The sequence below is a fragment of the Micromys minutus genome, assembly GCF_963924665.1.
Source record: "Micromys minutus genome assembly, chromosome: 26".
In the NCBI taxonomy this organism is placed as follows: domain Eukaryota; kingdom Metazoa; phylum Chordata; class Mammalia; order Rodentia; family Muridae; genus Micromys; species Micromys minutus.
Window position 1 is genome coordinate 37,172,696 of NC_137961.1, and position 144,179 is coordinate 37,316,874.

Sequence of the window (144,179 nt, forward strand, 5' to 3'; positions counted from 1 at the left end):
TCTTTCTCCGTGTGAGTATGCTGAACACTGTTATCTCAGTCAGTGGAAATCTGCTCTTCTGTAAATAGGAAATGAAATGCACGTCAAAGGCTAATGTGTGAGAAATTGCAGGGAATGTAAGAAACATTTCAGGGTTCTGAAGACGCGCAGGCACACAGGAACACACAAAGCCGAATACTCTGCTTCCTGAACGCTAGGATTTGTTCTGGGAACTTTATTTGCATTAACTCACTTCCTCTCATTTTACAAACTGCATTGTAAGGTATATAAATGCTAAGCAACTATTTTTTTTTTTATTTTGCTTACATAGCTAAGAACCAATAAAGTGGTGATGTTAATGCTGAAGAATCTGAACGAATTATCCTATAATTTATATGGAAGCAGAAAGGTACCCAAATAAGAAAACCTATCCTTAACAACAAGTACAATATAGATACCAATACACCAAAGTTATGTTAATAAATAGCATGGTGACTAGAACAAAAAAAATCACACAGATTAAAAAGAATAGAGGACCTGGATATTATAATAAACCCTTGAAGCTCTAGAAACATGGCTGTTGACATAGTGGTCAAAACTGTGCATCATACAACAGGTAGGCTCTTCAACAAACAAGGATTGATGTACACATGTAGCAGAATAAGCCTAGATCATTATATCTTATCTTGTACAAGAAATCAACCCCAAATGTGTCAAGGACCTTAGCATAGGACATAAGACCTGGAAATTGAAAGGAAAGGTATATTCAATTTATGATATAAATTGATATTCATGATATAATCATAGGCAAGGGTTTGTTCAATGGGACATGAGTAGTTCAAAAAAATAAGGACAATAATGGGTCATCATTAAACTGAAATGCCTATGTGCAAGAAGGAAATATTTAAGAAAGTGGAGATAATGACCAAAGAGAGCCTACAGAATGCAGAAAAAATGTGAGAACAAAGAAAAACATCTGGCAGGATGTTACTATCTACAATGTACAAAGAAATAACAAAAAACCTGAGAAACCAAGTAACCTACTCAATAAAAGGGATAATGAAGTGTGACACCCCTGACTCACAAAATATCTACACTCACCAGAGAAATGAAAACCAAAGCTACATGGATATTTTATCTTCCCTCAATCAGGATAGAAGTCTTTAAAAGACAAAACAAAACAAAGTTCTGGTAGGCATATGGATAAAAAAGAACCACTATATACTGTTCATAGGAATACAGCTATTGTAGCCACTCTAGAACTCAATACAGACCTTTCTCACAAAATCAAAACTGGCTTTATAATATGACTCAGCTTTTACCATGTCTAGGAATTTCCCTGAAGAAGTTTAAGTCATCATATGACAGATACACTAGAACATCAACATTTATTGCAGCATTACTGACAACAGTTGATATATTGATCTAAGATAAGTACACAACAGCAAAAGAATAGATAAAGAGAATATAGTGCAAATGTATAATGTATAAAATGATATATATATAATGCATACATAATAAATGACATAATATTAATCCATGCATTAGAATGAAGTTATTTTACTTGCAGAAAGACAGATGCAACTGGAGATAATAATGTGTGAATTAAGCTAGTCTTAGAAGAAAAAATACCATATGATTTATTTCATATAAAAATCCTAGACTTATACAGATACATAAAATCATGTATACATTAAATAAAGTCAGACTCAAAACAGTATAGGGGAAAGGGAAAAGAAAAATGAGAAAGGAAAGCACTAAGAGTATTCATAAGAATATCTTCAATGTACAATGTTCCACAGACAACACAATTGTATTTAAATATACTTATGTCTTCTTAATGTACATAATGAGTAAATGTAATTAAAATCAAAAGTTAAATTTGATGCCAACAGGATTAGACAATAAGACTTGTGTTATCAACACAATAAGTAGAGAATATATTAATCATTTGAAGTAGGCCATACCTACATGAGAAAGTAAAGTAGCAAGTATGACAGATCCCCATGCATCAGCTGTGGATTCAGAAAGCTCCAGCACAAGTTAACTGTCCATAAAAAATCATGAATGCCTCCTTTTCTGCTTTCTGCCAAACTACTCTATCAAGAAGGTACCAGACAGGAAATCATATAAAGACATGATTGATGGGTTTTAGGTGCTCTCCAGTGTGCCAACCAGCAGTGTGATGTTACATTTACTCTTTCATCTTACTAAGAGGTGCCTTGATTTTCACACCTGTAAAATGGTTAAATGAAGAAATATGAAGATGCAATTATTTTTATTCATAGGTCTAAGGGACCAGACCTTACTATTCACTTTATAATTCACACATACTTTGGTTTTATTTACCTAGTGTGGTAAGACAAACTATGCCAAGACAACATCTTTGAGTTTTGAAATTTTTTAGTTTTCCTTGTTCTTCCACTAGAAGACTTGGGTAGCATCGACATCAGAGTCTTATCCTCCTAAAATGTGTAGTCTTGAACAGAGTTATGTAAAGAACATTTCAAAGGGAAGGGGTGGAGATGGGGCAGAGACCCTGGAAGAAGCAAAAGCAGTAATGTTGGAGAAAGGAAGCTATGCTGTAAAACAGTAGGTTGTGAAGAACCCAATGGACTTGGAATTTTCTATTTCATAATACTAAATAATGCTAGCTTTATGCTATTTTTAGCTGCTTTGGAAATTATTAATAATGCAAATAACATATAATTCTGATGTTGCTCCATGGGAGCCGTAGATTTTTGATGAGACTTGCAACTACTAACTTAATTATATTTGTGGTAGGACACTTCCTGTGGTCTTTTAAGCACCTCTCATAGTGGAACCAGTCAAGTTAAAGCAGCTAAGCTTTGTTTGAGCTGAAATACAACTTTAAGATTTTGAAGCTAAAATTTGATAAAGAATGCCATCTTGTTAAGTATTGACTTTTAATGCTTCCTTAACACTCTAAGTTAGAAAGGGACTAACTCTTTACCATGTAATTATCCTGCGTCCTGGCAGTTGGAACTTTCCATCAACAGACATTGGCCTCAGCTTGGGAGGAATGAGTGCTGTTCCTTACTGAGCCAAGGAGATGGAATTCTACTAAATGACACAGCAAAATGTTGAGTTTGCTTTCTGTGCTCCTACTTTAGAAGCAGAATTCTTGTTCATTAGCACTTTACATTTTATAAGCAGAATAGAGAAAGGGGATGGACGCTAATGGAGGTTTACTATGTGCCAACCAAGGTCTCTTTTATACTCATTTATATTCTTACCATCATTTCACAAATGGACACATAGTCAAGTCACTGGTTCAAAGGTAAACCAGTTGTAATTGTCGTAGTAAGTTTGGCGGAGGAAAACATGGTCGTATTTAATTATCAGATAAATATTCTGAACAGCTGAGAAACCAAGCCTATCCAAAAATTCTGGAGCCATCTATACCTGGAAGCAAAGCAGGTGGGTTGTGTCAGCTGCAGGCACCCTTCAGGAAAGTGAAGGTCACTCTGGGAGAACTCTTGGTAAAATCGGAACCAACGTGTTCTTTTGTCTTTCTGACTTGATCGTCCCCTGGTGTTTCATTCACACCTTATGGAACTCATGACCCAGCTTCTAAGCAGAAGAGATGGAATCTTATCCCTGGGAATTTCTTTGAGAAAGGATTGTGTGGGACGTAGAGGGCAAGACTCTGAAGAAAGAGTTCAAGGTAGAATTATTATGTGCACATCTTGGCATTGGACCCATATCTCCTTCAGAACTAAACTATCACCAGTCTTTTGTACATCCTATAGTGAGGATGTAAGGGTTGAGGAGGAGAGGCACAGCTAATGACAAGAAAAGGAAAGGGACTGTCAACCTTTGAAATCAGCACCATGACATTTAAACGCAGATACAAACAGGTAAACAGTGACATACACAATGGACTGTATCAGTGCTTCGGCCCTGTGAAAAGAATCATGTCACAAGTCCCTTTCTCCCCATTTTCTTATTTTTCAGAGAGCTTCACTCACTAGAGCCTCTAGCCCAATATGCACGTGTAACGTGTGACCAATACCGTAAAGTAAAAACTTCATAATACCTACCACTTGCTTATCCTGTTGCAGGCACTATGTAAACTGGGGGCATTTTGTGTCTATTGTTGCAGTGAGCCCATAGAAAGGAAGTAGTATCTTCTCTGTGCTTTAAGGTCTTCTGCAGTGGAACACTGGACTGGTCTAATACAGATAGCAGTGCAATGTCAGAATTGAAACCCAGGTCCCAATGATCATAAACATTCCAATGTGCTATCATCACTGCTAAATGTTCATAAAGTATTTTGCATGTGAGAAACAAGTTAAGAGACAAGGCAATAGGATCCCCACACTGACTGCTGCAGGACTCTTGATTTCCTCATCGTGTCAAAATTTGTACTGCCGAAGAAATCAGGAAATGCTGTTGTAAAAGAAGCCATATTCCATGTATTAGGCAACTCCTGTGTATTAGCCCACTTCTTACTAATTGCAATCTGTCATGTTGGAGTCATTACAGAGAAAGCACATGCTATACATGCAAGCCTGTAAAAATGGAAGTAGGACTCTGAATCATCAAAATAAAAGAAAAGAGAAAAATGGAATCCTGTAACTACCTATAACAAAACTCTGAAAGATGTGACACACACACACAAACACACACACACGGACACACACACACACACACACACACACACAAACACACACTGCACTACACTCAAAAGAAGAGAGAGGGCTAGAGAGATACAGACAGAAACAGGGAGACACACAGAGGGCAAGACCTTTATAAAGTAATAGAATCCATAACAATAAAAAAATTTGAGTGTGGGGGGAGGAAGGATGAGAGAGGGGGAAGGGGATAACATTTGAAATGTAAATACATAGAATATCCAATAAAAAGTATTTTAAAATTAGTAATAAAAATAGTTCAAGGTATTTTTCTGAACTCTTTTTTTTTAACCAATGTTCTGATGTTTCAGTAGTCACGATACTAAATAAGGAATTTAGTCAAGCTGAATAAGTCACACTAGCCAGACAAAATTTTATTTGTGTTGAAGTGGATTGCTGTGGCTGTCTACAGCTTTTTCTGAAGAGCTAGAGAATATCATTCTTCTCTCTGACACCATTCACTTGTAGCTTTGATCCTTATACCTCAGAGCCAAACAAATATACGAGGTGACCTCCTAAGGTTACCGCATAAGCTCTCAAGATCTGTTCAGATGACAAATCTAAACAGAGGTCAAGTTCTTGTACTCTTTACTGGCTACCATAATTAGCACAGTTCTCTAAGGCCTGCCAAAGGCCAGGTGGTACACTTTCTTAATTTATACTGCCTATGGAAAGTCCAGGAGCACAGTTCTCTACGGCCTGCTGGAGACCAGCTGTCACTGTGCTCTTATTTTTAGAATGATGGAGCTGGTTGTCCATTGAAAAAAATACAGAAAGTGAGGAGGAGCAGACAGTGCCAAGGGCAACCAAACACAGAAATATAACTAAAATATTGATTATGCACATACAAGGACCAAATTATGTCATGTCCAGCAACAGTGTTACTACACAATAGTCTTAGGGACAGAATATCATCTTACAGGATGAGTAAGAAAGAAGTTTGGGGGTGGATTTTCCTTACATGGTAAAAACTGGGTGGCCATATTAAAATATACATTTTTAGCTCTGCCCCACTGCAGAGCTGAACTTTCTTCTGCTTACAAACCTCATCCTCCTCATTTCTTCCACATGCTTCTCAATTTCCACAAAGTTCCAGTTGTGACCAAAATCACACACTCATTTTCACTTCTGTCTCTGCCAAACTTACACCCTGACTCTACAAACTCTCACCATGGGTATTCAGATTGATTTCTTTTACTTTTCTGTTTCTGTCAAGGTACTGACAAATGTGTTAATGATAACGCAGTAGGCTGTGGCCCCAATAACTCACCAGCAGTTTGATGAATCTTGTGTGAAAATACTCTCTGGTCTTTCACTGACTATGACTAAGGATACTTTCACTCTGTGTAGCCTCTTAAATCCTTTTATTTTTGAATGTTCGAGTACTTTATCCTAAAGGGAGCTAATAGATTAATCAAAGGCATTGGAATTTCGGAAAAATGATGGCTATAAAATGTATATGTCAGTCAGCATGTCATTTGTACATTCACAAATGTACTCATGTAGCTGTATATTTTTATATATATTCTATGAAAGTGAAAAAATTTACATTAGTGGAAATTTTCTGGCTCTGAGTCTTTATTTTATAATAAAATAAAAATCTGGTGAAGGAACCTTAACTAAATAAAGTGAGCCTTGTTTGAATCCTTTCAGTCTCTCTTTTTCTGTGATGTTGAATTCTTGCTTTATTCTGTAGTAAAAATTCTGTTTTCTTTTTTCTATTAATTTATTTACTTTTCCACATTACATCCCAGTTGCTGCCACTTTTCTCCTCACTCTTCCGGTCACAGGGCTCCTCCCCCTTTCCCTCCCCTTCTCATTTGAGAGTGGGGAGGTCCTCCTCCTTGGGTACCAGTCAACCCTAGCATCTCAAATCACTGCCAGACTAGGCTCATTCTCACTGCGGCCAGACAAGGTAGATCAGTTTGGGAACAGGGTCCATGGGCAGGGTTAGGCTGAGCCCCCTTCCACTATTTGTCAGAATACTCACATGAAGATTGGGCTGCACATCTGCTACATGTATGCACAGGTTTCCCCATTGTTTGTGCTTTGGCTGGTGTCTCAGCCTCTGGTTAGTTGACTCCGATGGTCTTTGTGTAGAGTCTGTATCTCCTCTGGGTTCCTCAATCCTTCCCCTCAACTCTTCCACGGGGCTTTTCAAAATTCGGTCTAATGTTTGGTGTTGGGTCTCTGCATTTATTTCGATCAGGTGCTTGGTGAAGTCTCTCAGAGGACAGCTATGCTAGGGAGCCTCGCTTTCATAAGTGGCTCTTGCCAAAATTGGAAGAGGCACAAAAGCAAAGTGTTGTGTTTTCTATGAACAGTCACTTGAAATTCACCAGCAGATGGGTCTCAACATCTCTGCTCTGGTCCCATGGCAGAACAATACTAACGGCAATGTGTCGTTATTAGGCAGGAAGCCAATTTATAATCAATAATTTTCTCAGAAAACAGCACAACTACTTGATGATGATTAAAATAAAAGGCTCACTGGCTGATACACTTAACTGCTGGAGTGACATGTGGTTAGGATGGTTAATGTTTGGATTACTATTGAATTTAGGGTCCTTTTGATGTCATATATTTACTATTTTCAGTTTGTCCCAGTGCCATTTCACACTAATCTTACATGGAGACATTATTCTCATTTTTTCTACGAGGAAAACTTTTGAAGTCTAATTATGGATTGCTATGATATTATTATTGCTGCTCCATAAGCAACAATGAACTCAATATCAATCTCTTTATCTTTTTAAATCCATTTTATCATTAAGAGTCCTTATAGAGTTTCTCTCACATAAAATCTTGTCAGCAATGTATACTCAGCAGATGTTCCTCCCCTGTCCCTCTTTCCTAGTGAGTGACTCTCTACTGTAAGTTAATAACCAGCTTCTTATTGGAACTAGATCTTTACATGTGCTGGATATCACCACTTTATTCGGTGATAAATTCCTTGGTGAAGTGATTCTGCTTTGTCTTTTACCATTTAATACCTTTTTATTCGCCAAACTATAGTGGAAATTGAGAAAAAAGTGTTTTCCACTATGGAGCTTTATATTTACATACACACACACACTTGCCCGAGCACAGCAAGAGAGAGAGAGAGAGAGAGAGAGAGAGAGAGAGAGAGAGAGAGAGAGAGAGAGAGAGAACACTCATGCACACAAGCTACAAGCTGTTGCTTTGGCTGACAGACAGACATCTCAAATTTAATATTATTTATCAAATTTAAAGTTGACCTTCTAAAGAAAATTCACATGTACACAGTCAGTGAAATTTCTGTAAAAACCTTCAGTTACTTCCATGGTTCTTGCTAGTTTCATATCAAATTTAATCAAAGTCCAAGGCAGCATTCTACAACATCTATAACTTGACAAATCACATAAGATGAAGGCTAATTTTCTGCATTTGAACCACCTTAGTAGATGGTAAAGACATTAGCTATGTATGTGTTGCATGACTCAGGGTCAAGCTGTTCTTTGTACAATTTAGCAAACTCCAGCAGAGACATGATGACATTCACTTTGAGATAAAAATTCAAGGTCATTAAGCATTTGATATTGTGTGTGTGTGTGTGTGTGTGTGTGTGTGTGTGAGAGAGAGAGAGAGAGAGAGAGAGAGAGAGAGAGAGAGAGAGAGAGAGAGAGAGAGATCGAGAAAGAGAGAGAGACAGACAGAGACAGAGAGAGACAGAGAGATTAGAATATTTTAGTTTAGATGAACTGGAATCCTAACTTAGTTGTCAAGACTGTGAAACCTTAAAGAGAACCTTGTTGCTTGGCTGAGTTCTGTCTCTGATGCAAAGTAATTTTTAGTAAGTACTAAGTATTTTTTTCTTCTTAGGGTAGAATTCTAAATTTAATTGACTACAAAGAGAAAGTTTTATTTTGTACATGTTATAGTTATACACAAGGCTATCCGCCTTAATGATTTTACAGTCACAATTGAAATTAAGCCAATTAAGCCATCTTCGGTTTAGTCACAAAGGAGAGAGATGTGTTTGTGAAAAGGTACCTCTTTGCCTGATTGAGTGCTACCAGTAAGTCAGTGTTTTGTTCTATCTTCTAGATCTAATGGCTTTGCAAATGCCCAATGCAACTACCTTAATCCATTCATTTTGCTGCACCAGGTAGAGTGACTGCATTCTCCACATGAATCCTGTGGAACAGCTTGCATCCTTCTCAAAGGTGCATGCCCTCATAGCTATATGCCCTAAAAGGAAAGGAGGCTTGTTCTTCTCGGATAAACATTACTAGGATACTCCTATGTTGGTAATTATGGTGTTCTGGTTTTTGCAACAAGCTTACTAGATTTTTAATATGGCACCCTGTCTCCAGTGTAATGCTCATCCATTTCTTTAAGCTTGCCCAAGTAAGTAGGGCATCCCACACTTAAGAACAGTGTATGCTTATTTTCTCCTTCCACTATATGTTGGCCTGTGGCTACTTAGACCAATAGAACACTGAGGAGGTGGTATTACAAAGTGGTAGCCATGTCATCTGAAACCTTCCACCTCCACTAGAGTCTGCTGGAACGATTGCTTTGGGGGAGTGAAACAGCTGCATGTCAGTTAGTCCAGCTGTTCTGAGGCCATGAGCTATATGGGAAGCCGAAGACAGCCATGTTTAAAAGCTTCATGGAAACACAGTTTTTCCAGGATCTTCAGCTAGCCTAGCTATACCCTCCAAAATACCAGTGAGGAAATCCTTAATGCTCTATTCTGAGCACTCTGCCTGAACATCTATGAGTCCTCGGGAGAGAAGAGCTATGTTCAGCTTATAATTGACAGTGTGAGAGATAAGAATAAAACTGTTACTTTAGTTCTTTTAATTTGGGGGTGATTTTTGTGTCACACTGTATAATTTTAAAAATATACTAAGCTCAGAATATCTTAGAAAATAGAATTTTCCTTATATAGCTCACATATTCAGGGTTCTATTTGAGAAGACAGATTAACACCCTCCCCATAGTTCATTCTATATTGTGCACTGGCTAAAATTTTGGTAGAGCATCCAATTCCAGAATTCTTTCAGTGTAGAACCATGAGGCAAAAGGCCTATCAGGTCCAAATTCACATGTATTAAAAGAAGAAATTCACATTAGGTTCTGTACCTAAAAGTTCTGGTTGTCCTTAACAGAATATTTTTTTTTTAAATATAACATATTCCCAAACATGCCACACCAGTGAGCCCTAGGACTTGGTATACTGTCAGACAAGCTGCATGCCCATGGGTATCCACAGACTTCTTCAACTGAGGCAGAATTTCCAGCTTTGTGTGAATGCAGGCGGGACATGCAGCTATTGTAAGAACGATCATATGTCTGATAGGCTGGAGGTAGAGGACATCCGTCAGGGATTTCCACTATGCCGTAACGTCACTGTTGTTCACATTTCCTATGATGTCTACTTGACAGCAGCTGCCCTGAAGAGAGATATGGCGCCGCTAAACCTCTGAAAACTTAGAAAAGTCAGTGAATGGGAAACCAGACATTTGTTAAGTCTAATGGAAGCTTGTCAAAAGGAATGTTCTGTATCCCCAGACAGAGGCAGATGTTGAGATCTAGCACTTGGGAACTCTCAGATGTAACTTAACTATAATAGAGCTTCATGATTGTTAGAGAATAGAAAAGACTTTAAAGAACAAAATCCTATTTGCACTCAGCATTTGGTGTTTTGTACATGATGCCAAATAATTGCTCCAACACTTGGATGAACTGTGGCAATTAGGTTGTTTTCTGTAATCTCTTCTTCAGATGTGCAACAGCGGTGTGATATTGATTTTAGGAACTTCAGAAGAGAAGCTCAATGAAAAGACTACATGTGAGTGAATGACGACCCACATAATTCACAGGCACCAAAGAAGCATCGCAGAAGGCATTCTACACCCCGAGAGGCAGCATAGCCCTCAGACTGAAGCGAGGCAGCAGGCCAGAATCAGCTTGCCTGCAGGTGTTTGCAAATGGTAAGTGAAACAGTATTGTAAAGGAGGCTAGCTACTGAAACAGTATTGTAAAGGAGGCTAGCTTCCTGCGAAGGCTTCAGAAGACTCACAGCATTTCAGAGGCACACAGTGCTATCAACAGTCCTAATAGGAGGAGCAGCAGGAGGAAGGGAGAGGAAGATTAGAGGCTGCCTCTTTCTGGTTACTTCACTGGATGGTTTGAAAATAAGAGCCAGTGGAGCTTGGCTAATTTTTCTTTTTTTGAGGTTTTCATCTACATCTTTTCTGTCCTCCAGTTACCTCCACATACTTCCCCATCTCTTTCCCAAATTCATGACGTTTTTGGTAAAAGTACTTTGAAAATTTCATTAGACACATGGATTTTAAACATGTGGTTACCAAGTGACTGTATCTATCGAGTAAAATACTTTGTAGTTTGAAAAGCATATTCAATCAGGTCAGCATTTATGATCTCTCTCTGGATTCCTGAACACTGTGCTAAGTGGCACAGAGAAATCCTGGCTTTTTTGGATTTGTTAGGCTTGTAAACCTGTTAAGTGTGGAGATGGGCATTCTGATAAAGTTATTAGATTTTTTATTCATCAGGAATTCATATAGCAAATAGCTGTGACCTATTCTCTTCCTGAGCCCTCTACAAATATTACACTGACTGCCCTGGTATTGCTGTTCTCTGATAAAATTAATATAAAACGTTTCCCGACTTGTCTAGTTTCCTTTTCCTGCTATGGCAGCTTCACTCTTAGTTGAACAATGATAAAAGATGATATTCATCTCAAGACAATTCTGAATCACTTTAAAGAAGTGACTTAGATTAACTGATCATTACATAGCAATTTGTTTCCTATTTCTACAGTTGTCTGCTAAGGATCCACAATCACCATCAACATAGATTTACATATTTTTAAAAGAAGGTTTAATATCTATTGCAGAGGTCTGCAAACCAAACCAGAAAATAAATAAATAAATAATAATAAACCCTCTCATAAATTTCTTTCTTCAAATGAAATCTTACTCAGGCATATCTAAAATAGATCATAGTGAAAAATATTTATTAAAACTGGCTTCTCAATTTTCTGAGCCTTCTTCCCACATCATCCCATAGAAGACCCCCAAGGTACCTACAAGTTTCAAGGGACCAAAGGGTAGTCTTGAACTGCTACCAATCTAATAGAGTCAGATACTTAGAAAATTCCTATGTCAGTGCTGCCATGGAGACTATTATAAAGTATAGAAGGTTTCCTTAGACACTTCCTGGTTCACCTCACTCCTGAGGTTAAAAAGACAGAAGCCTAGAAAGGTTACAAAGAACCCTGTGCTTTGGCAAAAATATGAGTTAATAATCACAATTGCTTTAACCAAATCTCTGGCTTTTTCTTCATCATTTTGAACCCCTTGGATAGAGGCAAAATAGGACAGGATATTTAGAAAAGGAATTTTTAATTGTTTATTTTATTTATATGTGTGTTTTGCCTGCATTTTTGTCTATGACTTGTTGCATGTTTTGTACTCACAAAGGTCATGAGAAGACACTAGATCTTTTGGAACTAAAGTTACAGATAGTGCTAAACTGCCATATGGGTCCTAGGAATCACACCAGGATCCCACACAAGAACATAAACCACTTTCACCTGCAGAGCCATCTCTCCACACCCAAAAGAAATATTTTAAAGCAGAGAAAGTATCCAGCCAAGAAGAGATAGCAGACATGAGATAAAAAGGCATGACAACTTAACTCTCCCTCCAAATTTCAAATGGGTAGAAACAAAATCAATAATTGTTGAGAGGCTTATGATCTAGCTGGAAGAAAGAAGATTCAAGAAGCCATCACAACTTCTGTGATGTTCTCAGAAGACTACCCACAAAAGGTGACAAGGCTCCACCCAAATCTTGGTAATTGATAAAAAGTGTTTCAGACACAGGAAGAGAAATTGTTGGGACCTGACCACAGCCACTAAAAATTAAAATTGAGCATGCAGTTTGATGATGAAGTGAATTCATAAAAGGCACCCCAGAGTAAGAGGATTACAGAACTTAGATTAGGAAACTCAGTGTTCTTGCAAGTCACAGAGCTGAGTGGGGACACAGTTATCTTAGTCAATCAAGACAGGTATTTACAAAATGAGTCCTGCCAACACGAGTTTCATAAACAGAAAATGACTCCCAGGGTTCACAGTGTAGGTATCTTTTAAAACCACTGTTGTCTTTATCCAGCCTGAACTCAACAGAGAGAAGCAGATATAAATTCTCTCTTCCCTCTGTCTGAGCCAGTTTCTTCCTCATGGGTCTTCAAGATGTGTGTGTGTGTGTGTGTGTGTGTGTGTGTGTGTGTGTGTGTGAATGTAACAAGACTCAGACATTTACCAGAATGTCATTTCTTAATATTTAATAGAAATTGGATTCTGATTTTTACTATCATGGAAGACCAGCAAATCCATACATATGACTTTATCCTCTAGCAAGTAGTCTGAATTAAAACGCACAACAGAGAAAGATATTCTTCAAATTGTAGCAATTCACTCATTTTGTTCTACTATTTTCTATGATTATGTTGAACGACCTTTTCTGAAATGGAGAAATGAATCACACTCCTCTTTGTTTTGGAAAAGATTTTACTTGTACATGCTCTTCTTTTTGTGGGCAGAAAATTATGTTTGTATAGTAGCTACAATTCTGATGTCATGAAATTCTGCATCCTAACCTTATTCAGTTGCACATTTTAAGAATCTGCACATCTGACATCCGTTTTGACCAATGATGGACTCTGATGACAAAGTCAATGTTCACAGAGATGTATGTAAATAGTCATATTTCTCCTTTAAAAATAAAATTCCCCTTTGAACACTTTCACAACTGCAGAGCAAAGGGGAATGTAGTTGGTTTTGAAAGGATTTTTAAAAAGTTAATCATTTGAACAAGAGGTGAATTTGTGCCACTGAATAGATTATGCAACCCACGGGTAACATGGTTTTTGTTTTAGAACAATGAAGTAATTTGAGCTAGCCTTCAGAATGAGCAATGCGACTTGTGTGATATTCCCCTTGAGACAGTGGAATCCTTAGCCTCTTGCTGTCTAGTTTTTTGATTTTCAGCCTCTGTTTCAGGTATTTTCGTAATCCTTCCTAGCAGGAATTATCCTCTTCCCATTGTGGGATGCTCTGTCACACAAAGGAGCAGATATGATTTATTTGTGCTTTCCTTATATACTTTAATTAGCTACTAGAGAATAAATTTCCTTGTGTTTAAGTATACTACTTTGTGTGTTTGTTTGTTTGAGACAGGCTTGAACTTTGTCACTCTGGCTGTTCAAGAGTTACTGTTAATACCAGGATAATGTTGATCTGCCTTCCTCTGCCCCTTGAGTGCTAGGATTAAAGGCACATGCCACCATGCCAGGCATGAATTTAATCCATTTAAAAAATAAAATACTGATATTAATTGCACACAGGTGGGGATTTTATCTGATTTGTTTTCTCTAACAGCCTGTCACAGTACTGTAGAAAATAATATTCTCCACAAAACCTCCTTGAAATGGTGTGTTTTAAAATGCAATCTTTCTGATTACAGAAATGTGAGTCATTTAGGGCACCAGCCCCTGGCTGGGTTGGGTGAATAGTCACATGAAGAGTTTCAAAGGTTATCACAGCTTGTGTTTTTAAGCTCAGCTACCTTGAATGACTGGCCCCTCCCTTGGTGGTTACATTGTTTTACTATGTATCTAATTTCTGACTCAGGAGGATTTTGAAACTAAGAACTTTTTGTATTCTCTGGCTTTGTTTGCATTTTCTTAAAGTTTATATATTTGTGCATAGCTTATCATGCTTAGGTTGGAAAAGGAACTGGTATTAGGCCAGGTGTTTCAGGAATCACTCCATCACAATAGCTATTTAGGTCTATAATCATATACATATGTGACTACCTGATTAATATACATCCTTCTTGGAGTTGTAAAACCCATGAGAGAGACCCAGCTTGATTATCAACTGTTTCATCCGTAGAGTATAGGATACTACATGCACAGACTTTTGCATTTGACTAATTCAATGAAATCCAAGAGAAAACAGATTTGTGCTGGGTTTTGAAGACAAGAGACATGATTTCTCAGTATTCAAAGCAGATACCAAATAGGGTGCAATCTAATGTGGAGATATTGGTGAAGATGCAAACTCTAGGGAAGGGACCGCAAGATCACATGGCATAGGACAATCATCTCTGTGCTTGGGTAGCAGATGTCTATGCTATAGGAATTTACTTTAGAAACAAATTTGTTGTTTTTATCTGACATTAGTTTAAAATCCATCCAGAAGCTCTGTGATAAAGAACAGCTACAGCTACAAGATGGTGCTTTTAAGACGTTTCAGGTTGGGTAACCTTCATCATGTGAGAGGAAATTTCTGTGGTGTGTTTAATTAGGCAGTGTCTCTGAAAGGACACGTTATTGTTTTGTCCCTGGAAAAAGGGAAACGCTAACTGGTTTTACAAACAACACACATGACTGTGAAAAGCCGGATCCCCGGGTCAGGGATCCTCCAACATCAAAGTGCGGGAACTCCACACCTCTCAGGAAAGGTAACACCCCAAATAACTCACGAGAAATGGTCTTGATGCAAACTGCAAGAGGAGTTTTATACTGAGTGCGCTTGGGGCCCACAACCTGTATGCCACGTTGGAGTAGAGGGCTGTGGACCACGATGGCAGAATCGGGACAGGTTTTATATGGCTCACAACAAAGCCTGCCAATCATGGCAAAGCCTGCGAATCACAAACCAATTATTTCATAGCAAAAGACTGTGAGTTCCACCAATCATTGCAAAACCTGTGAATCACAAACTAATCATTTTTCTATAGTCTCCAATGAAAGACCCCCGGAGGGTATCTTCCGTCTGAAGAGACCCCTCCCGAGGAGCAGCGAGACCACTCACTTCGGATGCAAGTAGCAAGAGGTTTATTTACACAGGTACCTGTGGGCACACAGTCTCTCAGAGGACTTGTGCGCCGGACAAAGGAGCAGTCCCCTTTTTATAGGGCTTGGGGGGCAGAAGCAAGGTACAGAAGCAGAAGCATAGCAACAGGGTTTTAATTGGTTAGTTTAAATGTGGCCAGGGAGTGAGCCCAAGGATATGGCTCTAAGGAAACAGCTCTTGGTAACAGCTGGGGCTGCAGCTCCTGAGAATAGTTGCCTTGGGCTTATCTAAGTGTGGGAACTATGGCAGACATATGGCTCCAAGGACACAACTCTTGGTTCTAGTCGGGGGCTGCAGCTTATCTGAAAGCTGGGCTTGTCTGAATGTCTTCTGTTCTTTGTCTATTGCTAGCTGGCCGCCCACCGGTATCTTGCTTGGCCACCTGGGACCCCGACCCAGCCTGCACAGCCTTACAGACCCAAGTTCTCAGAAGAGGAGGGCGGCCTTGGCCCCTCCTTTGGGACAAGGAGTTGTTTTTCGTCCTTGCTTTAACATGTGTGGCGGGATGTCCTTGCCTTGGTCCAGGTGGTCAACTGCAGATATTTTTGTTCTGACAGAGACTGGGCTGTCCTCTGGCTCACTTTTGTTTCAGTATTTTTTTATCCTTGCCTGCTCTGGGCCTAGCACAAAATGGCCTTATTGCAGCTAAAGCAGGAGGGGGTCTTTCACTGAGGCCTGTATTTGCACCGTTTCTTGGGTGGGGGTGGCAATGGCGGTCAGAAATCACTAGGGGGGTTCTTAGGTGTGGGGTTAAGGCTCCTTTAGCTTGGGGTCCTTGGAAGGGTTAGGCTATATTTTTTATCCTTTCAATTTCTAACTGGGTAAATGCTCTATTTCCCCAAGGGTGTGATGAGATGAGGTCACCAAAACTCAGTCCTAAGTTCAATGGTTATGATGGCCTTTGTCCACTCTTCTGTGGATGTTTTGGAAGTATAAAGCAAGTGTAACTGCTTCAGCCTCAACTGACTTGGAAGACACACTCTTGATCCTGGTCACAAGACAGAATCAACAAATCTGTGTTTTTTCAATTCCCCTGAGCTAATTAGAGGATAAAGGAGACAGGATTTAAACCTTTTCTCAGGTCTGTGTTTTTTACAATTTGGTCCCTCTCCCCCTTCTTCCCATTGTTTATTTCAAATCCACACTTATCCTAGCTTGGGTGTACAATTACATACCCTTTCCCCCTTTTGTAATGTAGAAACTCCATTCTTTTTCCTCCTTGGAGGTTTTTTCTTTCTTTTGTTTTAGAACAATGTAACCATTCCCTAGTGTTCTGCTGAGGGACAACAAGTTTGTTTATTTGGGGAGTGGATGTTTGAATGGTTTCCGCCTGAGATTCAGTTGCTAAGGGAAGGAAAAGTGACAGTAAATTGTACATATTTTTAAAATACAATATTTTGTTTTTCTTACACTTTTACAAACTGCTTCTTGCAGGGTAGCCCAGTTGATGCCCAGAGGAAAACAAAGTAAAACAAAGATGCCTTGTGAAAAAACATCTCAAAATGCAGAGATGGTCTTCTTATTTTGAGATAGCAAAGCTGGACCAGTACTCATTCTTTTTCTGGTTTGGATTAAAGCCATTAATGGATTTGGGGGAATGACACTTCCTGCCTATCTTCCCAGAGATAGAAACCCCTGTGGTATCAGAAGCCTATGAGGAGGGCTGTATGTACTGATAAGCAATTATCGCTGGGGTAAAGAGAAGGGATGAAGTCTTGATCTATCGCAGGGCAGAGATGTTAAGATTTATTTTCAGTGTTATCAGACTGTCTTGCTACAAGGCAAAGCTCCTTCACAAAGAAACGAATGAAAAGCAAGGGGGAGATTGTATTTCTCACAAACATTTATCAATCAAAACAAGAAACTCTGAATGCAAAATTGAAACGCTATCACCGAGTTCATTTTAAGTGGAGGAAAGGCCACAGAAAACCTTCTGAGGATTAAAAATGGAAAGAAAAAATAAACTTTAACTAAGATTGCCAGAGATCAAAATAGAGAGGAGCTATGAAAGAAAAGCTGGTGTGGTGTGGAAGAACTGCTTTTACTCATGGCTTGGGAATAAAATAATGTATATAGCATATTCAGCCCTCAAGAAGGAGATGAAACTTCATAGAACTGTAAAATTGCTTGTCTTAAATCGATCTTCAAGACACAGAAACACTTAACAAGTGAGATACAGATTTTTCTTTTTAAAAAGGAATCCTGAGTTGCTATGAGATGCTGTTTGAGTTCTGAACCCCGGGATGAGGCATGTTAGTTCCAAACAAAGCTTTTAGCCACAGTGTCTTTTGCCAAAGTAGGACGAACAGTGCTATCTTCCAAAGCAAGATAGCTATGAGAGAACATTTCCCACTAACCACTCTTCGGAAGGGATCTTCACTGAAATCAGGAGCTACCTAGTAGACTAAGGAATGTTAAAGATGTATCAGGGATCTATGTCCCCATCGTCTGTCTCAGTCACACCTTTCACTAACACAGAACTGCACAGCGAAGAGCACTGGACAGTTTATGAAGCAGCCAACCACTGCATGTGCACTGAGATGCTCTTGCTTGTTCCCTTTCTTCCGCCATTTACCCATGAAATACTGAACAATCAGTTAGTAGATGGTACTGGACCAAGTGCTGTTGGCAGTGAGTGGACAGACAGCCCCCTCTTATGACACAGCATGACAGCCTTGTACTTCTCTAATCAGTTTGTTTACACTCATTTTCAAAACTCAAGAACTCCCTTTAAAAACAAAGCAACAAGAGGACCCTTAAATAGCAAACTTGTATTGACAAGAAGTGTTTATCACACAGTCTGGTCACTTAGCCCAGTTTTAAAATGGAAGACAGCAGTGGTGTGTGTTCTCTTATGGGTTGTTCATGTCACACTGGATAGCCTTGTACCCATGCATGTCTGGAAGCACTCAGTGGGCAATAAAAGAAACAGAAAGAATATATGAAGTAGTGAAGGTGATATGGATGGAGCAGACTTTGAGAGAATTTGTGCAAAGGATAGGGTTGAGTACAATCAAAATGCATTGCAAAGGTGTGGGAAATTATGCAAGAATAGGTAAATAAAGTGAAAATTCAAGTGAAGAGAATATTGTCTAGAATTACTTGCTCATGGACTTGCTGTCATTGTTGCTCAGTAAAGGGAGATAGGCACAATTTAATGACAGGAACCCAAGAGCATCCTTTAGGCAGAATTTGATGATATAGCTTGGTATACCTGAAATAGGTAAAAAAATTAAATAAAATAAAATAAAACAAAAGACAGAATTATAGGTGGAATACCTCTCCCCAGATCCAGTACCAAGAATTTTCAAGTGATTTGTACCAAAATAAGCAACAGTATCAACTATGAGAATATTTAACTATTTCCTAACCACAAAGATCAATCTACTTATTTTTATTTCTGCAGTATTAATATTGATTTACTGTCATGGCAACATATATGCTTAATTTTGCTTCTATACTTAATATAGGATCAAATGGAACTTAAAGGCACACTTGACAGAAAGACTGAGTGAGTTAGAAGACTAGTTACTAGATATTCTGAAATGTCTTTCTTTTATTGCCTGTGAATAGTAAAGAGATTTAAAAAAATGTATGTTACTGTCTTACCTGCATATGTATATGTGTATGTGTATATATATATATATATATATATATATATATGTGTGTGTGTGTGTGTGTGTGTGTGTGTGTGTATGTATGTGTATGTACATATATCACATGCATACTGAGCAAAGAGGTCAAAGAAAGAGACAGATTCCAGGGAACTGAAATAGATATTTATGACCCTAATGATATGCTGAGATTGAAACACAGGCCTTCTGCAAGGGCAATAAGTGTTCTTAATTACTGAACCATCTTTGTAGCTCCCAAACCCTTTTCTTGTTACAAGATACCTTTCTAAATAGAACACTATGTTGTGGAAAATATGATGGAATTATTGGTACCATTTTTTCAGATAATTCCAATAGACTTGCGTCTTTTAAGAATACATAAACTGTCATAATTATAAATTGCCTCATAGTAGAATTTCTAAGCTAACAGTGGTATGTGTGTGTGCACCCATGTACACAGTCTGCATATTTATTTCTACCTTAGTAGAATCTAGAAAAAAACTGTGGCTGCCTTTCTCTTCTACTTTCTGACTTACAGCCTTGAGATAGTCTTCCTCACTGGATTGAAAGCTTTCTTTTATACTTGGATAGCTGGTTAACAATTTCTTAAGATTATCCTTTCTCTACTAACAATGCTTAATTAGATTAACTATAGGTTAGTATAGTCATGTCAAATTTCTCACATGGGTGCTAGGATATTGAACTCAGAACTTGGGTCCTCATGCCTTCTAAGCAAGTACTCTTACTCACAAACCCATCTCCCTAGATCCCACTCCAGAGCTATTTTTATAACAACCCTCAGATAAATAGAATGAATAACCATGCTAACTTATAAACCACCAGGAGAGATTCATGAACAGCTTAGTCAATGTCACAAGAAACACATTTCACAGATGAGGATTTTCTGGTGCTTGATTGAGTTGATAAAAGTACACATTTACAAAGCCAAGTCTTAGCAGGTGGGCAGAGAGGTATCTTCAACAGAGATGAAACTGTTCAATGAATGGTCACTCTTTCTTGAAGCCAGGCTCTTTTGTGAGCCATTCTTATGGAATTCGCATCTATAACTTTTTTTTTTTTTTCAAAAGAAGCCTTATCACTTTGGAAAGACCTGCAAAGGTGAGCTGAATTTATGTGAAAGATGCCAAAACAGGAAGAAACTCCAAAGATGATTTCACCGAATCAAAAACTGGTTATCAATATAATCCAATGCCTTTGGGATGTTCCTTAAGTCTCCTGCTTTCTGTTTCTTTGTGTAATTAAAACTTGGGGGATTGCAGTGAATATAGGCAAGCCTAAAACCACTCTTCACACATTTTACCCAACAGAGTATTCAGGCCTGTAGGGAAGCTATTGTGAAAGAAAAAAAAAGAGTAGGGCTTATATAGATAGCAAAGGAAGTATCAAAGATTAACCTTGTTCTTACATATAGAAATCTTACATATAGAAAATCCTGAAGAATCTGAAAACTATTATAATTAGTAAGTGAATGGAAATGTAAAACATAAGGGTACTTCTAAAGGAGCAAGAAGCCACAGAAGCAATTCTGTTAGTAATCGCAGCATTAACACTGCCACAGTACAGCATTATATCTTTATATATACATACAAAATGCATACAAATTCCTTCTGATTTCCTGCTTTTCAGATATAAGAAAGCTGATTTAGAACTCACAAATTGCTAAAGGGGACCCCAAAGGAGGCAACAAAACTCTGAAACCAAAGAGAATTGTTGAGTCTTAGGTGAAAACTTATTACAAAATGATGGTAATCAAAACTGTGTGACACCTGAAGATCCAGCTATTCCACATCTGGGCATATACCCCAGAAACACTCCAATATAGAACAAAGATACATGCACCACAATGTTCATAGCAGCCCTATTTATAATAGCCAGAAGTTGGAAAGAACCGAGATGTCCTTCAGTACATGAATGGATACAAAAATTGTGGTACAATTACACAATGGAGTACTACTCAGCTATCAGAAACAATGACTTAACAGAATTTTTAAGAAAATGGTTGCATCTAGAGAATATCATTCTGAGTGAGATAACCCAGTCACAAAAGAACAGACATAATATGCAGTCAGTGATAATGGGATACTAATCCCAGAAAGCTCTGAACACCCCAGATACAACTCACAGACTGTGTGAAGTTCAAAAAAAAAAAAAAAAAGAAAAGAAAAAAAGAAAAAAAAACATTATGTTCAATTCTTACACACCAAGAAAACTTTGAATAATTCCATGTTACAACCTGTTTCACATGTACTTTTTGCTCATTGTAACTAGTAAGACCTTAATGCACACTATCAAATCTTTGAAAAAAAAAAGCCAAGCACTGACAAAAATGTATTCATATACTTTAAGCAAAAATGCTTAAATTTTGTTCATTTATCTTTGTTTTTTAAAATAAAGTTGTTCAAAAAAAAAAAAAAAACTGTGTGACACCACAATATAGACATAGAGACAGAAGAGATTTAATGTCTAGAAATAAGTCCATTGATTTTGTTAAGATAATACTAACATAATTCAAAGAGGAAACAGTATTTTTTAAATGCTAAGTGCTATTCAAATAACTAGATAGCTATATGTTTATAAACATTTGAATAGCAAAATTTTTAGAAGAAAATGTAGAGGAAAATCATCAGGAGTTTGATTCAGGTAAAACCCTAACTGAAATACCCAAATTATAAGTAAAGAGAGGAAAAGACAAATTGGTCTCTAAGTGAACATTTTGCTTTACATAATAATAGTAATAAAGTGAACAACAAGTGAGACAAAGAATATATTTATAAATCATTTATCTGATGAGAGCTATATCTAAGCTATGTATGAATCTTCTTTGACTTAATATTAAAAAATAAATAATCCAATTAAATGAGTAAACATTTTGAACAGGCACTTTGCACAACAAATATTTGAAAAACATAAAATACTTGAGTAGATATAAATTTCATTATCTTTCAGGAAAGAGCAGGAGAGAAACTCAGAAAAATATACTTCCACTATAAAGCTGACGATTTAAAAAATGATAGAAAATAGCACTAGTTCGTAGAAACATGAAAACATGGGATCCCTCATATATTGCTGGTGAGAACAGATGATTTTTGGAAAACAAATGAGTAAACCTGCAGTGACAATGGCTATTCAGATCACATCATCCAGAAATCCTTACACGATGTCTATACAAAACCCTGAACATGAATATTCATAACACTATTTTTATATCAAGCAAAAAGCACAAACCTTCCAAATATCCATCAACTGATAAAGAGGAGGGTCATACACATACACACACACACACACACACACACACACACACACACAGAGAGAGAGAGAGGGGGGGGGGAGGGAGAGAGAGAGACAGAGAGAGACAGAGAGAGGAGAGAGACAGGGGGTGAGGGAGATACACACTAACACATGGACCCTGATTCTTGAGTCTGAGGATCAGTTTTCTCACATTTGTGGGGGATCGCTTTTTAACCACCATAACCCATCCTTTTCTTAAATATAATTCTACACAGAGCCTCAGTGTACAAAGCACAGAGAAATCCAGTTTCTATAGTCCAATATGAAGCTGCAGATTCCTGATCTCACCTACACGTGGGTGTTTCTCAAGTCCCTGTGGCATGTCCACATGGCTACAGATGATTCCCAGTTTACACTGTTCTGTACCAATGCTTAGAAGCAAACAGGCTGCTTTACCTTCACCTATTGATAGTATACTGCTCATTACTCACTGTCCTGGCTTCTAGTACACAAGAAGGTGCTATCTGTATTTAAAGTAGGAGGTCAGTTAACATCAGTGACAAATCAGTAGCATTTTTCTAACAAGAGAAAGAAGTATTCAAGATAACAGTCTGAAAAAAATCACATAAGAATTGACATACATCACAGAAAATCAGCTCTGAGGACCACATGAAAGTCTTCTGTGAGAACTAACGGCTCTGTCAGGCCAGCATTAATTCATTTTCCAGATGGTACTATTTACCTCTAACCGGGCTCCTTTCCTTTTTTATTATTTTTATTGCATATTCTCTGTATTTACATTTCAAATGTTATCCCCTTTCTCCTCTCTCCCATGCCCCCTCCACCTCCCCTTGCTTCCATGAAGGTGATCCCACTCCCAACCACACTCTCCCACCTCAGCGCCTGGTGTTCCCTTAACACCAGGAAAACAAGTCTTCACAGAACCAAAGGCCTCTCCTCCTTTTGATGCTAGACAATGCTTCCTCTGCTACATATGCAACTGGAGCCCTAAGTCTCTCCATATGTACACATTGGTTGGTATTTTAGTTCCTGGGAGCATTGGAGGATTTGGTTGGTTGATACTGTTGTTCTTCCCATAATATTGCAAACCCTTTCAGCTTCTTCAGTTCTATCTCTAGCTCCTCCATTGGGGCCCCATGCTCAGTTCGATGGTTGGCTGCAAGCATCCTTCTCTGTATCAGTATGATTCTGGCAGAGCCCCTGAGGAGGCATCCATGCCAGGCTCCTGTCAGCAAGCACTTCTTGGCATCAGCAATAGTGATTGGGTTTGGTGGCTGCGTATAGATTTTAGCAACTCTTCCATCTTCACTCCTCTCTGCCTATTTTGAAGGACACACTTAAACCATAAAAAGACACATCTAACCATAAAGAAAGCAAATGTATTTGTTTAGGATAATTCTTTGATCAGTCCTTGGGTAATGTGAATAATGAGACCTTAAAGGTGTAAGCTTAGGAGAAAAAAAATTATATACTTTCTGTACACATTAGTCTCAGTTAGAAAGCACCAAGAACTTGAATGTAGAGGGGTTCGTGAAATAATGCCTAATTTGTGAGTATAAAAGTATAACTTCCAAATGTAGCAATTAGAAGTAAATTTGAACATCTATGGTATCAACTTCATTCATCTATCCCAAATTTTGACTTAAATTTGATACATACACAAAGACCTAATTTTTTAAACATGGACATAGGGATTCAGGCAAATGAGTGAAGTTATATAAATTAGTTTTCTACTCTTTTGTGTTAGAAGTAATGTAATTTTGTGCCTTTTACAAATTAGAAAGTTTATGACCATTGATATTGATGGGCTTTATGCAGTATGATTTCAATAGAGAATTTAAATACCCCCATTATAGTCAGAAACTGTGAAGAAGCCACAGTCCAAGCATTTGTGATGACATTCCTAACAAGAGAAGTGGTCCAATGGCACTGCTTTTCATGATGAGCAGTGAAGGAGACCCAAATGGGGCACAATGCAGATCTAGTCTATGTAAGCTAATGTGCTCCAGAAACTACAATAGATGTCCACTGGATGTTGTTGGTCTCACGTGGGACCCCACCTCTTAATATAGTAACAACACAGTTTGAAATGCTCGTTTGTGACAAGGACCACTCTTGACTTAGTCAGTGGTCCCGAGGAAGGGATTCTTGGGAACTGTGGAAGAAACAACTCAAAGTCAGTGGTGGGTACATGCTGACATATATGTAGTCTGCTAGAGGCATCTCTCTGCTGGAAATAGCTCTCTGCTCCATATACCTCCCTGCTTAAGACAGCTTTTTCTTGCTAGAAAATATTCTCAAGCTCTTTGGGTAGCTTGTAAATTTTCTGAAAGCCTATCATAAAAAAATTCTTGGGTGTTTGGACCACAGTCAGAAAGCCTACCAGACAAATCCTAAAAACAACAACAACAACAACAAAACCTGCAATAGTTCTCCAGATATCTCATCTCTTGCTAATCAAATCCCAGTGTTTTATTTACATATATATCCAGTCATTTTTCTTGAGTTACCTTTTAAATATCCCATGAGTCAATAATTTAGACCTCAGCTCCTTGACTCTTAGAAGATAGCAAATAGATATTTTGTACAATATAGCCTATGAATTCAGATATCTACCTGCCTTTGTATACACAAACAATAAGCTAGCTGAGTAGGACCCTGTCCTGAGATCACCATTCCACAACTCTCTTTATGTTCTACCTTAATATCTTTCTGACAAGCTAGCTCATTAATGCATCTCCCTCTGTTCTTTCAGGTCCATGAAACCCTTCATAACAATTCATATTGCATCCATATATTTTGCATAGCTGTGGAATACTATGAAATATATCTCTTACATTCAGGTATTCTTGAATTCATGTTTTCAGAGTCCTTCCTCACAGTCTCAATGAACGTTTTGGAGGTCTCAGCATCACAGAGACACATTCTCTCTAGCAAGATTCACAGTCTTTTCAATGATCATGAAGTCATCAACCTTAACAAGGACAATATTTCCCAAAAAAAGAACATAAGCCAAAATATATAAATTATTATGCAAGCAAGCCCCATGTCTAGCAACCATCAACACTCTTGGAGGACCTGCTGGCTCTGCTCCTGTGGTGGAAACCTGTGTCATACTGTTCCTTTTGCACAATGCCAGGATTGGTACATGTGATCATTACCAGATTAAAAAATGTTCTTTTTTTAAGGTCCTCTAAATCTTGTTGAGAAATCTTGTTAAGTACTTTATTTGCCATCTTTCTAATTACCCAAATCCATCCTCCTCTTTATTTCTTAGTATGTTGATTTAGGACTTTCCTAGAAAGGGGAATTTAACTCTTGTTGCTACCATATAAAATAAAGCATATTTTTCATAATCTGATTTGTCATATTTGTTAGATCATGACTATCTCCTCACTAATTCTAAGAGTTTCTAAAATTCTATTTACTTGTCTTTCAACATGTGATGAAAGGATTATATAGGGTATCCATGGGTTACCATCCAGTAATTAAAAAGAATTTTCTTATCAAAGTCAAGGTTTTAGTCTTCTGCACCATCCTTATGAAGGGCCAATCAATGATAGTAGGGACATTGCTGAGTATGTTCTTGCAGAACTTTACTTGACTTCACATTTTTGAAAAAATTCCAATGACATCAGCATCTTTTTTTTCTGCTACATAACTCCATTTTTGTGACATTTCCATGATTGTCACAACCCTTGTTCTATACACCCTTCTTCAAAATTAACTCAGATTGCTTTCATCTGAAATTTGTAGAGTTCTCAAGTGATTAATTTGTTTATAGTTCCCACTCACTACCTCTCCAGATAATATTTAGTTATATTCTAAAGACACATCCCTACTTCCTTTTATGATGTGTGCATTAAAAAATCAACTTGAAGTGGGCTATGAGCAGAAACTTCTATAAAGTCCTATTGTTTTCCCATGGTCCTTAATTTTGGAAGCTATTCCTTTTACCTACAGGGTTATGGAAAAAACAATTCCCGGGCTCCACTGTGGCTAGGACTGCATAGGTAAATCAAGAAGAATGTCCTATCATATACTTTTCTTGAAAGGACTCTAGAACAATTGGTGTTCATTGCTGGGGAAAGACATTTTAATTAGCAACTGCTTTGCCAGTTTTCGAGCTGTATGTTGCTAAGAAAGCTATGTCTGCTAGCACTGCTTCTTCAGTCTCCATGCTTTACAGTCAATGGTATATTTTCAAAGGTAGCGTGTCCTATTTTTGTATTTCATTGATGATTCTTCCCTTTTTAACTCTTTATATTTTAGACATATTTCCCCCTTTGTTCCCAAACCTGAGTTATTGTATAATAACCCCATGTAATCTGCCAACATTTGGCTTCGCGATTTTTGATTTCCAACAATTATCAAATAAAGGCATCCAAATGTGGCAGACAAAAAGAGGTTGACAATAACCCTACCATTAATTTCATAACATCTACACTCTCTTTCCATTTTGAAGCCTTTGTGTTGCTTTGGCAAAGGTTCTTGTCTGCATTAGCAAAGCCTTTCCACAAAGAAGGGATTTCTGATTCTTCATTATTCAAACAGATTTCAAATTGATGATGGAAATCAATAAAGTCAAGAATGTGTACTGCCGTTATTTTTGGAGCAGATGAAATTGGAAGATGACAAGGTTTAATCCAATAATTAGATTGTTGAGGGAAAGGATGTTTCTAACTAAGGGATGAAGATTTCAATGTGGCTCTTTTATGTTTATGTCTTTTTCAGTTCTTAGGCACACTCAGCACCACTAAATTGAGGAGTATGTGCTCTAAAAGTCTGCTCTCCCTGTTTCTGCGGTGAAGTTCTTCATATCTGACATCTTACAGACCTTAAGTTACAGTGTGTTAATGTGTAAGCCACGTTTAGATGCATGAGCACAGTTGGTGTACTTCAGCTTCAGCATTAGATAAGCTATTCTGTAAAATTAGCCTACTGAGCTGGAAGAAAAAAAAAACATTCGCCAAAGGGGTGAAAGTGACAAAAATTGTAATCACTAATGGATTTTAATTATAATTGTATAATAGCCTCTTGACTGAAGTACTCATTGTTTTGATAATTTCTGCCACTGGTCCATTAGCTCTCTGCATACTTACACAAGCATCTAGACTCTAATGCATAAGAATGTGAAACTAGCACCTAAATGAACTCAAGAGTCTTGAATTAGATCTATTCATTTCTTTTCTCACTGTTTACTATTAGTAAATATGTGAAATCTGAGAAATTGCAAGTAGTTTCCAATTTATGCTTGCTTTTTTTATTATGTTTTAGATTTCCTGGCCATCATGAAAAGTGTGTGTCAACAGATAATGATCTACTGAATGTATCTCAGTGAATTTGGGTGTTTTATATTTTTGTGTGCCTCCATGATAAAATATTAAATTGCTTTTATTGCTTCAAATGCCAGATATATGCTGGACGTCCTAATCTTAAAGGTTTTGTATTAGATAATTTTGTGATAGTGTTTTCAAGAATCTAAGTATGTGTTAACATTTGAAACTACTAAATGGAAGAGGCAAATACTATATGAAAATTAAAATCATCAGATAATTTAGGAACTTCTAAAATTAATTGAGAATAGGCTTCTAAGCTGTATTATTCTTATGAAAACTGTTATATAAAATATAGAGGTGTTTTAAGTAAAACATTCTTGGGTTATCCATGAATTTCTCACAAAAAGACAACTGCCTAACCCTTAACAAAACTAATTTTTTTCCCAGTGGAAAGTAACTTTGGTGTGGTAGATATAATAGAAAAATTTTCACAACTGAACTTAATAATTTTATTCATCTCTAATCACAATAATCTTATCTAAACCATACAGTACATTAAAAATTTGAAGCGAAACTAAATGAATAACTACACAAAAGATATGTTATTAGGAATGTATTTAGGGAATTTATGTATACTGATGTTCAAAGATGGCTTTTTTGAAATGGCTTTTGACCTTAATTTTATGACTACTGACCTTCAATTTTTATTTTAATTTGCTTCTTCTTTCCTATTGTAGCTGATATCTATGATAATTTTAGACTATTTACTTTAGATTCCGAATAGGACCAAAAGTTACATTAATCCTGGCAGTCAATTCAATGGAAGATGGTTAGGTAGCTCACTCAGCAGAGGCATGGTTTAATGTCCAGGATTTCTGAGGCATTCTTACCCTTCCTAAACATTCATGTCTGATGACTAGGGTACAGCAGACTTTTCCAAATGTCTCATTTCCTGGGCTGTTTTGATGTTCTTAAGTCTAAGAGTAATGACATGTACCAAAAAAGCACATCATTTCCATTGGGGTCAGAACTATTATGATGAGAAACAGCAATTTCAAGCTATGGCACCTATGAATACTTTTATTCCCTTTACCGTGTAGTAATGGGTTTGCATATGTATGCTGTGGTGGTCTGAATGAGCTATTAGGAGGTGTGACCTTGTTTGAGTAGGTATGGCCTTTCTGGAGGAGGTATGTGATTAGGGAGTGGGCTTTGAGTTTTCACAAGCTAAGCCAGGCCAAGTGGCCTACTATCATTTCCTGATGACAGTGGATTAAGATGTAGAAATCTTGGTTTCATCTCCAGAACCATGTCTGCCTGTGTCCATCCATGATCACAATGGACTAAACCTCTGAACTATGAAGTCAGCCCCAGTTAACCGTTTTGCTTTATATGAGTTGCTATGGTCATAGTGTCACTTCATAGCAATAAAGTCCCAAGTAATGCACATGCCTAAAGCTTACTAGAATTAGTGAGCATATGGAAAAAAAACCATGGAAAAAGGAAAAAAAAAAAAAAAAGATGGCTTCCTAATTTGGCATCTGTTTACTGAGGTGAAATTCAAAAATCAATAATGTAACATTTTAAAGACATGTAAAAAGCATATTGTGGGCTAAGATTGAAGCTCAGTAGTTCAGCACTTGCCTAGTATGCGTAAAGTCCTGATTTCAATGTCTGACTGCCAGGAAAAAGGGAGTATTGTGGTTAATAATATAATAAAATATATTTAACCTATGAGTAAAGCCATAGCAACTACATAAGCAACATTCCCAAAATTTAAAAGAGTTTGCCTGGAGATGATATAGTTATGTCTGATTCCTATTTATTTATTTATACCTATGCTTATGTTGGAAATTTTTCAAAACCAGTTTTCTTAAGGACCACAAAAATCTTAAAATATTCTATAAAAATAGATTAATTTCAGTTGTCATGTCTCAGCTCTTTGGTGAATGTCATCAGCTTGTGAGTGTCATTTGTTGAGTTCTGCTGTCTCTGTGGACATCAGGTTAGGTTTGTCAAGTGAGGAGGTAAATAGAGCAAATTTAGCTAATCTTCAGAATAAGGCTCCCAGGGACACCCGAGACCAGCCTGCATCAGACCTCAAGAAAGAAGCCTCACAAATTCCTCTAATGGTTCACAGAAACACTACAATTGGTTGTCCTAGTTTTTCTTTATCTTACTGTTGGGAGCCAGAGCTCACACAATGACCTCCTCCCCCCATTCCTCCTTACATGAGAGCATGAACCTTTCCCAGGCCCCTGACACTTACTTAAGATTAGCTATTCTCCGGAGCTCCACAAATGATTGTGCCCAGGTTTTCCGAGAACAAACTAAACCCTAACCATGGAATGTCCTAGCAAACAACAAAAGAGATAGCTTTGTCTGTGTGCGCCATTAACAGAACTCCGGAGTTCCGCAAGCAAACAACTGAAAAGATGTCTTTGTGTACACCACACCTTTCATTCCACCTACTTCATTTGTGCTAGATTAAAACAAGGACCCTGTGAAAAATTAAACAGACCAGGACAAGTCTCTGCTTGGTCTCGCTCCTCTTTCTCGCCCCTTTCTCCTCAGGGTTGGTCAGCCTCGACCTCACCAATAACTGGGCCCTGAGGGCCAGGACAAGTGATGCCCCACGTGGAGCTCGAGGTATGGACCTTTGCCAGATGGAGACCACCCAAGGAAATGGCTGCCCCAGCAAAAGAGAGATTTTGAGGAACAGTCTCACCGCTCGTGAGAGGAAGTCGTCTTCGGTAAGTGAAGAATTTCTCCATCTCATAAGAAATGGGCCATAAATTGTGTAAAGAAGCGGTCTTCATCAGAGACCTAAAAGCTTCTCTCAGGGAAAGAGTAGTCAGAGTTAAAAAGAAAGATTTGGTAAAGTTTTTTTGTGTTCATTGATCAGGTACAGCACTGGTTAATAATAGATGGGCCAGAAATCCATCGTAAAAGATGGCAAAAGGTTGGCAGAGAATTAAATGATAAGTTGACCAGAGAGGGCCCTGAGGCGCTCTCCATGTCCGACACTGTTTCCCCCATAGACACCACTCCTTGCACCCTCCCCTTCCCTGAACAGCAGAGGTTTCCTGCTCTTTAGAGGCACCAAAGAAACCTCTTTTGACTTTCCCACTTCTAAAAAGAAAAGGTGACAATGATCCCTCTGAAGAGAGTGCTTTTGAGGACTCTGCTGCCACCGGGGAAGAAGCGGTCGCCACCTACCTGCGCTCAGAGACTCATGCAGCCCTAGCCTGCCAGTCTGTCCGTCCGACTGGCCCTCGTTTATCACCTTGACAAAAAAAAGAAAAAAAAGTGAACTGTTCCAGGGTTCTTCAAGTGAGAGCTTGAAGGTCAGGAGACGTCCTGGCTTTCTAATTCTCACTGGATAAATGTCTAGTTCTGGTTCTGGGTTCCTTAGGAAGAATATCAGGGTCCCTTGGACACATGTAGTGTGTGTTGGTCTCTTGGCGCACCAAGCTTTCTGTCCATCCATGTGTGTCAATTTATGTCCATATTTTCTTTGCTTAAATGTTACTCCTGTTTCATGTTCAAAAGAAAACGTTATGTGTTCGTTTCTTGATTCAGTTTTAACTCGTGTCTAAAAGGGTAAAATTAAACATAAAAAACAGGCATTTGGGGCCCTACACCTAAAGTTAATAATTGAGCTCAGTTGAAGACCTGCTGCTGAAAGCTTATTTTTAGGCTGCTCCTAAATAAGAGTGCCGGTAGCTTATTCACTTGGAGCTGTTCCATTGCTTCTCCTAGAAAAATCTGTGTTTGTGGAGCTCAACAGGTGACAAAGTTCCCATCTCTTAAAATTACAGTTAAAAAAAATAAAAACAAAAAATTTATCCTGTTTATTTATATAAGATGTGTGATTACTTCATGTTTGCTTTTGACTGGTTTTAAAAGGTATAAATATGCTTTGCATGTCTTGGTGGTAAATAATTTGCTTATAAGTAATTGGGTATGATTCAAAAATTGCAATATTGGTAACAAAAAAATTGTTTACAACTAATAACTTGGTCAAAGTCATTCTAAACAACAACATGTGGCATAAACAAACCCAGGGAAACAGGTTTCTAAAATACCTCTAAATTAGATTATATTATATGTAATAAGATAAGATTTAAGACAGTATCGCTGCACTGGAGTGTGTTTGTGCGCGGGGAAACTAGCAGCCAAATTTTGTAGCAGGAAGCTGATGTGCTCTGATGCACTATTTGTTGATTTTGCAGAGACTAGGTTGTTTAGAGGTTACATTTTGTTTTCTAAACTTTTTCAAGAGTTCATTGATAGGCTGAGTAAAATGTCTGAGAAAGTGTTTAGATCTCCTAATATTAACATTCATTTGGTAAAAATGGGGATGCAAGCTCTTCCTACTAGAAAAAGATTTGGCCTTTCAGATGCTTATATTGGGTGCAAGCTATAAAAGCTGAAAGACCTGAGTTACCCTTAAAAATAAATGGAAAATCTTAGCCTAAAATGGTTAGTGTTACCCAGTTACAAAGTCAAAGTCCAGACCAAAGCAGTGATCTCTTACATTAAGAAAATAAAAAAGTCACCAAAGATATTTTCAGCCTTATTGTTTTTAATGAGAGTCCTTTTATATAGTCCAAATAATACTAAGCTAACCAAGGGTTGAGAAAACAAAATCGGAGGTAAATTAGAGCTCGCTGCAGTTACCCCTAGAAAAGAAAAAACAGATCTAAGATATTTTTAATTGGCAAGCCTGCACACCATTCAGATAAAATTATCTTAAAAAGTGATGTCCCTATATGGGTTAATCAGCTTCAGAAGAAAATTTTGGCCACGCAATAGCTAGTACAGGAGCAATTGCAAGCTGGCCACATTGAGCCTTCCAATTTCTGCTAGACTCCTGTTATATTTATAATTATGTAAAAATCAAACAGGTAAAAATGGCTACACCTTTGTGAAGGGTTGAGGCTGTGAAATCTACAGCCTGGTGTACTTCTTCAGTTGCCATTCCAAAGAATTATCATAGATTTTCAAAGATTGTTTTCATACATATTTACATCTTCATGACTGTAAAGGGTTTGCGTTTGGCTTGTCTGCTTGTGGTTTTCAAGGCCCTTGAGGGTATGGGTGTCATTGGAAAGCTTTGCCTCACGGAATGGCTGATGTACATGTGTTGTGTCAGAGATTTGCTGCTGCCTCAGTGGCAGGAAGTTGGGACTTAATTCTCAGTGTTTACTTGCTTTGTTAGCTAGAGTTTTTGCTTTTACAGTGAGCTTTATAATTTTAGAGAGTGGTCATTGCTCTAAAAAGAATCTAAATAATTGGATTATCAGTCTTTCTAGTCAGATTGTGGCATAAAAGATTCATAAAGTTAATTTTCTTGTTTAATGTGATTTTTCATAAATCATCAGATGTTAGCTGGCTAATACCTCACCTTAAGCTCACCAGAGGAGGTCTCACACCTTTGTCTCTAAACTCTAGTCTACTCTGCAGTTAACTGAGAGATGAAAACTTTTATAGAGACTATAGAAAAAACAATTAGTTAACAGCAGATATTATATAGATTACAATCAATTATTGGCTGACTGTATTTTTGCCTCACACCTACAGCAGTCCTTTTTGCAAAAGAAACCATTAATGAAAATTCTTTTTTTTCCTGTTTAACTCAAGTTTTAGCATCCTACATCCTATTATAAAACCTATGCTGTGTTAAAAGAGAATTGCATGATAAAATGGTAAAGGTAAAGATTATATATATATCTCTGTGTGTGTCTTAATCTAATAGAATATTTATTCCTTATTCCAAACAATTATATTGGTTATTGCTAAATACTGATATTTGGCCTATTGCATGTGCAAACTTTGTCAGGCAAAATTGACAATTGATAATCATTATCCAAAAGATGAGTTGTTAATTCTTTTCCCTATGCATGCCTTTTTTATTTCCTGTAAATTTACACATGCAGCCCATAGACAATACAATTGCTATATTTATAGATGGTTCATCTATAAAAAATAATATATACAATTGGATCACATGTTCATTCTCTTGAGTTTCCCCCTGCTGCAGCAACAATTATTAGATTATGTGCTGTAGCCACTGTTTTTAAATATTTTAAAATTAGTTAAACTTTAAATTTATATACTGATAGCTAATATATACATAGTTTATAGTTTGCAATTGCTTGAAATTGTTTCATTTTCAGATACTGCTAATTCTTGAGCTTTACAATAATAGAAATACAACTTAATTTAAGAAAATGTACTGTACCATACTTAAATATTTAAGAAATACTAGGTTGCCTAGACCCCTTAATAAAGGTAACAAATTTGTATACCAGGCAGATTATAATCTCATTTTTTTTAGAATCAAAATAATAATGGCCTGAGACAACAATGTTGATATTTCTAGAGAATGTACATGCCAAATTATAAAGATTTGTCCTAAATGTCCTCAGTTTCTTATGTTAACCCTCAAGGACTTAAATCTAACCAACTATGGCAAATATTTATTGAAATATTAACACCTTTTCAAGCTTTCTAGTTGCAATTGCTTTAACAGAAGAAACAACTAAAAGTATAATTTTTCATGGCCTATGTTATTTTCCTATGGTTGGTGCTTCAAATTAGATTATAACAGATAATAGAACTGGCTATTACAGTCAGGCATTTGAGATGCCTTGTTGACAAGTTAATATTACCCATATTATTGAAATTCCTTATAAATCTCAAAAACAAAATATTGTAATACAGATAATTCAAAACTTTAAAACAATATTTTAATAAGTTAAAAGGGGAGAGTTACATCCCCATTTATTTAAATCATATACTTTTTATTTTAAAAAAATTAAAATTTGTATGTCAAAGAATGTCTATGGCATCTTACAACTGGGCAAACTTATGCCCAGGTGAAATGAAAGGCTCCACATACTGGCATATGGTATGGTCCTGATCAAGGGGACCAATTCATATGGGGAAAGTATGTTTGTATTTTTTTCCCACAGGATGCTGCAAGAACATGCTAGCTGCCAGAGTGGTTGGTGAGACATGCTGATGCTGAGACAAAGAACCATGCTTCCTTCCAGGGTGAAGAGAGAGCCTATAAATGCAATTACATTGGCAGTCCTCCTTGGACTAAGAACTGCAGCTGCTGGGACAGGAATTGCCTCCTTGGTTACCTCTACCCAGCAGTAAGTATGCTCAGCTTAGTGCAGTGGTCAACAGACACCTCCAAGAGCTGCAATTGGGTTTTAAAAATCTCAAAGATTCAGTCTCCTCTCTCTCAGTCTTATAAAATAGGAGAGTATTAGCCCTCCTCTTTCTCCAACAAGGTAGATTGTGTGCCCGCTCTTAAGGAGAGTGTAGTTTTTATGCAGATAAGACAGGACTAGTTGAAGATAGCCTACAAATGTCAAAGATAGGTTAGAAAAAAGAAAAAGAGAGAGAACAACAAGAATCCTGGTATCAAAATTTTCTACTTCCCCCTGGCTCTCCACCCTGCTCCTCAGCCTTTTGGGGCCCCTTGTAGGTGTCTTGTTACTTTTGGCATTCAGCCCCTGAGCTTTTAACAGATTAACCAGCTTTGTTACATCACAGATTGATTCCGCCTTGAGCAAGCCAGTCACAGTCCATTATCATCGGCTTGACATCCGAGGCTCCACCAAATACCTCCTGTCCGCCAGTATAGAGAGAATGTACGCTGGCCTTCAGTTCTCCACCCTCACTGCAGAAACAGGGCTTCCCTGGTACCGCAGGCTGTGGAGGGATCTGTGACAGAGTGGGTGACCCCGGCTCCCAATAGTAGCTGAGGGTCATAAACTGTGGAGTTGCCAATGACGGGTATATTGTGGTTCCACGGTCCAGGTGCACACCGCTTAACGGCCGCAGGGTGACCCATTGATGGGATTATTGTGGGTCCACTGCCCAGATGCCCATCACGACTACCTATGACCTGATAAAGCCAGGAGTGGGTGCTACCTACATAGCCTAAGACAGAGGCCCTGCCCTACCAGGACCTAGGGAGGCCTGGTCACCGCGGTGCTGGACGTGGATTCATGCCACATAGCCTAAGACAGGGGCTCCATCGACCCTCTTATCATGACCACCCCCAACTTTTATAAAGAAAGAAGGAAGATGTGTTGGGAGCTGGAGCCCACACAATGACCTCCTCCCCCCATTCCTCCTTACATGAGAGCATGTAAGGCCCCTTACGTTTACTTAAGATTAGCTATTCTCTGGAGCTCCACAAATGATTGTGCCCAGGTTTTCCAAGAACAAACTAAACCCTAATCAAGGAATGTCCTAGCAAACAACAAAAGAGATAGCTTTGTCTGTGTGCACCATTAGAGGTACTCCAGAGTTCCGAAAGCAAACACCTGATAAGGCATCTTTGTCTGTGTATGCCATACCTTCATTCCACCTTCTTTGTTTGTGCTAGCTTAAAAAAAAGGACCCTGTGAAAAATTAAACAGACCTTGACAAGTCTCTGCTTGGTCTCTCTCCTCTTTCTCTCCTGTTTCTCCTCACGGTTGGTCCCCCTTGACCCCACGAATACCTGGGTCCCGCGGGCTGAGACAACTTACTATGACAAATACCCTCAAAAGTCCGCATAGAGGAAAAGGGGTTTATTTGGTTCTCACTGCCAGGTTCCAGAACTTTATCATCTAGATGTCAAGGCAGGGATCCTAAGTAGCACATCCTCACTTAAAAGGAGAGAGAATATCCCCTTGACCCGTCCTCTGCTTGCTGTGTTAGCTAGCTTTCTCCATTCTTAGAGAGTCAGCCCTGCCATGGGAGTGTAGTGTAGCCATTCTAGGTCTTCATCAGAGATTCCCCACAGACATGCTCCCAAGTGAAAAACAATATGGAAAATTTCTCAACTGAGTCTCTTTTCCCAGGTAAACCTATGTGTGTCCAACTGACAGTTGAAAGTGAGTAACAAATTGTGACATTCACCTCCATACTAAATGTGATCTTTATGTTATACATTCTATATATTTATACTCTAGATCAGTAGTTTTCAATCTTCTTTATGCTGCAATCCTTTATATAGATCATTACATTGTTATGACCCCAGCCATAAAATTATTGCATTGCTACTTCAAAACTGCAATTTTGCTACTGTTATTAATCATAATGTAAATATCTTAAATACAGGATATCTGTTATGTAACCCATGTGAAAGGGTCTTTAGACTCCTAAAAGGGTTGTGACCCCTGAGTTGAAAACAACTGTACTGTGTAGTGTGCAAGTATGCACACACATGGAATATTTTATCTTCTTAAACATTTATTATGTCTGTGAGGTCAAAACATTCAATTTCTTCCTTTCCTACATTTGGAAGTAATTTGCATGTTATCTAAATACTCTATAGCAATAACACTGTGCAGTCCCATACTAGAGTGTCTCACTCCTTTCTGGTGAAACCTAATTATCTCTTCTCTGCCTTTCCTCATCCTTGACATCCTGTTCTCCCTGGTTTTCAGGATACAAGCATGTAATGTTTCATTGCATTGTAAATGGCATTTTCATTATACTGTCGAAATTATTAAAATATACTTTCATTTCCTTTCAGTTGAAAATATTTACTATTACTGATTTTTCATTGACTATGTGTTATTTAAGATGTCTGTGGTTTAATTTTAAATAATTTTGTGATTTTCCCTCCCAGCTATTCCTTTTGCTGATTTTTGTTTTAATTCTATTGTGGTCTGAGAATATCTTATATGTTCTATTATTTTAACATTGAGGAGATTTTCATGCAGCAGTGTGGTCCAACTTGTAAACTGTTGTGTGTTAGGCTAAGAAGGTAGCACATTTGAGTGTAGAAGTAGGGAGCTTTCTCAGATGTCAGTCAGGTCAAATTAGTAGTGCTCTTGATAGCAACGATCTCCCAATTGATTTCCCTTCCTGTTTGAGCTATCAATTTTTAAAGAAGGCTGTTAATGTTTCCAAATATAATGATGAATTTGTCAATATCTTCTTGCTGTTCTGTGAGCTCTGACCTCATTGTTCTTCTTGTGGTTTTCTTCTATACATTCTTGAATTGTATTCTTGGAGAAATGCCCAATGTAGCATGATGCAATGCTTTTCTTTATTCCTGATAATTCTGTGTGCTTTGAAACTAATTTTCTATGTTTGAACTAGTATGACTCCTTTGCTATTATTATGGGAGTATTTTTCATTTCTTCACTTTTAACCCAGATTCTGACCTCTAAGATTGGTTTCATAGAATTTTCATAGAATCTTTGAGTTGGCTCTTGTTTTCTCTTTTAATTCACTGAGATGATCTTTGCTTTTTATTGTGTAGTTTCTTTGTTCAGACATAAGCACCTATAGCAACTATTTATCCCATAAAGTTCATATTCACCATGTTTCTAACTGATTTCACTCTATCTTTTACAACCATGTCTCATCCTGGAGTCCAGGCTGATATGTTGCAGTCAGTTTTCTGTGCGCTGGTATGCTCTACAGAAATGTCTGTGTTTCACTGATTAAAGTGAGTCTCGGCTCTTCCAGTGCCTTCTTTACTGAGGATTTCACACAATGCCCTTTGATCTTCTCTATTATAATAGCATTCTTTTCTCATAAAATTCTCACTTAAAACATTGTCAATACAAGTATTTAAACTAATCTAAGCAGATCTTTAAATAACACTGCATTGATAGGTTTTGCAAGTGTTTTAAACAGGGTATTACACATGGGTCTCTTATAACTCATCTCACAAACCCACAGACTACACTCTCAGAATGTGCAGCTGCTGTAGTTAAGCAGCTGCCTTTTGCACCAATTAAGAATAAAAAAAAAAGGTGCACTCTATCCTTGTACTCACCGTGTAGATGAGGACGACCCTGAACTCCTGAATATCCTACCTCTATCTCCTGAATGCCAGGATTACAAGCCTGCACCACCATATTTGTTTTATTCAGTATCAGCACGTGAACCTAGGGCTTTGTGTGTGTTTCACAAGCATTCTAAGCTAAGCTACACTTGAAGCTCTGTGGCTTTTCCTATCTCTGTTTCCTAACCAGCATCCTGGTATTCTTTTCCATGACTTTCTTTTCATATTTTATTTTCTATAATATGAATATAATGTGGTTAGGTGAAAGCTTTTATTCATTTATTTTTTTTTAAATTGGAGTTCCTTGATCAGAACTATGGTTAGTAATTATTATGAGAAATTATGCTCAACATTGTTTTGATTATTTCTTGTTTTTCAATTATGCTTCCTGTTTCTGTTGAATTATTTCATTATTCTTGTATAAACTGTTATATTTTTCATTTCTGCTTCTCAATATTTGCATTCTGGTTTTCAAGTTTTTATTGACCCAGCTCACAGATCATTGATTATTTCCTGTGTTTTTAAGGACTTCTTGATAAGTTCATTGAAATCAGTCTCCGTTACTGTCATTAAGTATAATTCCTGAGTCTCCACGTTTCAATTTCACTGACCACATTATGCATTTGTTCATGCCTGCTTTCTACATATCCCCTGGGGCATTTGATGCACAGTACTAGTTGAGTTCCATGCTTTCTCAAGAATTCCAAAACTCATGTCTGGGTGATTAAGATTATTGCCTCTGTCTCTGCAGATTATAAGACTTCTTTTATCGTCTTCTTCCATATATGGAGAGGGTCTGTTAAAAACTGGACACAGTAGATTAGGAATGAGCAGCTGAGGCAAATAACTCTAGTGTGTGTTTACTATTTGCCTGGTGAAGAGTAGGAGTGGTCTTGATGTTTGCTATACATTTTAGTCACCAGAGACTTTCAGTCTATGTCTTGTATACCCAGTCCTTGGTTCAATAGAGCCATTACTCAATGACAAGGTATGGGAAGAAAACCTTGCACACATATCTATTTTTTTAATGAACATGCACATCTTGGATATTGGCCTCTACAAGTATTCCTTGGTGTCCTCACACTCTGGAACAATAGGGATGCTCCAGTGCAGTTGAGTCAGAGAAGTAATTGCCCTTTTCTGGAATAGTGAGGCTCAGTGCCCTTTTCTGGAATAGTGAGGCTCAGTGCCCTTTTCTGGAATAGTGAGGCTCAGTGCCCTTTTCTGGAATAGTGAGGCTCAATGCCCTTTTCTGGAATAGTGAGGCTCAGGCTCTATCTTTTCTTGATAATAGACATCTGTCATGAAGAATGCCCTGAGCATCTTTCATGTTTTTTTTTTTTTTCTGCTAAATCCAAGAATGTGTATTTTCTGTCTATTTAATGTTACTAAATTTTTAGGAAATCTAAAGTATAAGCTCCCTAAAACAATGGCAGCAGAAATTCCTTCTCAGATCATTTTGTTTCAGCTACTGACAGCTCACCAAATCTATCACTGGACTCTCTCTACTAGAAGAGAGAAGCATCTTTCCAGGTAAAGTGGGGAAGCAAGTCTCAGTTGCAAACCTCTGGATTCATCTCTTTTCAGGTTCTTTGGGGGGGGGGGAGTGTTCAAGTTTGTTTTGTGTCTTCAGTTCTTTCACTGGGCCAAGAGACTCCACTGGTTCTCAGATATTCTGCCTTCCTCGCTATGAGAAGTCACCTCTTCTAACCACATTAAATACTGGGACTAAAAGTGATAGCAGATCTCCTCTGAGCTCCACACTCCTCTATATTTTGTACAAACTTTGAGCAAATCTGCATGACTTTTGAGCACTTATGAGATTTCATTGTTACTGCCTATAATTGTGACAACCGTGGTCGAAATAGAGCAACGGTTCCTGTAGTCACAATGGAGTGTATCTAATACATCCAAAGAGCCTAGTGGGCTAGCAGCTGACCCTGCATTGCAAAAGGAGGCCAGGAAGCCTGAAGGCCAAGTTTATCGATTATGATCTTACTGCAAAAGTAGTTATAGCTCTTCCCAGCTCAGCATGTTGGGTGTGTGAGATTGGTCCCCCAGAATTTCTCTATACTACTGAAACCTAACAGCAGAAAACTGCCCAGTAGAGTGCCGCTTCAGATCCCACATTCATATTTATCCTCACTCTCTGGAAAGGGTAGGGTATCCTTTATTCCATCACCCGCTGGCATCTCCCTGCCTGGCTGCTTGGCTTAATATCTTACATTTGAAAGCAACAAGTGCGTCTCCATGTTCCATAATTAATGTACACCCTCACTGCTCTGGGAAGTGGCAAACATAAATGTGAGCATGAGTGCTGGAAAGTACACGTGTGCAAAGCAGCCAGCTTCTGCTACATGCTGTCAAATTCTGGATCTAAGAGGGGCATTTTAGCAATGTCCCTTTAGCTCTGAAAAATGAGACCTGTCTGGTATGGGTTGGTGGCTTTAGGATATGGTAGTGTTCCTGGCTCTGCACCAGCATCAGGCAGCTCCCATTTGTTTTACTGCCTCGCTCCAGACCAGAATCATTGTTTATTAAGGCTCAAAGGCAGTAATCATTTCATATAATGTGAGAAATTTTTTCACTCAATTATTTTCATGCTTTGGGCTGATGAGAATAATAATCATGTGTTGATTACTGGTATCTTGACTGATGATAGTTAGAAATGCAGGTAACTACTCATTCCTAGCTCTTTCCCTCTGAAATACTGAAGGTGATGATTTCAAATCTCTTTCCAACAAAGCTTTTCCATCCCAAAGTTTCTGAGGCCAAGAAGACAGTCCAAGATAATTTTTCAGGGGTCCCCAAGTCCTGCAGTCTGCACTGATTTGTTCTAAAGAGACAGACATGCATAATTCATGTCTTGTGCATTGTGGGGTTTGGCCATTGAAAATATTATCTCTTTTCTGGCAGTGCTTGCAGGAACTAGCTACAATAAACATTTCATACCTCAGTGGACACTCTTTTCTCAGCTAATAGAAGCCTGACTTAAATGCAGACTTCATCATGAGAGGAGTGTATTTAATAGTGGATCCAGCTAAGCTTTTTTTTTTTTTTTTTTTTTTTTTCGTTCCAAAGCATAAAATGAGCTTATTATCAGTATCAATAGTTGGTTTTTCTCAGAAGGAGTCAAGGTGTGAAGAGGCATGAATGGGAAATTAAATTGAAACTCTTGGTGGTTTCATGGTTGGAGGCCAGTTTAAAGCTCACACTGTAATAAATGCCTTTGCACTAGCCAGGGGAATGAAGGTCAGAAAGCCCAAACATGTGAAGGGAGGTGTCAGGGCTGGGCTTTCCATGCAGAAGGCAGAGTACCAGGCACACTGGAGATTTGAGGGTTTGGCGACTGAAGGTAGCTGAATTGAGGCAGTGAGATAAAGAATACACTGTACAAGTAAAGCCAAAGTGGCCTTTAAAAAGCACAGCGTTTGTCCCTATGCACGCCAGTGGCATTCCATCTCCCATGGGCTGAAGGGCACGGAACCGCATGATGAGCTGGTTCTCTGATGTTCCGTCCTCTTCTTTCAGCATCCTGTTGCTCTTCCTCATCATCTCCTGTGACGGAGCCCTTGGTTGGCTTCTCGGCTTCTTCATAGCCATATGCCTTTATCTGGGGAAAGCCTTCTCACAGGATTCCGTCTGGATGCCTCAGAGAATATTTGTGGTCATTGTCCCCAAGCCCACTGCTCTCATCGCCTTATTAAATGTGCATGCACATGCACTCTCCCTGCTTCTATTATATTTTCTATTATTTATGTCAGTTTTTCATGTTTGTGTTCCCCAATTTGACTGAGTCCCTTAAGGGCTGCTGAATTACCGATGTAGCTGCCTAGGGCCTTATAGATCCCAAGACTTATTAATTAGATGAATGAATGAATGAATGAATGAATGAATGAATTAAAAAATCCTGATTCTCAAGTATTTAATCTGTAAGAGCTATCTATATAACTTGGTAGAACATAATTGGCTGAGTTGTATAAGTTCAGATTTGTGGGGTTGGATCCAGACATTTGCATTTCTTATGAGTTTTCAGACTATGTCAAAAGCGCACTTGGAGTCTGGCATAATAGTGGATGGTCCCTGCACTACAGTACCAAAAAATGCTCTAGGTTCACTTTTGCAACGAATGACCTGGAGGTTCTTAAGCAGGCCCATGAATGTTCATTCTAGTCATGATCTATCCTATGCCTACTTTCTTGGGTAGATTGCCTGTTCATCTCCACTTCTAACCTGATCTGTGTTTCTATAGGTGCATACTGTAGAATAATGCTTCAATCACTATAACCACACCTTTACCCTGGGATTGGTTCTCACTCTCTGCTCCCCCAAAAGCCTTCATTTACTTTACTACTAGTATTACAAGACTCAAAACCCACTGTGACTATGCTTTTATCTAAATTCTTAATCGGTAGCTTCTCCCGTGTGCTTTTCTCCTCTGCTCAAAACTCATGGTTCGATCTTTACAGCTTATTGACTCTCTGTGCATCATTCTTGAAAGGCTGTCAGCTGCAAAGGGACAAGGACCATGCCATTTTTGTCCTGCTAAACTAAATGTTTACATTAGTATACATTTCATTATCATACATTCCTGACATACAGGTAAAGTCATTGAATATGAGGTCTTCTTTCCTGTAAAACAAGGACGACCATTAAAAGCTTGTAAGAGGAATTACTGGAAACTCATATTCTTCTTATCACTTTACATATCAGTTTATTTAATTCTTAAACAATGGATATCTATTTTATAAATATGTAAATTTAGGTTCAGAGAAATTTGATAACATACTTATGGTGTCTTCAAGGAAGCAATTATTCAAACCAGCCTTCTTGACTTGTGGATTGCTTTGAAGGGGGTCACATATCATATATTCTGCATATTATATATTTACACTGCAATTCTTAACAGTATTAAAATTACACTTATGAAGTAGCAACAAAAATAATTTTACGGGTGGATGTCATCACAACATGAGGAATTAAAGGGGTACAAGGATTAGGAAGGTTGAGAAGCAGTGATTTAAACCCAGAAATTTGGCTTTGAGAGTTTTCAGTCTTCTCTTTCATGCTACAGTGCCTGAGGTGTGGTCCAGAGAATATGTAGTATTACCTAGAGTGCTAAGAATCTATGTGTCTATGGCAGTTTACTGAGATACATGCAATAATACATTATTGACATCTTCCGTGGGTGGAGAGCTGTGGAAATCACCTTGGAAATGGGCATGCATGAGATGCAGTATGAAGGAGTCACTTCCTATAGATGGAACTGGATGATACTTTTCCAATTTCTTTGTTATGTAACCTTGGCCAAATTACTCAACTTTTCTGTGCTTTGTGGCTCATTGTTTACAATGTAGATAGTGTTTCTGGCATAGTTCAGTGGTAAATCACTTGCACAGTACACACCAAGTCCTCAGTTGGACCACGGAGCCCTAAGAAGGCTTCTGACTCCAAGAAATAGTTTTCTCAGTATATCCAAGATAAGTTAAGAAAAGGTTTCAAAACCTGTACAGACAAATAGATAATATCCAAAGATTTAATCCAACTCAGATTTCATAAAATGATTTGCCAAAAAGCTTTTGAAGATTCTTTAATCAATTATGAACATTTGGGTATCAGTGACTGTAAGACACAGGGAATTCAGAAAAGAAATTTTTTTTCTCTCAAAACTCTTTTCAGCATCCATTTACTTTGTGTCCATGGTTCAAATAGCACTGTAGATAATTTTAGGCTTATACAGGAAACATACCAAGTCTTCATATTTGATCAGCATTAAAAGCCAGGTGACCCATAATAAGGCTTTTAACAACTTGGTGGGCTTGACTCAAGCACAACACATCTTCATTTCATCCCCTGTACTTTACCCCCATCCTTTTCAGGACATCTTTCTTGTTACAACGAGAATTATACCATGGTGAGACGACAGAATATTAGAAATATTCAAATTATGAAAGAGGTAATATTGGTGCTTTTATAAAAATTATACTATTTGTACACAAATTACATGTAATGTCACTGAAAGCAACATCTCTCTATATAAATATACATGGAAAGCAAATTTGTGTGCATATAGTTTAGAGATACATACAATCATAAGCAACTATTTGCAATCATCCAAAATTTACATCTTCTGAACCTCTGGGACCAATTTAGACTTTGTGCAGAAAGCCCAAGGCAACATCAAACTCTGCATAGACAAGTACTTATTAGGTGCTTACCAAGAAGGCTCACAGAAGCTTTTAGAAATAGGGTTGAGAGATCTAAATGAAAGTGAATGCATAAAAGACCTTTTGTATAGAAAGCTCTGCCACTGCATCTTTCTTTTTGTACAGAACTTTTTTTAAATGACATTTTGTTGGGTAGTATTTAATTATTCAAAGCACAGTTATTTAGAGAAATCAAGTGATCAGACCATTTTTCATCTAGAATATTGATTTCAGGCCATTACAGTATACTACTCACTAGAGACACTGAAAAACCAAATAAACCAGAAATTCAGGCTCAGGAAACAATCTTTTGAGAGTGGGATTGAGAAAGATGAATTTTAAGAAGCATCCCCAACTGTTCTTCCTTTGATATGTAGCCAACACCAAGGTGCAAATTAAAAATAGGCAGGTAGCATTCATAGCTGTTCATAAAGGAGACAAGAGGAGTAGAAATATGTGAGATTGTTGGGAAGGTCAAAATTAAGATACCACAACATTTAGAGGCACATACGGAGGTTTAGCACCCGAAAGTGCTGCTGTGGGAAAATGAAAATGCATCCATTTAAGGATGATCAAAGATATGATGAAGGCAATGTAATTATGAGATGCCAAATGTGACCCAAGATTGATGGGAGTGGATACATTGAAAAAACATGTACTGGAATATTCAAGGATTAAGGATGCAATTATTTAGGTTTTTGTTCTTTTAGAAGTGTATTTTTTTTAAGTAAAAATGACACATCTATACTTTCTGGATAGTCGTTCAAACTTTTAAAAGAACATAAACACACATGAATTCCTAAAAGATTTCACATCAGTTTCACCACTGGCTATTGAAACTGTTAGCTGTTTTAGGGAGTAAAAGTAACCCTTCATGGAATACTGTGGGCATGAGATACAGTGATGTGTGGGAAGTTCTTAGAACAAATACTACTATGTTCATATTATTTGAAAATTCCATTTATTACTATTAGTAATTAATGTGCTGTTGCATGATGAACAAGGTATGTCCTATTGATTAGAACAAGGTTTTGAATTAAACAGCAAAGTTTTAAGACCCAGTGGTCTGGAGTACCAAGAGAATTAGTGGGAACTGATGAAGTTTCTTTTGAGGGTGAAGACACATTATAGATGAAGAACACAAGAAAATATATCTAGAATCTCAGTAATCAAGAAGGATGCAGAGACCACCAGAGCTCAGATGACAGAGGAAAGCCTGCATCTGAGAAGCAGCTATTCTGGCCTGATTTGACCTATGTCTGGGCAATAGCTAGCGGTCAGTAAAGTTGTTCACAGTGCAAACATCTATGGGACAAAATAAGTGTGGTAAATAAGCATTCCAGCACAAATAACTACTTTTAACCCAAAACCAGGATACCAGAGAGTCTTTCATTAGGTGAAGTCATTTCTCAGAGTCTGTGGTACAAAAATATGAACCTACATATTTCTTACAATACTGAAACTTGAGTAATGAATTTGATATTTCCACACTGATTAATAATCACAGCACTTTGATGAACTCACTGGTAGTTAAGTAATTATCTCAAAGATCTCTGGAGAAATATATTATTCAACAGAGGTAGAGAAGGACACTCATTTATGAACTATAAGTATGGTGATTGCAAGTGTATTAAATGACTTGGAAATGGATAGAGGAAGCATATGTTTTAAGTGTTCAGGAGAGAAAGTGATGCCCTGGTCTCAGTGGCACAATAACTCTGCAGGAATGCATGTTCTTTTAGTACAATTAACTAAAGCACTCTGACAAAGCATTTTGAAGACAAAATTCATATATTGAGCTATACACTGAAAACAGAAGACCACTGTGTAGCCTGCAAAGATGGTACTATTAGGAGCAAATGACCAGGAAGCCCAGTCTCCTAAGGATGTGAAATTAACACATCTGTCAGTGTCAAAAGCAAGAATGTAGATTTTTTTTTTCTTATTTGGGGTTTTATTGTTGTTGTTTGGTTTAGCTTACAGTTTCTTAAATATTATAAACTTATATTTTTTAAAAGAATAACCTGGAAATTAATCAGCAATAGGCACAACTTTGCTTGGTTTTCACATGTATGATACGTTTGAAATGTAGGTATGAGCAAAATTAAGGTCAGTAATGGTTCAATTTATAGAAGAAAAATCAGACATCTGGTAAATGAATATAACTGTGTGTGCACAATACCCAGTTTTAGAAGGTGAAAATGTTGCAGTCACACACACATACACACACACAATACACCCTTTACAGGGAAAGGAAAACTATGAAAGGAGTATAGTTGATCAACAACAGTTAAGAACATAGGAAACAAAACCAAACCAAACCGGGAGGAGGTAAGATCCCATTGTGGATGCTACAACTCAAGTGCATAAAGAAGCCTGTAAAATGATGTGAGCGAGGCATGCGTGGGAAGAGCATCTGAGCACAGTGCTCTCGGGAGGAAGGGTGATCTTGACAGGCAGGAGAGCAGGTGTGAAGCCACTGAGGAGGGAGGAGGGCAGAGGAAGAAGGTAGGAGAGAGAAACACTGAACTGTGGCGGGCATAGGCATTGTTCTACATCTGACTTGGCGTCCGCTGTGAGAAACTGTTGGAGCTTTGACATGCCACAAAACCTTTAAGGACCACGAGAGATGCTGAGGGAACAAGGATGAAACAGCTCCAGAGGATTGTGAAAACAATCAGTCAAAAGATGTCATGGCATACACAAGAATGTGAGTGTGATCGCTAGAAGGGTTGAATTCAAAATAGATACTCCGGAAGATGTGGTGAGCAGCACGTGTCGAATTAGCGAAATAATAGGAAAGTTAGCTTGTGTTGTTTCTCTAAGGCAGGGAAGCATGCTTTCATGTTTCTTTCCCTCTGTAGCATAGCCTGTCCCGCCATGCCCATGTTAAACAGTCTGGCCCTACCCTGCTGAGATTCCCTGTCTCTGCATCCTGAGCACCATCACTCTCGGTATGAAAGTATGCTGTATCTTCTAAAACGATCTTTATTCAGGCTGATACCAAACCACTGTGCTCGATTCTTAAAGACCTACAGGTTTGGAGAAGTGGAAAATGGCCAGAGTCCTCTCTCTTCAGTTTCTGATGAGAAGAGACACAACTATCGCTCCAGGTCAAAGCCACTCATGTCTCTTCAAAGTTTCCAGGGCCTTTCTACATTGTATCTCACAGTGATGACAATCATGGAAAATAAAAATCAGCTTCTTAGACTGTGATGTCATTAACATTTACACAGAAGTTTACAACTCCACCTAGTTAACACAGTACAGGTCAATAGGGGACACTACTCAAGGATGTTAGGTATCCTCTGAAAATGCCACACTACCTTAGCACTCCTTCCCACATGAGTTTCTGCCTGTACTTAATGCTTACTATTGGAAAATTTGTCACTTGTTAGAACAACATATAGACCCAATTTACCATGGGCTACACTTGGATCACTCTTACTTACTTTTTTTTTAAATCAGAAGCTCTTTTGTGGGACACACTCAATATATGTTTCTTGGTGAAAAGTTTAATTGGGTTTGAGTGCTGGAGAGCTAGATGCTGGTCAGAATCAATGGGAAACCACACTGGAAATAATGTCCTTCTCTAAGGTGGAGACTCTATTCTGCCTATTTAAGAATAGTGACTTACAAAGTTAGCTTAAATGCTGGTACGAGGGAGCAAGCTTTAATAAAGAGATAAGAAGGACTCATAATTAGTACATAAATCATTAGCATGTGAATGGGTACTTAAAAACAATCTATTCTCTTAAGTAGCTTGAATACTCTATTACAAATTTGTTCATCACAGTAATTTGCTTAGCAAATACTACCCTCTCCTGTAGGTACAAATCTAAGTTTCAGTTCATTTTCCCATCCTGATTAGCATGCCAGTATGAATTCTGAATGTAGATGTGGTATTTATTTGTGTACCTTTATGAGGTGTTAAAGTCGAAAGAGCAACAATGAGCTCAGACAAACACACACACACACACACACACACACACAGAGAGAGAGAGAGAGAGAGAGAGAGAGAGAGAGAGAGAGAGAGAGAGAGATAAAGAGAGAGAGACAGACATATGCACACACAAACACATACGGGGGGAGGAGAAAGAGAGAGGTAGAGACAGACAGACAGACAGACACACACACACACACACACAGAGAGAGACAGATATACAGACAGACAGACAGAAAGAGACAGAGACATACACACACACAGAGAAACAGAGAGACAGACACACACAGAGGGAGAGAGAGAGAGAGACAGAGAAACAGACACATACAGAGAGAGGCAGACAGACAGACACATGCACAGAGAAAGACAGAGAGACAAAGACAGACACCCCACACACACACGGTATATTTCTTAGGAATAAGGATTTAAGTCCCTTAGTCTCTTGCATACTCCACTTGTTCTTGCTGTCCGGCCATTAGCAGTACACTGGTCGATATGGAGGGTTCATAAAACATTTGTTGAATTGGTCTCTGCTACTTACTGGTATCCTATTTTCTTCTCTCAAAAACCCAGGTTTTGCATCTCTGTCAGGGCAATGACATTGCCACATCGTGGTGTTGGGTGACATTAACTGAGTCTATGGAAATGTGGGTCTTCAGTGATTCCTCTCTGGACACATCTAGACACTTCCAGCAATACACAAGTTATACAGAACACACATTCACCGACTAAAGGAAAACAAATCATTACAGAGTGCTATTATTAGTTCTATTATTAAACCACTGGGCAAATCTACAGTTCTGTATCCCCTTCAAATACCTTCAATCTGGCATGCAATTGTGGCAGCCAATGGTGTGGAAGGCAGGCAGTCCCTATTAAAAGTTGTTTAGGGATTAGGGCTCAGAGAACAGCTAGGTACCTTTGTTACAGACAGGCTGCTGACTCAAAATGATGAAGAAAAAACCTCCTTGCTGGGATGAAGGAGGGAAAACACACATCGTTGTGTTGGGGTGGGAGTGGAGGCAATAAAAGCGGCTTTGGCCTTTGAAAACACATTGCTTTTCTGTCCTGTCATGAGGTAGGTGCCTGGACATTTACTGTTTCACGCTAGAACCGTATCCAACTCTAAAAGAAAATACTATGTGATAAAACCTTGCTCCAGGTGCAGGTAATTTTCTCGTAGTCCCTTGGTCCTTTGTTTGAGAAAGCATTTGTTGCTGCGCTTACATTATGAGAATGTCCACGCCACCCCTTGTTATCTGTGGGAGTACTCACCACTGAGATCCCACTGGATTTTAAAGAAAAATGTCAGCAATAAACAGGATCCACAGAGCTAACAGCTCCTGCCCCCTGGTTCCAGGCATTCAAGGATTTGTGGATTGAGGTTTAATTTATGATGCAGCAGATACTAGAAATATCTTTCAACTGTAAAGGCCTTTGGGTAATTCTCCACAGTACTACTAGCAGCTCAGGAATGGGCTTTCACATCCCCTTTTACAGATAAACACACTGAGACAGTAAATGTCCGAGCATCCTAGTCAAAATACAGCAACAGCTGCAGAGACAGTGGGCATCCTGGCCACCTATTTGCCATCCACTGGTATAGAAACAGTCTCTGCATGTCTGTGATGTTCACAATGAATACTGTGGCATGCAAAGGTTGCTCTTCAGTTTAGTGGAGTGAGATGAGACCCAGCCAGTGGTGCCGTATGGGGAAAACAGGAAGCTGAAAGGAATACATTTTTAAAATGAAGGTCTCTGCCTTCTCTTGTCTAAGAGAGAGACAAGCACGATATTTGTATTCCTAAGTAGCCTCATTCTTTCCATGACAACTTTTCCAAAAGAAACCCCTGCAGCTCTCATGGTCTATGAGCTCTAAGATATGGCAGATATGGAAGCTAGTGCTATTGTGACTGTTAACATCGTGTTAAAACAAACAAACAAACAAACAAACAAACAACAAAAAGCCTGTTTTATCCTCTATTTGCTGCCAAGGTTCCATCATGTGACCTTCCATTGTGCTTCATGATCTTTGACACATTCACTGGGTCCAAGTCAGAGAATTCATAAATCAGCATTTATATGTCCTTTAGCCACAGCCCATGGAACTTTTAGCATGTTGTTAGAGAAACTGGATTCCTAGACCTGGAATGTCTCAGGGAAAGTTAGGCATGGAACGAGAGTCAACAGCCTCCAGTGTGGGGCATGTTGGAAACACTGAGAAAAATCGAGGAGGAGGATCTGTTAGCAGTTATCAACACTTCCTGCTCCCTGTCGTTGTTTACAGCTGCGCCTCAATGACACATACAGTCGGAAGAATTATGACCCTTCTAATGGTGGGGGATGTAAGAAATATGGCCAGATGTTGCCATAACATAGTTTAAAAACTGGTTCCTAGTGGGTTAGAGATGGCTTGATGGGCAAACTGCTTGCTGCACAATCTGAGAATCTGAGTTCAAATACCAAAGCTCATGTAAAGCCGGGTTGCTAACAAATGCTGTTGTCCTGGCCTTCTCCTGTGAGACAGTAGGAGGGGTAAGAGAATAACAAGAAGGCCAGGGACCACTAGCTTAGTATATACAGCCAAGAACAATAGAGAGACTTTGTCTCAAACATGATAAAAATGTAGATCATCATCTGAGGTTGTCCTCTGATATACATACATACATACACACACATATATATAACCCCCCACACACACACCTCTGGGTGAGAATACACGAAAATACCAATTAGGAAATGCCAGCTGATTTTTAAATACATTTTGGGGACATACTATCTTTATTATGATGAAATACAATCCTGTATAAACATTGAGGCCATTTTATCCTACCCAGTGATAAATGCTAATCTTAGCAATCTAGTGCAATATGTGAAACAAGCAAATCATGGTCATCCATTCAATTCACCAGAAGACAGTAGAAGCTTTGGCTGCGTTCACTCAGAGAGTTTGGCACAAAAATCAGCTCAAGTCCCACGTATAGTGTCCATGAAAGACATCTGTAAGCAATGCTTTCCCCTCCTGCCAACCCATCCCTTTCCTCAGAGGCCCTGTGAGTTCTATTCTTGTAAACACAACTTTAAATTCATTTCCAACAGCACGAGACAGCTCATTTAGATGAACTTCTACAGTTCTTCCTTCCAAGAGCTCCATTTGTCAGGAGGGCTCTGTTACTTTTCCCTGGCCAGGAGGCAACTCCTTAGTGGGTAGTCTTCATCCACCCATGTGTCTGCCTTACACCTGCGAGGCAGTTGTTTCTTGAGGCCCGGGCTTGCTGGGGTATTGAGCTGCCCCTGCAGCAGCTGCTGCTCTGCTCCCCAGTGTGCAGCTTGTAACAACACAGCTCCTTTGCCTGATGCTGAACAGGCAGAGGGACATCAGTGAAGGGCAGAAGAAAGCTGATTATTCATTTTCTTTCCTTTGGAAATTCTGCTTTGGGATCTTGTTCCTGCTTACAATGTTTCCCCAGAAGCCCATTCTACTTAGCTCTCTTGCTAGGGAGCATTTTCTGTCAATTTTCCAAGCAGTTACATAGTTGGGGGTTTTACAACATATTTTTATTCGGAAAGCATGGCCTATTCTCCATCCCCCCAAGCCGAACATTTTAACAGAGAACTCTTACGCTTGAAGTAGAGGACTTCTGAGGCCAGACTAGAAAAGGAGTCCAGTATATTTTGGCTCTAGAATAAACTACAAGCAGTCCCCACACTCTGGCTTGAAGAACAAGAGCCCATCTCTGAGAAAATGCTCCGAGGAGTGATAGGGACATGTTTATTTCCTAAAGAGTTAAAAACAATGATGTGTAAGTAAATGATTTGCTACTTTCTCAACACAGAGACTTTTAAATTTTTCATTTGTTTCCATCTCTCCTGCAGAAGCAGAATGAACCAGTAATTCTAGTTGGGTCATCATTGCTGACAAGTTGGAGTCACAGATCATGAAAGTTTAAGGTGACTACTGTTAGCTATGACCACTGTAAAGATGACAAGTAGCTGTCACCTGAGTCCCTGTCTTGATTAAAGCTTTGCCAAGCATGTGTTTGGAAATTAAAGTATCTTTTATAAGTATGTTGTATATTATATTATCTCATAGCACATTTTCTCTAGAAAATCTACTCAGAATCATTTGATGAGTGGTATGTATTGGTTTCTATCCCTGACTCTTTCCTAACATCTACTTAGTTAATACATGTTTTTTCTCTGATTTATGATTTATGCTTCAGAACAGTTTGCACAGACATAAATGGACAAAGCCATAAGTTTCCTGATAAGGCATATTTTAAGGGACGTTAATTTGAATTCAGAAGCCATGTTGTCAGAATGGGTATTTAATACCTTTTTAAAAATCAAGACAGTATGTATATCCAAGGACCGTGTTATAGCTATGAATGCTTTGACAGGTAACATACCTACCTTAGTTACAAGTGTTGAGATCTGCTACTACATATAAAATGACTAACAGACTGTATGCACTAACCTGCTAAAACTCTGTTAAACATAATATAATGTTATGGTTTGCACACATGCACTGTTCCTATAAATGATAAAGATTATATGAATCTGTTTGAAGAAAAAGCATTAACATATCCTGTATTCTTTCCCATCAAGACCTAAAACTTGCAGAGGCAGCATTATATATAAAACTTTAAGGCAGTTTTAGTGTATGAGAATCGGAACAAGAGTCACTTTGTGAACGTACTCTGATCATATCACTGTACTGTATATATGCTTATATATTGGACATAAGTTATGAATTGAAGGCTGTCTATCAATGTACCTTCATAACTATTTGCTTTTTATATCTTCTAGCTTTCAGTTCTGTATTTAAATGAGAAAGAAATGAAAATAACAGAATTGAATTCACAATTATATATGAGGCTCTTATGGTATAATTATTATGACTTAAGGGTCATTAATAACTATACTTCAGTGCCCGAAGTCGATTATGAATGGAATGACACTAAATGACGATAGGAACGTGGTTTTTCGTACAGAGCTTTGAAACTTCGGAAAGGGATGAAGAGTTTAAATGAGATCTCAGGGATTTTCTGGAGAGACAAGAACTATATCCACCAAAGCACCTCATAGTCAGCACGGCTGCTCTGTGTTTGCCATCTGAAAATAAAGTGGAGGCTTTAGAACAGAAGCTGAAGATCGCATGGACCTTGTGCACCATTTTCAGACAATGATGTAATTAGTTTTTCCTTCTCATGGAAAACAGGGCGGCCCAGGTGATCTGAAGATCAAAGGAACAGTTAGGAATTAGAGAAAAGTATATCCAGAGCAATGCCCTTTCTCCCTGATAGACAGGTCGTTTCTACTTTATTTTATCTTACACTTTTGTATTTCTTGGTTACTGCTCTATTGATAAGACTAATATGCCTTAAATGGGCGGATATAAACAGAACCATCTTAAGACAACCAATAAGGTAGGTAGATACTATTTATCAATTTAGATAAAGAAAATTCAGAAGTTACAGACACCAGAATGTTTCTAGAAACGAAATAGCAAGACACTTGGCCTGATAAAGAAAACGCAGGGAACACATATGATTCCTACATGCAAACCAGTGCCAGAGTAAACAGAGAAAGGTATAGTATATACCCAGTCAGTTACACAGTGACCTCAGTACATAACAATGTAGTCATGTTACTGCTTTTCTTACTCCCATGAAGTCCCTGTCTCAAAAGTTAAACCTAAAAACTCCATTCAACATAACCTCAGCGCACAGCCCTATCTCTGCTCATGGGATAGAAACAACTCTGTGGTGGAGCCATAGTTCCACAAACACTAATTATGAGGCACAGGACGTCCCTCTGCATTTCTCATCTCTTTCTGGCCGGTTCCACGAGGTTTCCATTCCTTCTGCCTGCCGCTCTAGCAGCATCTCTTGCTTGCATCATTCTTTGACTGAAGTCTGCAGCTGTCCTAGAACTTGACACATGCTGAATTTTGCTTAGACTGGCCTCTTCTGCCTTTTCCTTGATGTATGCCACCTCAGTCTTCCGCCACTCATAGGGTATCTTCCTACAACCCAGAGGCAGCTTAATGACTCTTTATTTTCCAGTCATTATGTCTCTTAGAAACTTTTTTCTATTCTTACATTTTTCTCAGTGCATGATTGTTCTATGGAGTCTGTGCATATATGGTACATGCACACACACACACACACACACGTAGAGAGCCATTTGTGCTGCACCCAAACATGGCGCCGGCTTCCCGTCGAGGACTCAGCAAACAGAGCTGTTGCCCAGCCAAGAGACTTAGAGCGCATGTGCCACATACGTCATAGCCCGCTCTCGGGGCATACTAATGAGCTACTAGAGAGTGCACCAATCAGGTAGCGACACGAGTCTCCTGGGAATATAAAAGCAGTGCATTTCTCTCCCACGTGGGGATCCCCTGCTCAGAGTATTGTACAATAAAGATTGTTAGCAGAAGAATCCTGTTGTTGCACGCCTATTCCTGCCGGCGGGACGTGGGGCCCACGACACACACACACACACACACACACACACACACACACACACACACACACACACATGTAAAATATACATTGGCTTTTTGTACACAGTGAACACACTTAGAGAAACAACAATGTTTTATTCATTTTTGTAGCTTCATTTCTGGCATTATGCTAGAATTTCCATGGAAAGGGATCAATAAATCTCTAATGTCTCAATAGCCTTTTTTTTTTTCTTTTACTCTACCAGAATGCCACACACTGAATAATTTATAGGAAAAAGACATTTACTCTAGAAAAAACTCTGAGTTTTAGGAAATTGGAGTTTAACATATGGGATCAAGAATAAAGCAGAGGCAAGACAAGTGATAAAATGTGAAGGGATGCTGAGAGTTCACAGGTTCAAGAGGAGGAGCAAGTCCACCTTTATAAGAAATCCCATTCTCAGGTAAAGAAAATGTACTGCTGAAAAATGGAATAACATCTGCAGGCAAATGGACGCAACTAGCAAAAATAATCATCATGTGTGACATATCCCAAAACCATAAAGACAAATATGGTATGTATTTGCTTATATGTGGATATTAGCATAAGGTCATTGATAACAACACTATTAGAACCACAGAGGTTTATGTATAAAGTAAGGATCTAGGGTGTTGGGAGGCAGATAGCTAAGGTTAGAAAGGGAAATAGAATACATAGTTATGGATGGATTAGGGATTCTGGAACTTCCAGTTCAAGTGGAACATGTGGAGGGCATGGGAGGGAATGCCAGAAAAGAGCCAAAAGAAGAGACATTTGAGAAATACTATAGAAACCTAACGTGGAAGAAGCTTCCTAAAATATATACATATTAAAAGGCTACTTAAATGAAATCTCCAAGTACTAGGGAAGACAGAACCCAAACTGGACATTTTCTGTCATGAAACAAAGCTTCTAGTCCCAGGATAGGGTTACATGTAGTTGAGTTGTTGTCAAAAATGGTCCCATGGGGATTCCCAAACAACCTGAGCTGTTGCCGAGACTATAGGTTGCTCTCCAAAAACAGACAGTAATGCTTCATTGCTGAAGACAACACCTAGACAATTGATTAAATATGGAGATGTCAAGCTGGTGCATACATAATACTTTCACCCTATGTTCTAGAGTCTTTGGTATAGGAAGGTACCCTTGCATACTACTAAAAGAGAAATGTAAACTCCAATCAATCACAAACCCTTTTGGATCAGACAAATACACTAATTCATTGTTGACACAAAGCTTATGTAACTAACCAATAACTGGTTTGACATGAGGCCCACTACATGAGAAATATCATATGTGATACTGCCTGGGTGTCCAAGAACCTGAGAAGAGATAGCCCAGGGATCAAGAGTAACAGCAAATACTATACATATACATACATACATACCTAATCATATATATATATATTTATGTGTGTATGACAATAAGTAACTCCTAATGACATTCTGTCATACTCATAGATGATTTCCTTGCTCAGTCATCACCAGAGAAGCTTCTTTAAGCAATAGATGGGAACAAGTACAGAAACCCACAGCCAGGCATTATATAAGAATGAGAGACCTTGAAACATTTAGCCCTAAATGGAATGTCTCCATCAAATTTCTCTCCCCATAACTCAAGGAACCCGACAGAAAAGGAGACAAAAAGGGTAAGAGCCTGAGGGGATGGAAGACACCAAGAAAACAAGCCCCTGTAATAGACATGATCAAAGCCATATGCACTCACGGAGACCAAAGCAGCATGCACAGGACCTTCAGAAATCGGTCTTAGGTCCTTTGTACACACACACACACACACACACACACACACATACACACATACCCATGCACACACACACACACACACACACTCACACACACACACACACTCCCTCACACACACACACACACAAACACACACACAAACACACACACTCACTCACTCACTCACACACACACACACACACACACAGACACACACACACGCACACACACACACACTCACACACACACACACACACACAGACACACACACACGCACACACACACACACTCACACACACACACACACATACACACATACCCATGCACAAACACACACACACACACTCACACACACACACACACACACACACACACATACCCATGCACATGCGCACACGCGCGCACACACACACACACAAACACACACACAAACACACACACTCACTCACTCACTCACACACACACACACACACAGACACACACACACGCACACACACACACACTTCTAGTTTAACATTTTTATTAAATTTCTGAAAGTGCAAATGAGCAGGTCTTTCTTCTGTCTTCCCTTGGGCTCTTTTTTCTGCTTATTTTATCCAATTCTGGTGTATTTTTGTTGTTGTCGTTTTATCTTATTATATTCTATGTTATCTTATTAGCATGCCTTAGGAGCCCATTTGTTTCCTAATAAGAGACAGAGAGTGTCTGAATCAGGGAGGGAACCAAGTGGGAAAGAGCTGGGGGAGTAGGTGGAAGAAGAACATAATCAGGATATATTATGTGAATAATGTCTATGTTCAAGTAAAAAAGGTTTTCAGAAGGAAGATTATTCTTGGTTACTAAGCCATTCCTGCAATAAGCCCAGCACCCACTGAGGAGTACAAAACCCGCAGGACCTGGGGACACCACTCTGCTCCACCTTCCAACACAGTTCGGGTGTGGAGGATGTTTCTAACACCTTAACAATATAGAATACACTGAAGGCTGAGCAACCCTGAATGAGGAAAAGGCTAAATGAATTGGATCCAGGAACTCAGATATGTTCCCTAACAGTTCTTGCAACTCCGCAGTAAGTTTCAGTAGGATTCTCTTTAATGTGTTTAATTTGGGAGTAGTTACTAAGCCACGTGACAGCCATGCTATATATAGAACTAATTCATTGACAATGTCATTCCAATTTTACAGTATTAGAATTTTCAATATTTTATTCTGTGTGAGGGCGCTGTAGTATATAGTATATGTTAAGCATACCATACTTAAGTAACTCTCCCAAGAATACACCAAAAATAATAGCTAACCTGATACTCATCCCAGGGTAATAAATCTCAAAGTACATCCCTTGGCTACCAGAGTACCCTATGTTTCAATGAGAAGATCTGTGAATGTAGGTTCTTCTTGCTTAATTCTGAAAAATGACCCTATAATTTCATTTGCTGGCATGATAAGAGGCATTTTAGCCTAAGTAACATTTCTAATGGATTTAATTTGAGACCATGCCAAGACAGGCATTTATCATGGTTCATTTAAGTAACTGTTCATTAAGTGGCTGGGGACAAGAAAAACACTATCAGGCCAGAAGGAGCCTCTCATGGAAAAAAAAAAAAGACAAGAGTCTTGGGTTTCCAATGTCCCGAGTGCTCACACTAGTGAGTTTTAAAAGTATTGCTGCTGAGATACTTATGCCTTTTGAGAGAAGATCAGCACTGAAGTCAAATGAAAACAGTCTTGCAAACCGTACATTAACAAAGCTAGGTTCTCTATATGTATGAGTGTTTTGTTTGCATGTATGCCTGTGTGCCGTATGCCTCTTCAGAGCCTGGGAAGGTCAGACTAGGACTTTGGGTCGCCAGGAACTGGAGTTATGAACAGCCTTAAGCTGCTATGTGTGAACATGGAACTAACTTCAGTTCCTCTGCAAGAACAGGAAGAGCCTCTAAGACCACTGAGCAATATCTGCGGCCCCTTGTTCCTCTTTCCTCCCCTGTGAATGACAGTCATAGACAACAGAAACACTGTAAAATCACTCTGTTTTTATGTTACCAAAGGTGTGTGTTTGTTTTCTATGACCAGATTTCTTTGATAACACCTGAATTTGTTCTGTAGAAATTCTCAGAGGCCACTATTCCATTAAGAAGAAGTCCGGGGAGAGGGGAGGGGAAGAAGTTCAGAGCAGAAGCAGAATCCACTTAGTAAGTTAGCAGGAGACAGCATCATGACAACTGAACTTTCTCCATGGTATTGAGAAAGAAGCATATGGTGCCTATGAGGCTCTGCACGCTGGACATTGATGATGTTTGGATATACATTTCTCAAAGGAGTAAGCTGTGTTTGTTATAAGAAATTAGCCTAGCAAAGGAAAATATCAATAAATGTGACCAAGCAGTGACAAAACAAAACAAATGAGAACCTTTAAACATCTGTTTCTAAATGTTAAGTACAAAGAGAATATAGGCTCTTTTTATTTAGGCAAAAGTAATAAAACACATTTTTATAAAATGGGCATAGTCAAAATTGGGAAGAAAGGGACAAAAGAGAAAGTTTACAAAAGGTGTGTGTGTGTGTGTGTGTGTGTGAGAGAGAGAGAGAGAGAGAGAGAGAGAGAGAGAGAGAGGGAGAGGGAGAGGGAGAGGGAGAGGGAGAGGGAGAGGGAGAGGGAGAGAGAGAGAGGGAGAGAGAGAGAGAGAGAAAGAGAGAGAGAGGGAGAGAGAGAGAGAAAGAGAGAGAGAGGGAGGGAGGGGGGAAAGAAGGAGGGAGGGAGGGGGAGAGGGAGAGGGACAGGGAGGGAGGGAGGCACAGAAACAGAGACAGAGATAGAGAGACTGAGGCAGACACAGAGACAAACACAGAGACAGAGTGAGACACACAGAGCTAGAAAGACAGAGATAGATAGAGAGGAAGTCTTTTATGATCACATAGGATATACATTTATCTTTTGTATCTCTTATATAAGCAGCATTACACCCTCGTCTTATTGCTGAGTACTGAGAAGGAAGCAATGGGCACACTTACAGAAGATACTCCAAGAGGTTCTAACGAAGTCATGGTTAAGTCTCCACTAATGAGATGCTGGACCAGATGTGGTAATTAGCCTCCTAATTTTATTCTAGGTGGATACAATGCCAGGGTGCCCTTTCCTAGAATTGGAATCATGGAATCCTGCATGGACAGATGCTTTCTCTGACCCACTCCCTGTTGTACCATAGGAGGACAAGTTTACCAGCTTGTCAAGGTCACTGGTAGGCTTCAGTGGGTGTCTTTCCTTTATTTAAGTACCACCCTCTGTGAAAACAGGAGTTTCATCGAGACACCGTGAGGCAAGCCCTTGTTCCATTGCCACACAAGGTGTGCTATTTTATTTTATTTTTGTGTGATATTAAAAAAAAACACTCATCTTCATTTACTACATTTTCAGTGTTACTCAAGTGTTGAGTGATTATCAGTCCCATCATTATAAACTACATTTGGCTTACTTTCTTCTTAAGTTTTTGTTGATTCATTATAAATTATCTCCAATCTCCTCAATTTCCTACCAAAATCTATGCAATTGCAAAAAAGAAAAAAATACTAGTAATATATCTTGAACCATATAGCTTAGGAACTGATGGGGAAACTGTCACCACCAAAAATGAACGCAAGTGAGAGACTCATGAAAATGGAAGATTCCTAGCAACCAGTGTTCTTATGAATGATCTGTTCAGTTACCCCTCTTCATTCTCTCCTATCCCCTGGCTTACTTTTGAGGAAGTGGTCTTCAAATGAGTCCAAGCAGGTCTTGAACTTGAGATCAGCCCACTGAATGTTGGCCTTATAGAAGCACCAGTCTGCTGGGCTAATCCACGTTTTTAAGTACTTAAAATCTTTCTTCCTTTCATTTTCCTTTCTCTTTCTTTTTTTTTTTTTTTTTAAATGCAGAGAGGATTAGCTGTGGTAGGTAGTAAGATTTAAGACTACCTCAAATGACAGATCAGTTAAATACTCTTTCTTTATATTTTCAGTTACAAAGGGCATTTCATCTGAATGGATGGATGGCAGTGCTATTACCTATTGCTGTATGGCTCATTGTCCAGACACTGGCAATCATCCTTGTGTTCCAGCACATACTGGGTGCTGCCCACTCCAGATTCTGTTGTTGGCAACAACACTCTGAGTGTTCCCACTGTTCAGCAGCTGCTTTTCTAGATTGTTTCCAAACCAACACCAGACCAAAGAAGGTGTATTAGAAAGCCTATGGATCAGGAAATTGATGTCCAGAATATTCAATTGGATTTTCTGAACATATAGACTATCTTAGCAGAGCTAAGTGCTTGGAGTTATTATTCCCACAGTTCTTTCCGTTTTCCTGTGGAAAACCATGTTTTGCTATTCTCTTCAAGGTACTGCCCCCCACATATTGGTACTCAGTTATGTATCACTGGGGTAGAGAACTTAGTGCATAGACCATATTGGAGTTGTATAGTTGGCAGGTACGATATTAAAATACTGCTAATATCTGGCAGAAATGACTCCATAAAGTGGAACCTTACTCTTTCATTTGGTGTCCTAGTGCCATAGCACCACTGAGATTTCTCTGTGAAATCTACTCTTCTTGGAGTAGAGGTAACATTTGTCCAGCATATGTGAGACCTGGAGTCCAATCCAGTTCAATCCCAAGCCCTGGCCAAAACAAAGAGAAACTAATACCCTGAGTCTAAACCAAAAGAATTAAAAATAAATTCAGCTACCATTTAGAAAATCATCCTTTTAAATGACTGTAGCATGTCTGTGTCTAATACTGATTAATTCTCTACTCAAAATCCTTAGCTGTGCATCTTCAGAGTCTGGATGTGGAAAAGGCCTATATGGAATCAGAAGGCAAAGAAGACCTGAATTCATATTTAGACCATTGCAAGGAATCAGGGAAGACAGTGGGGTAGGCGGATGAACGACACTGCTATCCTCATATTCAAACTGCCTTGTGCAGCAGCAGTGCCTACAATTATTCTTTTCCTCTGTATTGTGTGTATGAAATCTATTCTGAATTGTTGTTCGTTGAATAAGAAAATGTGAAGTGTGTAGGGATGGAGGGAAGTGGGGTGGGGGGAGAGGCACCAGCATAGAATGCCATTGTGATATCTTTCAAGTAACCAGACCAACTGAGCATCACATTGTGGAAAATCACAGTACTGATGGAGATTTGCAATCTATCACTCAGAAAAGAGAAAATCACAAAATAAAGAGATCACTTAAAAATTCAGGATCTAATCAAGTCTTCCCCATTTTTTAATCCAGATAACTAAAGCATTTCACTTGCAGGCCCACATAAATCGTAGCAAATATACCGTCTATAGCTCTGCCTGTCCATGGCATGTCAGTCCATATGAACACACACTTTTGCAGTTATTATAACGATCATGAGTTCAAGGTCTCTGACTCAACAGTGCCTGGAGTATCTGTTAAAGTGCACGAAGTCTGTTAGGAAGATATCTTTCTTTGGTGATGGAGTCAGTGCAGTACCAAGAGCAGATGCTTTGAAACTGAGGAACTTTCCCCGATGGAGTTTTCTCATCTTTAAAATGGGGATGATAAAATTTCCGTAATACTTTCCTTTTCAAAGATTCAGTTAAGCAAAATGTGCACAGTACCTAGTTCAGCATCAGTGCCAACACCCCTTCATAGACTGGGAAACACTGAAGATGCAGGGAGGCTCCCTCCACAGCTTCCTGTTTCCCTTGCTACATTCTAACACTTACATACTTCCTGATAAGTATTGCTCTTACCTGGACCAGAGCAGACCTATCTCATTAATACCTGCTAATGGGGATCACCATTAACACCTTCACCTTGTTAACCTTCGATCTAGGCTACAGAAATCAATTTGCTTTGTATTGAAATTTCCAGGTTGTATAAAACTGACAAGGCCAGTGATAAATTTGGGAGAGAACAGAAAATTCATGGCTATATGCTAACAGTTTGGTGATGAGCTGTCTGTGCCTGACTGTCATATAGAAATTTTTATTGGCATGTTGCTTTCCCCCCTTTAATTGTGAAGAGAAGTTACAGGAGAGGGAGTAACCTAACCAAAGGACAGCTTCCTTCATCTACAAGCCTAGACTTGACATGTTCAGGGTATAAGAGAAAGCTGTAAAATTCCAGGAATTTTTTTTCCTGGTATACTTTAAATTTAATCATGGGCCTTTTGGAAAAATTCACACCTTTAATCTATTTTTCAGTGGTTTTTGTTTCTATTTCAGCATACCACTAGAATCTCAAAATCTCTTGCTTCTTTCATATTCTGTTATAAATAATATCTCAGATGCTTATGCTTCCTACCTTCTGTATGTATGCCCTTTGCCTATTCCCCCTCACATTTACAAATATTAATAATTATATGAATAATAATTCTTCTTAATACTGAGTGAGAAAAAGATAATGATGAAATATTGCCTCTTTTGTTTCTGGATTATGCAGATATGTATTTCCATAGCACTGGGTATATAGGATACAGGAAATAGTATAAGCACTTCCTCAGGAGACAAGTGCAATGAGAGTTCAGTACATTTTATGGATTGAATCAAAACTGTGCCCAGATATCACACACATGTAAACTTGGACACCCTGCCTGGAAAAGCCCCTAGTGTTAATGAGACACTCTACAGGAAAGCCAGGCTTTGTCAGCGAGTCAGCAGAAGATGTCAGTGTGTGTCTCCTAGGCATTGGAAGCTGCCACTAATTTTCAAATTTCCTTCCTGCCTGGCAAGAGAAACACTTTCTCAAATACATGATGAGACTGCATCCCAGAGTGGGATAATGAGGCTCTGGCAAGGTCTAATTCATAGAAGCATTGTGCCTACTAACTATATTGACTACATGCTTTTAGCATGCATGCATCCATGCACACACACACAAACACACAGACACACATGCACATACACCCTACACATGTAGGCATACATGTAGAAACATGCACAAGTACACATACACACCGCTCTTATGAAAGTGGAGTATCTCTTTTAAACCCAGCACTGAGGAAAAATTTTGCCTGAAGAAGTGTGCACCAAAGTGGTGGGTAGTGTATTTTGCAAAAGGAATGTAGTAGTTGCTGCAGAGACTGTCAAAAAGCACAGTGGTACTGAGATCATGAAAATGTGTGTGCGCCTTATAGAATTTGAGAAAGAATTGTAAGAATCCTTGCTTAGGATGTGGAAAGCAAAGGGGGAGTTGTAGTTGTAGTTTCAGTTTCACTGACCATTTTTTTATAGAACATTTCAAACTTAACTGAAGAATGGGATCATTAAGCTTCACTAATGATTAAAAGATGGCTTGTCTTGTTCTATCTACTGCTCTTTTCGTCTTTATTTCCAATTCTTCACGCCATGAGATCAAAACAATCCCATGATGAACTTTCTTCCTCGACAGTATTAAAGTACTTATCACTAAGAGTGCTTTGAAACCTATAGTTCTTGTAAAATAAGCATCTTACAATTATGAATTGCCCATTGGATCAATATTTACCTTTCCCTGCTTGAGGATTTCTTTTCTGATTTTACATTATGTTGAACTAAGAGCTACCTAAGATCACAACATTTTAGCTTGTTGTTGGTTTATCTTTTACATAAAAATGTGGAAGACTGGTTGATCACCTTTGGATATAAACTTTGGCAAATGCATTTAATTGAATATTGCTCATGATATAGTTGAAGGAATGTTTTGTTTTGTGAAACATAGAGCAAGTTATTTTTGAGCTTCATATACCATTTATAAAATGGGTATGAAACCAATCTAATGACCTAATGACATCACTCAACATAAAACATTGCATCATTATTGGGTACTGGTGCAACTTTTCCATGTGTGATATTGAAACTAGAGCTTGAGATTCTTTGCCATATTATAATATTGCCCTTATAAAATAAGTTTCATATTTTTCTTTGTAAGGTTTCCCCGTATGAGCCTGTTTGTATATGGCATATGTGTAGGAACATCTGAAGGTCAGAAGAGGCTTTTCAGATCCTCTCCTATTGGCATAACACCGAGAACTGGAGAGCAGGAACTGCTTGCAACTACTGAGCCATCCCTACCCCTCTCCAACTACAGTTTGAGTCCCTAAATTTGTAGAAAGCACAGAATAAGCACAATACTGTGATGTCTCTAATTTGATTACAAGAGGAAGTAATTCTATTTATGCTCCTGGAGAGAAGAATCCAGGCTAGAGAAAGATGGGAGTAAGGATTTCAAATGAGAGGAGAGAAGAGTTTGGGACAGGTGAAAGACACACATTTTGTCTTTTTCTGAGCAAAGATTTCAAGAATAGGGAGACTTTATTTTTATAAGTTTCAAAGATAGTTAAAAAAACAAAACAAATAAAACAAAGAGACAAAGAAACCCCAATCAAACAAAAACCAGATGCATTTCTTTTTCTTCTAGTGGAAAAAGATCTCATCCTTTCTTCAGGACCACTTCCAAAGACACTAGGGACAATGGCTCAAAACTGGTTGATGAAGATGGCAAGAGATAGGATTTGTCTCCTGACTCTGTTCAAATCCTGACTGTGCCTCTACATAAGTGAGGGTGAAGAAGAGGAGAGAGATAGAAGAATCTTTACTCCAATCACCATATTCTCCACATAAACTTTTTATCTACTTATTATTAGGACAGGCATTCAACTAAAGCAAACACCCCACCCCCAGATTCCACCTTGTGAACTAATGTAGAGAAGGATGAAAACCTGAAACCTAGAGCATTTATCTGAAAGTCATGGCATGCGGAAGGAGAGGAGGAGACAGAGAGAAGACAAGGAGAGAAGGAAAGAGGGAGAGACAAATAGGGAGAAAGGGAGGGAAATATGGGAACGGTAGGGGTAATAGAAGAGGAAGGGAGTGATGAAGGCATGAAAAACGGAGGGAGACAGAGAAAGAGAGAGAGAAGAGTTGACTTGAACTGTATTGTTCATTGTATAGACGTGGTGGTTTGGATAAGAATGACTCTCTTAGGCTCATATGATTGAATGCTTGGTCTCTAGTTGGGAGGACTGTTTGGAGGAAGGCTCAGGTGGCATGGTCTTTGAGTAGTGTGTCACTAAGGGTGTGCCGTGTGTTCAGGCCAAGGCCCAGTCTTGCTCTTACAGCCTATAGCTTGTGGATAACGTACAAGCTCTCAGCTATTACTCCAGTGCCATAACCATAACCTGTGCCATGCTTCCTGCCATAATAATAAAGAACTAACCCACTGAAGCTGTAAGCAAATGGCCACCTAGATGTTTCTTTTTCTTATAACTTGCTTTGATCATAGTGTCTCTGCAAAAATCAAGTTACAGCTAGGACTTAAAGAGCTACACTGTCTTTGTACAATTTCATTGATCTGTTTAATTTTGTTCCCAATTCACAGCGATGAAAAAAAAAAGAATTTAGAAACCGTATTGTATAACCATATAAAACAATGTTTTAAAAATTGTGAGAAACATTAATTTGTCGCTCTAAAATGTGTTTCTGATTGTTTGTGGTACCAAGGCATCTGTCCTCTACTATTCTCTGCTCTATTTTATTTTGCTAATGGTAATTCTTGATCACCTGATCATTTTTTTTAACCTGAAAACTTCACCAAATTGAATGCATTATGTTTAAGGAGCAATGACTGAGTGTGCAGACACCATGTTAAGTATTAAGAATATATATATAAAAAATGAGACATGTGTTAAATGTTAAAAAATCCACAGGACCATGGCATGAATATATATGAGTGGCAAGAGGAATTCAACATCTTTCACACCCTAGCTTGAAGGGATCAACGTGCTTTCCCTGTCTAGTCTTATTCATCTCTGGAAGGTTTCAATTCAATTTGATGATAGTGAAAAGACGGTAAAAATGAGATGTCAGCTCAGACGATTCTTTTTTTTTTTTTTTTTTTTTTTTTTTTGCTCTGTCCTTAAGAAGGGGTAGTGAGATGCACGGTGATGTTCCGTTTGTCCATGTCTTCAGGGGTGAACACAGCATGGTGGCATTTAATGGTACATCTGGTGTTAAGCTAAGATTCAGTTTGATGCTTGTGCCATAAAATTATTTATTGAGTGACAACTCTTAGTATTGTGATCTATTTTGGCTATTCTATTAACCTGGTTATTCTAGTAACTAAGTATTAACTAACTGCCCTTATAGCTGTAGGAAAATAAATAGTAAACCAATCAATATTAAGGTGTACCGAGGGACAAATAGTATAGGGACTTAAACTTCACAAATCCCTGCATGGAAAACGAGAGTGGGCACAGAGGCTCATCTTTAGATGAGCAGCTACTAGAAACTGGTAGCTGGGAGACAGAAAGCAAAAGGCGATGTTCTTTAAAGGTGTGACCTCTGGTACATTAATGGAAGGTCAAATACACCAAAGGGTCTATGAGCCAGATGAATTAAACTTGATGGCTATAAAAACATGGCATATGGAGTCAAGACAGTTTTTGAAGCAATGGCAGCCTATGACTGAACAGCCATGAGGTTCTGGAACTATCAATGTATATTTCAGTGTTCATACAAGCATCAGCATCATGCAATGCAGCAGTAGTTCCACACACACATGAGAATGTACACGTAACTGTAATTAGCCCAATGTTGAGTGCATGTCATATTTAGAAAATGTGAGTTGTTTTATTAAAAACAAAGAATAAAGATGTACAGTGAATGAGAAAAGAGTGAGGTAGTCTATAAACGTCTTGGAAGTTATTATTTTTAATTAAAATAATGACAAGTGGGGAGACGGAAGGAGTGGAGAGTAATGTGTGACAGTAATGTAAAGTAAAAAAAAAAAAAAAAGAGTGGCAAATGTTATATGTGCTTTAGTGAGACTAATTTATCCGACCTAAATACTAACTCCCTGTCCAATGTATAGCTGTAATAGATTTTCTTCCGATACTGTAGGCTGCCTCTTCACTGGAAAGAAGCTATTCTTTGCTGTATAAAACCTGTTTAGTCTCATGAGGTCACATTTATTAATTGTAGGTGTAAGTGCCTACACTCTCCAGGTCTCATCCACAAAATCCTTTCCTGTTTCAGTGAGTTCAGGCATATTGTCTGCATTACTCTTTAACAGACCCAAGGTGTCACATTTTATTCATTTTAATAGTCATCCAACTAGACCATCATCATCTGGTAGAAATTCTGGTTTTTCTTTAAGTTGCATTGTTGGGTTTTGTAAAAACAGAACAAAACAAACAAACAACCCAAGTGGATAAAGAAATTTGGGTTTAGAGGTAGATCCTATATTTGTAGTGGATTGTGATTAACATAGACAAGATGTAGAGAATCGGAGACTGGAAAACACCTAGCCCTAAATAGTATCTATATTATATTCCCTCCTCCTATAGCTTGAGAATCATTTTCAATAAGGGGGAGAGAAAAACGTAATAGCCACAGGCAGTAAAGTAATACAGTGGAACGGTGTCTTGGAATAATAACACTCAGCGTGTACATATGAACTCATAGCATTTGTGACAGCATGTGTAAGCCCTTTACAAGCACAAGCCAGAAAAATTCAGCATACAAGGGGAAGGAGAGTATGAAGTCCTGCCCTTGACCAAGGAGCTATTAGACATTGACAATAAGAGGACATGTTTTTTAATCAGTGTAGTTTCTGGTTAGTTGATCACATCCTAATGGAGGACCACACATTCAAGAGTATTTGGGTAGCATAAATTGGACATGGTAAGTGTAAAAATAAATAAACCCCAAAACTTGAAAAGGAGAACACAAAGTTGAAAGGGTACAAATGTGTAGTAGACCTAAATAGATTTAGGTAGGTCCATATGATCAAGACTTTTTGTTCAAAATTCTCAAAGTGCCAATAAAGGTTCTTAAAAAATGGCCACACTAGCAAACTATAGGAACCACAGCATGGAAATTTAGCCACAATGGTATGATAATGTTACTTATTGAACTTAAGGCCTGCTTGGTAGAGACAATTCTTAGAAGTCTGTTCTTTTCTAATGAGAGACAGAAAGGAAGTAGATCCAATGGGTATGAGATGGAAAAAAAAAAGAGGAATCAAGGAAGGGAAAGAATAATCAGGTCATATTACGTGATAAAATAATCTATTTTAATAAAATTAAAGAATAAAATTGTTTAAGCAATGTTCTTTATAAGTTTTATATTAGTTGTAGTACAAATAAAAGATTTTGAGGTCCAGTTGGGTAACAAAATTTGATTATTTTAGGGGGACTCATGTGAACATTGTTAGATATCTTTAGTGCTTTTCATTTAGCTGTGTTAGAAAACCCAGCACAACTGGGACTTTAAAGTTATGTGGTCTGTGGCAACAGTCATTCTCTTGTCATCCAATCAATGTCTGTTGAGTTGACATTTTGGGTGATTTATAGATATAAAACCAGAACATATTAAGATGCTAGCTTGATGGTGTATAAGAAATGTTAACATACAGGCATAAATTATAACATACTTACACACATTACTAGAGTTAAACTAGGACAGTTTAGAGGACTACAAATTTAGTTTGATGTGAGAAGTAATATCAGACAGCATTTCTGAATTACATGGTCAAGAAGAATTAACTAGGTGGAGGACAAGAGTTGGAGAAAAGGAATTGTCTCCAAGAAGGTATAAAGATAAAGAATAAGGTAGTTACTGGGCAAGCCCTGAGTGACAAGAGCAACAGCTTTTGTTCCTGTTAAAGTGTTTGTTCTAATACTTACAGTTTTGCACAGATAAGATGCAGATAATTTTATTTATCCCCAAGACTGACAAATGGAATCTCCTCAGACACTTGAAGGGTTTTGTGGCTCTTATAATACAAGATATAATACAGGATGAAGTGAAAGAGAAGAGACAAATTATGATGGCCTTTTTAAATTGTCTAAAGGGCTCAGACTCCATCCTATAAGTCTTTGAATCCTTCGAAGGTCTCTAATCGAGGAATGATACTCTGGGCTGATGTTCAGATGGATTATCCTGAAGACAGGTTTCAAGTTGAGTTGAAGGGGCTGAGACTGGAAATTAACAGGTCAGACAGTGGGGAAGATCTAATAGTTCTGGAGGATGTGCTCAAGGCCTGAGCTTGGAATGGGAATAAAGGAATGATGGAGAAATATTCCTCAGATGTGGATGGGGTCTTAGTATATCATAAATCTTATAAACCACAACTCACCTGAGGATGTAAGTTAGTCAAATTTTTATATTTGTAAACAATTCACATGTTGGTAGTAATGCTGAAAATGAAGGGCAGTTCTTGGTCTCTTAGGAAAATAGAACGAAACAAGGAAATGCACAAACAAACAAAACCCTTAAAATCATAACAAAACCCCAGACAACCCCAATCTGGCCTCACATGGCTAGGGTAGAAAAAACAAGTCTGAGATAGCACCCCCTAGTCCAGCAATCCCAGTGCCACATGGCATGCGTGGGGCATAGAACTCCCGATACAACCCCAGACACCTAATTGTATGATGTTCCACTAAGATGAGCAGTTAAGTCATAGAGAGAGGGAAGAGAAGTTAAACTAGTCACAAATGATTTCTCATCGCAGTATCTATTCTTAAATATTGTCTGCTTAATAGATTATATCTCTTCTTAACCCTGGTTTTGGAAAATAATGACCAGTTTCTATTATTATATTCCAGTATTCCTATGTAGAAAGTATGGCTGGTAACTTGTGTATGTAAATGTGCACTTGTTTACAGCAGGCACCCTTCGAAGCAGTAGAGCTACAGGAGTTAACAAAGAACCCATCTTGGGGCTGATCGTATCCTAAAGATCTCATTCATACTTATGATCTCATTCAGTCTTCAAGAAAACCCTGAAAGGCAGAGTTGATGAGACTTCCAATCCCGACTGATATTTGAGCTGGATGCCAACCATATCTTTACAAGGTGCACATTTTTTTTCCTCGCTATTCTTCCCACTAACTCTGAATCACAGAAATCTGAGGAAATTGCAAGGTGATTTGATTAAGCAGGAAACTGATCAAGAGTACAGAGATTATCTTTCATAAAAATGAAACAAAAATCAGGATACACATTCTCTCCAAAGATATACAAGAGAGTCTGAGACAGAGTTTGCATAGCAGAATGCAGAGATTTCTTATATCTAAGAATAAAAATAAGCATAGAATATATAAAATCACAATTGCCCAGGGATCTGCAGACACTACCCAAGAGTCCATCCATTCCCTCTCATCATAGTCAGTGTTGTCTTCTGCACTGTTGCTTCTCTATGTTCTTATCATTTTGATATGCTAAGGAGCTTCAAAATCAGCAGTGGGTGGATTTGGCCCAGCTAGTATTCCAGATTTAAATGTCAATTCATTAAAGAAGCACACAGTTCTCTGTAGTAAATTCAACAACAAAATCACATATTCTGAAAAGGACAACACAAACATATTCCTATGGCGTCTTGATCTTTGACAAAGTAGAAATGAGCTGCATAATGGGAAGAAGACTAATCCTGGAGAATGGAAATTTAAAGTGCTAATAGCATCAATTAGAAGTAATGATGAGTTTATTATGCTATCATTTGAACAACATTATTTCTGCTTCAAAACAAATCATTTCACTCACAACTCATGCATAGGAGGTGGTATCTAATCTGGGAAATGTGGGAGCTTCTAAGAAGGTAAAGAGGACTCAGAGGCCTTAGTGAAGAACACACCAGTTCCCACGGATGCTTTACAAAGGGCCATAGGTAGCCCAGGCAGGGTTTTACCTGGAAGAGCAGAAACTCCTATCTTTGAACATGAATCTTGCTGATAAAATTGTAATGTTATATCCTTAAGACTGTTGAGGTAGAAAGCACTTAGAATCAGAAAATAATCTACGTTACACATTTCTAAGTTTTACTCCTAGTTTCAGATCTCAGTTCAAAGAGCAAAGGGTTTTCTTGAAGAAACACATCTAAATAACTGACAGGAGGAATATCTCTTTCTCCAATCCATGGAAGGTCAGTGATAAATTATTTGGACATTCAATGTGAATGTTATCTGAGCTTGCCACATCTAGGAAACTGTCCGTTATTATATGAGTGCACAAATAAAACCATATGCCCAGGACTGCTGAGACTGCTTAACGGGTAAAGGTGCCCAAACCAAACCCGATTCCATGAATTATCCCCAGGATTCACATGGCAAAAGGGTGGAAATGAGTCGTATAAGTTGTTCCCTGATCTCCATATGTGCACCATGCCCATCCCCCAGACAGCCAAATAAATGTAATGTTACAAGTTAATTAAACAGACATTTACTGACCACCTACTGTGTGCTTTGACCAAGTTAGAACGTGGGATTACAAAGGCTACTGATGAGGGTATACCTCTAGTGCTTACTCATGGAATTTAGAATGTAGAAAGGAACAGATTTGTAAACACGTGAGGACATTTGACAAGCTTACTTGAGAAAGGGAAACAACTTACAGTGAGAGCCATTGAGAACCCCATATTTCCACTGGCCATCGGGAAGTTTTCGCAAAACAAATGGTATCTATACATGGTATGTAAGAACTAGGCTGAGTCCTGAGAGTGAGAGGAAGTGGAGAGTGGAGAAGCAGAGATTATGCCTCATGCAGAAGAAATAGATCAGGGAGAGGGCTAGAGGGAGAATAGGGAACACTGCTGTCAGGAAAGACAGACTGGCTGGGATGCAAACACTGGCATTCCAAACAGAAGCATTGTAAAGGACCAGCGAGTAAAGGGTTTTTAGCATTATAAATGCTGCTTCCTTAATCTGTATTTTATAAAAAGGAATAGCACGGAAACTGAGTCTGGTAAAATTCAAAAAAAAAAAATCCAAACTTTTAAGAGGCTAATACGACCCAAGGATGCTAAATGTGGTATTCTTTCCTACAAGATCATACATAGATGGCTGCAGGTGTTTAAAATCAGATTACTACGGCAAGCCGCACGTGCCAGTTAGAAACCGAGTGGCTCTCAGCCCTGGCTGCAAAACAAGATGACAAGGGAATTTAAGATCAGTCTTCTATTTAAGCTTCACCAATGAGATTTAGGAGTCTACATCAGGGGTTGGGTACTAGACGTTTATAAAGTGGGCCTACAAAAGGTCCTTGTGAGAACAAAAGCAGCGAGGATGATTCCGACAGAGACAGGGAATGTATTCCAGCCATGAGCTGCTTGCCAGCTAATCGCAGACTGGCGCCCTATCATTGTCTCTATTAGTTTCAACAAATAGCCACGGAAAAGATAAGCAAATGGAAATAGCAATTAATGAACAATAGCCATGAGCAAGAATGAAGGACTACACTATGTAATCTGTGTTTACTACTAATCTTCCTTTGGTGGCGTCTATTTATGGTCACTTTTTATTTATTCTATGCTTGACCCACATGCATATACTAATAAATATACGTTACATGAATGGGGAAGGACACGATAAGGAAAGTAAAACTCAAATTTCCAACATTATTCCATTTTGAAAGGCTCACCATTTCCAGATCATCATGCTATGAATGCTCATGAGATTTACTCAAGGGCATTCTTGTGACCGTTTTGCCTGTAGGAGCCATAGAACATGCTGACCTGTCTGCTAGTTTAGTGACAATGTTGTCTCTTCCACTCATTAGTGCACACTTCTGTGAGACATTTGCACATTAACTGGCCTCATCTCTTACATGGAGAAACCATAGCCTACTCCTGTAGACACTGGATTCCCTGAAACATGCAGACAAGTTGTGAAGCAGTTGACAGAAGCCGAGCTGCGGGGTAGCTTTGTTAATGGAATGGATGATATAAGGGGGTGGAGCTTGTGGCACAGATGGAAAGGAATCTGCTACAGAAACCAAGGGTTCTGTGAGATCACTGGGTGACTGGTCGTTTCTGCTCTTGTCATCTGTCAGTAATAGAAATACTGACTATGAAAGGCAAGGTCTGAAAAAGAAGTGCAACCCTGCGTCAGTTCAACCAATAATAGCCTCTAGATGGACCTGGCTTTTCTTTCTTTCTTTCTTTTTTTTTTTTTTACTTTGCATTTTAATTTTCCTGCTTAGTTTTTAGCATATAACCTTTACTGGAAAGATGTGCAGAAGTTGGAAAGTTTGAGAGAATTGCTATGCATTCACAAGTGTTTTTGCTATGTAGATACATGTACACACAACCCTCTTATCCATGAATTTACCAGCATAGCATACACTACAGGATTTAATCATTAATACACTATGATTATCAGAAGAAGTTTCAGGTTCCATAATATCTATGTGTCTGTCATCTGTCTATCATCTATCTATCATCTATCTATCATCTATCTATCTATGTATCGATCTATCATCTATCTATCGATCTATCTATCATCTATCTATCTATCTATCTATCTATCATCTATCTATCTATCTATCGATCTATCATCTATCTATCATCTATCGATCTATCTATCATCTATCTATCTATCATCTATCTATCATCTATCTATCTATCGATCTATCATCTATCTATCTATCATCTATCTATCTATCGATCTATCTATATCTATCTATCGATCTATCTATCATCTATCTATCTATCTATCTATCGATCTATCATCTATCTATCATCTATCTATCTATCTATCTATCTATCTATCTATCTATCTATCTTTCTATCTATCACAGTATATTTAAAGGTTTCATATTATTTTCCCCTCTCTGCACTTCAAAAACATAAAATAAACAAAATAAGAAAAAAATGTTTAGCTTGTATTTTTCTTGGTGAAGAGGTTTTTAAATAAACGTGTTTATAAATTTAACATTGAAATCTACGTTGACATTATTTTGGATGTGAAACTTTAAGTAGAATAACATATGCAGGTTAAAAGATCAGTGACAAACAATTTTCCTTAACTGTCTGTTTATGTAAAACCTAAGACTTTAGCCTCCATGCTGACAGCTTTAGAAATATGGCCTTTCCAGGTGATCTGAGCACTTTCTACATGTTTTCCTGTTTTTGTTTTGTTTTGTTTTTTTAATGTATCCCCAGTACTGCCAGCCTGCGATAATTTAAGGCAACTTCTTTTGCCTCTTAAATGTAAACATTATTCATGGTTTTAGCAAAATTTAATTTACCTTCAGCTGAAAACAGAAAGCCTCCAATACACAGCCTTCCAAAGAGAACCTAAATTTTAGCCCATCAACTCTTTTCTAATTTTCTTGGGATTGAACTTTATGCACAAGCTGGATTAGTGACTTACATTCTTGTTGATAATTTCTTATTAATAGAGAAGTCTTATGCCTTAGTGTAAGGCCCAGAATTTGTGCTGGGATTTCTGTGATTGCCCAATATTTTTGTTTTTTTCTATGCAGCTCACTATTATCCTGCCCAAGCATGAGCAGGTGGTGAGAAATGGTTGCTCAAGGAGATACAATTAAGTTTTAGTCATAGGTTCTGAGAGAATTAAAGCACTGTTACTGAAGTAACACTGCATACTGTATTAATATGTGTTAGATTTAATTGCATTAGCAGCGAGTCTATTTGCAGGAAACATAAGAGCCTTTGGAAGCAGTGCAAGGTCTATTATTAGTAACCCTAAAGCAGGTTTTGCAGATTCTGAGTTGAACTTTTCATTGACTTCTAGAGCTTCATTTTCTTTCTCAAAAACTCCATCTTCATCATAAACATAGCAAATCAGGCTTACTCTTGAGTTTGAGTTAGGTTTCATAGATGGATGGCAAGAAGCTACCATTTGACAACCAAATCTGATATCAGTTTAGCTTTCTCATTATTTTACTTATTTAAAGATGTGTACTCAAACTTTAGTCTCTTAAAACTTTTGTCCTATTTGAAGCCATGCGATATAATTTGATTAAAAGAGAATACACCTCATTGAAGTATGCCATCAGAGTAGGTTTCCAGTAGCTGATTTGGAATGGGTGGATAGGCAATATTAGGAGCACATTTTTGTCCTACTTCCATACTTTTACCATGGAGAACAACTCCTCCTGTATGTAATAAGAATGCAGTGCTCAGCTGGTTCGTCTAATCTACACAAGTCCCTTTCCTGTCTGAAATTGACACTGATGTGTGAAAAACCCAGGTCTGAATAGAACACACAATCCCTGCATAGAGATTGGCTGAAGCCACCCAGTCCTTGGTAGGAGCCTCCAAAAGAATATTGTGAAGGATGTGTAATTCTTATGAGTTTTAGCTGCCCCACAAAAGATAGAATTAATTACTTCCAGGGTGCCATGTGTCTTACTGGGTGACCAAAGTGCCAACAATCAGGCATTACATTGCGACAGAATTCTGCCTTTGCGGACCAGGTGGGGCCCCATGCACTCGGTATTTTTCTTGCCTTTCCTGACCATGTGGGCTACTATGTATTTGGACCATGTGGGGTGCCATGCACTCGGACCATGTGGGGAGCCATGTACTCAGTAATATTCTTCAGGAATGGAAGACAAAAGCAGATGTGAAAGAATTATCAGGCTTATGGGATCTGAATCAGACTTCAAAAAAATCTTATCATAAATCTTTGTGTGAATACACAATTATAAAACACATCTAAATGAGTGACTCATTTAAAACAGTATATTTTCAAAATATCCCCATATCCATAACTCTTCCTTAACTTACCCAAACTAGATAATTCCAAACCTAAGTAGTCTACTTTTGGAGCTAAAGGTAATTACCATTGAGTACACATGCCTCAAGAAAAAGCTGTGAATCTCTGCCTTCTGTCAGCTCAATATAAATAGAGAGTGGGTTTTATACACATTTATTTGTGTAACATAATTTAAACTTCAGTGCCCAAAAGGAGATGAAACGAGAATAGATAGTAAGGCCCTGGTTAGCCACATTTAAAATTCAAGTACAAGATGTATTGCGTAACTGCTGCTTCGAACTCTGGGAGCCCTCAGCTGATCTTAAACATGGACTCTTATATAGTGACCTTGTTATTTGGGAAATATCATGAACTCCACACTGCTAAGTTTACAACCACATGCTCTTTCTTCTTGCTCTCATGAACCCCACAGAACTTTAAGTCACTATATTTTTTAGCTTTGTCTCTTCTCTTTTTCCCAGGCTAGCAAGAAACACCTGGATAAATGCTTTTATTCATTTCAGTGATCTTTCTTATAGTCATTATACATAACAATTGTTTATCATGGCTAATTTTAATCTTATTATCAGCCTTCTAGAGAATAAGCTTTGTGTTTGTGTTTTTTGATTAGCCGATATATCTATACATCTATCTATATATACATATAACCTAAGTATACATACATGTATGTATCATATATATATATATATATATATATATATATATATATATAATATGGATATATACATATGCAGAGATATATGTATACATATGTACAAATACATGCATAGAATCTGATAGTTTTCTGAGTGGATGAAAAAGGAAGCTTTTCAGCTGGTATATGGAAAACTTCAGAGATAAAAAGCCTTGCAAAGATAAAAATATAAACCCACTGTGAGGTCCAGTGTACTGTAATTGAGCTCCCTTTCTATGTTCTCTTGGAAGGTTTTTCCCAGCAGACTAGATATCATCTCATGAACACTGGAACCTCTGTTCTTTCTCAAGCTTTGTTGAAAGCTCAGATAATCAATTGAAAACTATGCATTACCAGATTGCAAACTGATTAAGACCATAGACTACCTGGATTCTAATCTTGTCTTAAGTCATTCCAAGTCTCACCTTCCACAGATATAAAATGTGCATAACTAGGTTACTTGCAGTGTTGGTATAGGAGTTAAAATGAACAAGAAGAACAAAGATTTTTTTCACAATTCTGGAAATAGTACTACTTCTACCACCAAGAAACACCTAAACCCAGTAGGAATGAATAAGGTGGCTCTACATGAAAGGTACTCTGTTGTGCTGCTGGAATGTCTTTATGACTAGGACTTTGGGTTTCCTGGGGCAAGCTTGATCAAGTCCTAATATTTATAGATTGGCAAAACAGAATGAAAATGGAATCTGAGTCTGAAAAAAGCCAGACATGTGGAAACATTTCACATTCATACGCAGCACTGAAGTACCTTCTGAATCCCCATGGATTTCAGGCCCCGAGAGCATTGTAGGGAGTGGCCATGGTGTTAGTGACAATCTTCCTTCTAGAAAGGCTTGTGTTTTCTTCCTTTTTGTTTCACTGGAATATTTCATTTACGAGTTAGTATTTTTCCACCCAGAGGCAACAACAGAGCTAAGTTCACAGCATGCTTTAACTTATAGGTACACATACATGAATCTTAATTCTCAATATAGGTTTGCGTGATAGTTATATTGACCTGCAACTCACATTCAACCCACAACATGTCTTGTCCAAATGTGCTTTGCTTAGTCTTTCAGATTTCATAGGGTCCTGTGGCAATCATGACTATCTCTCAATTTCTCCAAATTATCCATCCTCACTGCCATTGCTCCCACACCTCCATCTTCCCGCAGAAGCACAGCATATGGTCCATTCCCATGGTTTCCTTGATCTGTGTATCTGCTCAGTCTCTGCACCTACTATAATTTGATTACTGTATTTATTCCTTACTTATTGCTGCAAAGGTGGATACAGGTCTGGAATGGTGTAAGAACATTGTTCTGACAGAAATGAAATATTTAGAAGCAAGGCAAAAAGACCTCAGGTGCAGACTAGTTTCTGCAACAATCCACAAGTTGTATGCCATAGCCTAGAAGCTTATATTTTTTTAAGATGTAGAGATGTAGAAATATAATATTTTCCTTCTCTAAAATTTAAAGTTTCACACATAATTATAAATACTTAAATACCTTATGAAACTTAAGCCATCCATACACCCATCGATCAATCCGTTCATTCATTCATTCATTCATTCATTCACTCACTCATTCATTCATTCATTCATTCATTCATTCATTCATTCATTCATATGTTAGTTGAGCCATGCAATATATATCACACACTACGCTTGATTTTTCACAAGCACAAAGTAGGTCTATCTTTTTAGATCCACATTAAGGACAGGACTTCAGAGGAGTACAGCGACTTCTCCCAGTCCACACACTGAATTCCCACACTGAAGAAATAAAAACAGAATTCAGGGCTTTTCCCTGCATCATGCCCACCCTCCATCAAGTTACACATTGTGCTCCCAAACAGTCTTGTGAACTAACTCCATAAACACGACTTATAGTGCTATAAGCCTTTATCCCAACTCCCTGCGATTGTAGTTCAGATTCTTCTCCACAGTACAGAACTGCCTCTCTTTAATTGACACCATGGGGCTGAGAACCAAACCTCGCGTACAGAAGCCTCCTGTCCGGGCTTGCTGTTCCCCAGCTGTCCCACATGCAGAAGGGCTTAGCTGTCTGCGCTCTAGAATTTATCCTTCTCTTCTTTCACGCCTCAGTACACAATACTCTCTCTCGCTCAATAAATCCCAGGAGGCTTGTTGCAAAATAGTAATACAAGTAACATAAAGCAAAATAATGTGTGATCATTTTACAGAAAGAATCGCAAGCTAGAAATTCAATTGGAAGAGACAAAGAAACGAGGGAAAAATGGGGATCACAAAGTCAGATTCCAGCAGCAGCAGCCGCGGCAGAAAAACGCCAGAGAAATGTCTAGTCACCTTACCAATCATTGTGGTCTCTTGCTGTGTTTAGTACAGTGTGTTTCGGGGTGGATTGCTGGTTTTCTAGCCACTAAGTGCCTTCAGGTGGAAGGTACTGGCATTTCCACGAGTTGGAAATTCCACGAGTTCCACGTTTAACCCGGGGCAGGAATCATCTTCCGCAGTAGGCAGGGCTGTCTACATGCAGGCTGGGTTTCTACAGTGCACTGGCACTAGTCTGAGTGGAAACAGGGCCAAGCCAGGCAGAACTGCACTGATGGATCAGTCAGGCTTGTCTTGGTATAGTAACCTAATAAACTCCAACTGTGCAAGGCACCGCTGGTGCCGAGAAACTCGATTGTTCATAGTAACGGGACTCTCTCCAATGTGGTTGGTGAAAAATTCAAGTGGTCCTGTCTGCTAGTAATATCCGGGGCACTACCTCATCCGTTTAATTAACCCCTAGAGAGCAAGCCAAGGAACTGCTCTGATTACAAAATAATAGGTCCATCAGGCACAATTAGGACCCAAGTGAAACATGGTAGTTTGCATGAAAACCATTGAAGTAAACAATCCCAGGCTTTGAATGGGGCTCTCTTCCTAATTAACCCTTAGAGGGCTAATCTGTTTGCCTGAACAAAAGCTAGCGTTTGCCAATTGGCGTGTTGTAGGAGTGATTCTTTTGCATCAGATCTTGCAAAGCATGGCACCGGTGAGTGGAAAGGACAATCCCCAAAGACCTACACTGAAGAACATCTTGAAAACACTCAAAATCCAGTGAATGGACCAAGTGATGATTTGATGGAGAATTTGTAGATCACAGAGAGATCCAGGAAGAGGAAGGAAAAAGCCAGAATCACTGGACTCAGAGCTCGAGGCCAAGATCCATGTTTGCCCCTTCGACAGTTCCACCGAACCTTCGGTGATTCTGGCAGCCAGCAGCCACAGCTTCAGTGATGGGTGCAGTTTGTTTTAAATGGGAGTAGGAGAAGAGAAAACTGTTGGATTTTCTATCCACAGACAAGTGCACAAATACCCAAGCCATGTCTCAAAACATATTTCCAAGTCTATGTCTTTGTTCTGTCTCCTTCTGAAATGTGTGTTTGCTTGTTCATTGCCTATGCCCAGCCCCTAGAACTGCTTTTGGTACAACACAGGTGTTTCTCAAAATTGGCTCTTAATAAATATGTGAATGACCCTAAAGGAAATAAAAGAAAGCAAAACCAAAACCAAAACCAAAAAAAGCAGGCACTGTGAGCGGCAGTGGATCTCTAGAAGCATAAACTTCTCTCAGTAAAAAGGGCGATGGCCTTACTCATGGTGGTGCCCGACTTTAATCCCAGCACTAGAGATACCGAGGCAAGCAGAGATCTCTGAACTCCAGGCCAAACTGTTCTATGTGCTCCACACCAGCCATGGCCTTATGGGAAAAGTCTGTGCAAGAAAGGGGACAATGGCATACAACTAACAAATTATAGTTCTGTTAGTACTTAGTCACACTTATAGTAATTTAAACCTTTATTATTGGCACACACATAGATACAGATATATGAGAACATAGATCTCTCTATATGTGTGTGACTTTATCTTCTAAAAGTCTAAAACATATAGATACAAGATATTGCTTCCTAACAGAGCAAAGATTTATTATTAATGTTTGATTTAAGGGTTTTCCAGGGGATGGGGGTGGACATTCCTTAGATATAGTGACATGTGATGGCATAAGCCAGTCACATCTGGCTTACAATCAGGCCTTTTACGTTCCACCTTCACTCTCATACAAGAAACCTGACAATTTTAATTGACTATGAGATTCTAAAACACAAAACAAAAACCAAAAACCAAAAAGGAGCAGCTTATGTAATAAAAAGCAAAACTCAATTGTTCACAGATATAGGAAATATGTTGACTCATTTTTACTTATGTCATGAACCTAATGGTTTGTAAATATATCTTGTTGTGCATACAACAATAAAACCTATTTACTTAGTGACCTTTTCTTCGTCTAAACCACTAATGTAGAAGGATGGGTGTTGGATAAGAACTCAAGATCTCTATTTGCACAGAGCCACAAAATTTTCAGTGTTGGAGACCTGTTAGCCTATTACCTTAATTTGCGCTGTATGTGTCACAGAGAGAGCTGAATCTCCATAATTTTGATTGTCAGAACAGGGACATATTTTAAATCAATGAAGCCTATTGACTGTGTGCCACAGGAAAAGCCTGAATTCTTCGCTATGATTTTAATTGTCAGATCAGTTGCAGAAATCATATGCATAATACATTTGACAGTAGAAGAGAGTGGCTTGGCAAATACCAGAGGTTGGCTTATTTTTCGTTTGGGCAGATGCATCCTAAATGCTAGCTTTCATCTGCCTACTTACATGGTTATTGAGATATCTGTTCGTGGTGCAATCACAGTGTTATGGCAGTCACAGTGTGAGGCCATGAGCTCATGCTGAGTGCAAAGGCTTCTCAGCTGGGCTCCCTGTGATCCTGAGATTGTATTATGATCTCAACTCCATTGGGGCATCCTAGTTGGAAACCTTAGCAGGAGAATAGGAACACTCTTGGGGCCTGTACCAGACCCTTTGCTACACTAAGCTCACGAGCGCTAGGCTGTGTTCTCTTATTGAACCAGCATCTTTAAATAATGAGACTTAGGGAAAGGTAAACATTTGTAAGTTTTTTTGGAGAAAAAGAAAGAAAAACTTACCCTTTCTTTTTCCATGTTTTTCCTTTTAGGTAAACTTAGCAAGATGTTTAAGGGATAGAAAGTGTTGTTACAAAACCCATCTGGCCTCTGTGATATGCAATGCAATTTGCTTTACATTCCTGGGAGTTGAGTGAGGCTGTCAATATAATATGAACAATAATGTGTCTAGGAGGCCATCAAAGTCCTTGCTTCCTCTTATAATTCTTCAGAATAATGGGGCTCAGTGAAGCAATTTCCTCTTAACTTCTACCATGTGCCTAGTTGCAGGCTACAGCCAGAAAGCCCGTCTTAAAAAGTCAATGCTTTATCACCATTCTTTCTCCTGGGTGTTAGCTGCAACACAGACCTCTCATCTTCTTACCTGCTTATTAAGCAGGATTTGCAGATGGGAAACATCAGTCAGCTGTTATTTTATGCCATTGCTCAAGTTTCAAACTATGCAGGATCACATACCCTTCTTGATGTTTACTGGCACAAAATATTTTATTGTAATAGTCCTTTGATTGTAGAAGATGAAAGAGCAATGCATATGCTCTGTCAATCTTAATTAGCAACTGACAAGAGATTTCTTGTTAAATTGTACATGAAAGAAAGTTGCTAATGAGAATGCTATGTATATACCCCCAAATTACAGGTTTTGGAAGATTTCCTAAACTCTAACCTGTTGTCTTTATTGACATAATTGAATATCATAAGGGAAGTAGGGTCTCATTCATAATAAAATCAACTATATTTGACAATCAGAAAACACATGTGTTAATCCCAACATCTAATTCATTGATGAGTTGCATGTGGAGGAACAAGTTCTATAGGCCCAAAGCTTCAGGATTTCTATTACACAGGGCAACAATAGTATGTCTGAGAGAAGTCCTACTAAGGATTCAGTATTGATAGTGTAGCAGAAGCCAGAGGCCTCCAACCAGACAAATGAATCATTGTTATGAACATTAGCAAGAAAACTAGTGTGGACAAAATGGTACATTGTGGGACAAACTGTGATACAGTACAGTTTTGACAATGAGATTGTTTTCTTTGGAGGGGAGGTTGCACAGGCAGAGGGACAGGGAGATGAAATGGATCGGAGTATATAATGTGAAATTCACAAAGAACCAATAAGAAGTTAAAAAAATAAAGGCAATTGTCAGGAAGAAAGGAAGAAAGAAAATAAAAAGAAAAAAAGAAGGGGAGGGAGGAAATAAAGAAAGAAAGAAAGAAGGGGAGGGAGGAAGGAAGAAAGGAAGGAAGAAGGAGAGAAGGAAAGAAAAAAATGTGTTTATGTGTTAGTAGAATTAGCTTAGTAACCAGACATATGATCCATTTGTATAGGTGGTATGTCCTGAGGCTACTCATAACTAATTTTGCCTCTGTGGAATGTGTTCTCTCCTGTAGAATATGCCTTGCTCAGTTGTTTGACTTGAAACAATCAGTATTCTTAGTAAGTTCTAGGTTGATTACAGAATTTATGTGTTCAGAAAAGCTTAAATAAGACATTTAATTTTCAAAAAAAGATGTCATTTAAATAAACATTAACATTTTTAAATTTTTACTTTAATTACATCTGCTGTGTTTCAGGTATGCCCAGAGAGCACAGCTGCCTGATTCTTCTAGGGTTGTAGTATCAGGTTCTTGTATCCAATGAGTGTGCTGGGAACCAAACTCATTGTCTTAGAAGAGCAGTCAATATGTGCCGTCTCTTCAACCTTCAATCTATGGATTTTCAGTGGCGTGACATTATTAATGAGATCTCACACTGGGCACTTACCTTGGCATTTAATCAACTGAACTCAAGTTGATTATCACAGTAAAGCTACATTGGGCCTATCATTGTTACTTTATATAGGAGACAGCAGGGTGAGAGAGAGAAAGTGTCTTGCCATAGGCATCTCCTGGGCCCTTGTCTCTGATTATGCTCTTTAATTCTTTTCATTATCCTCTGTACTTTAAAAGTAAACCTCATCTCAGGACTATATTCAGCAGTGTTGGATCATGGTGATCTTAAAAGTTAACTCTCAAAAGGACTGACATAGCTGACATACCCATGGACAAGAAATACTGCTTCCAAGAGAGTATCACAGTTGTTCCCATGCCTATGCAGCCCCTTTTAATTAAGGCCCAAGTCTTTTCTTTATTTGTAGAAGTTCTTGAGTCTTTTTTCAGGAGGTGCTAAGTAAATTCTGTCCATCCAAAACCTATGAGGAGACTTATCCTATAGTAGCCTCATTATAGACAATAAACAACACATGGTACAGAATCAAGGAAGCTTGATGCTGACCTTCACATATTTAGGGTGAAGTTTTAGAAATGACGGAGATGGATACTCATGTTCTACTGGGGAGTTTATGAAAGCCAATTGTCATTACTCTTTCGTGTGGGGATTAAGGTGTTTATTATCTTTGCATCACATTTGAAGTAATGGCCATAAGCTCTCAGCAACTTTGTCATCAAGCTCCCGTCGTATTTAGAACACTGGGTTACATATGAAGTGGAGTGTGGTCCTTCTTGGTTCTATGTGGATGTTCATTTAATATGGCTTCTTAGCATGTAACCTTATACTTTGCAGCTGTTTGTACCTGTTCAATCTTTTATCCACTCTTTATACTTATTCTGTCCTAACTGATCATTACTTTTCAGGTGTACACTTCTTCAGGGCTTATCACCTTGTGAAACCTTGGGTTTCACTGGCTTTTCTCTACAAGATTTTATATATACAACACTCAAACTAACTTGTAGGAAATCCCTACTTATATCAACAGATCTGAAAAATACAGGTGGTTAGTAAGTTGAATATTAATCCTTAAATTATACAGAACTTAACACCAGAGATATTGATACCTTGACCCAAATCAGCCACTACATGAGTGAAAAAAATATTAGACATATATCTAGATACATCTGATTCTAAAGCTTTAGTTCTTTCTGTATTTTGTTCTTTTTCTTCTGTCAGAAACATAAGTATAATTATATTTATTTAGTATTTGAGTAAAGTTCTCTAATTTTAGCTTAATATTTCCATGTTAATTCATGGCCTCTCACTGAACACTTCAGTTCTAGCTTTACCTGCTATCTTAGTCAGTGTTTCAAATCCTGCACAAAACATCATGACCAAGAAACAAGTTGGGGAGGAAAGGGTTTATTCAGCTTAAATTTCCACATTGCTGTTCATTACCAAAGGAAGTCAGGACTGGAACTCAAGCAGGTCAGGAAGCAGGAGCTGATGCAGAAGCCATGGAGGGATGTCTTATTGTCTTGCTTCCCCTGGCTTGCTCAGCCTGCTTTCTTTTAGAACCCAGGTCTACCAGCCCAGGGATGGCAACACCCTCAATGGGCTGGGCCCTCCCCCCTTGATCACTAGTTGAGAAAATGCCTTACAGCTGGATCTCATGGAGGCATTTCCTCAACGGAGGCGCCTTTCTGTGTGATAACTCCAACTTGTGTCTAGTTGACACAAAACCAGCCAGTCCAGCTGTCTAGACTATCAGCTAGATGCTGTTTCATCATGCTTCACTTTCAGTCGTCTTCCAGACCATCCTCTGGTTTATCTGGAGGAAAGGTTTAAACTTTCACATCACTGCTCATTATCAAAGAGATTCAGAATAGAAAATCAACCTGGACAGGTACCTGGAAGCAAAATTTGATGCAGAGGCCATAGTGCTACTTATGGCTGCCTTCCATGTCTTGCTCAGTTTAGTGTATTATAGAGTCCAGGGCCAGCAGCCCAAGTATTGGCCTAGCCACAGTGATGCTCCATCTTGCCTCTGTATTACCTGCACATATGTGGTGCACAGACTCTCTCTCTCTCTCTCTCTCTCTCTCTCTCTCTCTCTCTCTCTCTCTCACACACACACACACACACACACACACACACACATACACACACACACACACACACACACACACACACAGGATGATATTTTTTAAAAACTTCACAAAACTACACATTTTGATGTGAATTTTACAAAACAGACTATTATTTGAAAAACTAGGTCAGCCACTAAGAAAATGAACAGAGATTCTGTGAGCTGCCATGTGTCTCATGATGTTAACTTAGCTGAAGCCATACTAACGTCACTTTATTTTTGGAGCAAATACACCAGTTCCTCCTACTAGTGTAATTACAGATTCAGAACGTACTTCAATTCAATTGGTTTTTAAAAGTAAATAAGGATGCCACTACAGGTTTAATTCTTTTATACTTTCTTGGCTTTTTTAATGATGGTACCCAAAAAGAAGTTAGTATTTTAAGAAGAGGAAGAATCCTAGTGAAGTGCAGCCCTTCAGATCTATGGCCCACTTCTGATTGGTAATTATTTTTATTTAATTTGCCAGTGACCAGAAACTAAAGTATATTATTATGCCTCATAAGAGAATCTCAGCTGCCTAGAAATATAAAACTTAATAAAGTTAATTAGAAAGTAACACTTGAATATAAGCACATTTTATTAAATATAATTTCACCATTTAGCAGATGAAAATAACATGACTTTAAAGAACAAAACATCAAAAATAAAGAAGGAAGAATAAAAAGCAATAATATCTTACCCACACCCGAAGGATACCAGGCAAAGAAAGCTTTGACCAGCCCACATTGCCCCTTCTAAAGGCACGGCAGGATATTTCAGGTTCCCACACTCTCTTTTCAATTGCTTTAAAAGATCTTGTGATGTCTGCTCATATTGACAACACTACTTTATTTTCACCCATGATCGATGTTAACTAATGAAGGCTGAGTTTCTAAGGGTTTCCTTGTAAGTTTCCTCTTCTATAGAAATAGCTCTCCACAGGTGATGACGTTCAGTTTGAAGGTTTAAGTGCATTTTCGTGATGATGGTTTGAAATTTGTATGTCTATCCCTGATTTTCTGTGCTCTGCTAGGATTGTGTATCCAGCATTCATAACACACTCAGTTCAGCATCATATTGAAATTAACAAGCATTTCTTTTTGAGCACAATGTTTTATTCCAACTTGCCTTGCCATCTCCATGCTCCTTTACAATTAATAACAATTACTCTGAGGTATCATTTTTGATATTTATACTCATTGACAATCTGCCCATCACCTAGACACCAACCTCCATCTCCAGCTGAACTTCTCGTAGCAAGACAGTTGTTATCAGCATTGACGAATCATGGCCCGAAGCATGAAAATCTCTGGTGAGTTCAAAGGCTTTCTGTTGACTCCTGATTTCAGTGATGCCTTCTGAAGGACATTTTCCAATGCCAAAGGCAGCTTTCAAAGTGCATATGAGCTTTTCTCATCTCTTTATTTTAAGCTTTCTAATCAATTCTTGTTGTAATGAAAGAAAATCTAATCTTCTACACTGACCCATGAGCTCATAACTGATGTGGTCTGGTGTAGTTTTCCCACTAGCCTCTCTGTCTTTTACTTATTCAATAAAATCAAATGACAGTGCCCTTCCTCCTGTTCTTCAACAATCAAATTCATTCCTGCTCCAGAGATTAGATCTTTCTGGTGACTTAAACTAGCATTTTCACTTTCTTTCTTTCTTTCTTTCTTTCTTTCTTTCTTTCTTTCTTTCTTTCTTTCTTTCTGTCTCTCTCTCTCTCTTTCTTTTTTCTTTCTTCTTTCCTTCCTTCCTTCACTCACTCACTCACTTACCCACTCACTCAGTTATAGAAGGAGCTTGCAATGGTGTAGTGAACACATGACATGTTTCACAGTTATCCAACTCAGGTTGTCTCCACTAAGCCATCTCACTGGCTTGCATCCTTATTTTTTTGTCTTCTTTTTTAATGTAATGCTTTATGGATTTGCTTACATTCCTTGTGCAGTGGCTATACCAATCTTTGTAATATTCTACTTTTAGTATATGTGCTTCCAAAGAAAGTACTGTTTTTCTGTAATTAAATTTTTCTTGGCATTTCTACTTTAGTTCAACATTTTCTTCCCTAAAGAACTTAATCCTGTCTCAGTTTCTAGCAGGACTCTCTCTCTGACAAATGTCAAGGGAAACATCCATGTTAATTGTCTTTCTTGTTTCATTATTGATCTTTTCCCCTTGGATTATATACATTAGAAAGGTTCTATCTGTAATCTATCAAAGTAGATGCAGATCATGGCGTATAGGAAACAGTACTTGTTGAATTATGCACTATATAAATTAGTGATGAAAATTTAGTTCAGATACGTAAATTCTAATAAGTGTGGCATTAATCAAGAGAATTTACTCAGAATAGGTCCAGCCAACTTGAGTGAAATGAGACTGAGAAGAGAGAACCAGACAGTTGAGCTTTTCTAATGGGAAGAGAAGAGATGGCAATAGTGCACAACCCAAAATGGACCGCGTTGTCCAGGTTCACATATTTCTTTCCAGGGGAGGGACTAATTGCAGAATGCTATCAAGTAGGCCTCAGCTTCAGCATTGCAGACCTTAAGGGCTTCATGGATCTTTATTTCAGGAACTGTGCATTGTGGAATATTTAACAGCATTGCTGGCTTTGGCTCATCAGATCTAACAGTTTATGACAACTAAAAATTCTCCCCAACATAACCAAATATCCCCAGAGGGAAGAAGAGGTAAACTTAGCTCTGGCTAAGATTTCTGAAGTTCCTTCCACTCTCATCTTTCCTTTATACTGAGCTATCACATAAATCATAGGCAAGCCATCACCTTTAATGGCAAAATTCTCCCAATAAGGTAAAAAGTGGCTCTGGCTTCCATGGTGCTATGCAACAATTTATGTTTTCTTAAGCACAAATGTAATAATCTAAACTTATATAAAGGAGAGAAAAAAATGAAAGGAAAAAGAAAAGAGTGTTAAAAAGTTCAAATGAGCAGTAGCAAGCCTTCAAATTCAAAGACCCATACAAGGTTCTGTGTAGTCCTGGATCCTGAATGACAAATGCGGAGTCAGCGACTCTGAGCCCTGCCACAGAACAGCTGTGTGCCTTTCAGTGTGTTACTCATGAGGCTAACCATCAGTGCGTTCTTCTCTCTAACAAGCAATGTGAACCCAGTAGTTTAGAGGACTCACAAGAATAAATAAAGCCATGGAGAAAAATGACTGTGTCGCCCAAACAAGATTCTCTTTGATGGCAATATATGATTTTTAAACTGAACAATTTGTGTCATAACAAAAATAGCTAATACAAATGTGCCCAATGGTAAAGAATCACTCTACAGTGGAAATATTCAGGAGCTGACCTTCCGATGTGTGTCAGATAGAATCTGACAGGAGTCAAGTACCAATTAAGCTACTGCATCCCAATTACACAATGGGCTCCTTGATCACAGAGACCTTCTTAATTAGATCTAATCTTTATTCCTGGCACTGACTTCCAGACTTTTAACCTCTGATTTAGTAATTTTAGTTTTGAAGTTTACCATGCTGCCAGAAACAGATTTGGCACTCCTGCACCACTCCAGGTTTTAACGCTACAAAGAGAACAGAAAAATCACCTGTTCTCCTTCACAAACCATCCCAAGACAGGAGAAGCATTAGGCATCACCTTCGGGAGCTGATATCCAGTGATTTCATTACAGTTTGATAATGGAATAATGCATCAATTCTGGTCTCTTCTCCAGTCTGTGCCCAAACTCTAGAAAAAGTTTCAATGTCATTTCAAGATGCCAGATTTCAAAATCTAGTTATTAATTGTCTTGTTTAGGAATGGAGCTTCCAACCCCATTTCCATATGGACTCAACTCATATCATAATAAACTTTTATTCCTACAGCAAGGTGAATGTGTGTTCTCATGATAAATTGTGGATATAATATCTTGAAAATGCAGAAGACAAATGAATTGATTAAAGTATATTTTGAAAATTCCAAAGTATACTTTCAAAGTCATATTTATTTAGGTCTTCTGTATTATTTGATTTTTACAGCAAGAACTATCTCAGTTAAATACGGCTTTCTGTGACATCAATTCCCTTTCCTTGCCCATCTTCTATTAGTCTCTAAATCACTTTTTTCCTGCACTTAGGTTATTTCTCTTAGCTTTTCCTTTCTATGGATTGTCTTGTCTTTTTATTGCCTTTCACTCAGAAATATCTGAGACAACATTCTTTATGTGTCTCATGTTGAATTATAATGTCTGTGTTTTATAGGTTCCTATGTTCCCATGGCATCATTTTTATGACTTATGGATTGATTTTTGTGTCTAGCACCTAGTAGACCTTAGTGCTATCACAGCACTGGTACTGTGTTAGCAATGGCCTTTGATATTGTCACTCTCCTTCCTCATCTGCTTCCTGATTGATTTAGAACCATGTCCTATATTTCAGGGCCTCCCTTCAAACATCCTACCATTTCCTGTGCAATTCTCATGCATGACTAAATAGCACATCTAAAACTAAAGATCTCTCTCTCTCTCTCTCTCTCAACTCTGCATACTCATGTTATATTTATGCTGCATGAATCAAGTCTAATTCATTTTTAACCTTGAGTAGGCCATCAGACATATTTATTAATAAATGGTGATCACTTTTTCTTCACAGTGTTAATTACAAAAATTGCAAAACCTAAAACTGACACAGGATCAAGTTAAAGTGAAGAATAATAAAGAACATTTAAAAGGACACACGTGTTTGGAAATTCATAGAAAAGAGTAATTGTACATTGTATATCAAATCAAGATTAGAATCCATTTTTAATTAACTGGTAATGATTATACTGTCATCGTTCTGTGTAATGCATATCTTCTCAGAACTCCTTGAGCTTAAGAGTACAATCTGCTACTAAATTAATTAAAAGGAAACTGGAACCTTCTGAGGTGCACAGTTAGGGAAGGCAGCACTCCTAGACCATTTGCCATTTTAACGAATGCATCATAGTCTAGTTTGTGGTTTCATATTGTTTATTAGACATCACCTTTTTTAATGTCAGGTTCATCTTTAAAAGGCCCTTTTTCTTTTCTTCTTATAAATCCATGTAATATTATATAAACCAAGAAAATTATATTTATATATTTTGGAGTGTGTGAGTATGTGTGTGTGTGTGTGTGTGTGTGTGTGTGTGTGTGTGTATGCACAATAATTAAAGAAAGAGGCTATAAACTAGAAAGAGAGCAAGGGCATCCATGGAAGGAATTGGATGAGATTAAAAAAAAAAAGAAATGATAGAATTATGTCATACTCTCAAATATTAAAAATTATTATTTAAACTAAAGCGTAAAACAAATTTAACACAATAAAACACATATTAATGCTCTTGGAAAAGCCGGGAGCAGCACCCCCATGTATGGTATTTAGTTTTCAGGCTAAAAAGTACTATCTTAGCAATATTCCTGATCCAGCTCCAGGGACATCTCCCTTCCCCATTGCGCTTGGTCAGCTTCTTAGTCAAGTATGCTGAAAAGATTTGTTTGCTTATTTAGTTTCTTTTGTTGTTGTTGTTTTGTTAAACTAGTGAGTTCATTCTGCAGAAAAAAAGTACCTCACTGGTTCCCATTTCCAACTTCATGACAACCCCTAGCTTCCCGAATGCCACAATTTACTTCACTGTTAATAAAGATAAGCCTTCATGCCAACAATGCTTTCCCACCAATGATGCTCAACCCTGGAGCGTGCTCCTTGGATGACTAATAAGACAAGCAATAGAGCCAGATCCTTCAGTTCAGACCCCAGGTCTGCTGTTTACTAGGAGTGAGAAAGATTTACAACTAATCTGGATGCCTGTCGGTATTTATGTAAAATGTGTATAATAGTAATTTTTTGCTATTTAGAGAAAAAGAAGATTAGCTACCCCTTCAACTCTAATAATGGCACAATGGATGAAGTTTGAAGTCCACATGTGTTCTAGGCAACAGAGCTGCTGCTAGGATAGACACACAGATCCTGTCCGAGGCTGCATTGCCCTACTTCCTCCCATCCACGTTACCTTGGAGTCCTTTGATGATATATCAACCTGTCTCTGCTCCGTGGTTTCTGGCTATGAACAAAACATACTACATGCCACTAGGGAAAGTACTGAACTAGGGCTTTCAACCTGGGATTAAGGCCAAACATGAACAATCAAAAGAAGTCCCACAACCAAGCAGCTCAGATCTTATGTGGGTGGGCAAGAGTAACAGGTCTTTTATTGACTTTTTTTTTTTGTGATGCAAGGTCATTAGCGTTGAGCTTCTAATGTAATACATATCAGACTCTGTGCTTTCTATGTACCATGGCTTCAGTTCTTACCATAGTCATATGACATACTGCTGGCACCAACTCTGTCAGGTGTACGGATGCACAGCAACACTACAAAACTTGTATAAGGTCACAGATTTAGCACGTGGAAGAATAAGATTCAGGCTCTGTTAGCCAGACCTTAAGGACCTGCTCCTTATCTCTGTGCTTCTGTGCAAGTTAGCCCAGGGGAGTGTGCAGAGAAGCCTGGGCCCTGCCTCTTCAAGAGTTCTTAGGTTACATCTGAGTCTCTGTTGCCTTTCAGATAGGAGTGTGAGAAGCAATTTATATAGTGCATTTCCCTCCAAAATGAAGGGACTCATTTCCCAGTTACAGAGTCGCAGACACTTTCATGGAAAAACATCACGGTCATTACCAGGAGCATTAGTGGCAATCTCTGACAGGAAGCAAAGGATCTTTTGTTCTGATAATGACAACGACAGTCACCTGGGTGACTTTGACAGCACAGAGTATCTTGATTTTAGCCTGCTGACATCTTAGGGTCTCAAAATTCAAGTCATTTAGAGCTGATGTTTACTTTAATGTGGCAATTAATGCATGACCAGCATCCATTCAACACTGGTTTCTCTTAACGGTTGCCTTTTCCAAAATTCTTAATATTTTCCAATTAAATATTAATGCCAGACACAATGTGGCACTTTTCAACATTCAAGAAAGCTTTCTGTTCCTGAAAATGGCAGTTTTAAAAGCCTTTGCTTCTCATCGAAGAAGGCAGCATGCTGCTAGCCTAAATAATCCTTAGCCATTAGAGAGCCATTTTTACCCTCAGCCCGGAACATCAGTGTTGGCTGACTTAACTCCCAGGAAGCCTGCTCTCCGGGCCATGATCAGTGAATGCCCTGAAACCCTCTTTCCCAGAAGCCGCACATCTGTAAATGCAGCCACACCCAGCCATGTCGAGTGCTAGGCGCTTGCCATGCTCAGGAAGGTCACTCCATCCTGCCAACTGCCTCATTTTTGACAGATTCAAAATTTTCCACTATATTCTGCATCTGACTGTTAGAGGTTCTGGCACATGGTAGTCATGTGATAAGTAAGATTTGAGCAATAAATAGCATTTGAACAAGGAGCTCTTCGAAAAGGTTTAAATCTAAGTACAAGCACAAACTATTTCCCAAGAACAAGAATTGCGTATTTGGTAGAATGGATGTGGCTTAATCAATAAAAGAAGTATTATTAGATAGGAAATCTCTTAGGGGAGGAAGAGTAAATGTATTGATATGCCAGCTTGGCAAGCCCCAGCATGAGTTACTAACAAGTGAGTACAGCTGTGTAAGGCTCACAGCTTAGCAAGATCTAGGAAAAGCACGGAACAGCCCCAAAGCAGCATCTCCCAGTGAACGAATCCCAAATCAATAAACTTTCTGGAGGTGCGTGTGGTGGTTTGAATGAGAATGCCCCCTCAAGCCCACACATGCTTGTATGCTGAGTCCCTTTTTGTTTAGAAAGGATTAGGACATGGGGTCCTATTGGAGGAGGTGTGTTATTGAAGGTAGGCTTTGAAGTTTTGAAAGCTCTCACCAGCCTCCAGCTCTCTTGCGCTCTCTCTCTCTCTCTCTCTCTCTCTCTCTCTCTCTCTCTCTCTGTGTGTGTGTGTGTGTGTGTGTGTCTGTGAGCACTTTAAGTATATGTGTCTGTCTGCATGTCTGCCTGACTGTCTGTCTTTCTTGTCAGTCTGTCTTTCTCTCTATAAAATGCCTATGAAACAGGTTGTACATTCTAGCTAGAGCACCATGCCAGTCTAACACCATGCTTCTCACCATAATGGTCATGGACTTATGCTTTGAAACAATAAGCAAGCCTTTATATAAATGTTTTCCTCTTATCAGTTGCCTTGGTCATGGCCTCTCCTCACAACAGTCGAATAGTATCTAAAATGATGTATGTCACATGATGGTGTGTTTGATAGAATATCAGCATTTCATTTTTGTGTCTAACATTAGCAAAACAAGCTCTGACATTACAAAGGCCCCCTGTGTTTTATAAGGCATGAAAAGTTTCCATATAGATGCCATTGAGTGCTATTCATGTTTTTCTTTTGAGCTCCTCCACATAGTTAAGAAGCTGAACATTAGAACTGGTGCTCCATTTTCATGTCTTTCATTAGCCACTCCAGTGATGAACTCATTCTGAAAAGGACACTTCAGTACCATTCCTCCTTCCTACTCAATGAAGCCCTAAAGGGTAATTTGACATTCTTAAAGGGGAGCAAGTGAAGTCATTCTTGCACTTAAGTTAAGGCTGCATGGAAATCCAGCACATCCTTCCTGGTCTCTTTATAGAAACAGGAGATTAGACATAGGTGTAGACTAATTGCAGAAAATCCACTTCGGAAGTAATTTCTTCGGAAGTAATTAGAAGTTAACTAGAAATATATAAACCAATGATATGATATTTTAAGATTTTTAATAACAATCTAATTAGGTTCTACAATTAAAAGTTTAACATTATTTCTGAACTCTAAAAATTTCCAATCCAATCCATAATTAAATCGTATTTCTCCCAGAAGAGAGCGTGGGAACCTCAGTATAAGCCACTGAAGAAGACTGTCCAACCAGAAACAAGGCCTACCTCACTGATACGCTCCATTGTCTTCACAACATGATTAGCATTAGGCATAAGGACAACCCTTACCTTACCTTGACCATACTAATAAGTTAGCAATGTATTGATGAATGTCATCAAAATGACCTTAGAAATTGGAGGGGACAATGGAAAAAGGATGAAGTAAGCCAGACACAGTTTAAGAAATGGTTTCAAACATGCCTTATTAAGGCTTCTGTTAATTTTTTCTCAGGATGCATACCCATTTAAAAATCAATAGTATTCCATATTTTCTTATCATAGTTTCTTTGTTTTAGAGGATGTACTTTGTAGCACTTAAACTTCTTTTGTCTTATTTTTGTTTTTACTTTATTCCCCAATTTTTTATTAGATACCTTTTGTATTTACATTTGAAATGTTATCCCCTGCCCTCACCCCACACTTAAACTTTTATCACGAAAATCTTCATGTCCTTGTAGTGTGGGTCCTTCTCCTTTTCAGTATGAGGGTATTGGTCACTGGCAAGAAGCATAAATTGAATGGAAAAATCTTAAGTATTTTAAGTAAAGTATGGAATTTTTAGATTATCAATAGACAGGTATTAATAAAAGATAATAAAAATTAAGGCCAGGCTATAAACCCCAAAGCCTGCCATCAAAGCCTTCCTCCAGCAAGCCTCTACTTCCTGAGGATCCCCCCCCCCAACTAGTGCCATAGCTGGGGACCAAGAATGCAAATCTAATCACTCATGGGGGGCATTTTATATTCCAATTATCACAGAAGGAAACATTGAATATGACTGTATTATTAACAGAATACAGGTCTGATGGATTCTATATTCAACGTATAATGTTCTAACTATAGAAAAACAACAAAGGATAGAACTTAGCAGAAAGCAATAGCATTACTAGTTAAGTTAGCATAATTGCCAGAGGCCCCTCACTTTCCTTACAGTTGATACTCTTTATTTTTCGCTTCTATTACAATACATCAACTATTATTGTATGTCCTGAAACTGAGAATATTAGTAAAAAAAAGTGTCTAATAATTAAATCTAATCTGCAATTTGAATGGAAAAAAACTGTATGAGAAGCCAAAAGGCTTTTTAAAAAATGTGCAATTTGACCTCTCTTAATAATAGTATATAATGAGCTAGTTGTATACTTCATCTGTGAGTGAGGCTCAAATATTGTGCAGGTTATAGCAGTTTAAAGCGAGGCTTCCTCACATGCTTGGCAAGTCACTGCTTGTTAGATTCTGCCAACAATACTACCCAGGCTTGTGTATGTTTATTAATAGCTCCTACATAGGAAGAACCAATGAGAAAACCTTATGAAAACTGCACATATACTTACCCTCTGCCTCTCCGTTGCTGTTCAACAATGCACTGCTTTGTTGTGTTTACTGAGTCGATGAAATGGCTGCTAATAAACTCCTTCACTTCCATCCATTTGCCTAAGAATTTTGTGGAGCTATCATCCTGAATAATGTAACCCAGTCACAAAAGAACACTCATGATATATACTCACTTATAAGCGGATACTACCCCCAAAAGCTTGGAATATCCAAGGAACCATCCACAGAACTTATGAAGCTCAAAGAGAAGGAAGGCCAGCAAGTGGATGCCTCGGTCTTTCTCAGAAGGGAGAAGAAAACACTCAGAGGAGGAAACACAAGATCAAATAGAGGAGCAGGGATTGAAGAAAATTCCTACAGAGACTGTCTCACCTAGAAAACCACCCCATATGCAGCCATCAAACCCAAGCACTATTGCTGATGCCAAGAAGTGTTTACCTGCAGGAACCAGATATGGGTGCCTCTTCAGAGGCTCTCCCAGAGTCATACAGATACAGATGTGGGTGCTTGCAGCTAACCATCATGCTGAACACAGGGACTCCAATAAAAGAGCTAGAGAAAGGACTGAAGGAGCTGTGAGGTTTGAAACCTCATGGGAAGAACAACATCATCAACCAGTCAAGGCACTGAGGTGGAGAGGGTGAATGGGAGAGGGAGCACCTTCATGGAAGCAAGTGGAGGAGGAGAAAAGAGGGGAGTGGGGGAGGGTATAACATTTGAAATATAAATGTAGAGAATATCCAATAAAATTGAAAACAAAACCCCCTTCAGAAGTTGAAATTGTAGGATTCATGTGTATATTGGGATTAACCTTACCTTAACACTTGTTTTTTTTTGTTTGTTTTTTGTTTTTTGTTTTTTTTAAATTTTTTTTAACTTAAAGTCTGGGTTTTCTGTCTTTTTATACCCATAAACATTCCATTTCCATTGTGTCTTTGAGAAAGCATTGCGTCAGCCACTGTAATGACTAGTAGGATGCATAGTTAGCGGTAGGCATGAAAGGAAGCCAAGAGGCAAATGGTTCCCCTTGCATGCCTTCCTCAATCATAGTTTATTTTTTTCAACTGTAAGATCATAATATTTTCACAAGGACTTCTTTAAAGGAGGAGTAAAACAAACTTATGAGAATCATTGCAGACCTAAGGCCATGAAGCGAGGAGGGAAGACAACATAATGAAGCTAGTCCTGGGCATGTCCTGATGCCCACCAATTCAACACCCATAGTGCCATCTTTCTCCCTCTAGGCGATTCTCTCTACGGTTAGACTTTGGCTGTACTATTGATTGAATACTCACTCTGGAACAAAATCTGGAGCTATACTTTTTGGCTTTTGACTAATTAGCCCTGAATTTGCTAAAAGCTATACATTTCTAGCAAATATTAATCTACAAAATTAAAGTAAGATGTGTACTTCAAAGTAAACTATATACATGATTTTAAAGAGGTCACTTTAAGGCTCTTGCTAAAGGGGAAAAATGACTTCTAATTGCTTTCTACTGTAAATGCTGCACAGCCCTTATACCTCACAGTGTGAAAAGTAAATTAGAACAACTTTTCATTGACAAAGATTAAACTTTTTCATCATTCTTAAATTCCTGGGGATTTCCCCCACTGATTCTATGTGTTTTAAGCTTTTCAATTAAATCTCCTGGGTAGTGGTTACAAGAATGCCCACTGACAAGGGAATATTGGTATCTAAAAAAGCTAAACTCTTCCAGAGGCTGTTTGTCTTTAGTTTTTTTCCAGTACAGGCTGAATCTCTCAGCAAGGGAACCTTATCAGCACTCGCTGCTAGAAGCCAAGTGCAGGCTACATTACCCTGCCAGCAGAATTGAACTCATAACACATTGAGCTTTCGAAGGGAAAGTTTGTGAAAAGTCAGGAAGTCAAACACAGTCAACCTTGATAACCAGCTTGTTTTCCCTGGAATAATTTATTTTGACATTTCGGTGTATTTGCCAGGCATACAAACTCTAGTGAATATGCCACTGTAGATATGTAGGACAAAAAGAAACTCCTGCCTTCCAATTTTTCACCAGCCTTTCCTCCAGTTCACCATAATTCCTCCCACTGAGGGTTGTGAAAGCTTCTGTGGGTTTCCACAGAGGACTTGCTGGCCACAGCTCTGGCCCTGGGCTGGAGCAGTCAATTAAAATCAGCTTAAGAAAAGCATGGGTAGAAATGCATTTTTTTCTATAAAATATGTTTTGGTAGGGTTTAGAGAAAAGGCTTTAAAGAGTATATATGTTTGAATGATAAATGAGACAGCCACAAGGCAAACTGTGGCTTAGATGGTTGTTGTCAAAAATATAATATTTTAAATCCAACTATTAATTCTGATTGAAAAACACACATATACACATACAAGACATAGACAGAAATCCCTTTCTGCCAGGGAGAAACGAGGTAAATGAATTCATTTACAAAGTCTTCATATCCTAAAATTGAAACTTGCCTGAAGCAAAAGAACTGAACTCTTGCAAGATTTTCCAGACGGCCAGGGAAGGCAAGCAGATCAGCAACTTTACTTTCAAATATGCTGTGTTTAATTAGTTTCATAACTAGAATTACTGTGAGAGACTGCATCTGGGAAGACAATGAGCATGTGGATTCTTTGTGTGTGTGTGTGTGTGTGTGTGTGTGTGTAATTGAATACCATAAAATAAGTTCAATTCAGAGCTGTCAGATACATACAGCCCATGGCTCCAGTTACAAAGTGGCCATTCTTAGTTGAAGAAGGCATACAACTTGATGCCTTTTATCACTCATAAAGCCAACAAAAATGTTAGGAAGATCGTTTCCAAGCAACTCTATGGTAACTTAAACCAAGTATGGGTAGTTTGCAAACAGAACATGGGGTAATAGCAGACAGATTTCTATAATCTGGAAGATCCACACTCTAGTCATGTTTGGCTTTACAACTTGGTTCAGTATCCCTGAACAGAATTAACATATCCTTGTTACCTAATGGTAAGTGCCTAAAATATAGCTATATTTCATTTTTCAAATTTATGTAAGCCCCTATATCAAGTAGTGCCATTAGTCTATGTTTTTGTTATTCTAAAGAAATTAGAAGGTATATATGACCCATATTGGTAAAACCTATTATTTAAATTTCAGTGGACTATTGAACTAATATTTTTAAAAATTAGTAGAAAAATGTTTTTGTCTACATGTGATGCATTGGGTTATAGAACGATAGTCACAATCCTTTGTGTCTCACCTCACCTGGTGCCTAGACAGTTTACCTGGGTTCACCTGTAACCTCAGAACTCTTGGGAAAAAGAATCCAGGATTGGAGGATTGGTAGCTCCTGGCCAGCCTTGGATACATGACAAGTCTCTATTTTTGAAAAAAGGCAGGGAGGTGTGTAAGGATAGGTGTGTGTGTGTGTGTGTGTGTGTGTGTGTGTAAGAGAGAGAGAGAGAGAGAGAGAGAGAGAGAGAGAGAGAGAGAGAGAGAGAGAATCTATTTCTCTTTCTTTAGTTGTGTTGGCTGGCTATGGGTTCTTTTAGACAATGGAATGTAGGTTAGTCCATGTAAGTTCCTGATCTGACCAGCCTTCTTCATGTCTTAGCTCCAGTCCTATTTATACTCTGCAGACTCTGAGCTGCCCTGTGAACCAGCCCAGATTGGCTTCCTGGGTGATGTGGCTTGCATTGATCCTATTGTAACAGCCAGCTAAATCAAGGGGCAGAGTTGCCAAACTCTGATTTCAGATATGTGAATAAGCTCAGCGCAGCTCAGCAGAAGAACTGTTAAATGAGGCAAATGGAGGTTGCTGAGTAATAAACAATGGCAGTTTTGATCCAGGCTATGGACTTACTCGTTATACTATAAAAAAACTGTTTGATACATGCAAACAGGATTAAAATGGGAAAGATATTTCTACTTGGAGTCATGATTTGGCTCTGAAGGGGCACCTGAAATATCTGTGTATTGAAAGTTTGCTTCCCAAATGATGGCACCATTGAGAGAGGCTGGACCACACTGTGTGGAACATTATCAGTGGATTAACCTAAAGTGAGTTCATAGATGAAGGGGCTTTAAAGGGAGGGCATCACATGAAGGATATGTTTGAAGCATATAGTTTGACCTGAGACTCTTCTTTCCATTTCTGGTCACCTTCTCTTCTCTGTCTTACTCTTTACCTTCCTTCTTGCACTCTCTTTCTCTCCTAACCTTTTTAACTGGCATGGGACAACAACACAATCTTATTTGGCTATGCCCCTTCCATAATCATATTCTGCCTTACCAGAGGGCCACAGCAAATAGGACCAAGTGGCCTTGGCACAAACCTTCCAAATTGTGTGCCAAAATAAATATTTTTCTTAATACTATTTTTGAGGTTATAATTACAGCATTTCCCTCCCTTTCCCCCTTTCAAACCCTCCAGTAAATTCATTCCTACTATTCTTTAAACTCACAGTCTCATTCTTATTACTGTTACTATATGCACATATATACATGTATACACACATATATCCCTACTCAGTCTGTATAATGCTATTTGTATGTATATTAATAAGAATGACCATTGCTACTACCAAAAATTACAACCAATAAAAAATACAAATTTTTGGAGTCTAGTACTGATGGATACATCTGTCAAATACTCCTGTACCTAAGGGTCCAGAAAAACTGTAGAATAGGGGCAGACAAGTTAAGAGCTAGAGCATCAGGAAGCTTCCTTTGAGATTATGTCTCCTAGTAATTCTAAAAGCTACACCAACATAGTCTCACCAGGATGATTCTCTCAATATGTTGGCTGAACAAGGATGGGATCAATGGACATGCCAAAGTGGGTGGCAGAAGCCCCAGGAGCTTCAACCTTGCCCCAAGAACTATAGGAAGCAGGGGAAGCTGGAAGCAGAGCAGGTGTCCTTTTCTAGGGAAGAACACTGCAGAAGACTTTTTCTTATGTATACATGTTTGGATATTTTATCACAGTGATGAAAAAATGACTAACAAGAGTAGGAAATTGCTCCTTTAACGTTCTTGACTATGGAAATGATTGAAGATGTACATAATGACAAATAAGAGATGTACCTACGCCCAGACACACATATGCATACAGATGCATGTATGAATAAGAGGTTGTTAACTGCTGAGCTCACTCCCATCGAAAACATCTCCATTTAGGCATTGATCAGCCCGCCACATGCACACCCTCCAAAAGCACAGGGGCCCAGAATCAGTCATCACTACAACCTGATTGCAATTAGTGTTCGGAGTCAGACTGAAACACTTTATTCTCTGGGTATACAGTAATAGATAGTTAGAGAGAAAGTAAGAATATGCATGAACAGCTGAGGACAAAAATACTCCTCTACTTTTGCTCCTCTCCGGAACTGTTCCAAAGCACCAGGGGGTAGTTTTTCTAGTCTTGATGAGAAATCTCACTATTCGGAAGTGCTCAGAAGATGTGCTCTCCAGGGAAGCTCTCAAAATATATGAGAAGAAAATTGCTGTTCTCATTCAGCATATAGACCTTGGTGTCCTGTTTGTTCTAGCAACTGCTCTAGGCACTGAATGTATCACAACAAACAAGGAACTGCTCGGCAGAGGGCTGCTCAGTAGTCTGAGAAGAAGCATTACTCTAATGAAGTCAGACAGAAATCAATGCGTGACGTGCACATTGGTACAGTGGCAGCCTGATGATTATCTGCTTTCCAGGCTGGATTCACAGAAGAGCTTCATACCTGGCACTGTAAACGTGGCCAACACCCATAACTGTGGGACCGTAGAAGGAAGACTGTTAGTACTGTTTTCCTAAACAAGGCATTTCTCAAAATGCTTTTAAAGTATCTGTATATACCTACAGAGTTGTGCTGTTCGCCACTTTGGTCAGGTAAGCACTTTTTTTCCCCCGATGGGTACAAGGATAAGGCAGCTTCATATCTGTAGGCACAAGGTTACTGTGAGTACTCAGCTGTAGGTGGATAAAGTGTATCAGCTTTTTCCCACTGAAGGTTCAGAGAACATTGGGGAAGAGTGAGCAGCACACATTTAAACCCGGAGCATATGAGTGCACACATGCGACGCGTTCATCCCATGGCTACAGGACAAAGCGCTGCATTGGTGGTTCCCGCATGACAGGCACATAGGTAGTCAACATGGAGACGGTCTCTCAAGCTTCCAGTGCTGTGACAGTGTCTGTGGGTGTGTGCCACAGTGAGGAAGGGCGCGGCCGTCATTTTGGCCTATTGTTGCTGGTAGGTTGCTTTCGTCCAAATAGACAGCCCACGTGGATATTGCAAGCACTAAGTGAATTCTGGGGGCGGATAATAGTGACATTAATAAAACAGAATAGAAGGCTTGGAGGCTTATTGTTCATACAAATGTTTTTCTTTCTGTATCTTAGTCCGGACTCCTGCCTCCACATCTACTCACTGCATGTGTAAAGAGCTTACGGTGTTTGAGTGGTCTGTATTCTATTAATTATTATTATTTAGAATGGTTCATACATTTTTCTCTATTTCTTAATTCATATCCCTAGTCAATTATACTTCTTTAAATGTCATTTAATTCTACTGCAGTTTCTTTGATTTTCTAATTCTTCTCTTATATGTATAGTTAGTATCAAACACTTAAGAAAATGGGCCTTCTGCATATCTTCATGGTTGCAGTTTGCTTCCTGATACTTAGACTTTTATGAGTGCCAAAGTCATGTTTATGAAAATGTTGATTAAAATTATCTTCAGGACCAGTCACAGTGGTTAATACAAAAGCCACAATTAGGCACAGTGGTAAATATAAAAGTTACGATGCCCTTTAAAAGTCTTCTTGCCATTCATCTCCTTATCTGCAATTATTTTGTGTTTGAGGTTTTACTGCTAATCTGGGACCTGGGTTGGTGACTCACTAAGGTTTGTTCCCATCTAACTATGGCTACTTTTACTTTTTATGTTTAGTGTATCTCTATGCCTCACAGATTTGTTTCCGCAATTCCCATTGCTTTGCTTCCAATACATGTCACTTTCACTCCAGAATCTATGGACGAGAAGGTTTCTTAGGGTTTACGAGGAAAGTGTACTATGGTGAACCTTTTCTAAGCTACACAATGAATAAAGCAAACAGGTCAATGCTAATTTTCCAGCACAGTTTCAATTGCTGTGTACTGTTATCCGTTCCTGACCCTCATTTATACTTCATATCTAAGAATGCTGTGCATTTTTTTCTTCTTGATACATCAAACACCCCATATATTCATCTATTTTGAGGGTTAAATGGTGAATCTTTCAAGGTACTGAAATCTCTTCTACACTTATTCTTTCTGAGAAAAAGGCCAAAGTATAGAAGCTAATATATGGGTATCAGCCTTAAAAGCAGCCCACAAACTATAGTCTGTAAAAGTTGTTTTGAAGTGAACACTGATACGAGAATAAGAGACTTGTGAGTATGCTGATGCTGTGCTGAAAGCAAAAAGCCAGTGACACTACCAGAATCTTGCACACATGTGTATAGACAGACTTGAGAGCTTCCCACAGGTCAGCCTTTCCTTTGGATTCACTCCTGAATGTTCTCTCCCAGTACCTAGTTTCTCAAGCCCAAGTGCCATCTTCTAAAGGAAAGACAGACTATGAAGTTTCTTTACAGGTCATAATTAGGTCATTTTCTTATAAAAAGCCTAAAGAGAAAACAGGGTTGTCGGCCTCTCTCTGAGAGAGAAAATTACTTCTGAAAACTATTCAGGCAGGGAGTAGTGCTGCAACTATTAAACAGCATGCCATACTTGATCCAGCAATTTAATCTTTTGGTTCAATCCATATACAGAGTGAAGCTCAGGTCAAAATTTCTTTGTTTTCACATTGGCTATTGATCTTTTCTGCTCACGTCCTGGCACCTCCATCTCATGTAGATCACTTCTAACATTGAATCCCAACAAGTTCAGCAACAGGAAAGAAGGAAGAAGAAAAACTGGACTCTCACGTGCAAGTCTGAGGCCCAGGCTTCTCACTATTATGCCTGCTAGGCTGGTGATGTGTAGGGAAGATGATAATAATACAGAGTACTAACTGAGAGTCTTTGTTACTGCCAGCCAGGGCCTCTCAGGAGGAAAAGTAAGAAGAGCTTCCTATGTCCTGGCAGCTGCCAATCTCAGCACTTTTGTATTTGTGTATTATTTTAAACACGCTCCCCATCATGAATATTCTTCACTATTCCACATGATGGTTTGCAGTCTCAGAAAGGTATGCCAAACTATAGAAGCTAACATATGGGTATCAGCTTCAAAAACAGCCCAAGAAAGGGTTAAATCTGCTTTCTAATATAAAAATCACAAGTACTATCACCACCATTATCACCACCACCACCACCATGACATCACTAGTGGATGGTGGCTCACGTTGGCCATGGACACTCTATGAAGGTCAGAGCACATCACTTTAAGATCAATTATCTTTGCCTTTTCGGAGGTTCTAAGGATTGAAATCATGCCTTGAGATCTGTAGAGTAATATCCTTCCTAATGAACCACTGGGTTGGTCTTTTATTTCCAAAGAAATAAAATAGACTGACATCATCAGTTTTTATCCGACTTTACGTGAATCACACAGAAAATAATTGCTCTAGGGAACTTTTAACTCCGGCCACCTGTTTCATATTTTAGGAAGAAAATAAGCAGGGTGGATTTTGCTAACTCAGAATAATTTTTCTTCTGATCATCTATTAATTCAGCAGATATGTCTAGCCTTTCCCCAAAGGAGTATAAAATGTGCTCGAAAGGGGTGGATGCGTGATTATTATAGTGTGGCTAACTTACCATAAAGTTCACCCAGTTAATTGCTGTAAAATATATTCTCCACTCATTAAAATAGATGATGACAATGCCAAGTTTTGAAGTTCCACAGTGAGGAAAGATATTAGTGCTGAGGAAGTGGTGGCACATGAATACGATATTTGAAGCACACCACAGAGGGCATAGAAAACCAGTAACAGCAAAGCTAAAATTAAACATCAAAAGTAAAGACACAGGAAGAGAGAACCTCACATAGACAGGGCCAATGACTGAGTGTGGATCCTGAGTGGAGAATGAAATGTGACCTTTTGTTCTAAGTAAGGAGCATCAATAATGACTGACCTCAGACTACTTTGAAGCCATACACCACACATGTATCATTTAATATATCAAGATATTTCTGTTTTCTTCAAACTTTAATCATTTTCAAACATTAAAATAGATTTATAACTGCACTCTTTATAATGAATTTATAAATACATTGGTAAACATCGGGAAACACTTCTAACTGAGAAAAATTAAAACATATATCAAGGTTCATAATGGTCAGAGGTCAAGTATATACAAAAGTGAAGAAGGTTTAGAGAAAAAAAATTAGCTGACTGAAATTTGAGAAGCACTGGTTACTGATTATCTCAAAAGATAAAAATAAACACAAGTTCTAATTGCAGTGATAAGCAGTGAATGTACATTCATCCTTAAGTATAAAATCAGAGTCAATAATATAATAAATAATGAATAAGTAAATCAATAAATAATAAAATCATAGTATTGTTAGTGTTAATTCGTGCTAAGGTTTTGGAAATACGCCAACATGCATCAGAAAGATTCTGTCAGCACACTGAGTGTGTGTCCAGCATGGGCTACAACATAAATACATGATAAATATACTTCCAAATAGGATTTTTTTCCCACTCTTTTGAGAAGAGGCTCATTTGTTCTTGAGTCTCTGATAACTGAAGACTGAATTGATTGTGGCAAAGTCTGAGTCTTAGGAAGTAACCATCAGGAGACAGCAATTTCAGCACCTGGGATAGCAACCACCAGACCCGCCTTTAAGGCCTGGATTTAAAATAACCACGAATCTAATAAGGAAGTATTCAGAAAACTTGAGCTTAAATGAGATAAAGCTGAGATCTAAAGTCTGGAACACCAGCCTAGCTGTCTGGCCCTTCTGTGTTAAAAATTGCAACTCTCTTCATTATTTATCAAGCTAAAATATGTCTCTAGTAAGTGAAAAATGAGCCACTTCCCCACAAAAATATAGGTGTTGAGTAAAGCAATCTAATAAGCAAACTCACTGCAGCTCCTTTGTCAAATTTAAAATAATTCAATCACAATTAATTAATTTACATTATGCTACATTTTTCCTTAGATATACATGTTGAGATATACTTTTAATTGCAGTCAGAAATGGTACCCTAAAAGGTAATATGGCAACTTAACAAGTACATTTCCGTTAAAACAAACTACCAAGAAATAGGATTGATGCTAATGGAAGTGAGAAAAGAATTAAATAGAGAATAAAAGCTTATTCTCCTATCCCAAGCACAAAGAGACATGGAAAAAACCAATCTAAGGTAATTCAGTTCATCACAAAAACACATTGTCCAATTGGAGGTACTATGAATAATACTGTAAGGCCTATCACAATAGATGGGAACAGTCTTTCTTTTATTCCTTTATTCTGAAGCAATCTCTTTGTGAAACTTTATTTGTATAGCTAACAATCTGAACATGGGAGTGCTTGTGAGGATGTGTGCACCGTTACGTTGCCAAGGAAACTGGGTCTTAATTTCTAGTGGCTGAATGCCAAGGAAAACAGGCTACCGAGGGACAGGAAAAACTTTATGTAACTGCATTTGTTGGAAATAGTCCATGTGTTAAAAGATTCTGCTCTGGAGCTCAAAATTGAATGAGTGTAGTGTTCCCTTCCCTCCTCTTATACTCTTAGATTAAGTGCAATACAAATGGCAAATCGATGTTTAGTTGATGGAACAAGATGGTGATTATCATTCACAAAATTTTTATACTTGAAATAGAACAAAGAATGAATGCAAGTCCCTCTTCAGTTTCCTGTGGAAGTAACACATAATTCTTTGGACAGCTCAAACCGGTTTTGGGGAAAGCTCACCGTTTCAATTTACAAGGTGGTTCTTGCCCAGATCTGATATGTGTATGCTTTATGTGGTATTATTTAGTGGCTCACTACAGTCTTACACGCACTGGAACAGAACAAAAACTCAGATCATCATATTCAAATATACATATTTTATCTTGATTTATTTAAAATTGGTCTGCTTTGATTTGGAAGTTTTGGGGGGGTATATTTACCTCTAAAATTTATATTTTAGATGTTGTCGATGACTTTGGGGTTTTGAATCCAAAATCAATTATAGTATATAAATGTGTGGCAAAAATCCTCTAAAGCCTACTAGAAAGAATTGGGAGAAAGGAGGATAAAATACAGGGAGAGGGCTGTGGAGAAACCTGCTTGCAGTGCCTCATCCTGAAGAACTGTTTTTCCCCTGCCAGCAGCTTCTAGGACAAGTTGACTCATCTATAACCAAACTCAAAGTAAATTTTGGATACTGGTGAATAGCTTTAGTTTTCCTTCAGCTACACAATGGAGGTTGACCCTGAAATGGTTCCTCTCCTTACACTTACAATGGTTTAGCCTCTTTAAAATTTAAATTTTGTTATCTTTGATTCTCTTCAGTCCTTTCTGCATTCTTAATCTCTGTTGGGTTTGGTTGCATTCCCAAGGTCCCTTCTGAGTAACAAAAGACCTAGTCCTTTTGTACCTGGAGGAGCTGCAGCCACTAGATAGCCAATCTAAATGAAATCAGCAGAGTCTTCCAGCAGCGAGCACCATAGAACAATGGGACAAAAAAAAGTGTAAAATATGTCTGTATAAGAATGCTCCTCAGAGAAATACCCTACAACTTCTGAAATATATCTCTGAGAAATTGTTTTACTTGAGAAAAAAAATAAAAGCTCTTCTAAAGATTACCAAAGAAAGGAAATCCAGGGGCCCCCAAATCCAGTTTCTTCCTTTTATCCCGCTAGATTACAAGTGTGTGGAAATAAGTGTGAAGATGTCAGGATGACTCAGTCATATATCCAACCTCTGCACTGTTAAAATAAAGATCTTGCAAATGTAATGCTTAATGTTTCTTTCCATTCATAAGAATGGAAAAATTTATAGAGTTGCCAAGAATGAGTGCATTTTAGTTACTCATTTTCTGTCTGGGAGAAAGGAAAGGATGAATTAACTTCCTTGGGAAATCTGAATCATGAGAGCTGCACTCCTGGACTTCAAGAAAGCAGAAGATGGAATTTCTTCTTAGTTTGTTCCTATACCTCACGGTCTTTAGCTGCTTTAGGTAGGAACTAAGTTAGTTTAATACTAAACAGGGCACTATGTGCTTTAGCAACATCTAGATTGATTAAAATTCATTAGAAAGACCATTAAAATAATTTTCTGCAAATATAGATTTAATCTGTATGATACCCATAGAAGCAATACGGGTTTTAGGATTAGTAAAACATATTAAGAATTTCTAATGAAACATCTACATATACAAATATAAAGATTAGAAGAAGAAAAACTCGCAAATGTTTGTACCTAAGAGGATTCCACATAAAATCAGAACCTTACCTAAATGTGCACCTTGAGTGCTAGAACTTAGCGTAATTGTCTTTGTACATAGGGAAATAACATTCATGTATTTGGATTCACTGTCTGTATTCACACAAGCACCAATGGAGTTAGAATCATGGATACAAGTCTGTATCCTAAAGCTTTATTTATTCATTTATTGTTAGCATGCTATCACACAGAAGAATAGCTCCACTGGTTCAGTGTTAGCATGGAATTTTAACTCCCCTGGAATGTCCTCCTGAGGGTAAGAGGTAAGTTATCCAAGAATGTCAGTAACTTACCTTTCATTTGGACTTTCCATTTCCAATACAATTTTCCACACAGCCAATAGAATTAAATTGTCAAGTTATTCTTTTCAGATGATCCTTCCCTGTGTTTCATTACCACCATTGATTGAATAGCAATAGCTCCTTATATCTATAGAAACTTCTAATCCCATCTGCATTTGTTGTATTTATTGCATTGAGAATTTCATTTAAGCTTAACATGGTAAAACTTATACAGCCAATGTTTATAAATATGATTGAATATCAAACAGCAGGTAACTAAGCTTCTTTTAGAGGATAATAGATCTTTAGTTGTTTTCCATTATTCGTAATTTTATATCTAAGTATGTATAAAGAAAGATGAATTGTCTACACAAATTATGACAGTAGTTTAGATTATAATATCTATATAATCCTAGCAAGCAGCAAGAAGTCAGTTATGGCCACTCAAACCTCTAATCCAAGTCTGCAGGAGGCAGAGGCCAGAGAATTGCTGACAGCTCAAGGCTGACCTGGGCTGCATATGGAGTTCTAGGCATGTCTGGTTACAGAGTGAGGCTCTGTCTCATAGCACAGAAAAGGAAGAAAGAAAGAAAGAAAGAAAGAAAGAAAGAAAGAAAGAAAGAAAGAAAGAAACAGAGGACAGGGAAAGGGAGAGCCAGTAGGGACAACTTTATCCTACTTGTTTCTTTTTAAAGTTATTTTTATCTAGTTCATTAGCAACTCTTTAACTTTGTGATGTGTGTAGATATATATGTGGTGGGTCTCACATACTGGAGCATGCTCTGCAGAGGTCTGGCGGTATCTTCTATCACTCTTCACCATGGCTTTTTAAACTGGCTCTCTCTCTCTGTTCCGTCTAGGCTAACTGCCCAGCAACAAAGCAGGGTTGCCTGGTCTATTCTCCAAGGTCAGGGTAACAGTCCCTGCCTGATTTTTCATCGCCATTTTCCTTTTAAGTTTTAAAATTAAAATATAATTACAACACTTATCTGTTCCCTTGCTTCCTTTCAAACCTTCCCACACACTCCAACTGCTCTTCTTCTAATCTGTTGCCTATGTTTTCCACTAATGATTATGGCATGCATATATGTATACACATATATATTCTTGAATATAACCTACTGAATCCATATGTTACCTGTGTGTCGGTTGTCTTGGAAAAGAACTGTGTAGAAGGAATGGTGGGAGTGCTGTAGTGGGTGCTGGCAATTTGAACTCAGGTCCTCTTGTTCTCACTGTGAGCTGCCTTATCCATCGAAACATCCCCAGGTTGCAGATGTGATTGTTTTCATTTACCTGAGTAAAGAGATCAGATTTCCTTCTTAGTGCATTTGGTAGTGGCATCTTTGATTGTAGTCTATTGGCTGCCTGAGAAATGGGATCACAACTAACATAACTGTTAGCATTGCCTAGCAATGTTCTGGGGCATAGCTTCAGCAAGATGTGGAAGATACACAGGAAATAAATGGGAAAAAAGGGATCCATATTTTTCTCATTTTTAAATCAACTCAGGTGTCCAAAGTGAGAAAATAAAGATATTTTCTTGTAGCAATACTGCAAGAAAAAATTGTTTCAGTAATAATGGCATATACCATAAAACAAATGAAGAGTGTTTCCCATGCTGAATATGTAGAATGTAACTGGGAAGTGTAGAAAATCCACAATTTGGATCCAGATGACACAAAGTCAAGTATATATACATTCTTCACCTATGCCAATGGAGAGAGTAGGAGGAGAAAGAGAACATGTGTAAACTCAATTGACTCAACTATTTAAGCATCTCAAAACTTAAGAAAAACCATGGCAATAATGAATTTCAAAACCTTTATTGACTTAAACTGGAAGGAGGGATATGTGTTTTCTCCCATAATTGAAGATGATTAATGATGTGAGACATGTATTCATCTTAGCAATCTATGTTTCCAAATGCAGTTGTTATGGAGAATATTATAAACAGCTGCTTTCTTGTAACATATAAAAAACGGTTTTATCAGACTAATTTACAATATATTTTAAGGCATTCTAGAAATAGAAGGTATGAGGAATGCCAGTCCAGATGTTGAAACTAGACCTGTATGGCTTTCTACATGTTTATACACAGTCAAATGAGACACAGCATGCAAACATTTCTGGTTGATTGCTGCAATGTCATAGAGTAACTTTGCTGGGAGAGAAAAGGTATTGCTGTAGATCTATTGTCAATTAAGTGGCATTAAAGTTTAAAAGACCAGGATTTCATGAAGAGGAATAAGAAGAATTAGAAAAAAATCCAAGAGGAAAAAAGAATGAGTGAAATTCGTGAGATGAAGGGAAGACATCAGGGAGTCTTCACTGACAGCTTCAGATCAGCTACGGGGAACAGTCAGTTTCAGATCCACATAGAGAGGTCTAATCTTTACATCTCGTAGACAATTTAATTGCCAGTGTATTTATCCCATCACTTGTCATAAACACTCTCTGGTGAATATTGAGAACCAATTGAACTGCGTCTCTACTTCGTACCAGTAGGATCTTAGATTCAACTCATTCTAGTTAATCTTAACACAGCCGCTTTGGTTTTCTAATTGTGTTTATCTTCATTATTTATATGTGTATGTTTACGCTGGTCTGTATATGCACAGCCTGTAGGAAGCTCTCTGGAAGCCAGGAGAGGGCATTGTGTCTACTTGGCCTGCCTTACAGGCAGCTGGGAGCTGCCCAGTAAGGATGTGGAGAAATTAATCTGAGTCATCTGGGAAAGCAGCAGATGCATCTAAGTGCCTCATCCCCTCTGCAGCTCCAGATCTCTCTCCAGGCTTCATTATCACACCATGGTTTAAATACTAAGTCTCTATATTACAGAAAAGAAAAACCAGATTTTATGAAAAGTAAAAGAATATATACTTTCTCTAAGTAATCTAATATAAAAAAAATTCCAGTGAGTTTCTTTCTCACTTTTATAACCAAACATATGATATTATGTTCTTTGCTATGATTTGGCTACTTGACTTATAATGAGTGTTCATTTTTTACAGCTAAAACTATCAATAAACAATGTTCTATGATTTTTTTGACTGCCACAGAATAACTCAACCCCAACTTTTAGACTGTTTGCAGGTATTCAATCATATATATATATATATATATATATATATATATATATGTATATGTATATATACATATATATACATACACACACACACACACACACACACACACACGCACACACACACACAATATATATATTCACCTACTATTTGTTCACCCATTCTGTCCTGGAATTCCCCTACACTTGGAAAACAAACCTTCACAGAACCCAGGGCCCCTCCTTCCACTGATGCCCGATAAGGCATATGTGGCTGTAGCAATGGGTCCCTCCATGTGTACTCTACCGTCAATTTTAAATGTGTGACAACTGAGAATGGAGAACTAAGAGGTAGTCAGTAGGATCTTCCTCTCCTTCACAGAAAGGATGCTCCTGACCTTTTGTCATTTTGTTCCTCCCGAGGGAGTTAAAGGTAAGGTACCAAAAGTAAACAGGAACTTAGCCTTTCCTGTGGGTAAAGATTAAATGTCTCCTTATAGCAGAGGTTTTTCACTTGTGAGTCATAGTCCTTTAAGGGTTCACATATCAGATATCCTACATTACAGGTATTTACATGAAAATTCCTAAGTGTAGCAAAATTATGAAACAGCAACAAAATAGTGTTATCGTTGCGAATCTACGTGAATGACTCAGAAACTCCTGAGTTCTTAGGTGGACGGAGTGAAACTGAAGCTCAGATATGACTTTCTGTATCCTTTCCTTTCACTCTGTGCATCTAGAAGAGGAAGCTAATGTTCCCATCCATGAGCTCCAGGACCATCTCACTGGTGTGTCTAACAAAATACTGTAGAAATGGTATGTGGGATGTTGGAATCCAGCTCTCAGTGGGCTTGCAGTGTTCCCAGTCAGGTTTGGAAGATATGGAATGACGGCCTAACGTGCCATTATGGTATCAATAAAGAGTTGCCTGAAGGAATACAAGCCACAAGAGCCCTCGATCAGACGCCTCTGCTAATACTACATGAAGCAGATTTACCTCTTTAGCCTACCCAGTATGCAGGAGTTATGTATAAACACAGAGCATTTTTGTTTTAAGCCATCAAAATTTAAATTTTGGAGGGTGTAGCTAGATAAAGTATAACAGATAAAGGATTCCCAAGCCCAGATTATCTTTACTGTCTGGCACTGACTTCCATAACTATTCCTTTGGGGTGAACACCATTGGCTAAGTTCAAGGGTAGTAATAATGTAATTCTATATATCAATGGTAAAGCAAAATTCTAAGGTTTCTTATTATTATTTCAAACAAAAGTGCACAGAGCCACTTAACCCTGTAAAGAAGGCATGATTTTTAATCTTGCTTTGCAGATAATGTGAAAGCCAGAAATGAGTCACAGATGGGAGCTGGAAAGTTGTAGGCCTAGGATCAAAACTGTGTGGCCACTTCTAAGTCATAGTCCAGGTTCTAAGTCCAGGCAAGACCTAAAGTATAAATATGTATGAAGTCCTGGCCAAGGCCACATGAGGAATTTTATGGGCATATTGTCATCCAAAGTTAACTGCTGGGGTTCTGCTACTGTGACCAGTCCAATAGTGTTGGCTGTGAACTCACTAGCCTTTACTTTAGAAAAACCTGGATGATACAAATCCATTAGTGGCCATGATTGGCATGTAACTAAGTACTTTCTTTCTGCTACATTCATGATATCTGTGCATTCATCAAACAGAGAGTCCCATGAGGAGTTGTTTGGCTGCTGGGCATCCCAGCACAGGATCACCTTCATAGTCAGACAATCCAGAGCGTCCTCACAACAGGACAGGTTTGACCTGGTTGGATTGATTGAAGAACCTTGTTTACTTCTTCCCAAATCTGTCTTCCTTAATTGTGGCTGTGACAAATAAATTAAAAAGAAAAAAGCAACCCTGGAAAGTAGTTGTGTTTACTAGGGGTCCAATTTTATATGTTGATGAATCTATTAACTAAAATTCTAGAGACTTAGTGTATTGGTATTCTGGGTAATTGAAAACTTAACCTATTCAAAATGCTTCGATTTTGTATTAATCTTATTTTCAGTTTGTAAAAATCATCCCTTTCACAATGAACTTGGAAAATAACCAGTAGTGTACAGAAGAGAGACATATTTCCCCACTCATTTGTAGATTGCACTGTGACTCCAAGCAGACTGGCAGTATGCATCAGGTATGACACCACTTTCTCTTATAACTGCTTACATGGCAGTGGGCTTTTATTTCAGTTGGATTTTCCCCATAAGATGTAAGAAGCCATAGAGTGACCTCTCCAGATGGCTTCGGATGCTTTAGGGTCTCATGAATATATTTATCGATCTTTAGGTAAACTCTAAGGATTTTGTCAGATCTGACATTGATTCTCGTGTTCAATGGAGGATTTTTCTAGATTTAGAGTTGGGCTTCAATTCTAACCATTGGTATGAACTCTGGACCCTCTAAAATAGATCTTAAAGCTCCTCATCAGATTTTCTGTTACTATCTGATTCAACTGTACTTATTCAGCTATGACTGTGTTACTTTGGAATCAAAGAAGTTGGTCTCTGCTCAGTATGGTATCCAGCTCTGTTAGCGGGAAATTTCCGGGGCTGAAAAGTTCATGCGGAAAGGGCTGTTTGGAGGCAGTTGCTTAAACATTAAATTCATATTGTTCCTGATCTAAATTCAATATTTTTGACCTTATTACCATATGGACACTGACAATTTTTTTTATTTTTGGTTAGAAATAGCTATAAGAATTAAGACATTTTAAATTCTAATAATTTAGTTTTTTTTCACTCTACATTCGTTTTTTATTGGAGAGTTTATGTATTTACATTTCCAATGTTATCCCCTTTTCTAGTTTCCCCCTTTTCAATCCTCCTTCTCCTGCTTCTGTGAGGATGCTCACCCTCCCGCCCACCCACTCCCACCTCAACACCCTGGCATTCCCCTACACTGGGGAAATGAGCCTTCACAAGGTGAAGGGCTTCTTTCCTATTGATGTCAGACAATGCCATCCTCTGCTACATATGCTGCTGGAGCCATGCCCCACCCCCCACCAACATGTGGACTCTGGTTGTAGGTTTAGACCCTGCCAGCACTGGGACATCTGGTTGGTTGATATTGTTGTTCTTCCTATGAGGTTGCAAACCCCTTCGGCTCCTTCATCCCTTTATCTAAATGCTCTATAGAGGTCCCTGTGTTTAGTCTGACAGTTCACTGCAAGCAAATTAGGTACCATTCAGCTATTAAACATGATGACTTCATGAAATTCTTAGGCAAATGGATGGAACTAGAAAATATCATCCTGAGTGAGGAACCCAGACACAAAAGAACACACATGGTATGTACTCACTGATAAGTGGATATTAGTTCAAAAGGTATATCTTTTGATATAATTCAAGATATAATTCAAGATATAATGCCCAAGATATAATTCACATACCACATGAAGCTCACGAAGAGGAAGACCAAAATGTGGATGCTTCCGTCTTTCTTAGAAGGAGGAACTAAATACTCACTGGAGTAAATACAGAGAGTGGCGCAGGGACAAAAGGTCATCCAGAGACTGCCCCACATCGTCGGGATGCATTCCATATGCAGCCACCAAACCTGTAACTGTCACTGATGCCAAGAAGTGCTTGCTGACAGGAGCCTGATTTGGATGTCTCCTGAGAGGCTCGGTCAGAGCCTTAAAGATACGGGTTAAGATACTTGCAGCTAACCATAAGACATTGTTCTTACTTCAAGTTATTTATAATGTAGCTGGAGACACAGGCGGAATACATGACCAAGCATAACCAATGGCACCAGGCATCATGTCACAGGTATCATTGTAAATATAATAATATTCAGAATTAGATGTGAAAGGTAGAGAATATTATCTTCAGACCATGATGACAACAATTTGGGGCAGTGTAACAAAGCAAGGGACTGTTCCTATTAGCAGATGTTATGGGACAAACCTGCATAAGTCAAAGACTGAAATGCATGTGACAGGATATCATTTGTCTGTCTCTCTGTCTGCCTGCCTGCCTGCCTGCCTATCTATCTGTCTATCTTCCTATCTATCTATCTTCCTATTTCTATCTATCTATTTATTTGTCTGTCTGTCTGTTTCCATCTGTCTGTCTGTCTATCTATCTATCTGTCTGTCTGTCTGTCTGTCTGTCTATCTATCTACCTATCTATCTATCTATCTATCTATCTATCTATCTATCTATCTATCTATCTATCTGTCTATCATCAGTCTATCTATCTCTATGTCTATTGTCACTCCATGACAGTTGCTGAAACAGTAAACAGGTAATTGCAGTGGCCATCCACACACCTTTCCCCATCACTGCCTTTGCTCAGGTTTCCTCCTTAACATATACATATAGTATATTCTTATAAGACCTATCCTTATGTCTTCATAATAAACATGAGAGAAACAATAATTACTTCCCTGGGAAAAGAGATAGAACTGTAACTAATTCCAAATGGTTCAAGACTAAATATTTTAGAGACTCATTTTTTTTTTAAATTCATGGAAACAGGACACTGCCCATGTTATGTTTTGTGGCATCTGTTTCTATTAGTTCTAGATTTTCACTTCATACTGATTATTAAAAAGTATATCTATGTTTGTTGATAAATCTCCCTAAGTATATATATTGAGCTGTAACTTATTCTAAAACAATTGGAAGATAAAATGGAATGAGATACTTGTTAAAACTAAGACATAGAAGTTACAGGGTTTGAGCACATACACTCAAGTGATTCCCCCTCACCCTATTACATCTTCCCACTAAGGCATGGCTTTCGAAGTTGTTGCAAGGCAAGGAAGCAGATGCTGAGAGCTGTGACTTTGGAATTAGAACCATGTACAGTACATCACCAGACAATTTTCTTACCTATGATTTATTCTACTGACCTTCTTGAGGTTACATGGTTTGATGAGACAGAAATTAAATGAATGAGTCGCTACTGTTTGCACTTTTATTCCTTTATACCAAAGACCATCTTTAAAAAATTAGATGCAGATATCAGAATGCTATAGCTTGTTTTGGTTTACATATTTTGATGTGATGAGCACTGGGTTTAGTCTGCTGTTAATGAAATAGAGTATGCTGTGTCACTAAGCTCTCATATCACTTTAAGGTTTCGCATAGAACAGTATTCTTTCAAAAGGAAAAAAGCTGGTCTTGACCTGTTTGTTTTCAGTTCACACTTATGTAAATGGCAGCAGGCACCCTGTTGTGTACTAAACTGAGGCATCACATCCTGGGCAGACACCCTTGTCAATCAAATGGTAATCACCACATTCATGGGGAAAGTAAGTGAGCTGTAGGAAACACTGCAAGGCCATACATTTTTTATATATAAATATACCAAGAATAAGTATCCTAATTGTTACAAAAACACAGAAAAAGACAGAGCTGGTCTCTGCCTCATTATATCAATCCACAAATCAGCTGACATTTCTTCAAAGAAAGATTATTTGAGCAAAATTGCTCAAGAAAGCTAAGATTGTCCTATTCACAAGTAACCTTTGAAGAGATTAAGATAAAAAGAAAAAAGAAAAAAAAACCCAAAAGAATATAAAAGATTCAGTGTTATTTTTGGAGAACTATTCAGCTATCCAGGAAGTACCCATATATTAATAATATATTACGTATTATGCAATTGCTACCAATTGGTTCTTGAAGCTCTTGGGAAATCTACTACAGCAGGGTAATAAGGAAATAGTAGCTAACTGCATAGTGTCTATATTCAGTGTCTGTTTCATATTCATAATTATGGATGTATATGTTTAAGATCTGATTAGATGCTCATGTAAACCTGTCAATCAAAAGAATGACATTCGGCTTCTGCTAGAACGCTTAGAGTAGTAGTTTTATATGCAAACCAGCAACATCAGTCATTATTTTGAATTGAACCTTTGATGCAAAATATTCGTTCCATGTAAAAGTGGGTGTAAGTGAATTGTGAAGTGTAATTTATGGTAGGTGGCTAAGCTGAAGGGGAATTCATGGATATATGAGCGTGGGAGCAACAAGGGGCCAGAGGCTCAGAGAATTCAGATATGTTTACATGAAACATGCCCCCAGTCTGCTTCTCCTACTCCTCTTGGATGCTCTTTGCTGGGTTTTATGTTCCCCTTATTTAAATTGTGATATATGTTAGTGCTTGGTACTTAGGTCAATTTTTAAAAAAATCTTTTCAAATATTACATTAAAACCCCATTTCAAATGCTACCTGAGGTTTACTAATGTTTCAATTTATATTTCCAATCTAAGGCCACTATTCTCCCCATATTTGACACATCTTCTGTTATCTTTTCTATTTTACTGTGTTTAACACTGCAGATTTCCCCAAATCTGAAATATGGGCTTCTTCCTGGATTGTGTTTCTGTCTTGCTGACTGGCCTTTATCCACCAAATGATTGCTATCTTTGCAATATTTTTCATATCTGACAATTTATCACCTCTCCTAGCATCAGGTGATCTTAGCCACAATCACTGTAGTCAAAACTTTCCAAGTTTCTCCTATTTCTCTTTTTTCCTTAACTAAATTCACATTTTTATACTCAATCACAATGATCATTTTCTATGTGAGAGAGATAAAACAATAGAAATATGGCTGTAGAGGCTGGCAAAGATAGCTCAGCTGTTAAAGAGCACTGACTGCTCATCCACAGATGTAAGATTTAATTTCATGAACCCTTATGGCAGCTCACAACCATCTGCCACTCTATTCCTAGAGGACCTCATACCTTCTGGTTTTCAGGGCATTCTAGACATACATGGTACATGGATATACTCGTGGTACTTAGGTATACATGCAAACAAAACATACATATAAAAATTTTAAAAATTAAGGTTGTGGTTTTCATATTCATAGTTTACTACAAATGTTCTGTCATTTTTCAGAGTTTGAAGAATAGTTAATACATTCAACATAGTATAACAAGAGTTGCTTAATTTTTAATTTTACAATATGAAACATAAAGAAATTGTCATTACAGATAATACAAAGGCTTCTCAGACCTGGGTAGATCTGAGCCACTTGGAAAAGTAATTGGAAGAGGACCGTGTTGTAATACAGAGGTAGCACATTCTAGAAATCCTCACACTCTGTTAAATGTGAGGAATCTTTTGGAATGTGAAACCCAAATGCATTCCAGTTCTAGCTGCAATACTTTACAAGAATTATGTTCCAAGAACACTTCTACAGGAGTGCAGTCGCTAAGGTGATGGGTCCAATGGTGTTAGATCAGAGAGACTGCCACAACCTGTTCAGTAATTATCTGTCACACTGCTGTGGACTCTGAGATCAACAACTTTGCAATGCTTATGACTTACAAGTGTTAAATAAAGATACTTACCTAGATATTATAGGCAGCACTCAACTTAGACACATTTATGTTAAAAAGTTAAGTGTATGTATTAGGTTTCCCCCAAGGAAATAATTGTTAGAAATATATCTATTTACATCCCTGTATATTAATTGATAAGTATACAATTTATAAAGTATACAATTGTGAAGATATTTGTCATAGAGAAAAGGCTAAGAAAGTGTGGAGAGGTTTTAAGATCTGCTCCTAAGAGTTTGGCGACTGAGAGCTCAGGTAAAGTATAACCAGGAGAAATGATGGTTTGACTTCCAATCCAAGTGTAAAGGTAAGGACTTCTACTCTGTCCATATCTGGAGTGCTGAAGTTAGAGGTGTATGTCTCCACACCCAGCTCTTAATAAAATTAATTAGCATAGAAAGCTAAGTTTAATAGAAGAACATCTCTTCCAAAATCTGTTTAGTTCTTACAGTAAACAGTAATTTAGATGAAGGATCAGTAGGTAGAGACAAACCTTAAAGCTAAACTGAGCTTCTCTTCCTTCAAATATATTCTGGCACATGTGGGAATCAGGCAAAAGGTTCCTGTGAATTTGTGCAAAATAAGCTACTCATAGTTGGAAATTAGTCAAGTGTAAGTTCTATGTTGTAGATTATTTATTTATTTATGGAATTATAAGTTTTCAAGAAATAGAAAAGTCCTCTAAGACATAGTCATTATCTGGAACTATCAAATTATTTTCTAGTAAAATGCTTCATTAGTGTTATTGAGTTCCTCCTTATAAAGCCCTGGGAAGTAGCTATCATACCTGCTTTATAGGTAAAGAAAGCTGAGAATTAGGGGAATTAGGAAGTTGCTTTAAATCATTTTAAACCCAGAATAAACTATGCAGTGACCATAGACCACATTTTGATCTTCCAAGTCAGACTCAGAGCTGTAGTCTATGCTGTCTGCTTTCTCCCAAAGATTAAAAAAACAAAACAAACAAACAAAAAAAAAAAAAAACAGTCTTCAATTCAATATATCTCCCGAGCTCCATTGGGTTTTGCTTTGACTTCAGCAGCATCTGCAGTAATTAGAACTCCTCTCCATAAAGAGACTTAGCAAAGACTGTATACACTGTGCTTCATCTGCATGTAGGATGCGTGGAAACAAAGATGCTTTTCCAGACAACAAGTCAATGACAAAGCTGAGGACTGAAATTTTAATTCTGCCCTTCTCATCAGATGCAGCATTGATGCATCTTTCTTCATGAGACGATTTTTCATATTTGAATCCAAGAGAAGGGATGCAGTGGGATAATGTAATTTCCTCCCATTGCCAGCAGCCTTTGATTAAAGAATTATGGTCTTGCTTTGAAAAGCCAGCATTTTTTCAGTGACACATTAAAATAATCATGAACTGCATTTCATGTCCCTTTGTACTAGTTCTCATGTCCTTGAGCCTCTTCTAAGAACATCATATAAAAGCTTAATGATGCTAATATTAACAAGCATATAAACTGCATGCCACAGTAACTAGTCCTCAACAATTTATATAAACTCTTGCATATTCATTGAACAAACTAAAATGTAACACATCTATACACGATTAAAATTCCACAAAGCAATACCTTTCCCTAATTTCAAAATGCTGGGGACAAAGACGATGAGAAAAGTATCAACTCCATCTTCACGAGGTAAGGACTGTTATTTGTCTAAGAAGAAGACAGGCCATTTTTCTCTAAATGGTCAATTTCACCAAAAGTTTGTCCTTTCACTACCAGTGATCCTCGAAAGGACCTCACTTCTGGGAGGGAGGGGTCTGTTCAGTCATGCCTGAAGCTATTTTTCAGGTTAGTTAAGTATCAGAGAACTTACAGAAGCCCTGCTGAGTGTGTCATTATCTGCTTCTGCACAAGGGCAGCAATGTGGGTCTGGACTTTAGCAAGAACACCACTGGTATCTCAGTTATTACTAAAAAGAAATCACCAGAGACAAGGCTTTGGCCATTGGCAATTTGCCCTTGGCCAAAGAAACCTCAGCATCCAGCAGCATTATACAGTTAACCAACTCAGCGCATACAAACCACAGCTCTAAAGCATGTAGCCATGGTAGAGAGAGAAGCAGAGGTACCCCACCACTCAAGCTATGTGCGTGGCCTCGCTTCCTTTCTAATGGATTCCTTTTTCCTGTTTGTAATTTTGACAGCAGCATGGTCGAATTCCAGCAGCCTGGATATTCACTGAGGCACAAATACAGGGAGCACTCATGGTAAGAAGGAGGAAGATTGATAATTTAAAAAGGTGGAAAGAGAAGCCTACAGTTCCCAGTAGAAAAACCTAGATTCTTTCCTTGGCTATTATTAAATTTATATCTTCATACTATGAGATTTAATATAAAATGTAAGACATGTTATTGTCAAAATGCTTTATAGAATTTATGATATATATTCTGATATGCATATTGAAAATCAAGAAATGTATCTCAAGGTAAATAAGATATGGGAATATTCAATGAAAATAATAAGAATAAGTAGCAGAATTTCATGTGTCAGTTTTAATGAAAAAAGATTACTTTACCAAGTAGTGAAAAGTTAAGGCAACTTTTTGTTGCTTAAAAGGACGATTGAGTTCATTCATATTCATTAAATATTTAATGTTATGTCTAATAATTAAGCACATTACCTAAATAAAGCTATGTGTCAATTTCCTTATTCTATAATTTATTTCATCTAAATTTTCACTTAAGAATACATTGTTTAATATAATCATGAGTCGTCAACACTATGAAACTAAAGCATATAATGTAAACATACATTATACTGACCCTGGACCAGTAATTTTCAAATTAGAATTTGGTTGCATATCCTAATGCGTTAAACCTTTTTTTTTTTTTTTTTTACTTATTTAAAATGGATGACAAGATGGAATTCTGCTTAAGAGATGAAAGAACAGTTAGTAATTACTTATTTCTGAAATTAAACATATTTTTTAGCAGGATAGATCTAAAGTAATACAAGAGAGAATATTTGTAACCTCTCTGGAATGAAGACGTTAACTTCCTGGTAGAAATAATCCATGTTACTAACAATTAAAAGTTACAACTTATAGTTCTAATGCATTAAGCACACTGCCCGTGTCCTTTTCCAGGAATTCCTTTGTTCTCTACTATTTCTTCCTGTTGGCCAAGTGAAACCTGGCTTGTGTAGACTTCACATTATGTCTGTCTTCCAATGAGTATGCTGACTATGTGAGTTATCAACTGATTATGTCTGTCTAACAATGAGTATACTGACCATGTGAGTTATCAACTGATTATGTCTGTCATACAATGAGTATACTGACCATGTGAGTTATCAACTGATTATGTCTGTCATACAATGAGTATACTGACCATGTGAGTTATCAACTGATTATGTCTGTCTTACAATGAGTATACTGACCATATGAGTTATCAACTGATTATGTCTGTCTTACAAAGAGTTTACTGACCATGTGAGTTATCAACTGATTATGTCTGTCTTACAATGAGTATACTGACCATATGAGTTATCAACTGATTATGCCTGTCTTACAATGAGTTTACTGACCACATGTGCTATTACTGATTATGCTAGCAATCTTCTCATAAGAAATCAATAGTTTTCTATCCTTCTTTATGGGCAGTTTTCTTATTGAAAATTTTTTATTAAAATATTTTATTATTTTTTTTCTATATGACCAATTCCAGTGCATTGGCTAACCCCTCAAATTTCTGGTATGGCAAGGCCAATCCAAAATTGTCCAAATCATTCTATGACAGCCTTTTTTGAATGCCAGGTAAACCAGTCACAGACCTCTCTTGAATAAATATAAGAACAGTGAATTGAGGTCTCTTTTGGATTCTTCAGCTTTGTGCCTTAATAGACTATATAAAGCAATCTAAACTTGCTACATGCATCAAATAGACTTACAGGGCTTAAAAACAAACAAACAAAAAAAAAACAAAAAAAAAAAACAAAAAAAAAAACAGGCAAATCTAAACAAGGAAGCCAAACATGGATTATAACCACTGCCACTAGCCTAACACTTTAAATGAAAAAAGAGGAATTGCTACTTTGAATTTACAGGCATGTTTCACATCTTGAAATTGATAATCCCCTTTACATCAACACCTCCTAAGAGCATATCATATCTCTGCAAGCAGGAAGCCGAGGATCAAAGCAGCAGACTAAGCTGTTAAGAGAACACAAATGAGCGAGGAGGCCTAAAATGCTCAAAAATAAATAAACAGATGAGCTAGTGAATCAAATTACACAGACTGTCAATACGGGTTAGGCAATGGCTAAAAGGATTTTCAGTCATTTTATGTTTGAGGATAAATACCACTGAAAACAAGAGGTTTTTAATACGTAGGAGAAACATATAAGTAGAAATTCTGGTGATGAAAATAAAAATAATAAAACATTTGGAAACAAAATTAAATACATATTTCTAATCTCAGAAGAGCCATTACACTATTTATATTTCACATAAGAGAAGGAATCAAGGCAGGAGAGACATCTAAGCAGGCATCAAACACAGCATGTAAGCCTGAACACCAACTAAGGGTTACCATGCCTACATGAGGAGTGCCCAGGTGTGGTCCCAGTGACAGTGAACCAGGATGGAATGCGGAAGCCTAGTGCTGACCAAACTGCCTTCAGTACTGAACCTTCAGTAAGGTCAGCCAGAGAACTCACATCAAAAGATAAAGGGAGAGTGACTGAAGATGACATGAGATGTTAGCTTTTGGTTTCCATGTGTATGTAAGCATTTGTATGTATGTGCTGGCATGCACACACTCCTACTCCTCCTCCTCTCTCTCTCTCTCTCTCTCTCTCTCTCTCTCTCTCTCTCTCTCTCTCTCTCTCTCTCTGTGTCTGTCTCTCTCTCTCTCTCTCTCACTCACATGCACTTGAGTGCACACACACACTCAAGCAAAAACCTCATGTCCAAAGAAATAATTCAGTGAAAATGAGGAAACGTCAGTGAATTAAAGTCATTCTTAGATCTTGTGTATCTTATCAGACTTAGCAATGTTTGAATTTTCTGCAGTACACAGGCAATGTAGAAAACACAGACATTTTCAGGATCACCAAAATCCTTTTGTAGGAAAGTGCTGATAAGATATATTGGATGGTGGGTAAAGAAAGAGGTGAGGTGGATGATTGCCAAAAGATGGGTTAGATATAATTTACTTATATTTCTCTAAACATTAATTAAGCTTTAAAGTACATTTTAATTGCACAAAAGGCATGGTGTTGTGAAAGGAGAATACCTGTGATTCTCTGGAGCTTGGGAGGAATGGCACCTGTGATTTTGATGAGAAAAAAAATGTGTATTTATTTCTTGTACTTTCCAGATACAGACTTACTTCCTCCGCTACAGTTCCTTTCAAGCTTGGCTATGAACAATTCCAGGAGGATTGTTAAAGATAAGAATTCTCAGGATCTATAGTAACCTGCTGTGTCAAAACCTTCAGTGGAACAAAGGGAGGTTTTAAAGCGCTACTGAGAATTTTAAGGTTCTAGAATTGATCCTAGAAGCATCCAGAGTTTTAATATATAACCATTTCATAAAAGTGAATTTCAGTCTTTTGGGAACACGGAAGAGATACTTTTCTCCTGGAGGTCTTGGTCACTTCAGTTATAAAGTAATATGTTAAAATGTTATCCCCCTGTGCTTAGTGCTAAAAGCTTTAAGGCCCAGAGAAGAATGAGAAGCCTCCTTACTCCTGTTCTTTGTCTTTATGCCCTGTGTCTGCTTTGTCCTTCCCATCCTTCGTCCTGTAATTACTCTCTCTGTCTCCCCGTACATACTCGTGCACCGCAAAGACACACACACACACACACACACACACACACACACACACACACACACACACACATTCACTATGTATTAGAGATTTTGTCATTTGTCCTGAGTTGGGATGAAATCACCTTACGTTTTCCAGATCAGCTAATTTCCTGGTTTCATTTTTGTTTGCAGATGACTAAAATTCTATTGCGTGTATCATCTGCTCCTTTCCAAGTGATTCTCAAAGTTGCCATGGACATTCTTACACGTTTCTTACTGCTCCGTATTTCTTTCCATAGTAAGGAAATGAAACCATGTAAATGAATGGATAATAAAATGGCATATATGGAATTTTAGTATTTTTAACATTAATTTAGTGTGTGTATGAGAGTATGCGTGTGTGAGTGTATGTGTGTGTGTAGGTGTATGTGTGTTATGTGTGCATGTGTGTGTGTATGTGTGTGTGAGTGTATATGTACATGTGTGTGAGTGTGTACATGTGTGTGAATGTGTACATGTGAGTGTGTATGTTTGAGAGTATATGTGTGCGTGTATATGTACGTGTATGTGTGTGAGTGTATGTGTGTGAATGTATATGTACATGAGTGTGTGAGTGTATACATGTGTTTTCTCGCGTGTGTGTGTGTGTGTGTGTGTGTGTGTGTGTGTGTGTGTGTGTGAGAGAGAGAGAGAGAGAGAGAGAGAGAGAGAGAGAGAGAGAGAGATTAGGCATGTACCTGTGGAGTTCAGGGGGTAATTGGGAGAACTGATTTTCTTCTTCCACTGTGTGGGTCTCAAGGGCTAAACTCAGACTGTGATACTTGTTGGCAGCACACATTCCCAGTGTTATCCTGCTGTCCCTTACAAGGAATCTATGCTTCTGGGATGTGAGAGAACTGTCACAGGAACAGGGCATATAACTGCTGTTCTCCACCCTCCACTGTCACCTCTTGCTGGCTGTCCTGGCATGTGGGCAGTACTCACTCTGGGTTGTGGGATGCTGGGCACTCTCCCAGGAGCACACAGCTGGACACACATAGCAGCATAGTGACTGCAATGCTGCCACCCACTCCATCTACACACAAGGAAGCAGAGCATTACAGAAGTGAGGTACTTTGCCCAATGTCACACTGGTGCTGAGAACACTTTCAAAGGGACATTGCTTTAGACAGGAAGTGAGGACAGTTGGAATGGACTTTCAGGAAGGCAAAGGCAGTGGCACCAAGTGAATGCTTTCCTGGGTTTCTTTGGTATTTGCTGTACTACATTTTAGCACTGCTAGAAATGTTAGGTTAAGGCTCAAACCAACAGACTTTAAATATCCGGAGGGTGATAAAATTCTGAAATATACAGCAGTGTCTTTCTGGAAGGGCAGTAGTAATGTCAGACTCAACTACTGACTGGAATCATTGCTCTAAACTTTTATTTTCTACAAGATGTTAAAAATTGCTACAACACAGTTTGTACCCCAAGGGTTTGTCCTGTCTTCTTGATCCCTGCTGCTGTAAGCCAGGTGTAAAAGAGATAATAAATGCAAACACTAAAAGGAAATTAATAAATTAGAACAACTACAAAATTATACTTTAAAAATAGCTGATAAGGATAAACACACCACTAGCAAGCATAATCTAGCAAAGATAGAGAAACTACAAATATTGATTGTAGTTGGCTGAAGGGGGAAGAAATGGAGATGCCACGGAAATGAAATGTTTGAAAACCTCAGTAAAGTGAGTGCTTTTCCTAGGAGGACATGAACTATCCAAATTTACCTAAGAAAGGATAATATGCTGATCAGGTCAATACTTATGGGATATACTGAGAGTGTTGTTACACAGAAACCTACTATAAGAGAGCGCCAAACTGAGCTTTTAAGTTAAAAATGTTAAGCTTTAAAGCAACACAGAATTCCAATGCCACTTAGAAAATTTCAATTCTAAGCAAAGTGTAAGCCAATCCCCAACAAGTTTAAAATGTGAAAACACTTCTCCAAATTCTAAGAAAGCAAACACTTAAATGAAAATACTCCTTAAGAATTTTATTTACTGAGAGACATAGAAGATATCCTTCCTTCCTTTTTTTTTTTTTTTGCTGTTTTTATTAGTTTATCTATTTACATTTCAAATGCTATCCCCTTTCCCCATCCCCTCTCTCCCATCCCCCTCTCCCTGCTTCTGTGTGGATGCTCCCCCTCCCAACTACCCACTCCTACCTCCACACCCTGACATTCCCCTACAATAAAGAAATGAGCCTTCACAGGACCAAGGGTGTCTCTTCCTATTGATGCCAGATGATACTATCCTTTGCTACATGTGCTGCTGGAGCTATGCCTCCCCCCACCATGTGTACTTTTTGGTTCTTGGTTCAGTCCCTGGGAGCTCTGGGGAGTTTAGGTAGATATGCAGAGCAGGTGACCTTGAGTCAGCCTACTCTTTATAACCTTCAAACCTCTCCACTGGAGGCTCAGAGAAAGCTGAAGAGAAGTAGAGAAGAGTCAGAAGGGCTGGAGGACACCACATAATTGAGGCCATCTAGATACACCAGGGCTGGTCCACATATGAATTCACAGAGACTGTGACAGCATGTCAGTACCTCAACTGGTCTGCATCAGTTGATGTCTTCAAGTTGAGAGAAGTGGATATAAACCTTACCATAACTCAAAAGGTCATTGCAATTGATAATCACTGGAAAATGAGAAAAACTAGTTTTCTCTAAAGGAGTCTTACTGGGGAAAAAGCATCACCCCTAAGTGTATGTTCTATACCCAGCAGTAGGCAACCAACAGAAAACAAACGCAGCAGCAGTTTTGGGAATTGTTGTCTTGTAATGTTGTGTTAGAGAAGTTGCTGTTTAAACCTTACAGATCTTTTGTGCATATAGTATGACTTCTAGTTTTGTGTTTTTATAATATGTGTGTGAAAACTTGTGTGTCTCTGGTTCCATATATGTTACTTGTGCCTTTTTTGGGCTTTTCCCTTATGTTTGATTGTTGGAGATTTTTGTTGTATCTCAATTTGTTTGTTTTTGTTTTATAACATTTTATTTTTAATCTTTAGATGCTCATTTGATTTATTATGAGATACAGAAAAAATGTGGATCTGGAGAAAAAGTTGGGGATGTTGGGAAGGGAATAATCAAAATTAATATATAAAAAATATTTCCAATAAAATAATTTTTACATAAAACCATGACTCATTAAAATTTTTGAAGAACTCTGCTCTAATGGTAAAGCCATTAAAGGTTGGAAATAAATTAACCAAAAAATAGAAACTTTTAGAGATTACAAATTCATGAAGTCATGAATAGATAAGCAATTTTTGCTTACCAAAATGATTCAATTTTATAGATACTTCAAAGTCCCCTTTATTAATGTAAGAGTGAATTGTTCCTTATTTCCATAAAAGTGTGACACTGTTTTAATATCTATTTATAAAATGGCATGCAATAACTTTTAAATGCGTGTTTTATTTCTGCTATGGCTTCACACCACTGTAATGTATAAATTCTTAGAGCAACTCTTTGCTAGTAGATGAACTGAACTAAAGTGCAAATAACTATGTAACACATACGAAAGCTGCCCTTTGAAGTAGTCATTGTCAATAACTCAGTATCATCAGGACAACAGGCAACTCCTCCAGAGAAGAAAGCCAGCTCCTCCTTCCTCTCTGTTTGGATGTAATGGGCTTTCTCCACCACTCTGTAGGCCACATGTTGCCATAATGCAAAGAATGCCTTTGTACTTTCCCTAGTGATGCTGTGGGAGTGAAAAGTACAGGGCTATGTGTTCCAGTCTTCAGCCTTCCCTCCTCCAGCAGCCTCAGACCTCCATGAGTGTTCTAACTACGTGTACCAGGATAGCAATGGCATCTCACTAGTTCCCTAAGATGGGATTACAAGGACCAAGGGGTTTGTCTACAAAGCATGCTTCATTAGACTACCAGAATATGCATGAGATAGCAAGCTGAGGTTGATGTACCTGAATACCTCAGGCAAGGTCACCCCTGGATTCCAGGTAATATATGGTGTAGAGGAAACGATGGACTAATTGTGTTTTCAATGATGAGGTCTTTTTTTTTTTTCTTTTAGACTTTATTTTAAAAAACAAAGATAAAAAATTTTAAACATTTTTGCATAAATGTATACAAATACAACTGTGTCAGTGCTTCAGTGCTTGGCTTTGCTTTTTTTTTTTTTTTTTTTTTTTTTTTTACAATGAGCAAAAAGTACATGTAATACAGGGTGTAACCCGGAATTTGTCAATGTGTTCTTGGTGTGTAAGGATTGAGCATGACTTTGTTTTTGTTTTGTTTTCTTTTGTTTTCTTTTTTTCTTGGACTTCACACAGTCTGTGAGTTGTTTCTGGGGGAGTGCAAGCCTCTGGGGTTAGCATCCCACTATCAGTGACTGCATATTATGTCTGTTCTTTGTGACTGGGTTATCTCACTCAGGATGATATTCTCTAGATGCAACCATTTTCTTAAGAATTTGGTTAAGTCATTGTTTCTGGTGGCTGAGTAGTATTCCATTTTGTAAATGTACAGAAGCCATTAGGCCATGAAAGCTGAATGAGACGACCTGTACGAAATGCACCTAGGAGTTCTCCTATGCTTCCCGCCCTCGGAGGACACTAAAGTATGTGGTGATCTGCGCAGTAGAGGTGGAGTCTTCAGCTTCTCCTAAATCCTTCTCAGTCTTCTTAGCCAACAGAGATTTGTGAAAAAGATCTCTTTTGTTTGTAAGTCATGCAGCCTGTGGTATTTGATTACAGAAGCTTGACTGGGCAAAGATGGCTAATTATTCCTGACTTTAATACCTTTAAAATAATTATTCACTACCATTACAAACTCTACTGAAGGAAATATGAACTCAGAGGACTCTTTCCTTGTCTTGCTTGTTCCAAATAATGTTTACAGTTCCACCATATATACTGAGGAGCTGTATTTTGACAACAATAATATGGAACATGGTGGCTTTGAGGTGTGTGAAATCCTCTTTAAACATGAGACATGGCAGAAAATGCTTCTCCATTAGGAAAAAATGAGAATCAAAGTAATTCAATAGGACAACCATTTGAATGGATGAATGAATGGCTCATAAAACCTTTGAAGATATGATTAGGCTGCTAAAGAAGCGGCTACCCATGAGGCAGTGTAAGGTACAGTCCCTGTTTTCTCACTTGTCTCTGAGCACGTTCTCTGTGATTCTGTTTTATCACAGATTTGCAAATTCAGGTCAGACAGACACAGACTTAACTTTTCCAAGGAAACCAAGATTCTCTCAAACTTCAGCCAGATCAAAATATAAGGAGGGCAGGGCATTCGTGACACATTAAGGAACAACTGATCATCTGCCTTGAGTTTAGAAAGGCGAAAGAAATAGCAGTATGATTTATCAGTATTTAGGCACTCACGACTACATCAGAACCACTGCTTTAGGTGGGTGAGAGCTGCTCTTAAAGAACACATCCACCCTTTGTGAGAGCAGAGCTCCATTTCTGGCCGCTGGAATATTTTGTAGCAAAGGTACCACTGCTATGTATGTATAACTTCACTGCTACGTATGTATAACTTCACTGCTATGTATGTATAACTTCACTGCTATGTATGTATAACTTCACTGATATGTATGTATAACTTCACTGCTATGTATGTATAACTTCACTGCTATGTATGTATAACTTCACTGCTACGTATGTATAACTTCACTGCTATGTATGTATAACATCACTGCTATGTATGTATAACTTCACTGCTACGTATGTATAACTTCACTGCTATGTATGTATAACATCACTGCTAGGTATGTATAACTTCACTGCTATGTATGTATAACTTATTTGCCGTTTTGCTGGAATAAGACTACGGATTGTATGTGTACAAAATCTAAACAATTGATTGGTATCCCTGGCATTTTTTGTTTCTTAATATTTATTTATTTATTTATTTATTTATTTACTTATTTATTTATTCTTTAGTTTTTTTTCTTTTGAAAAATGATCCAATATACTGAAGAGTTCCTTAGGATGCCAAATCATAAACCTGGCTTTCATGGACCTGCCTCAGTGGTTAACAACTTTCCTTTTTGAAAAAAAAATATATTGTATATTTTTTGTATTTACATTTCAAATGTTATCCCCTTTACTCCCATCCATGAAGGTGCTCCCTCTCCCAGTCACCATCTCCACCTCAGTGCCTTGGCATTCCCCTACACTGGGAAAACTCGCCCTCTTCTCTCAGTTACCAGAAAATGCTGTCTTCTGCTACATATGCAACTGGAGCCATGGGTCTCTCCTTGTGTGCTCATTGATTGGAGCTCTCATCCCTGGGAGTTCTAGAGGGTTTGTGTTGGGATTCTGTAAACCCCACCCCTCAGTTACCTAGCAACAGCCAGGTATACCCCACCCCTCAATTACCCAGCAGTGGCCAGGTATGCTCCTCCCCAGTGACCTGACACTATAAAAGGAGCTGCTTGATCCCTCCTCTCTCTCTTGGTCTTGTGCTCTCTTGCAGCCTTGCTCTTCCACTCCTACCCCTCCTCTTCCCTTTCTCTTTCCCCCTCTCTCCCATGTGCTCATGGCCAGCCTCTACTCCTGTACTTCCCCCCCCTGCCTCTACCGCCCTCTTAACTCTCCCATGACCTGAATAAACTATTCTGTACTATACCATTGTGTGGCTGGTCCCTCAGGGGGAAGCAATTCCCAACATGGGTCCCTCGGAGGCATCTCCTTTGCCCTCAGGTCTCGCCGCACCTCCATGGGCCATATGCCCCCCACTCTCTTCATCTTTCCCCTAACATTGGTTCCCAGACTCAGATTGTTATCTTTTCACAACATTGGTGCCCTGTGACTTTTCCTTTCAGTGACTTTTCCTTTCATTGGTGCCCCGTCATCTTTTCCTTACAGTTTGGTTGGTTGATAATGTTGTCCTTCTGCTATGGTTGTAGAACCTTTCTGCTCCTTCAGTCTTTTCTCTAGGTCCTTCATTGGGGACCCTGTGTTCTGTCCAATGGTTAGATGCAAGCATCCTCACCTGTATCTGTATGACTCTGGAAGATCATCTGAGGAAGCATTCATATCTGGTTCCTGCCAGTAAGCACTTCTTGGCATCAACAATAGTACTTGAGTTGGTGGCTGCATATGTGGTGGATCTGTCTCTGAATGATCTTTTCTTCAGTTCCTGCTCCTCTGTTTGACGTTGTATTTCCTCATGTAAGTATTCTGTTCTCTCTTCTAAGAAAAACTGAGGCATCCACATTTTGGCCTTCCTTCTTTTGAGCTTCATAATAACTGTGAATTCTTTCATGGGTATTCAGAGCTTTTTGTGGGCTAGTATCCATTTATCAGTGAGTACAAATCATGTGTGTTCTTTTATGATTGGGTTACCTCAAGATGACAGTTTCTACTTCCATCCATTTTTTTTGGAATTTCATAAAGTCATTGTTTCTAATAGCTGGGTAGTATTCCATTGTGCAAATGTACCACACTTCCTGAATCTACTCTTCTGTTGAAAGACATTTGTGGTTTTTTTTTTTTTTTTTGTTTGTTTTTTGTTTTTCTTTTTTCCATCTTCTGGGTATTATAAATAAGGTTGCTAGGAACATGGTAGAGCATGTGTCCTTGTTATATATTGGAGCAAGTTTCTTAGTATATGCCCAAGAGAGGAATAGCTGGGTCCTCCGGTAGTACTATGTCTAATTTTCTGAGGAACCACCAGAATGATTTCCAGAGTAGTTGTACCAGCTTATAAACCTTATAAATTGGAGGAGTGTTCCTCTTTCTCCACATCCTCACCAGCCACTGTTGTCACCTGAGTTTTTATCTTAGCCATTCTGACTACTGTGAGGTGGAATCTCAGGGTTGTTTTGATTTGCATTTCCCTAGTGCCTAGGAATGTTGAGCATTTCTTTAGGTGTTTCTTAGCCATTCCTTAGCTGAGAATTTGTTCTTTAGCTTTGTGACTCTCCCCTTTTTAAATAGGATTATTTGATTCTCTGGAGTCTAACTTCTTGAGTTCTTTACATATATTGGATATCAGCCCTTTATCAAATGTAGGATTAGTAAAGATCCTTTCCCAATCAGTTGGCTGCTGTTTTGTCTTCTTGATAGTGTGCTTAGCTTTGCAATTCCCTGAGGTCCCATTTGTTGATTCTTGATCTTAGATATTAAGCCAGTGGTATTTTGTTAAAGAAAAATTTTCCTGTGCCCATGTGTTTTAAGCTCTTCCCAACTTTTAGTTCTAATAGTTTCAGTGAACCTGGTTATATGTGGGGGTCTTTGATCCACTTGGACTTGAGCTTTGTATAAGTTGACTGATTTGGATTCTTCTGCATGCTTACTGCCAGTGGAACCAACACCATTTGTTAAAGATGATGTCCTTTTTCTACTAAATGTTTTTAGCTCCTTTGTCAAAGATTAAGTGACCATAGGTGTGTAAGTTCATTTCTGAGTCTTCAATTTGTTCCATTGATCTAATCCAGTTCCTTATGTTGTGCTGACCCCCAACCATAAAATTATTTCACTGCTACATTATAACTCTAATGTTGCTACTGTTGTAAATTGCAATGCAAGTTCTTGGCATGTGACCACCGAAGGGGTTGTTACTCACAGATTGAGAACCATAGGTAGACCTGACTGGCCTGGAACACAAAGAAATCTACCTGCTTTTGCTTCTTTAGTGCCGGAGTTAATGGCATTGGCAACCATGCCAAGATCAAAGAATTTGAATTAAGGCTCTTGTCCAAAACTAAGAAATAGACAGGCTGACTTCACCAATGCAAACCTGCAATGTGAGAAATGGGAAGGAGCACTGTGCAAGCCTAGAATCTGATGGCTGCACTAGTTTACCATCCGTGGTTGTTTGTTGTTTTTCTTTCAGTATCCAGACAGGCAATCAGAAAGTGGCTGAATGAAGTGCCCCCCCCACTCCTATCAAATGCCTCCTTAGAAATTTTCTCAGAGAAGACCAGTTAGAAACATCAACTGTAAAGAGCCAATAAAGAGTTTCCAGGTAAGAGAAAAGGCACTGAAGAAGGTCGGGGTTGGGGGAGCTGCTAAGGGCTATTCCAACTCCTTCTTTCCTCTGTGCCTAGTCTTTTCTTTAGCTTATCCCCTCTTTCTCTTTCACAACTGGATGAAAATTCCCCCAGGGCTCTGTGACTGTAGGCAGGAGAAAGCTTGCGTTGTTACCTGTGTAATGAGGAAGGACCACTCTGGCAAACACAGCTGTGGTTGCCCTACCATTGAGTGCTCCTCATAACAGATGCCCAGCAGTTCTCAAGGAGGAACTCCCCTGGGAAGAATAGGAATTCAAGGCAGAGACACAAGCCCTGCCCTTCCCAGAGAATGCTGTGAGGAGAGATTGTTAGCTCAAAGTTTCAATCACACTGTAAATATTTCTGAAAGGCTTCCTTGAGAAACTCAGCCTCTTCTTTATCTACTTACTTTCATTCGGGGCCAAAAGGAAATCGTAACAGTGGAAAAATAAAACCCAACTGAAGAAACAGGACAAGACCCTGGCCCAGGAGACATCCAGAGCTGCATAACTGCTGTATTCATAGAACAGTCCCTATTTCCACACTCAACTTAGGCAGGTGACAAATTGCTTTACATACTCATGATAATGCCAACTACAAATAGCTTCTTGTTTAATTGCTTGAGTTGCTAGTTTTTATATAAGGCACAATATTTTAGTTTTGGCCTGTGGATTATTATAAAGTGATCTAGATACTATTTTTTCATAAAGACAATTAATTTTCAGGTAAATTAGCAGAAAATTAAAACGCTGAAACTATGCTATGCATATTTAAGTTCATTAGATTTCTTAGCTAAAAAGTGAAACTCTTTTTCCTTTCTACAGGTTTTCTTTGTCATTTTTTCCCATGTATTTGTATGTGTGTGCCTGCACAAATTTTGTGTGTGCCATTTGCCTGTGGGTGCCTGTAGAGGCCAGAGGACATCATGTTTCTGGAACTGAAGAGACAGGAAGGTATGAGCCATCTGATGTCCATGCAGATGCAAGGCAAGTGTTACCGTGTGATGGTGGCCATCTTGTGGTCCACTGTGACTGCAGGTCAGCATGGGCTGCAGGTGAGTCTCTGCCTTAAAAGCAACCCAAAGCATCATCAGCCACAAATTTCAAATAACCTTCAGGTGATTATGGACATTTTGTAAGTGATTAATCTTCCTTTTTACTCTTATAAAATAACTTCTCACCCTTTGGCGCATTTAAGAGAGAAATTTCGGAAACACAAATGAAAAGCAAGATATATGTGTTCAGAGATAAAAGACCCAGGACTGGCATCTCTGACTCACTGTCTAAGAGACTCTGGTTCCTATGCCTGCTGAAGTAGTGATTTGCCCACCAGGATTTAGTACATATAGTTCTGTGGGACAGGGCACTGTTAGCTTAGCCAATGGGAAGCTAAATGGAACTGAATGGAATTTAAAGTTAATATAGGCACACTCCAAGAGGATCTCTGCTGTGTAGGATGTCCTCATGGTTCCTGCACCCATTGGAGTCTTCTGGTCTCCAATAAACACAATACCTGGTTTGAATGTCACAGTAAATATTCTTGAAAGTCTTCGACTAGAACAATGATACTTAAGAGCATCATATGAGAAAAGTAGGCAAAAAAAAAAAAAAAAAAAAAAAAAAAAAAAAAAAAAAAAAAACCAGGGAAAGAAACAACAAAGCCTTCCAAAAAGCAAAGAATTCAATAGGCTAGAGAGAAAGCTCACTGGCTAAGCATGGCCACTGCCCCTGAGGACCCAAATTTGGTTCCCAGCACCTACACTAGTGTATTCACAACTGCATACCCCTATGGGTCCGTGAGATCTGCTGTCTTTGTCCTCCTTAGGAACATTCTCCCTTCACTGGTTCATATGTGAGGATATATAATTTTAAAGTAAATAATTTAAAAACAAATAAAATGAGTCTAAAATCTTAAAGTCTAAATATGATTTCTTATTTTTTTTCTCTCCTATCTCTTTCTCTTTTGAGACAGAGGACAGGGTTTCTCTCTATAGCCTTGGCTGTCCTGAACCTAGCTCCAGTAGACCAGGCTGGCCTGCAACTGACAAAAATCCACTTGCCTCTGCATCCTGAACCCTGGGATTCAAACTTTATGCCACCACTACCTGGCTTAAAAAATAATTTCCAATTGCTAATTGCATAACCATTTTTCTAGTCCTATGAGAAAATCCAGTGTTACTCTCTGCTAGTGTTCAGATCCTTATATGCCATGCCCCATCTCCCAGCCTCTCAAGTGTATATTGCTTTATTTAAAAATAAAAATGCAAAAAAAAAATCAAATAAAAATGACCTCAGTGGCTGGGTGATTCTGCAGTGGGTACAATGCTGGCTGGATAAGCAGGAAATCAATAGGCCATGGCAGCATGCTTCTGTGTCGTTGGTGGGGAAGAGGGAGACAGGCAGATCCTTGAATCTCAGTGCCTAGTCAGCTTAGCTGGAGTTGGTGAGGTGAGTACCTTGTTCAGGGAGAAGCGCCATTTCAAAAGTTGAGGGAGGGAGCAAGTGTTGCCCACTCCTCCATGTGCACAGACACAGACAAGCTCATCCCTGTGTAAATGCCCTAATTACTATCCCGCCCCTCCCCTGTCCTCTCTGGTCAGCTGTTGTTCCTCAGTTTTGCAGTCTAGAAAACTAAAATTTGTTGTATGCATGCTTTCATTCTTCTAAATCTATGCATTTATTCACAAAATCTTTGATAGTGTTTATTCTGAGCCAGATTTCTGACTGCATTGACAGGTAAGGTAACTGCAGCTTAACAACTAAAATAAACAGATTTCTATTTTCTAACTAGTAGCTCAGATATATGGTTACTTTCTTATGTAAGCTCTGGTTCCATTAATGCTTCATGTTTCCTCTTGCTAAACTTCCTTTTCCACTACATTTAATTCTTGCTCCTTCTGCACCATAAAGGCTCATCTTAAAAATGTTTATATTGTTAACTCATGTTATCTCTTTTATAAACTTATAAGCTACAGGAACCCAATCAGATCTACCTCCAGTGGACCAAATAAGACTCCACCCAGATAAGTACTTCTGCCTAAACCTCACTACCTATTCTAAAGGATGAGATTCCTCTAGATTTCAAATGTACATCTAAAAATCTTTCTTTCTGTTCATGACTAACACCACAGGGTTTCACCTTTCCTGATACCAGATCATGGCTAAGATTCCCACACAAACATCAGCAAATTGGTAGAGATTGCCACTCCAGTTGGTAGAGAGAATCCCCGATTTCCCAAATAAGGCCTGGCCAGCCTTTGCAGGCAAAGAGGGTTAATTCTCTATCGCCACAGTTTTGAGACAGACATTGACCATTGAGAAGGTCCCGTTGGGAGTGCCCTTCACTTTATCCCTTCCCCCAGGGCTCTAGCAGCCAGTTCACTCAGCCGAAGACCAGGCCTGGCATGGGCACTCTCTGCCAGATCCGGGATCTGGCGATACCACCAGGAGTCCCCTGCACATAGGCGAAATTTTCTTTACCCAGTTTTATCCACTGGTACCCGGATTGGACAGCTCCATAGCTCCTCCCTGTACCTTCCCAATGGGCAACTCAATGTCTCAAAACGTGTCACTAGGCTCTCCCCTGGGATGTCTCCTGGAAAATTTCGAATCTCTAACACTGACACCTCAGCTAAAGACATCTAAATTGATACACCTCTACAACAATGTTTGGACTCAGTATCCACTAGATAATGACTCAAAATGGCACCCTAGACTCATTAATTTTATGAGACCTTCACTCATACTGCCAAAGAACTGGTAAATGGAAAGAGGTTCCCTATGTACAGGCATTTATCTCCGTTCTAATCCTTCTCTGTGTTCTTCTTGTAACCACACCCACCTCCTTTTAGCAATGAGACAGATGACACCACAGCTCTCGACCCAGCCAATAAGCCATCCTCTCTCCGCAGCAAAATCCGAACCTCTACCTCAGCTTCTACTCATGCTACTCTAAGCTTTTCAAAACTCCCCTCCACAGCCAAACTCACATGTAGACATGGACACGCCACCCAGCCTCAAGCACCACTGCCAGTGCCCCTTTCCTCCCTATCTGTCCTCTTCTGTGCCGCAATCGTATAGTCTGATGTTCCATGCTTTACTATGAATCTCACTAATAATTTACTTCCCGAGGAAAACCAGTGAGTTTGGGAGCAGAAAAAAAATGCATGCAGACGAGATCCATCAAACAGATGGACACTAACTTAGACCCTAAAAACCCGGAAGGTAAACAACTTCTAATGACATATTTCTTTTCCCAGAGCTACCCCGACATAAGAGACTAGCTTAAAAGCTTGAGAGGGGAACCCTAACTCCACAGGCAGAAGTCTTGGTGCTGGCCTTTAAAGTGTACCATGGGAAAGGTAAAAAGGCTCACAAATACCATATGCTGGCAAAGGCTTCCCGACCAGCCCCAGCCACTGCTACACCACCGGGCCCCTGCTACAGATGTGGTCAATAGGTCATTGGACAAAAGCTTGCTCCAGCCCTCACAAGCCAAGGGGCCATGTCCTAAGTATGAACCAGAGGAACATTGGGCTGTTGATTGCCCTGTGTCACCCAAGACAGAGGGACATCATGCCCAAATAACCCTCCAGTCTTCTAGGCTTGGCTATGGACAACTGAAGAGGCCCAGGCTCCCTTGACCTGACCACTGTCATCACGAACAGGGAGCCACGCGTAGCTATCATGGTATGTGAGCAGCCCATCTCCTTCCTCTTGGACACTGGGGCCACTTACTTGGTCCTGACGGAGTTTTGGGGACCTACTTCTCCCTCCCATTTTCCTATTGTCAGGTAAGAGGATACCTTACCTTCCTCACCAGATTCCAGCACTTACGTTTTTAGGGGTGTACCTCTCAGTCATTCCTTTTGGTAGTGCCAATATGTCCTGTCCCTTTATTGGAAAAGAGATCTTCTAGCTATGTTGGGAACCTCTATTTCCTCTGCTCCCCCTCCCCATTTGCCTGAACCCAAGCTCGCTAGCAACCCCTCTGCTTCTTCTATCTTGTCAACCTACTAACACAAACATGTTTCCTTTACCAGCTTCTCAGGTAGACACCAAGTCTGTTGCTAAACATTCTTCTGTTTTCATCCACTTACTAGACCCTACCAGGTGATTAGAAGGATCACCTTTTAAGGTGATTCTTGAGACTCCTGCAGCTCTTTTACCACATACAAGATCCATGAGATCCCAGGTGGGAGACAGAAGTTGTTGGTAAGCTCTACTGTAAAAAACCAGCCAGAGTCCCCCCTGTAAGTACTATCAACATTCAGCTTCCCTGACTCTGACGTTGCCATGACTCCACACCTTTCCCCTATCCCTCTTCATGGCATGGCAAGCCGTTTTAAAATATCTGGGACACATTATAGTAATTTGCTCCAAACCTTATCAATCTTCTGTCTACTTCAACGACAGACAAAAAAATTTCTAATCAAACTATTGATTAGTTCCTGTTACAGGATTTCCAGTCACTGTCCATAGAGGAGCCTGATGTGAACATCTGCCAGGTGGATCCCAATGGTGAAAGCCAGCTGCACCCCCTTACGATGCCCTGAGACAGCAGGAAGTAGCCAATGAAACTCGATGCCCCTATTCTCCTTTCACCATCGGCCTCCCCCTCGCTTTTTTCTCCTTTTTATAAGAAAAGGGGAGGAATGGCAGCATTAGGACTGCTACTAAAATATCTTTCTTTCTTCCAAACCAAATGTACTTAATCTCTACCTATAATGTATACATATGTGTGTTCAGGCATCTTGTCAAGTCCAGGTGCTTATTACATCTAGAACAGCTCCAGAGAAGCAACCTACAGATGCTTCAGCCTTCTCTCTCAGACACAGACGCTTCCACTGGACCTGTTACTTCTGACCTATCCTCAGATGGTTCCACAGACCCTGGACAACAAGGAGACAGCCAACTCTTAAGACTGAACAACCATACCTACCCCCACTTTTCTGGCCTCTCTAAAACCATCTCCCCAAACCAGCATGAAACACTCAAGAGATCACAATGACCCTATTCCTGGTCCACAATGGCCTCTAATTTTTCTTTTTTAATTAAACAAAAATGGGGGAATGTTGGGATTTTGTAAACCCCACCCCTCAGTTACCTAGCAACAGCCAGGTATACCCCAGCCCTCAATTACCTAGGAGTAGCCAGGTATGCTCCATCCCAGTGACCTGACACTATAAAAGGGGCTGCTTGCCCCCTCCTCTCTCTCTTGGCCTCTCTTGCTCTAGTGCTCTTGCTGCCTTGCTGTCCCACTCCTACCCCTCCTCTTCCCCTTCCCTTCCACCCTCTCTCCCACATGCTCATGGCCGGCCTCTACTCCTCTACTTCTCTCTCTCTCTCTCTCTCTCTCTCTCTCTCTCTCTCTCTCTCTCTCTCTCTCTCTCTCTCTCTCTTTCTCTACCTCTACCACCCTCTTAACTCTCTCATGACCGGAATAATCTCTATTCTGTACTATACCATTGTGTGGCTGGTCCCTCAGGGGGAAGGGATTCCAACATGGACCCCCCCAGAGGCATCTCTCTTGCCCCCAGGCCTTGCCGCACCTCCATGGGCTATATGTCCACCACTCTCTTCATCCTTCCCGTAACAGCATTCTCTAAAATGAATTCAAGGCTCTAAGTTACATATAATAGCTTTATTAGTGTTTGCTAGAATAAGTGGTAGTGAGGCTTCTCCAAGAAGGCCAGTTACAGGCTAGACTCTGAGGATAACTTAGGACAGGAACAGGTGATGAGGTGTTAAGTGACTGCTGGAAGCTGTAATTAACCCCTGCTGGCAGGGGTCTTTTAGCAGGGATTTACAGGCATTTTTGCTATATACAGGAAATGTAACAAGTTTAGGTGTGCTCTTTTATTCACCTTTTTTGGAAAGTAGATTAAAATTAATATATGACTTAAACATGTCTTACATGTATTTAGCATCAGTAGAAGCTAAAAGACCTCATGAGCCTCATTTACACATGTAGAAAAGATAAGAGGCAATAGGCGAGGGTCCCTGTTAGGGTAAAAGTAAAATTATTCTAATTCTTTATCTCCAATTAAGCAGCAGATGATGAAACCATTGTATGTGTAATAAGAGCATTTATCTATCTATCTATCTATCTATCTATCTATCTATCTATCTATCTATCATCTTTCTATCTGATTGTAGATGGTTGAAACAAATATAAAATGATTCAGGCAAAAAAGAAACCTGTAAGTTATGAAATAAACAAGCCACAGGAATGATTCAGGGCCATTTCTACATGGACTTAAATAATGGTAAGGCTAAGCCTCCCCTGTCCCTCTGTGGGGCCCCAAGCCCTCTCTACCCTTGTGGGCCTAGTAAATTTTGAATTTCTTGCTGTCAGTTGCCATATTTGTCTGAGGAATGAGGAGGGTGATTTTACATCAGTCTATTTGAAAAAAATTACCAGGAAAGATTGTGATTCACTGAGGGTTGGGTCAGAGATACATTAGCTTAAGGAGGCTGAGATATAGAGCAGTAGGCAATCCTCTCAAATCTACATATTGTCAGCAGGATTCATCTTTCCCCAAAGAAAGGAGAAATATTGAGCAAATAAAAGAAGCAATATCTACTCTAGTATACTATGGAGTATGAAAGGTAGTAATTCATTTATGATAGTTCATCATTGTGTTTCAGAAGGACATGCTATATATACATTTTATTATTTGTACTTCTGCATAGTTTCCTATTCTAAGATTCTTCTGGATGGTATAAGTTTGAGTGAGATTCCAGGATATTAGAATGTGGTTGTAGAAGTTATTACAGATGGTAAACCTCAGTTATACTTTTTTTTGTGTGTATTTATATTTGGAATTGATACTTATGTATACAAATGAACTTAACAGAGATAGAAAATGTGAAAAAAAAACAAAAAAAACAAAAAAAAAAAAAACGTTCAGGGATAAACCAATCCCTTCCCAAAGGAGCAGAGATGGTGTTCCCTTTAGAGATGGTGCTGATGATGTCAAAGGGGAATCTAAAAGTAGTCAACTACTGTGACACTTTCAAGGAACAGTGTGGAAGTTTAGCTCTTAATTCCTTAACTACAGAATTATACCAAAAACTTCAAAACCTGGACGGTATATATATATATATATATACGCATATTCACATTTACTTTTTAGAAAGCAAAGTGATTGGGAATGTGTAAGGTCAATGGAGAAAGAAACCAGAGGTAAAAAGGAAGAAAGGCTGAGTAGACATCAAGAATGAGATATTGGCATGAACACCATGCCTAAAAATGCTAATTAGGTATTTATTTTTATAAAACATAATAAAGCAAGAAAGAAAAAGAAAGAGGGAGGAACAAAAGAAGAGATAATATATAAGAGTTTATCATGCGTTATGTTTTTCTATACATACATGCCTCCAAAAAGCTTAATGTATAAATCATCATAGAAGACTAATAACTACTATCAGTTATCAGCACTGAGGCCAGGGAGATACCTCATAGGCTAAATGCAGCTGTAGCCAAACCCTCATCACACAAGTTGGATCCCCAGGGTCTACACCCTGAAAAGAGAAAACAAACCCTTGTAAGTTAAACCTCCACACATGCACAGCAATATGAACTCATGATCAAACTCAATAAATGTATGTAAAAAGAAAGTTATGCAATGAAAGTCACATGAAGTAGAATCTTTTCCTTCCTAATATGTTTTATTGGAATATTATAACAACCTCAGCAAATCATATTTTGCTTTTTCATATTGGATCAAGACTGTTCACAGCTTTTTCTGAAAGCAAACACTTCCTTGTTAATATACAGCATCACATTTTGTAGTTCTTATTAAGCGAAATACAGGGGAAGTAGTTGACATAAAGTACCTTTGCAACACGACAGCCAAAATAGTGATGGAGATACTCAGTGTTTCATGGGAAGGCTACACACAGAGTTAAGAGACACCAAATGATGAGACATATGTGTCCTAGGGTGTGGTATTGTGGTGAGTTTTCTAACTGGCATGGAAATTAAAGTGACTTTTTTTGGTAATTATTTTCATAAACTATCTTGGAACATGATAGAATGTGAAAACTGTAAGTCCTGGAAACCACGGAAGTAAAATCAAAGCTAATGTAGGAACATCCTGATGTGAGTAAAACATTACTATTTTAGAAAAGAATTCTTTAAAATATTTGGAACAATCAAGTAGGTTGTTTCCAAGGCTAAATAAATACATAAACAAACAAACAAACAAACAAATAAATAAATAAATAAATGCATTGAAAAGTAGTCTGTAGAATTCAAATGGGAATCAGATATGAGATGAATGATTAATACAACCTCAAAGAAATGTGAGTAGTTTCATATGCTGCCCCTGTTTTTATTCTTAAGGAGAAGTAAATAATAGAAAGAAGGATCGACAGAACGGAGATCAGGGAGCAAAGTGATGTCGCCTGTGGTACAGTATTGGATGCAGCAGCCACCACGACACTCCACACATGACATGTAGCCACATCTTCTACTGAAATAAAATCCAACTTTACCACTTAGAGTCCCTGCACTTTTAGTGACACGTCTAATATTAATTATGCAACTGATTTCACTTCCTGATATAACCAGAACCTCCTCTACAGTGCTAGGGATTAAGATATCTTTTAACCTTCACTTGTGATGTAGATCAAGATGAATATAGGCCAGCGCATTTGTCTAGGAAATGATTCTGCTTGTGCCATGTAAGCTCAAAATATTAAATTGATCAGAAAGGAATTTCTCTCAGTTCTGGCTGCATAATGGGGAACAGCATCATACTTTGGGTAACTACAAGGCATTTAGACCACTACAGAGCCTTTAGACTTAACTATGAGTTTATTTATCTGGACTCTTTATGCAGTAAGAAATTTATCTCAGAAAATTATTTTTTTCCTAAATTCAGTCTTTTTTTCCTTTTTATTAATTTATTTAATTTATAAAATATAATAGCTCACAAAATTTGTTATATAATAATTATTATGATGAATACATGATTTATTTCTTTTCCTTTTTATTTATTTATTTTCTTAGAAGGCCTGAGGCTTCCACATTTTGGTCTTTCTTCTTTTTGAGGTTAATAAAGTCTGTGAATAGTTTCTTGTGTATTCAGAGCTTTCTGGGGCTAGTATCCAATTATTACTGAATG